The sequence below is a fragment of the Asterias amurensis genome, chromosome 16 (genome assembly GCF_032118995.1).
Source record: "Asterias amurensis chromosome 16, ASM3211899v1".
Lineage (NCBI taxonomy): Eukaryota > Metazoa > Echinodermata > Asteroidea > Forcipulatida > Asteriidae > Asterias > Asterias amurensis.
Genome location: NC_092663.1, coordinates 2,475,271 through 2,583,588, shown reverse-complemented (window position 1 = coordinate 2,583,588; position 108,318 = coordinate 2,475,271). Strand labels below are relative to the sequence as shown.

The window sequence follows — 108,318 nt, the reverse complement described above, 5'->3', positions numbered from 1 at the left end:
TTTTCTCTCCGAATTGCCTCAAAATTTAACCAAAGGAAGTTCGTCATGTGTGAAAGACAGTCGCCAAGTTACAGATTGCTGGAACAATAGGATGGGTCTCAAATAATCATTTTAACCTTGATTTTAAACCATCGTACTATCCGAAATTAGGCATTATCTCAAAAAGTAGCCATCGTAGACGACTAAAACCAAGATTTTCCTGCTCCTCGCCCTCTAATACACCTAGGTATGAAATTTCAGGCGATTTGGAAGACAAAAATTTCGGCCGATTTTTGAAAAAACTGCAAGGGTGTAAGCTTGACGTTTTTCAGCCTCGGAAACATTTTCTCTCCGAATTGCCTCAAAATTTAACCAAAGGAAGTTCGTCATGTGTGAAAAACAGTCTCCAAGTTACAGGTTGCTGGAACAATGGGATGGGTCTCAAATTCATTTTAACCTCTCTTTTTGGAGGCACTGCTATATCAAGAAGTAAGCGACATTGCGACAAGAACACGAATAGTCGGGTACCCTATAGTTGGTCTTATAACCCATGCTTCGTACCCAGTAATTTACCGCGTACACACATGTATTCAAAATGATCTCCAACCATGCAGTTGACTCTGGCTGTCTCCGTGGACGATATTTAGAGCCTTTTTGATGTAGTTTTAATCTTCAGGGAACTGTTCAGGCAAGACTAATGTGTACTCGTTTATTCTGATTCAATATAAAGTCGTTCAAACCCATGGTAAAAGCAATGTTTGTGATTTGTTTGTTTCTATTAGCTATACATGTAGGTCTACACTACGTTAGCTGGTATGCTTGTGTATGTACATGTACATGTACGTGTAGGTCTACTGTGCACAACACAGTGGGTATCGTGTGTTATTGCTCAATATAATTCTCGGCTATAGTTAGTAGGCCTGTAGGTTGCTGTTTTCCCGTTGATTATTCGGAGATTAAAACAAAGTGGCCAGAAATTGGTGGTGAGGTTGTAAAATTGTTCCAATCTAATTATTCACTGCATGCAATTGTACAGCCTATCTATGGCAATGCTTCGATGTTGTACCCTGGATTTAAAACTTTGCATTGTGGAAATACGATATGGACAGGTTTGCGGTAACACCATGCAATGACTATAATCTCTAAATATGGGGTGGTTCTGAAAGTAACCGTTGGTTTCAATTGACGTTTCGGTCAGTATTCTCTGATCGCCTTTGGAGAAAAACAAAATTCTTTTACGATGCACAAACACTTGACGTTTAAATTTTAATTTTAATGATTTCAATTATTTAAATAAATAAAAATAAATAAAAAATTGCTGCTTAAAATAAATTTGAATGTGTATGTCAATTATTGTCTGAATTCTATTATATTGATTTAAAGAGCGGCCATAATGTGAAATGTAGAAACTCAAACATTAAACAAATATTGAATTAAAACATAAAAAATACTCCGTCCCGTGTCTTATTTAGAGTTCAATTTCCTTAGATTATCAAATATTTATTACATATAATAATAAATGGCTTTGTTGGTCACATTGTTACGCCCCCTGTTTGAATATCCCCCCCCCCCCATTCGCCCGATTTGCCCGGCTTCTAGAGACTTTTTCAATCGCTGATATTTTCTCAGTTAGATAGACCCGTTTTAGTCCCGTGCATTTTTTTCCCTCAAACACCGTCGAATTTGTGCATGCATCAACTCTGTTGTACCCAGTCCCAATCTTATTACCTGCGGTACAATGGCATCGGGAAATCCTTGTAAAACACGCGAGTGGAAGGCACTCGCTATATACGTTTGGATTTAAAGTTGTCCACTCTAAGGTTTATAATTAAACTCGAACCCATTGTTCATAAGAAGAGCGGTGGCCCAGTGGTAGAGCTCCGGATTCTGAGCGCAAAGGTACTGAGTTCGAGCCACGGCGTGTGTCTTTTTCTACGCGTAAGAACATTGGTTTAAGCGGAACCCTATGGCATAGGGAAATCCTTGCTTTATACCTAATAAATAACATGCGAGTGGAAGGCACCCGCTATTACGTTTTGATTTAAAGTTGAATTCATTCTAAGGTTTATATTTAAACTCAAACCGTTTGTTATAAAGAAGGACAGTGGCACAGTGGTAGGGCTCTGGACTCTGAAGCCAATGGTGCTGGGTTCGAACCCCGGTGTGTGTTCTTTTTCTGGGTTGAAGAACATTAGTTTACGCGGTACCCTACGGCATAGGGAAATCCTTGCTTAACCCCTAATAAATAATTAATGCGAGTGGAAAGCATAAGTTACAATATGTTTTGATATAAAGTTGTTCACTCTAGGGTATAAAATTAAATTCGAATGCAAATGAGGTAAGAGTAGTAGTGGCCCAATGGAAGGGCTCCGGGCTCTACACCCGATGGTACAGGGTTCGAACCCCGGTCTGTGTTCTTTTTATACGCTTGAGAACATTGGTTTGCGCGGTACCCTATGGCATAGGGAAATCCTTGCTTTACACTTGTTAATAATTTGCGAGTGGAGGGCATTAAAGCTATTATACGTTTTGATTCAAAGTTTTTCATTCTAAGGTATAACATTAAACTCGAACGCAAATGAAGTAAGAGTAGTAGTGGCCCAATGGAAGGGCTTCCGACTCTACACCCAATGGTACGAGGTTCGATTCCCGTGTGTTCTTTTACTACGTTTTGATTTAAAGTTGTTCATTCTAAGGTGTAACATTAAATTCGAACGCCATAAAAGTAAGAGGAGACGTGGCTCAATGGAAGGGCTCCGGACTCTACACCCAATGGTGCGTAGTTCGATTCCCGGGTGTTCTTTTACTACGTTTTAATGAAAAGTTTGTCATACGAAGGTTTATAATAAAACTCGAACGCATATTAGTAAGAAGGAGCAGTGGCCCAATGGAAGGGCTCCCGACTCTACACCCAATGGTTTGGAGTTCGATTCCCGGGTGTTCTTTTACTACGTTTTAATTAAAAGTTTGTCATACGAAGGTTTAAAATAAAACTCGAACGCATATTAGTAAGAAGGAGCAGTGGCCCAGTGGAAGGGCTCTGGTCTCTGGACCGGCGGGTCCCGGGATCGAATCCAGCTTCAGAAAAGTTGGAGACGTTTGAAAAATGTTTTTTATATAATTTATTTTAAACTTATATAAAAAAGAGCATAGGTTCGTTTTAAGTTTTAAGTTTTAAGTTTCTTTCCTCAGCGAGTGCTAGCGGTGAGTGTCACTGCGCGGTGTGTGCCACTGTCTGGTGGGTCGAGGCTTTTCGGACGGCAACCGCGCTGCCACCACCGGGGTTCGAACCGGGGGCCCTTTGCTTGGGAGGCCGACACCTACCCACGACACCCACTTGGGTCCCCCCCAGGATAATTCGCATTTTAGACCTGATAAACCTTCGGTTCATACTAACGTATAATGCTATGGCATGGGATTTCAGTGCTTTGTACTTAGTATATAATTTGGAAAACTTTACACATGATGCTATGGCATAGCAAAATCAGTGCTTTATACTTAATATATAATTTGGAAAGCGTTACACTTGATGCTATGGCATAGCAAAATCAGTGCTTTATACTTCGTATATAATTTGGAAAACTTTACACATGATGCTATGGCATAGCAAAATCAGTGCTTTATACTTAACAGTTTACGAATGAATTGCACACGCTGTTTATAGGAAACATAGGCATATGGAAGACCCATTGGTTGGGACTTTGAAAATATTTGAGTTAAACTAATGTACGCGCTGTAGGTATGAACCCAGGAAACAAAGTCGTCATTGGGGAACTCTTTGGTTCGGACTTAGAAAATATTTGAGTTGAAAGCACACGCTGTAGGCATGTAGACATTAGTTTAATTGGGAAACAGGGTTCGCATGGTACTATGGCATAGGAAAATCCTTGCTTTATACTTTGAAAATAATCTGCGAGTTGAGGGTATATACGCTTTAGAGTACATGTAGGTGTGGGTACATTTGGTTGAGACTTAAAAAAAATACAGCGAGTGGAAGGCACACACAAGTATGAAGGAATAGTTTACAAGGAAACATCCAACATCCAGGGGACTCTTAATTGGTTCGAAATATTGAAGAGTTGAACGCACATGCCGTAGGTATAGAGAACTAGTTAAGAGGGGAAACGATATTGGGAATTATTGGTCCGACATTTTATGTGAATTGTGGGTTGTCGCTGTGGACGAGGGGATGGCGGGGTTTTTTTTTTGGGGGGGGGGTGGGGGTGGCGAGTCTTCAGTATGCGGGACAGCGGGATAACAGCGTTGATTTTTAACAGTGTTACTTGGTTAGGTATTCGCCGTGTATCGTAATATTTGTTTTTACTATTAACAATATTTGAGACACCTTTACATCGAAAACTAGGCAATATCTGAAAAAGTTGCCAAGGTAGACGACTCAACCACTCCTTGCACCTCTGTGTGAAATTTCAGGCGAAAAGAAAATATTTCGGCCGATAAAAAAAAAAAAAAGAAGACAAGGAGTATAACTTGTTTTTTCACCCTCAAAAACTTGTTCTCTCCGATTTGCCTCAAAATTTAACCAAAGGAAGTCCTTTATGTGTAGAAGACAGTCTCCAAATTACAGGTTGCTGGAACAGCACACTATGAAAAAAAAAGATAAACAATTTTGGCAGTTAAGTGTGAAGGATTGACAGGGGTGCCAATTTCCGGGTTTTTTTTTTTTTTTTTTTTTTTACAAACTGTTATTTTTCTCTCTTTTTTTATGGATTTATATGCGGTAACCCTTCTTCTAAGGTAAGAAAAAAAATCAGTGGTTTTGGAGTTAAAGACAGTGGACACTATTGGCAGATGTCAAAGACCAGTCTTCTCACTTGGTGTATCTCAATATATGCATAAAATAACAAACCTGTGAACATTTGAGCTCAATCGGTCGTCGAGTTTGCGAGATAATAATGAAAGAAAAAACACCCTTGTCTCACGAAGGTGTGCTTCCTGATGCTTGATTTCGAGACCTCAAATTCTAAACTTGTGGTCTCGAAAACAAATTCGTCTAAAATTACTTCTTTCTCGAAAACTGCGTCACTTCAAAGGGAGCTGTTTCTCACAATGTTTTATACCGTCAACCTCTCCCCATTACTCGTAATCAAGAAAGGTTTTATGATGATAATTATTTTGAGTAATTACCAATAGTGTCCAGTGCCTTTAAGTAAAGAAGCTATGTCAGATTTTTGTCCCCAAACATAAACAAATAGATTTTTTTTTGAGTGAATGGTATTTCAAAGAGTATCACCCGCTCTAACGAAAAAAAGTTTAACTTTTACACAAAAAATTAAAACGTTTCTAATAAAACACATAAGAAATGGTCACGTGATATATTGTCGGGATCCCGACAAAAACTAATGTTGAGCACTTTATTTCACTGCTACTAATAATTGACGGACTTTTTCGAGCAATGGCTCAAATGAAAGCTTGTAACTTTCTCGACCCCCATCAAAACACCTATTGAATTTTAAATCAAAATTGTTGGGTCAAATCGGCCAAAAATCTGACATAGCATCTTTAACGGCGGATAAATTGGTGGCGACGTGCGGAAAATTATCCCAAACAAATTTTAGAACATGCAAAGGTCGAAATGTAATACCATTAATTCTTTGGATGTCGGACCACAGCACCGATCATTTTGCTTGATAAGCAGTTTACAAGAGTTCAGAATGTACAAACAAATTCTTAAAATTCAGAAACGTTAAGGCCTGGCCCACACATTGTATCGATCTCTAAGATACAACTATCCACGAATTGAAGTAGAAATATAATCTTTTAACTATAGGCTACACAGAAAAGTCCATTGTTTCATCTGATTGGCGGCCGGCAAGTTGCCATTGACGATGCAATGACCTACCAATGGGGAAAACGTTACAGCTTCCGGGTTGCCGTTGTTTATGTTAAGCTTGAAGGTGGAAAAGAAATGAGACATAACTAACGTTTTTGTGACTATCTAGGTGTTTACACGTCTTCAACAGGGCCCATTCCTATTCTACATTATGAACTGAAATAAACTACACGATAAAGCTTACCCATAGAGACATTAAATCACATCAAATCATCGTAAGTACATCCACGGTGTTGAAAAAAAAAAAGCATGGCTGGTGGCCATTTTGAATATCGCGTCGCGGCAGCAAGCCGTCGAGTACCCAGACTTCTACTACATGTTTATCTGGTGTTTAGCGGTAATCGGGTACCTGGCGGTTGCTTTGGCTGGTTCCAATCATCGGTGTGTGTCCAAGATAACATGAGTACGCAACTGGCTCCCGCAAAATCTCGCGGAATGAACCGAGATGCGAGAATCGAAGGCGGGAATCATACAAATTGTACATGTGATATGGTAGGATGGTAACCAGGGCCCAATTTCATAGAGCTGCTAAGCATACAAATTTGCTTAGCTTGAAATTTCTTCCTTGATAAAAACAGGATTACCAACCATTTTTCCATTTGTTGCATATTGCTTGTTACTTGTATTCAGCTGTTTGTTTATCCTCAAAACCACGTGGAAATTCTGTTTTTATCGAGGCCAAAATTTCATGCTAAGCAAATTTTTGTGCTTCAGCGCTTTGAAATTGGCCCCAGACCTCTACTATATGTTTAATAGCTTCTTTTTACGCTAAGGCACTGGACACTATTGGTAATTACTCAAAATAATTATTAGCATAAAAACGAGGAATGGAGAGCTGCTGATAGTAAAAACACGTTGTGAGAAACGGCTCCCTCTGAAGTAACATAGTTTTTGAGAAAGAAGTAACTTCTCGGTAAAATATTTGAATTGATTTTGAAACCTCACGCGTCGGAGGTCTCGAAATCAAGAATCTTAATGTTACAAGGGTGTTTTTTCTTTCATTATTATCTCGCTACTTCGACGACCAATTGAGTTCAAATTTTCACAGGTTTGGTGTTGTGTGCATAATGTTGAGATACACCGAGTAAGAAGATTGGTCTTTGACAATTGAAGGTGCCCAGTGCCCTCATAAGGATCTCTGATAAGCCCTGATAAAAGTTCGCTAACATTATTATTTTTCTTGAAGCCCAGGGCCCAATCTCATAAAGCCTGTAAGCACGAAAATTAATTGCTTAGCATCAAATCTCTTCCTTGATAAAAACAGGATTACCAACCAAATTTTCACGTGATTTTCAGGATAATCAAACGACAGCTGAGTACCAGTCTCAAGCAATGCCCAACATATGGTAATCCTGTTTTTGTCAAGGAAGACATTTCATGCTAAGCAAATGTTTGTGCTTACGGCCTTTTGAAATTGGGCCCATTTTATGAAGCATGTAAGCACAAAAACTTGCTTAGCACAGAATTTTGTTTGAACATAAACAGGTAACCAGCCAAATTACGTTAAGTTTACATTGTTGTGACCGGTGCCCCTCTCAATATTTGCTTAGCAGATAAATTTGTTAAGTAGTATTTTCTGCTAACTTTATGAAATGGTTGGACCCTCATCTGTTTCGTGACCAGGGCCCACTTTCATTGAGTTCTAAGCGCAAAAATTTGCAACAATTTTCCGAGCATGAAATTTCTTCTTAAAAACAGGATTACCAACCAAATGTCCATTTGTTGCATACCTATTGCACGTTACTTGTATTCAGCTGTTGTTTGCTTACTCTGAAAAACACGTGGAAAAACGGTTGGTAATCCTGCTTTTATCAAGGAAGCAATTTCATGCTAAGCAAATGTTTGTGCTTAGCAGCTCTTTGAAATCTGGCAATACAACAGAAACACAGATGCCTATCAGTAGAAAGCGCCTGCCAGTAGACCTACTACACACATAAGCAGTTCTACACAAAACAGTCATTTGTTCTCTTCTAAACAGCTTTAATAATACCATCTAACTATATGTTTTTCCTCAATATTTTTAGTACTTACTTAATAAATTCAAAACAATCAAATTTTAATAATGAATACGCTATTGTCAAAATAATCCCCCCCCCAAAAAAAAAAATACCTTGCCACCAACATTTTGAAACTTTACTGGATTATAACATTAAAGTTATATATTCATGCATAAATCATAAAACAACTTTTAAAACAAAATTATCAGCCTTTTTAAAAGACCGGGCAAGTTCTGTATGTATTCAAAATGTTTTGGGACACTTTTGATTCATAACTTCAGTTATTTTAAACATGTAAAGGAAAGATGTTGCACACTTTACTTGGCTCTAATGTTCAAACACACTTTACACATTCTTTATTGGGTTCCTGAAACTACCATCTGGGCCCTTACAGCTCCTTAGGCAGGGAAAAAAAATTGCTTGATTTTGTGCTAAGCAGAATATCAGTCATAAAATTGTGCACATGATTTGGTAGTTTGGCTGGGTTGCCTCGTTCAAGTGAGCAACATTTTGTTGAGCATAGTTACTTTTTCTGCTAAGGTAGCTCTATGGAATTGGACGCTGAGCTATCCAGCCCTTATTTTAGTGGTCTTTGAGAAACCTTTGAAGGAGGCAACATTACAACATGAGGCAACATTGGGTCCGTGACCACAGTGTAATTTCAGGCCTGATTAGACACCTTTCAAACAATTTCAAACATGAATAACTTGTTAACAATTTTGTTTCTCCCATCACCTTTGATAAACTCTTCTGAACAAAACTTATTTCTGGTTATTGATAATTTTTTGGATACAAAGACAAATTAATATGGTTTGTAATTAACCATCTACAAACATCAAACCAAATAAGTAAATATAAATACTCAATACTTTGATGATACACAACTTGAGAAGAAAAAAACCGATGCCATAATTTATAAAGACTTAGCTTAATTGATTTCACACAGGCAATGGCTTATACAAGGTACGTCCTTCCATGGCGAAACAGCCCAACTCAAAATTACTGGTCCATTGAGATCATTTCTTTGTAAATCGAGGGTTGTTTTCCATTCAAAGTTTCAAAGGCACGCTATGCATGGACGCGAACATAACTTGTGTTATCTCGGCTTCATGTTACACTTTCACCCCGTTTTTATGGCAAAAAGCTTATTTGTATCCATACACCCCTCTTAATATTTATGCATGACGTCATAATTCTTACCCAAAATGAGGCTATGGGCGCACATCTGCCACCACTTGCAGTGGCTGCGCCCATCGCCTCTTTTTGAGCTGGCATTGTGACGTACTTCATGCATAAATATTAAGAGACGCGTTTAGAGTTATATATAAGACTAGAGGACGCACTGGCCTAAATACGTGGCCCTGGGCATGCGCACATGTAGCCATTTTCCAAGTTGACAAAACAGCACCGCACAGCTAGGTTTGTGCGGCCATGTTTGTAAGATGACAAAACAGCTTCGCCAATAAACACAAATTCCAACGTGTACATCATATTCAAAGTGCGTACAGAGTGGCGCGCATGTCTCCTTGCGATCCCGTCGCGTTTGTGCAAGCAACATCACCAGTGCGCCCTCTAGTTCTTATATATAACTCTACGCTTATACTGTGTTTTTGCTTTTCTCAAATGTAATTTTTTCTAGTTGGGCTGTTTTTGTCATTAAAGGGCCACATAGCCCGGATTGGTTGCACTCCACCATTGCAGTGCAGTGCAACAGAGACTGGAGCCTTACCAAGGCTAGGGCTACATAGCCCGGGTTGGTTGCACTCCACCATTACAGTTCAGTGCAACAGAGACTTGCGTCTTACCAAGGCTAGGGCTATATAGCCTGGGTTGGTTGCACTCCACTACTACCGTGCAGTGCAACAGAGACTTGCGTCTTTACCAAGGCTAGGGCCACATAGCCCGGGTTGGTTGCACTCCTCTGTTGCAGTGCAATGCAACAGAGACTGGAGCCTTACCAAGGCTAGGGCCACATAGCCCGGGTTGGTTGCACTCCTCTGTTGCAGTGCAATGCAACAGAGACTGGAACCTTACCAATGCTAGGGCCACATAGCCTTGGTTGGTTGCACTCCTCTGTTGCAGTGCAGTGCAACAGAGACTGGAGCCTTACCAATGCTAGGGCCACATAGCCTTGGTTGGTTGCACTCCTCTGTTGCAGTGCAGTGCAACAAACACTGGTGTCTTATCAAGGCTAGGGCCACATAGCCTGGGTTGGTTGCACTCCTCCATTGCATACGTATATTGCAACAGAGACTGGCGTCTTATCAAGGCTAAAAAAGCTAACCTTTACAGCAATTAGGCCCCATGTATTTTTGAATTACTACCACCAAACCGTCCATTAAACTTAAACTTGTTCTACTAAATACCTTTAATGTTATAATATACAGGCCTGTATGCTTCGTTGTTGAAAGGGCAACAGCACCAAGGCATTTTCTCCTTGGTAAAGGGCTCCCGATGAAGAAATTGTACATTTCTACTGGAGCATTTCAAGGGCACCAAGGCAAAGACCACGGGGGCATTCAGGCAATCGCCTTTGTTGCCTCCATGAAGTATCAGGCCTGAATACATATATCTTTTTTTTTCAATCAAACTCAAATATTAAAAGACACTATTTTCAATGTTGTACCAAAAACAAACAAAAAATCACTTTGCCACCAGATACTAAAAATGTTTACTGGATTATCAATTAAATTTAAGTATTCATGCATTTATAAGCAAAAGGGTAAATCAATCTTAAAACAACTTTTATAACAAAAAGGGAAAATAACTGAAACAATGCTAACGCAGCAAAAGTACATTTCCTCGGCCATGGTCATAAGCATCGCTAGTAAAAGTCTTTTAAAAAGACCTTGTAAGTTGTGTGTGTATTGAACATTTTGGAGGAACACTTAACATGTCAAGGAAACAAGTTGTACATTTTACTGGGGTCTAATGTTCAAATACACGCAAGACTTAAACAGTCTTCATTGAGTTTACAAAACTTCATGTAAACATTCTTTTGTCCTTCTGAAAATTAAAAGAAATAGAAAGGATTGACAAGTACATGTACATAAATTCCAGAAAAGTATTTCATCTGAAAGCTCACCAACTCTTAAATTCATACCAGTACCAATCCTCCAGAGAAATATTTCATCTGAAAGCTCTTAAGTTCATACCAGTACCAATCCTCCAGAGAAATATTTCATCTGGAAGCTCACTGATTCTAAAGTTCATACCAGTTATAATCCTTCAGAGAAATATTTCATCTGGTAGCTCACTGATTCTAAAGTTCATACCAGTACCAATCCTCCAGAGAAATTTGTCCATCTGAAAGCTCACCGATTCTGAAGTTCATACCAGTACCAATCCTTCAGAGAAATATTTCATATGGAAGCTCACTGATTCTAAAGTTCATACCAGTTATAATCCTTCAGAGAAATATTTCATCTGGAAGCTCACTGATTCTAAAGTTCATACCAGTACCAATCCTCCAGAGAAATTTGTCCATCTGAAAGCTCACTGAGTCTAAAGTTCATACCAGTACCAATTCTCTGGTGAAATGTTTCCATGTGAAAGCTCACTGATTCTAAAGTTTATATCAGTACCAATTCTCTGGTGAAATGTTTCCATGTGAAAGCTCACTGAATCTAAAGTTTATACCAGTTATAATCCTTCAGAGAAATATTTCATCTGGAAGCTCACTGATTCTAAAGTTCATACCAGTACCAATCCTCCAGAGAAATGTTTCCATCTGAAAGCTCACCGAGTCTAAAGTTCATACCAGTACCAATTCTCTGGTGAAATGTTTCCATGTGAAAGCTCACTGATTCCAAAGTTCATACCACTACCAATTCTCTGGTGAAATGTTTCCATGTGAAAGCTCACTGATTTCAAAGTTCATACCAGTACCAATTCTCTAGTGAAATGTTTCCATGTGAAAGCTCACTGATTTAAAGTCAGGCCTGTTTAGCACTGAAACAAAAGGCTCGTTTTATTTTTGAAGTTAAACTGTAATCAAGAATCTTCCCTTGACATTTTGTTTTCCTAGTTGTATTTTTTGAGGGAGGCAAAGAATGGTTACAATGATTTAATCGTCGGAACTACTCCTCCTCTTAGATTTCCGACACAGCTGTTACAGGTACATTCTTCTATCACCTGATAGGTATGACTGTAGGTCGTTTGATCATCACACTGCATTTCAACAGTATTTTCACTCGATCGAGTTGGACGACAACATTTACAGGAACTTCCCAAATTGAGCCCAAATGTGGTTTGGGCATAAACATAAGATGGACAAGACCCAGAGCAGCTCGTCTCACGAATCATGTTGGCGGAAATGCAGTTTTTAATCACAAGGTAGTTTAGGTTGCTCTTGTGTTTGCAACTCGATATGGGAACTGTTGAAAAAGCAGAATGATCATAGGATTGTTATTGACTTTACTGATTACATAATTTAGAGATTGGGCTTCTAAGAACACTTCAATATTTTAGGGGATCGATGGGCTTAACTTAATAAAAAGTTTGGATTTGAGGCACGTGAACATTCACGACCAATTGCTATTGAGCTCTTTTACTCTAGAACCAGAAAGTCTCGTTACAAATTCAGGAGATTTTACTCTCTGCATCACTAGAACTACAACACTACATGTTTCAACACCTTTAGTTAAAGCGCATGTGGCACCCCCAGATGTCCTTAAGACCCAAAAATGTTGAGCACGAAAAATATCAGCACGAGTGGCGAAGTTGCAAAACACCTACCTAATCGTTCTTTTGCTACCAATTTTGGTAGGAGAAATTTAATGCATAATGCCTAAGCGTGAGGAGGGTTGGCCAATAAGAAGACACATTTACCATAGATTACCATATGAGACAACCTAGATAAGACGTGCGTGTGCATACGTGGCGTTACCTACGCACAAATATTCCTGGTTTTTCGTGGATAAGGACGCATTGAGTCACGTGCTCAGGGCAACAAAAAGAAAATGCATACATAAATATTTCATGATCATGAATAACTGACTAGATATGACAGAGTTGTTAAAGGCGCTTCGCCCCTTGCACTGTCTGGTCTCTTTTCGCGCATGACATTTGGGGGTTCTGCCTGTGTGCGCCTTGAATGAAGGCTATGTGGACTGCTGCTCTGTCCTGTGGACCTTCCTTTACTTCTTCTATTTTGAATTTGGAAGTTTTGATAAAGTCCTGAAATTAAGGAAAATTAAATTCTGGAGAACTCAAAACACTTGTTTTGAAGTGCTGTATGTTTGGAGGGTACTTACCACAGACTGGGCAGCAGCTTTCTGTTGGAGCACTCGCCATTGTTGAACCCTAGTTGAGATAAAAGAGACAAAAATAGGAGTATAAGAGATGTCAAATTTGCATCAGGGATAAAGAATATTAATTTGGGTTTTTACCCATACAATAATAATAATAATAATAATAAGACTTGTAATGCGCACATATCCACCCTGCTGGGTGTTCAAGGCGCAGTAAACCAAAACAAAACAAAACAAAAACACAATACAAAGAAAAACAGACACAACAAAATTAGTCATTGAAAAACCTGTGACATAAGATAAGTTTTGAGAAGAGACTTGAATTTTGCGGTACAAAGACAAGATCGAAGATTAAGTGGTAGAGAGTTCCAAATGCGTGGCGCGGCTACAGAAAAAGACCTGTCACCCCATGAGTGTCGAGACTTGGGTTCAATGAGGAGAAGCATGGAACTTGATCGAAGATTCCTTGAAGGAGTGTAAACTTGAAGCAGTTCAGAAATATAGTGGGGAGCCTTGCCATTTAGAGCTTTGTGGACAATGAGCATCAGCTTGAAGATGATTCGTTGAGAGATAGGGAGCCAGTGCAGTTGTTTCAGAATGGGGGTGATAGAACAGGATTTTCTAGACAGTGTCACAATGCGAGCAGCAGTATTTTGGAGCCGTTGAAGTCGGGAAATCTGGTTGTTAGGAAGACTGTAGAGAAGAGCATTGCCGTTGTCAAGACGAGAAGTAACAAATGCGTGAATGACCTTTTCAGTGGCACTTTTGTCCAAGTACTTGCGAATCTTACCTATATTCCTGATGTGATATGATGATAAACGAACAATGTTGTTGATGTGTGGCTGAAGTGTCATCGATGAATCAAAAATAACCCCTAAGTTCCGAGCTTTCAGCGAGGGAGCTATCCGAGCATCACCGATGGAGATGTATGGCACTGAAACCTTAGTTAACTGTTGACGTGACCCAAATAAAAGGAACTCTGTCTTATCATCATTTAACTTCAGGAAGTTTTGTTGTGTCCAACGTCGAATCTCTTGGATGCATTTCTCAAGTCTTGCAATAGATGCATTGGCGTTTTCTTGAGAAGATTTAAACGTGATGTATACACCGATGTGTGTTAGCACTGTATACTCAGTACTTTCCCGAGTCTAGTGAAAACATTTCACAGGCATGTTACTCGGGTGGGATTCGAATTCACAACCATTGAAATTCTAGAGCAGTGTCTTACCAACTAGACTACTGAGGTTGCCTGGTAGCTAGAGGCAGTTTGAATCCTATGTTTTGGCAGTGGGTACCGCAACGATTATAAGAGATGTTAAATTTGCATCGGGGATAAAGAAAGGAGTATATAAGCCTATGTATGGTTGAATAGCACTATCTGATATGTGAGTGGCTGGAAGAACAACCAGTGATTGTATAGATGGCTTGTTTTCTCAACGTCTTGATTTGGAATATGGCATACCACAGGGATCGATAGTGGGTCCCAAACAGTTCAATATCTTCACCATTCCTTTGGGTAACATCCTGCAAAAGCATAGCTTACAGTTTCACATTTACGCAAATGATACACAGGTATTAACCCACATCCCATTGACTTAACCACAAGGAATTGAGTTGCTTATGATGTTACATGAGTAGGGCACCTTTGCCTAGAGGTCGAAGGGGGTTGTCAATTGGCCAATCATATGCGCAGCGCATACATATTTGTGCATCTCTGTTATTTCCTCATCAGTGTACAGTACCTCCAGGCATGCAACTGCAACTTCACCAAGAAAGAGGAAACTACAAAATGTTACTGCTTTGTATAGGATTTTTCAATTTTGAATGGTATAACTGAGATTAAAAAAGAGGAAATCAGCTGACACGAAGAAAAGTGGCATGCCTGTATCCAAAGATGGTGGCTTGATGAGGTCAATGCTTAAGGTTTATTCTAGACCTGGAACATCCTGGGCTTATAAAATACAGGTTAAGACACACTGTGGACTATTTTCCTTCTCTTTGGTCTTTACATCTTTCAAGAAAATTTAAAGGAGCAAAGATGCTAATCTGGAGAATTTACAAGCCAGCATAAAAGCTGCTCACAATTAGAAAAAAAAAAAAAACGTTTGTGCTTAGTATATTTAGCAGACAAATCTGCTATTAAAGCAGGAATGCATTTGGACAGAAATTCCTTATCCTTGGCAGAAGACTCTGCAAGTGTCATTCATATCAAACAAGAAAAAATCTTAAACAAGTTTTTCCTTGCCATCACAATATTCTTTTTAAATTTTAGTTTAATCAAATTCTTCAAAATAAAATATTTAAATTTGTCTATATTCTAATAAGGGAATCAATGTGTGGTGAAGAGGTTTTAAACTAGTGGTTGAAACCTGCCAAGGCCTGGTTCTTGATAATTTTACCGAGACGAAGTCCCATTCATAAATACCTCTTTGGTCAAAAACATCCAACACTTTTTGGTCAAAAAGTAAAACAAAATGCAATAACTATAATTGTTAAATGATTTCTTTCAACACAACACCCCTCCAGCTATGAAATGGTAAGGCCCTCAGGTAAACAACTCCTTATAAGGAGATTGCTGTGCGCATCGTGCGTATCACATGATGTGGCACAACTGTTTCAGCTGTTGGTCTCGACCAATAGGAATGAAGAAACTGTCTTATAAGCACAGGTGCAAGCTCGCTTGTCATGCCCATGTTTAAACACTTTTTACTGGTGTTATATCATCCGTTTAAACACCCCCACGTGATGCCCTCTCAATCAATCAGAATGGATAAACTGTTTTAGGCATTTATGACTACAAATTTAAGTATTTGAATTGCGCATGTAAAATTCATTATGATTGGGACCAGCTTGGTCGGGAATATTCAAACAAACGTAAGGTTTTTTGCAGAGCCTAAGGGTTGTCTAATTTACTTGAGACTAAAAACACGGCAGCATCAGGGATGTGATACATATAGGTTATTGAAAAAAAAAAGAAGATCTATAAGCGCAAAGGGCAAAAGCATGCGAGCTCGAAAGCGTGCTAGCTCGAAAACTTGCAAGCATGAAACCCCATGTTAACATTTATCTTTGGTTTTAAAAGCCCAACTCTGCTATCTGGGCATTATAATAGTTGGTGTTTTTTTTTTAGGGGGGGGGGCAAAAACCCCACAGAATTTCGTTTGACAGTTTGAGAAATCACATCGCTGCAACATGAACTTACCTCTGGACACTCGAGTGGATCACACACCGGTTGTTTCACGATAATTCCACCCTCCTCGCAAATTCCATAATGGCAAGGCTCTTCAATGATTACAGTGTCTCCTTTCTAAATGATTAAACAAAATTATCTGATTATTTTAAGAGGGGTGAGATTGTGTTGAGACTAAAATTACTAAAAGAGAGAAAGCTTTGATGAGGAGATCAAGAATCAGGAATGTACAGGAAATTCCATTTAAGAGGTTTCCTGACTCGCTGATCTGCACCAAAACATTAACTCATCGTGCAGTGCAAAAACAATGTATCTCGATTTCAACAAAAATATGGCACAAAAATGCTCCACGCAAAGATGGCGCCAAATACTATTTGAGGAAAACATTTAACACTCACATAAAGACATTAAACAGAGTCAAATCGTTGGTCTCTGTGATGGCAGTTTCATTTCTACAGAGAAACTCAAGAAGACCAAGTGTGATCAACCAAAACCCTGACATATCACTTGCTTGCATTTTAATAGCGCATGCTTACTTTCATCTTAACAAGTGGATATACCTAGCCCCCGAATCTAACACAACAGAAACCCAGAGATGCCAAACTCACTTCATGATGTTTGAAGCTCTGTAAGGAGTGGATAGTAAAAGGTCTTGATGTTTCAGTAAATATACTGTGCTTGTCTTCAGGAGACAAGCATAGTATATTCTTCAATAAAATGAGTCCACACCGGCTCTTTTAAAGAGCCAACACTCCTCCCCACAGAGATAAGTGGATGCTCAAGTAGACCCAGTAACTGGGGCGCTGAACTCCTTTTTTCAAAATGTTGTCATTATCGGTTGTAATTGTCATTATTGAAAAAATTTTGAAAAAAAGAGTACGGCGCCCTAGTAACTGGGTCTAAGGTTCAAGCAGGTTTACTCGTTAGAGTCTTCACTTCCTATTAAAAAGCATTTAAAGGTAAAGTCATAGATTGGCTTTTGCCGCTACAATGGAGATTTATAGACAAAACAATTTAAAAAAAATACATTAAAAGTCGACAAGTGAAAGCTTCATTGTCACAGTATTTTCACAAGAGTGTCAAATCTATCCCTGTTTAGAAAGAGGCCAGCAAATACAGACCGAATATCTGGCCGCAGTATTCATGAACAGACACCAACCCGGAGAAATCTGATAATTATTTTATCTCAGATTAAAATGTTTTATGATTCATAGATCCAAAAAAAATTTTGGTGAACAATTATCCAAAACATAATATTTTAATGGGAATCATTTTTCAAAAACAATTTATACTATCAACAACTGCAGAGCTTCTCATCAACAAAGTGTTTAAGATTTGAGTTTAGAATTAAGAAATCTGAGTTATCAAGAAAAACAAGGGAGTGTCATTACCTTATAATATGAGCCAAGATATTCACATGGTTCTAAGCAGGATAGAAAGAAAAACAATTTTAAAAAGAAATCATCCAGAATTAAATCATTCACCTATTTCCCTAATCCTTAAAACTTACAGACTGAAGTTCAGTGACTCATCAGTTATATTTTTCATCATTGTATGATTCTGGTAATAAACCAAAGATGCCTTAAAGCCAACTTTGTTATGTAACCCAAGAGAGCCTGTAAACAAGGGTGCTTGCTACTTTGGCTAGAAACACTGGGGTTTACCCCAAATCTTCCACACAAGTGTTCTGGATTCTATTACGTGTACCACCAAATCCCAAAGACAAAGCAATTGTGGTGAAGTATCTTGCTAAAGGACGCAAATGCCAGGACTGAATAGAACCCACACTCTGCTGATCGGAAACAGCAGAGCTTGAGTCTGGTGCTCTTACCACTAGGCCACACCATGCTAAGTGGAACAGTAAGGCAGCCTTGGGCTCGTTGGGGGATTTAAAGGAAACAGCAGAGCTTGAGTCTGGTGCTCTTACCACTAGGCCACACCATGCTAAGTGGAACAGTAAGGCAGCCTTGGGCTCGTTAGGGGATTTAAAGGAAACAGCAGAGCTTGAGTCTGGTGCTCTTACCACTAGGCCACACCATGCTAAGTGGAACAGTAAGGCAGCCTTGGGCTCGTTGGGGGATTTAAAGGAAACAGCAGAGCTTGAGTCTGGTGCTCTTACCACTAGGCCACACCATGCTAAGTGGAACAGTAAGGCAGCCTTGGGCTCGTTGGGGGATTTAAAGGAAACAGCAGAGCTTGAGTCTGGTGCTCTTACCACTAGGCAACACCTTGCTAAGTGGAACAGTGAGGCAGCCTTGGGCTCGTTGGAGGATTTAAAGGAAACAGCAGAGCTTGAGTCTGGTGCTCTTACCACTAGGCCACACCATGCTAAGTGGAACAGTAAGGCAGCCTTGGGCTCGTTGGGGGATTTAAAGGAAACAGCAGAGCTTGAGTCTGGTGCTCTTACCACTAGGCCACACCATGCTAAGTGGAACAGTAAGGCAGCCTTGGGCTCGTTGGGGGATTTAAAGGAAACAGCAGAGCTTGAGTCTGGTGCTCTTACCACTAGGCCACACCATGCTAAGTGGAACAGTAAGGCAGCCTTGGGCTCGTTAGGGGATTTAAAGGAAACAGCAGAGCTTGAGTCTGGTGCTCTTACCACTAGGCCACACCATGCTAAGTGGAACAGTAAGGCAGCCTTGGGCTCGTTGGGGGATTTAAAGGAAACAGCAGAGCTTGAGTCTGGTGCTCTTACCACTAGGCCACACCATGCTAAGTGGAACAGTAAGGCAGCCTTGGGCTCGTTAGGGGATTTAAAGGAACACGTTTCCTACGATTGGTCGAGACCAACTCGTCCGATCCAAGGAAACATGTTCCTTTAAGGCAGTGAATCAACATTGAGGTAGCAGATTCTGTTCCCACATGAAGTGAGTAGAAATTTCATCTGAAACTGTCTTCTTTTGAATCAACTACCTTCAGCTATGCAAATTTACCGCATACGTACGTGTAAGTGACAAACGGATTGTAAGTGCAAATTCCCAATGTTTGCGGCTCAAACTTGATTGTTACATAAACCATGAAATTTAATCAAGAAACCTTACCCTCTTTGTCACAGCCAAAGGGCTTCACTACGAAGCTGGAAGTTACATTGGGGTGCACCAGGTACACTTTTATAGCGGTTGCAAAAGTGTTTGGTGGTAGGCGGATCTTAGTGCTTGAGTCGCCATCAAAGACATAACCTCCATCTGAGTTGATAAGGCGTTCAAACCCATCTCGAACGTCGTAATGAGTCTCAAAAGCAGCTGTCACTCTCTCTGAAGGATTTGAACTCTTAATGAGGACTGAAGTGATTTCAATCGTTGTGTTGATGGTAATGATAAGGTGGGATCCGGTGTGGGGATTGCTGACTTGTGTTGAGGGGTTGGAAGGTGTCCAACCAGCACCTGGTATTGGATTCTGTGTCCCCAAGTTGTTACCATCTGTGTATTTTCTTGTTATTTCAATACTTGGACTATCATCAAGATCTTCATCACAGGGTGCTGGTGAAGTAGATCAAAGCAATAAATCAGATCAACAAATACACAAATCATGATGACAAAGGAATTATATCTTTAACATTTACCATTTTAATTGAAGCCTTCTAATATCAGTATCTTTAAACTGTGTAAGTTTAATGTAAATCTGTGGACATTGTGTTTTGTGTTTACAAAAAGTACCCAGACTCTTTAAGCTCTAATAAAAGACCTCATGCTCCTTTCTTTAGATTATGCGTTACTCGAGTAAATAATAAAAAAGCCACTAAAAAAAACCTCTCCCTATACCTTCCTTGAAAAAAAAAGATAACAAAAACCTAAAATTTAAAACAAGGGAGTGCTGCAAAATTAAACCTTTGTAGAAAAGAAAAAAACAGAAGTGTCAGTTTGGTTCTAGGTTTTTATTTTTTATTAAATCATGTTTACATTATAATAGATGTTTAATTTTTATTGAGAATAAAGAACATTAATTTTGGTTTTTACCCATACACCAAAGTGCGTTAGCACTGCATACTCAGTACTTCCCCGAGTCCTAAAAAAAATATCACAGGCATATTACTCGGGTGGGATCCGAACCCACGACCCTTGCAATTCTAGAGCAGTGTCTTACCAACTAGACTACCGAGGTTCGCCCGTTAGCTAGAGGCAGTTTGAATCCTATGTTTCGGCAGCGGGTACAGCATCGATATAATAGATGTTACATTTGCATTGGGGATAAAGAATATTAATTTTGGTTTTTCTACCCATACACCGTTTTGTGTTAGCCGACTACAATAAATAATAATAACTGGAAGTGCATGAAAAATGCTTTAAAAAGGCGTTATTTCATGGATTTTTCTTTATGTCAATTGTCCACCAGGCATGTACCCTTTTTGTTACCTTGTTTTTGTTATGACAAAAAACTTATGTCAAGTCAGATTTATATTGTTACTCTTATTCTTCATACCATGCAAAGCTTCAAACACCATTTAAACCCATAGTTCTTTAAAGATACAGCCCTTTTTGTATTCACCTACAAGACACTTCTGAGGTCTCCAAATCAAATTCGTTGAAAATTTCTTCTTTCTCAAAAACTACGTTACTTCAGAGGGAGCCATTCCTCACAATGTTTTATACTATCAACGGCTCCCTTTCACTTGTAACAAAGGAAGGTTATGTGCTAATAATTTGTTTGCGTAATTCCCAAGAGTGTCCACTGCCTTTAATGGACAAATAAATTATTGAATTGAATTGACCTGTGGTTGTTGCCTTATTTGTAGATTTTTTTTTTTGCCGCTCTCTGTATTTTTAAAAAAATGGCATTGTATATTTTATTGCTGCTTCGTTGCTTTTGGGATTCCTCTATGTATTTTCAGTCCTGATGTGTTATGTGATTTTAATGGTTTACTTTTTATTGTTCATTGCGTTTTTGATCTGTCTGTCTGTGTTGCATTCCCTCACTTTAATTTTGGTCATCTCTTTTTCTTATTTTTATGATTCTCTGCATTTTAAACACTGTGTGTTTTAGTATCTATTGTTTACTTCCTCGATGGTTTAATGGTTTATATATTTTTATTGTTAATTGTCATGCGCCTTGGAACAAGTTTGCCTGGAATTGGCGCAGTATAAATAAGTTATTATAAATTATTATTATTATTATTTGAAGGTAGTAGTTGTTGCTTTTGGAGTTGTGGTGTGTATATAGTAGTGGTTACCACCTCGGTGGTTGTAGGTGCAGCTATAGTTCATAATTATGAAAAATAATTTGCTGTTCTTGCACTGTGGACCCATTTTTTTATGCCCCGTCAGTATTTCCCTACAAGGTTTATGTGGAGTTACGTGTTGAAGTATGAGACCTATCCCCAGCCGTGACACTTGTGTCCTTCAGCAAGACACTTAACCATTGCTTCGTCCTTTGGATGGGACGTAAAGCCATTGGTCCCATGTGTTGTTCAAACGCATGTAAAAGAACCCAGTGCACTTATCGAAAAGAGAAGGGGTTCGCCTCGGTGTTCCTTGCTGTGGCTGCTGTATGCGCAGTAGCACCTTGCACCCTTAGAAGATGCAATAACATATCTTTCTGAAAGTTTGTTCATGTATATACTCAGCACCTTGAGTACCTTGTTTGGTGGATGCGTGCGCTATATAAGACTTTGTTATTATATTATTCCAATTCATAGCATCATGTAATGGCTACATGGTGCTGTGGTGCAATATTGTTATGTCACAAAAAAAAGTTACAATCTTAATTACAGATTGTATTTACTTTTTTTCACAATTTCCGTCAAAAGTTAAATTTCAATTAAAGTAAGCATCAAGGAAGTGAATAAATAGTGCACATTTGTTCAAAAGGAAATTAAGCTCACCTGTTGTTGTTGCTGCTGCTGTTGCTGCTGTTGTTGTGCTTGCTGTTGTTGTTGCTGCTGTTGTTGTGCTTGCTGTTGTTGTTGCTGCTTTTGTTGTGCCTGCTGTTGTTGTTGCCGTTGTTGTTGTGACAGATAGTGAAGACAAATTACAGGGGAAAGTTAAAGTTTGACTTACAGGGAAGGTACACGTTTGGTAATTACTCAAAACAGTTATATAAATGGTTGATAATGACCAGCTGGAGCTGTTTATTACCGGTTGTTTTTTTGGGTACATTTGTGCGTGTTAGCCCACAGCCTAGTTCCCAGGGGCGATCGATCTCGCCGTGCCAGAATAGAAGGATGCATACTACTACAACTATGCACACGAATGCATATCCGAAAACCGTCTCAGTCATAAAAATGCAATACACGTACAGAGCTCAAGGAAAGGATGCTGGGAAAACGGATAAGTTTTACAGAGTTTCTTACTTTATTATGCCTTTTAACCAATACCTTGCAGGGTCGTGGCCGTGCGATCACACGGCCACTACCCTGCTGGTTTTAAACGGCAGTTTAAGAACTCGTCGCTACCCTCTTATTCCCTTAGGAATAAAATATTCTGTGAACAAGAGACAAGAGTGACTTCTTACCTGTTGTGGTCCTTTTGCAGTTTGGGATTGGGGAACATGAAAGTTTACTAACTGGAACTGACAAACTAAAATCCATTTTACACGAGCATTCTTCACATTCCACAGGTTGATCCTGTACAGAAAGTAAAAACAAAATATTTGTTGCATAAATGTTTTTTTTCTCCATCTATAGACCAATCCAGGCGCGCAAGTGCTGGGCGCCGCCATGGGTGCCGCGCGGCACTGCTGCGGTGTCTTTGTGCCTAATTTAGTGCACAAAGACATGATGAAATCGTTTTCCTTTTACCTTTTTATGGAAATTGAATGTCTTCCTCGACAATCTATGCAATTTCCCTGACATGGCTGCATGATATGACGATGTACATGTACTACATTCTTGATAACTTTTTTTAATAAAGCACAAAGTAAAATACTGAAATTCTGACAAAATGTAACGCATTTTATCAACTTTTATGCAGTTTACATACGTGTCTTTTTCCCCTTATTCACCTAAGACAATCACCATTTTCAAGATGATTCGGTTCTATTTAGTTGCAAATATTTGTGGTCAGTGATCTTCATTAGTATATCATGATGTCCTGGCAAGAAAATTGTGTAAGTCGTTGAGGGAAACGTTTAATTTCCATAAAGAGTGACAAGGAACATGATTTCCTCATGTCTTTGTGCAAAAAGTAGGCACATGTGCACCGTAGCAGTGGCGTGCGGTGCTCAACACCTGTGCGCCTAGTGCGCACCTGGGTTTGTCTATATTCACCGAAGTTGAATGCTTTTGTCAAAAAGCCAATTTGTCAATTTCACATATTAAAGAGAAAATAGTATCAGCTGTTGCAAAGTGTTCACCAACCAAAAGGCGCATATGCAATCATTGCAATCATTGAATTGGAGACTTTGAGACGATGGTGGCAGCAGACTTACCAGGTAAATCCGATGCTCTCCATAGTATGCGAATGCTCAGAACTACGTAAACAATGACAATTTACCTAATAAGTCTGCAGCCACCTAGCATTCCAAAGTCTCCCATTGTTTTTTGACTTGCTAAACTTTGGGTCATATCTAAGAAACAATTATCCAGTTCTCAAGTACGTTTAATACCGCTGATGTAAAGATTGTAAAAATCCAATTTTTTAAAATAAAAACGTTGATGTAATGCGGCACTCGATTATCATCAAGACAGCATTTTTCAAGTCATCTAAATGAGGTTGTATTAAATTTTAATCTGAGTGATCTTTTGCGAAGAGTTGGAGGGAAGACGAAAAAAGAGAAAAGCGGAAAAGAAAGACTAACTTGTACCATGTCAAGAGGTTTTTCGGATGAAGTCGGAATACCTAAATAATAGAGAGGTTTCGCAGAGTCACCGATACTCTTACGTGAACGGATACGTCATGATACGTCATCACTTTTTGAGGTCCATGTGACGTATAACCGTTGTACACAAGCTAGAATAGTCGCTCGGAACGGGAATCTGTCGCCCTAAATGTACGTAAACAATGAGTATATTTGTTCATGTTTTTGTAGCGAATTGTTATTTTTTAATGTACGTACCAGGTTTTCACCATGTCTATTAGAGGAATCATACATGGATGTAGTTGGACATTGTTAACCACCGTGCTTCAGAAAAAGAGAAATGGCGATTGTACATAGGTGTAGTCATTTGGTTAATAGTGCCCTCTTGAGCCTCAAGTTGAGGGTATTCGTTAGAATGTTGCGAAACAAAACTACACAGCTCACTTGACGCGAACGCGTACGGTTCGATATCTGAATGCGTATTCGTATCCGCGACTCTGCGAAACCTTTTGACTGAGTAAGACAGACTACTACATTGTATTTTCATCTGCCAAAGTAACCCTCTTCTTGGCACATTACAAATTTAGGTAACCATCGTGCTAATTTTCTAGGTGTTTTCTGAGGCTCAATTCCGTGGGCATGATTTCTTTTTGTGTAACTAAAATTAATTTGCACCATATACTGACCAAATCAACAGCAAAATAGATATTGAGTAAGAATGAAATAGATCCGTAATGTTATTTTGAATGAATAAAACTGTGAACCTGGGAGGCAAGTACCCAAAGAAAACTTCTGTGGATGCAACATGCAACAATACCTGTTCAAGTCTGACACACATGTTTGAATTCCAGGTAAATCCCAACGTGGTCTCTAAGTAGCCTGGACCAAAACCATCTCCAATGTCCCTGTGGTAACCATCATCACATGGGCATGTGTCTTCAGTTTGCATTGTACATTCATATTTTTGTTCAAAACGGGCAGGACCTAGCGTGCTCTGGAGTTCACAAGAAATGGGTTCGCTGACATGACAATCAGGGCAAGCTTTAAATAGGGAGAAGAATAAAAAATAAAGTCTTTTTTTTTAAATGTTGAATTCCGAACAGATTCAAGTTCAACCCTTCGCCCCCCCCCCCCCCCCCCCCCCCCCCGTTTCACCTGTTGAATTTCTGTGTGCTTTCTGCCTCTCTCACTCTATTTATGTATTTCCATTTGAATGCTTACTGTTTTAAAGGCAGTGGACACTATTGGTATTTACTCTGACAAGTATCAGAATAATTATTAGCATAAAACCTTTATTGGTAACAAGTAATGGGGAGAGGTTGATAGTATAAAACAGTGTGAGAAATGGCTCCCTCTGAAGTACATGTAACGTAGTTTTCGAGAAAGAAGTAATTTTCCATGAATTTGATTTAGAGACCTCAGATTTAGAATTTGAGGTCTCGAAATCAAGCATCTGAAAGCACACAACTTCGTGTGACGACCGATTGAGCTCAAGTTTTCACAGGTTTGTTATTTTATGCATATGTTGAGATACACCAACTGTGAAGACTAGTCTTTGATAATTACCAATAGTGTCCAGTGTCTTTAAACCACAGGCCTTTTTGCTGGTAAGGGACCATGGATAAATTAAGAATGCAGTCGCCCCCATGTAGATGCAGTCAAGCATGCGGCCGTTTCAAATTTGTCACAGGCCTGTGCCACAATGGACTTAGCCCTCCAGTGATGAGGTTTTCTTGTTTTGAACTCTATTGTTCGTGCCTTGTTCAGATTACACAGACAATACAGCCCACAAAGGAGTGAATGATTAGTGTTTGCGCCCTTAGAAGATGCAATAACATATCTTTCTGAAAGTTTGTTCATGTATATACTCAGCACCTTGAGTACCTTGTTTGGTGGATGCGTGCGCTATATAAGACTTTGTTATTATATTATTCCAATTCATAGCATCATGTAATGGCTACATGGTGCTGTGGTGCAATATTGTTATGTCACAAAAAAAAGTTACAATCTTAATTACAGATTGTATTTACTTTTTTTCACAATTTCCGTCAAAAGTTAAATTTCAATTAAAGTAAGCATCAAGGAAGTGAATAAATAGTGCACATTTGTTCAAAAGGAAATTAAGCTCACCTGTTGTTGTTGCTGCTGCTGTTGCTGCTGTTGTTGTGCTTGCTGTTGTTGTTGCTGCTGTTGTTGTGCTTGCTGTTGTTGTTGCTGCTTTTGTTGTGCCTGCTGTTGTTGTTGCCGTTGTTGTTGTGACAGATAGTGAAGACAAATTACAGGGGAAAGTTAAAGTTTGACTTACAGGGAAGGTACACGTTTGGTAATTACTCAAAACAGTTATATAAATGGTTGATAATGACCAGCTGGAGCTGTTTATTACCGGTTGTTTTTTTGGGTACATTTGTGCGTGTTAGCCCACAGCCTAGTTCCCAGGGGCGATCGATCTCGCCGTGCCAGAATAGAAGGATGCATACTACTACAACTATGCACACGAATGCATATCCGAAAACCGTCTCAGTCATAAAAATGCAATACACGTACAGAGCTCAAGGAAAGGATGCTGGGAAAACGGATAAGTTTTACAGAGTTTCTTACTTTATTATGCCTTTTAACCAATACCTTGCAGGGTCGTGGCCGTGCGATCACACGGCCACTACCCTGCTGGTTTTAAACGGCAGTTTAAGAACTCGTCGCTACCCTCTTATTCCCTTAGGAATAAAATATTCTGTGAACAAGAGACAAGAGTGACTTCTTACCTGTTGTGGTCCTTTTGCAGTTTGGGATTGGGGAACATGAAAGTTTACTAACTGGAACTGACAAACTAAAATCCATTTTACACGAGCATTCTTCACATTCCACAGGTTGATCCTGTACAGAAAGTAAAAACAAAATATTTGTTGCATAAATGTTTTTTTTCTCCATCTATAGACCAATCCAGGCGCGCAAGTGCTGGGCGCCGCCATGGGTGCCGCGCGGCACTGCTGCGGTGTCTTTGTGCCTAATTTAGTGCACAAAGACATGATGAAATCGTTTTCCTTTTACCTTTTTATGGAAATTGAATGTCTTCCTCGACAATCTATGCAATTTCCCTGACATGGCTGCATGATATGACGATGTACATGTACTACATTCTTGATAACTTTTTTTAATAAAGCACAAAGTAAAATACTGAAATTCTGACAAAATGTAACGCATTTTATCGACTTTTATGCAGTTTACATACGTGTCTTTTTCCCCTTATTCACCTAAGACAATCACCATTTTCAAGATGATTCGGTTCTATTTAGTTGCAAATATTTGTGGTCAGTGATCTTCATTAGTATATCATGATGTCCTGGCAAGAAAATTGTGTAAGTCGTTGAGGGAAACGTTTAATTTCCATAAAGAGTGACAAGGAACATGATTTCCTCATGTCTTTGTGCAAAAAGTAGGCACATGTGCACCGTAGCAGTGGCGTGCGGTGCTCAACACCTGTGCGCCTAGTGCGCACCTGGGTTTGTCTATATTCACCGAAGTTGAATGCTTTTGTCAAAAAGCCAATTTGTCAATTTCACATATTAAAGAGAAAATAGTATCAGCTGTTGCAAAGTGTTCACCAACCAAAAGGCGCATATGCAATCATTGCAATCATTGAATTGGAGACTTTGAGACGATGGTGGCAGCAGACTTACCAGGTAAATCCGATGCTCTCCATAGTATGCGAATGCTCAGAACTACGTAAACAATGACAATTTACCTAATAAGTCTGCAGCCACCTAGCATTCCAAAGTCTCCCATTGTTTTTTGACTTGCTAAACTTTGGGTCATATCTAAGAAACAATTATCCAGTTCTCAAGTACGTTTAATACCGCTGATGTAAAGATTGTAAAAATCAAATTTTTTAAAATAAAAACGTTGATGTAATGCGGCACTCGATTATCATCAAGACAGCATTTTTCAAGTCATCTAAATGAGGTTGTATTAAATTTTAATCTGAGTGATCTTTTGCGAAGAGTTGGAGGGAAGACGAAAAAAGAGAAAAGCGGAAAAGAAAGACTAACTTGTACCATGTCAAGAGGTTTTTCGGATGAAGTCGGAATACCTAAATAATAGAGAGGTTTCGCAGAGTCACCGATACTCTTACGTGAACGGATACGTCATGATACGTCATCACTTTTTGAGGTCCATGTGACGTATAACCGTTGTACACAAGCTAGAATAGTCGCTCGGAACGGGAATCTGTCGCCCTAAATGTACGTAAACAATGAGTATATTTGTTCATGTTTTTGTAGCGAATTGTTATTTTTTAATGTACGTACCAGGTTTTCACCATGTCTATTAGAGGAATCATACATGGATGTAGTTGGACATTGTTAACCACCGTGCTTCAGAAAAAGAGAAATGGCGATTGTACATAGGTGTAGTCATTTGGTTAATAGTGCCCTCTTGAGCCTCAAGTTGAGGGTATTCGTTAGAATGTTGCGAAACAAAACTACACAGCTCACTTGACGCGAACGCGTACGGTTCGATATCTGAATGCGTATTCGTATCCGCGACTCTGCGAAACCTTTTGACTGAGTAAGACAGACTACTACATTGTATTTTCATCTGCCAAAGTAACCCTCTTCTTGGCACATTACAAATTTAGGTAACCATCGTGCTAATTTTCTAGGTGTTTTCTGAGGCTCAATTCCGTGGGCATGATTTCTTTTTGTGTAACTAAAATTAATTTGCACCATATACTGACCAAATCAACAGCAAAATAGATATTGAGTAAGAATGAAATAGATCCGTAATGTTATTTTGAATGAATAAAACTGTGAACCTGGGAGGCAAGTACCCAAAGAAAACTTCTGTGGATGCAACATGCAACAATACCTGTTCAAGTCTGACACACATGTTTGAATTCCAGGTAAATCCCAACGTGGTCTCTAAGTAGCCTGGACCAAAACCATCTCCAATGTCCCTGTGGTAACCATCATCACATGGGCATGTGTCTTCAGTTTGCATTGTACATTCATATTTTTGTTCAAAACGGGCAGGACCTAGCGTGCTCTGGAGTTCACAAGAAATGGGTTCGCTGACATGACAATCAGGGCAAGCTTTAAATAGGGAGAAGAATAAAAAATAAAGTCTTTTTTTTTAAATGTTGAATTCCGAACAGATTCAAGTTCAACCCTTCGCCCCCCCCCCCCCCCCCCCCGTTTCACCTGTTGAATTTCTGTGTGCTTTCTGCCTCTCTCACTCTATTTATGTATTTCCATTTGAATGCTTACTGTTTTAAAGGCAGTGGACACTATTGGTATTTACTCTGACAAGTATCAGAATAATTATTAGCATAAAACCTTTATTGGTAACAAGTAATGGGGAGAGGTTGATAGTATAAAACAGTGTGAGAAATGGCTCCCTCTGAAGTACATGTAACGTAGTTTTCGAGAAAGAAGTAATTTTCCATGAATTTGATTTAGAGACCTCAGATTTAGAATTTGAGGTCTCGAAATCAAGCATCTGAAAGCACACAACTTCGTGTGACGACCGATTGAGCTCAAGTTTTCACAGGTTTGTTATTTTATGCATATGTTGAGATACACCAACTGTGAAGACTAGTCTTTGATAATTACCAATAGTGTCCAGTGTCTTTAAACCACAGGCCTTTTTGCTGGTAAGGGACCATGGATAAATTAAGAATGCAGTCGCCCCCATGTAGATGCAGTCAAGCATGCGGCCGTTTCAAATTTGTCACAGGCCTGTGCCACAATGGACTTAGCCCTCCAGTGATGAGGTTTTCTTGTTTTGAACTCTATTGTTCGTGCCTTGTTCAGATTACACAGACAATACAGCCCACAAAGGAGTGAATGATTAGTGTTTGCGGTTTAGCTCAGGCATACCATATTTCACAGTGGTATTTTGCCAACACCATTGTTCCTTTGTTATGCAGCGATTCTTCCTTAAGACCGGGAGATTGTAACCAAAGTAGCAATTTTAATAAAATATAACCAAAGTAGAAATTTTAATAAATGTGCAAATAATCTTGGGAAACAGATCGCTGGTCTGAGATCCAGACTCTTTTTGCCCCCTCCACTCACCCCTCCCAAAAAAGAAAAAAAAACGCACACATTGTTGAACATTTCTTTCTCCCTTAGGTGACTTTCTAATAGTTCTTTGAAAAAAAAAAATTAATAATTTCATGTTCAAGTTTTTCAGTGGCCACGTGAAGGAATCAAATAATTTCTAGACATATGTTCAGCGAGCTTATCACATAATTTCTCAAAAAACAATGCAAAACTTTCCATATCTTCACGACAATCTAAGCTTTTGCACTAAACATAAACACTGGTGATAAGTCACTTAAATTGGGTAAAATTTCCCAATAAATGTTTTTTTTGTGCTTTTTTCTGCCTCTGATGAAGATCTGGTATGGATCCAATGCTAAAGACATTTCCCCTACTAGTTTTAAACAAGTAATAAACATACGTGGTGTTGTCTCTTTAGGAGTGGTCGTTGTCACAACAATTGTCGTTGACTCAGTTGGGGTTGTCGTTGTCTCAGTGGTGGTTGTTGACTCGGTTGGGGTTGTCGTTGACTCAGTGGTGGTTGTTGACACAGTTGGGGTTGTCGTTGACTCAGTGGTGGTTGTTGACACCGTTGGGGTTGTCGTTGACTCAGTGGTTGTTGTTGACTCGGTTGGGGTTGTCGTTGACTCAGTGGTGGTTGTTGACAGGGTTGGGGTTGTCGTTGACTCAGTGATGGTTGTTGACTCAGTTGGGATGGTCGTCGACTCAGTGGTGGTTGTTGACACGGTTGGGGTGGTCGTTGACTCAGTGATGGTTGTTGACTCAGTTGGGATGGTCGTCGACTCAGTGGTGGTTGTTGACTCGGTCAGGGTTGTCGTTGACTCAGTGGTGGTTGTTGACACAGTTGGGGTTGTCGTTGACTCAGTGGTGGTTGTTGACACAGTTGGGATGGTCGTCGACTCAGTGGTGGTTGTTGACTCGGTTGGGGTGATCGTTGACTCAGTGATGGTTGTTGACTCAGTTGGGATGGTCGTCGACTCAGTGGTGGTTGTTGACACGGTTGGGGTGGTCGTTGACTCAGTGGTGGTTGTTGACACAGTTGGGGTGGTCGTTGACTCGGTGGTGGTTGTTGACACAGTTGGGGTTGTGGTTGACTCAGTGGTGGTTGTTGACACAGTTGGGGTGGTCGTTGACTCAGTGGTGGTTGTTGACTCGGTTGGGGTTGTCGTTGACTCAGTGGTGGTTGTTGACTTAGTTGGGATGGTCGTCGACTCAGTGGTGGTTATTGACTCGGTTGGGGTTGTCGTTGACTCAGTGATGGTTGTTGACTCAGTTGGGATGGTCGTCGACTCAGTGGTGGTTGTTGACACGGTTGGGGTGGTCGTTGACTCAGTGATGGTTGTTGACTCAGTTGGGATGGTCGTCGACTCAGTGGTGGTTGTTGACTCGGTCGGGGTTGTTGTTGACTCAGCGGTGGTTGTTGACACAGTTGGGGTTGTCGTTGACTCAGTGGTGGTTGTTGACACAGTTGGGGTGGTCGTTGACTCAGTGGTGGTTGTTGTCACGGTTGGGGTGGTCGTTGACTCTGTGGTGGTTGTTGACACAGTTGGGGTTGTCGTTGACTCAGTGGTGGTTGTTGACACAGTTGGGATGGTCATCGACTCAGTGGTGGTTGTTGACTCGGTCGGGGTTGTCGTTGACTCAGTGATGGTTGTTGACTCAGTTGGGATGGTCGTCGACTCAGTGGTGGTTGTTGACACGGTTGGGGTGGTTGTTGACTCAGTGGTGGTTGTTGACACAGTTGGGGTGGTCGTTGACTCAGTGGTGGTTGTTGACACGGTTCGGGTGGTCGTTGACTCAGTGGTGGTTGTTGACACAGTTGGGGTTGTGGTTGACTCAGTGGTGGTTGTTGACACAGTTGGGGTGGTCGTTGACTCAGTGGTGGTTGTTGACTCGGTTGGGGTTGTCGTTGACTCAGTGGTGGTTGTTGACTTAGTTGGGCTGGTCGTCGACTCAGTGGTGGTTATTGACTCGGTTGGGGTTGTCGTTGACTCAGTGATGGTTGTTGACTCAGTTGGGATGGTCGTCGACTCAGTGGTGGTTGTTGACACGGTTGGGGTGGTCGTTGACTCAGTGATGGTTGTTGACTCAGTTGGGATGGTCGTCGACTCAGTGGTGGTTGTTGACTCGGTCGGGGTTGTTGTTGACTCAGCGGTGGTTGTTGACACAGTTGGGGTTGTCGTTGACTCAGTGGTGGTTGTTGACACAGTTGGGGTGGTCGTTGTTTCAGTGGTGGTTGTCACGGTTGGGGTGGTCGTTGACTCTGTGGTGGTTGTTGACACAGTTGGGGTTGTCGTTGACTCAGTGGTGGTTGTTGACACAGTTGGGATGGTCGTCGACTCAGTGGTGGTTGTTGACTCGGTCGGGGTTGTCGTTGACTCAGTGATGGTTGTTGACTCAGTTGGGATGGTCGTCGACTCAGTGGTGGTTGTTGACACGGTTGGGGTGGTCGTTGACTCAGTAGTGGTTGTTGACACAGTTGGGGTGGTCGTTGACTCAGTGGTGGTTGTTGACACGGTTCGGGTGGTCGTTGACTCAGTGGTGGTTGTTGACACAGTTGGGGTTGTGGTTGACTCAGTGGTGGTTGTTGACACAGTTGGGGTGGTCGTTGACTCAGTGGTGGTTGTTGACTCGGTTGGGGTTGTCGTTGACTCAGTGGTGGTTGTTGACTTAGTTGGGATGGTCGTCGACTCAGTGGTGGTTATTGACTCGGTCGGGGTTGTCGTTGACTCAGTGATGGTTGTTGACTCAGTTGGGATGGTCGTTGACTCAGTGGTGGTTGTTGACTCGGTTGGGGTTGTCGTTGACTCAGTGATGGTTGTTGACTCAGTTGGGATGGTCGTCGACTCAGTGGTGGCTGTTGACTCGGTCGGGGTTGTTGTTGACTCAGCGGTGGTTGTTGACACAGTTGGGGTTGTCGTTGACTCAGTGGTGGTTGTTGACACAGTTGGGGTGGTCGTTGACTCAGTGGTGGTTGTTGACACGGTTGGGGTGGTCGTTGACTCTGTTAAGACAAATAAACTAAAAATGACATCTCTGTCTCCAAATGAATTGAGGACTGAACTCTTAATGAGGAATGAAGTTGATAGTATTAAACATTGTGAGAAACAGCTCCCTCTGAAGTGATGTAGTTTTCGAGAAAGAAATAATTTTCCACGTAATTGATTTCGAGACCTCAGATTTAGAATTTGAGGTCTCAAAATCAAGCATCTGAAAGCACACAACTTTGTGTGATTATGGTGCGACAAGGGTGTTTTTTCTTTCATTGATATCTCCCAACTTCGACGACCAATTGAGCTCAAATTTTCACAGGTTTGTTGTTTGATGCATATGTTGAGATACACCAACTGTGAAGACTAGTCTTTGACAATTACCAATAGTGTCCAGTGTCTTTAAAGCACCGTGTAATGGTTTATGAGACGCTGTGGCGCAATATGCTGCAAATCAAACCAGGAACACCATGGTGAACCTCTCTTTCTTTTCAATAAGTGCACTGGGCTCTTTTACGTGCGATACACAACACACAGGACCAATGGCTTTACGTCCCATCTGAAGGACGAAGCAATGGTTAAGTGTCTTGCTTAAGGATACAAGTGTCAGGACTGGGACTCAACCCCTGGGACTGAACGGAAACACCACAGTATGAATTCAGTGCTACACTTCTGTAAATTAGTTGTTTTTCCCCACATGATGTCAACTGATATTGTACCTATAGCCTTACCGATGGTTGATGTATAGCAATTGTTCTGTATACAGTCACACTTCGGTACGCAATGGCTGCCATTAAACTGAGCTTCTCCAACGCATTCACAGCAAAATTCTTCTCCTTCGGGATCCGTAAAATTGTTTGGTTGACACTCACTGCTAATTTCTGGGCACACATGCTCGCGACATTTTACACTACAGTTAGTTTGCAATGATGCGTATGGACAGGTAGCTGTAATGGAAGACAAACAGATTTATAAACATGTTTGAGTCAAAAAGCATTGTGTCCCTAAAAAATAAATAACTAAACAAGTAAATAAAAATAAAAATAAATCAAGAGAAAAAAATTAAATAAATACATAGATAAATAAATAAAATTAAAAAAATTAAAAATGGCATTTAGGCACCCTGAGCTTTTGAAATTGCACAAATGCTCAAATGTACACACAACACAAACGTTACAGCAATGATAAAAACATGTTTTTTGTACAGAGTCTATGGCCTAAAGCAATGCGTCCAGATTACTTACACATATAAAACGGAAAGAACACACCAAACAACACATGGTGCAGAAACACATACTTATACCATCCCTTTGAACACGTTTGGACACCCAAAGTGGCAGACAGGAGACACTCAGGTATGAGCACTGCGTATTGTGCAATAGGGGGAATGCCGGTCTTTTGAAAACTGTACTTGTGCAAGTTACTGACTTGACTGTACTTGACTTCGCTGTAAAAAAGCTACAAATAAATGATCAAGGTGGCTTATATTTGGGGACAGCATTGCTGATAATTTAAATACTTTTAAAGGACGGTAAGATTGTGAAATATACATCAACATGGATTTGAGGAATACACAATACGGATGCATATTACGTTTATGCAATATGCAAACGGTCCATGGACACAATGATTTAAGCCTGAGACCACAAATTGTAGTTTGTTTGGTCGCGCCGAAGTGTGTCCTTATGTTCCTGCAAACACTTGGCCCAAGCTGTATGCCAAGCAAATTGAATTGGCAAACATTTCTGCCTGTGAGTTAGCAGTAACAAATGTCATCCACCATATTTCAAGTGACCTTTTTAAGCGCCCTTTGTGAAAAATCCAGTTGACAAAATAGCGTCTGACAAAATGAAGTTAGCTGTGAACTTTTGTATTTATGCCTAGACTGATTTGTATAGCACACTACAGGGTGAGTCAAGCAGAACTTGACCAGGATGGGTGATTTTTTTCAAACAAATGACACTCAAAAGTTTAGTAAAGCATTTAACAAGCACTCTCTCCTGCTTATTAGGGTAAAAAAAATGAGAGAAATCTATCACTTCCAGAGAAGAGTTATGTAATTTTTTAATAAAGGTACTCCTCTTGCCAGCTGTCCACGGAATACTTGAGATTGTTTCACTCTTTTTTCCAGATAAGCAGGACAGAATGCTTGTTTACTAAGTGCTTCCCTTGGGTTTTGAGTGTCAGTTGTTGTTTTGTTTTAATATTATAATTCACAGTCAACTTCTTTTTGACTCGCCCTGTATAAGACTTACAAGGTGCTGTAGTGCGATCAGCAGCCATTGCCAGAAACACTGAGGCACTGTGTGTCTGAACGGTTCTAAAGTTAGTCCAAATCGAGTTCAACCCACAAAAGATAAACCGTCCAGGGAGGGGGTTTATCTTTAAGACTGCTTCGGGTTTATCTTTAAACACAGTGTGTGGACAGAATAAAAAAAGACCACATCCGGTTTAACTCACAACAGACTCATTGACCTCCGTAATCATTATGTAAACATGCGGTGACAAATGAACAGGCCAATAAACAGGATGTTAGAGTAACGGGGTCGCGTTTGCTTTGACCTCTTAAAACCAAAGACAAACCGTATCGGGTTTAACTCAGTGCTGTCTGAACGCAAGGGGGTTTTATTTTTACGACCACCCCTTGCTGCTCATAGAAGTTAAACCGGTTTGGGTCTAACTTAGTACGCTGTCCGAACATACCCATAGATGTGACTGGGTTCTTTCAGTAGCTAGCTCTACAGGACATACCAAACAATGGCTCTAAGTTCCATCAGCAGGACAAAGCAATAATGTTTTAAAGTGTTTAACAATAAGGTCACAAGCGTCATGATCAGGACTCGACCTCACATTCCAATCATCAGAAACACAAGGGCCCAGTTTAATGGAGCTATTTCAGCACAAACAATTACTAAGAATGGCAAAGTCGTGCTTTAATGCCAGAGTAAGGTCAGCAAAACTGCAATGTCACAAGAATTACTTGTGACTGGTATCCTGTTAAATTTTGCCAATAATTGCAATAATTGCTGCTTTAGAAGCTTGGCAGAGAGCTCGAGTCAAATTCACTTGACAATGATGAGCAATGCCAGTCTAGAAATAAAGGAAAGTCTAATTTAGAACTCTACAAAGACATGGTTTTATACTCACTTGGTGATGGAAATTGAGGAGTAGACATAGTGGTGGTACTTGGGGTAGTAGTAGACACAGTGGTGGTACTTGGGGTAGTAGTAGACTCAGTGGTGGTACTTGGACTAGTAGTAAACTCAGTTGTAGTTATGATTGTTGTTGGTTTTTTGGTAGTAGTAGACTCAGTGGTGGTACTTGGGGTAGTAGTTGACTCAGTGGTGGTACTGGGGGTAGTAGTAGACTCAGTAGTGGTACTTGGGGTAGTAGTAGACACAGTGGTGGTACTTGGGGTAGTAGTAGACTCAGTGGTGGTACTTGGACTAGTAGTAAACTCAGTTGTAGTTATGATTGTTGTTGGTTTTTTGGTAGTAGTAGACTCAGTGGTGGTACTTGGGGTAGTAGTTGACTCAGTGGTGGTACTGGGGGTAGTAGTAGACTCAGTAGTGGTACTTGGGGTAGTAGTAGACACAGTGGTGGTACTTGGACTAGTAGTAAACTCAGTTGTAGTTATGATTGTTGTTGGTTTTTTGGTAGTAGTAGACTCAGTGGTGGTACTTGGGGTAGTAGTAGACTCAGTGGTGGTACTTGGGGTAGTAGTAGACTCAGTAGTGGTACTTGGGGTAGTAGTAGACTCAGTGGTGGTACTTGGGGTAGTAGTAGACTCAGTGGTGGTACTTGGGGTAGTAGTAGATTCAGTGGTGGTACTTGGGGTAGTAGTAAACTCAGTTGTAGTTATGATTGTTGTTGGTTTTTTGGTAGTAGTAGACTCAGTGGTGGTACTTGGGGTAGTAGTAGACTCAGTGGTGGTACTTGGGGTAGTAGTAGACTCAGTGGTGGTACTTGGGGTAGTAGTAGATTCAGTGGTGGTACTTGGGGTAGTACTAGACTCAGTTGTAGTACTTGGGGTAATAGTAGACACAGTGGTGGTACTTGGGGTAGTAGTAGACACAGTGGTGGTACTTGGGGTAGTAGTAGACTCAGTGGTGGTACTTGGGGTAGTAGTAGACTCAGTGGTGGTACTTGGGGTAGTAGTAGACTCAGTGGTGGTACTTGGGGTAGTAGTAGACTCAGTGGTAGTACTTGGGGTAGTAGTAGACACAGTGGTGGTACTTGGGGTAGTAGTAGACACTGTGGTGGTACTTGGGGTAGTAGTAGACACAGTGGTGGTACTTGGGGTAGTAGTAGACTCAGTGGTGGTACTTGGACTAGTAGTAAACTCAGTAGTAGTTATGATTGTTGTTGGTTTTTTGGTAGTAGTAGACTCAGTGGTGGTACTTGGGGTAGTAGTAGACTCAGTGGTGGTACTTGGGGTAGTAGTAGATTCAGTGGTGGTACTTGGGGTAGTAGTAAACTCAGTTGTAGTTATGATTGTTGTTGGTTTTTTGGTAGTAGTAGACTCAGTGGTGGTACTTGGGGTAGTAGTAGACTCAGTGGTGGTACTTGGGGTAGTAGTAGATTCAGTGGTGGTACTTGGGGTAGTACTAGACTCAGTGGTGGTACTTGGGGTAGTAGTAGACTCAGTGGTGGTACTTGGGGTAGTACTAGACTCAGTTGTAGTACTTGGGGTAATAGTAGACACAGTGGTGGTACTTGGGGTAGTAGTAGACACAGTGGTGGTACTTGGGGTAGTAGTAGACTCAGTGGTGGTACTTGGGGTAGTAGTAGACTCAGTGGTAGTACTTGGGGTAGTAGTAGACACAGTGGTGGTACTTGGGGTAGTAGTAGACACAGTGGTGGTACTTGGGGTAGTAGTAGACACAGTGGTGGTACTTGGGGTAGTAGTAGACACAGTGGTGGTACTTGGGGTAGTAGTAGACACAGTGGTGGTACTTGGGGTAGTAGTAGACTCAGTGGTGGTACTTGGACTAGTAGTAAACTCAGTTGTAGTTATGATTGTTGTTGGTTTTTTGGTAGTAGTAGACTCAGTGGTGGTACTTGGGGTAGTAGTAGACTCAGTGGTGGTACTTGGGGTAGTAGTAGACTCAGTGGTGGTACTTGGGGTAGTAGTAGACTCAGTGGTGGTACTTGGGGTAGTAGTAGACTCAGTGGTGGCACTTGGGATAGTAGTAGACTCAGTGGTGGTACTTGGGGTAGTAGTAGACTCAGTGGTGGTACTTGGACTAGTAGTAAACTCAGTTGTAGTTATGATTGTTGTTGGTTTTTTGGTAGTAGTAGACTCAGTGGTGGTACTTGGGGTAGTAGTAGACTCAGTGGTGGTACTTGGGGTAGTAGTAGATTCAGTGGTGGTACTTGGGGTAGTAGTAAACTCAGTTGTAGTTATGATTGTTGTTGGTTTTTTGGTAGTAGTAGACTCAGTGGTGGTACTTGGGGTAGTAGTAGACACAGTGGTGGTACTTGCGGTAGTAGTAGACTCAGTGGTGGTACTTGGGGTAGTAGTAGACACAGTGGTGGTACTTGGGGTATTAGTAGACTGAGTGGTGGTACTTGGGGTAGTAGTAGACTCAGTGGTGGTACTGGGGCTAGTAGTAGACACAGTGGTGGTACTTGGGGTAGTAGTAGACTGAGTGGTGGTACTTGGGGTAGTAGTAGACTCAGTGGTGGTACTTGGGGTAGTAGTAGACTCAGTGGTGGTACTTGGGGTAGTAGTAGACTCAGTGGTGGTACTTGGGGTAGTAGTAGACTCAGTGGTAGTACTAGGGGTAGTAGTAGACTCAGTGGTGGTACTAGGGGTAGTAGTAGACTTAATGGTGGTACTTGGGGTAGTAGTAGACTCAGTGGTGGTACTTGGGGTAGTAGTAGACTCAGTGGTGGTACTTGGGGTAGTAGTAGACTCAGTGGTGGTACTTGGGGTAGTAGTAGACACAGTGGTGGTACTTGGGGTAGTAGTAGACTCAGTGGTGGTACTTGGGGTAGTAGTAGACTCAGTGGTGGTACTTGGGGTAGTAGTAGACTCAGTTATAGTCCTTGGGGTAGTAGTAGACTCAGTTGTAGTACTTGGGGCAGTAGTAGTAGTAGCAGTAGTTGTTGTTGTTGCGTAGCAGCCAGGTATAGGAGAACACTCAATCGTGCGATTTTCACATACACTGTTGAAGTAAGGGCATTCAAATGTAAATCATGTATTGTAATAATCTAAACACAGCCCACGAACAGATTTGTTTTCTTCATCAATTCTTCTACTTTGGTGATTACACTATGATAAAAAATGGTAGCCAAAGGTTTTGGTTGATATAGTTGAATGTTCCTTCATTTTACATTTTTGGTATAGCTGTGTTCTACAGTACTGGGAAACAATTCCTGGCAGTCTACAAAATGAAAACATTCAGATTCAAATTCTTACATGATCTTTTCTATTGGTGTTTGAGTGTTTGAGTGTGGGCATGAAATGTAGTAGGATGCCTCCAGGTTTGTTTTACTAGAGTGTTCACTAATTAAAACATTAAAATGGTACATTAAAAGGAACATGCAAACACTATAACATTGCTAAACATCAGTCAACTAGTGAAGGTGAAAAAGCTATGTTCAATCCAGAACAAATGATCGTGTTCCAAATAATATAAGACAAAAGGAGGAAGACTGACACCAAAAAATGGTTTAAAGGCAGTGGACACTATTGGTTATTACTCAAAATAATTAATAGCATAGAACCTTACTTGGTAACAAGTAATGGGAGAGGTTGATAGTATAAAACATTAGGAGAAACGGCTCCCTCTAAAGTGGAGTAGTCTTCGAGAAAGAAGTAATTTTCCACAAACTTGTTTTCGAGACCTCAGATTTGGAATTTGAGGTCTCGAAATCAAATATCTGAAAGCACACAAGTTCGTGCAACAAGGGTGTTTTTTCGTTCATTACTATCTCTCACCTTCGATGACCGATTGAGCTCAAATTTTCACAGGTTTGTTATTTTATGCATATGTTGAGATACACCAGGTAAGAAGATTGGTCTTTGACAATTACCAATAGTGTCCAGTGTCTGAAGGATTTAAAGTAATATGGAGTCGAACAAAAATTTACTTGAGAGGGATTTGACCGATGACCTCCTGATTAAGGTTCTGGCGCTCATCAAATTGAACCATCTAGCTCTATGATGGCAGTATACCTATTTTGTCAATATCTTTGTTCGGGGCTGCCAGTCAGAAGCCATACAACCACCAACAGATCTTTGTTCGGGGGTGCCAGTCAGAAGCCGTAGAACCACTAACAGATCTTTGTTCGGGGGTGCCAGTCAGAAGCCATAGAACCACCAACAGATCTTTGTGCGAGGGTACCAGTCAGAAGCAATAGAACCACCAAAAGATCTTTGTTCGGGGGTGCCAGTCAGAAGCCATACAACCACCAACAGATCTTTGTTCGGGGGTGCCACTCAGAAGCCATACAACCACCAACAGATCTTTGTGCGGGGGTACCAGTCAGAAGCCATACAACCACCAACAGATCTTTGTTTGGTGTGCCAGTCAGAAGCCATCGAACCACCAACAGATCTTCGTTAGGGGGTACCAGTCAGAAGCCATAGAACCATAGAACCACCAACAGATCTTTGTTCGGGGGTGCCAATCAGAAGCCATAGAACCACCAACAGATCTTTGTGCGGGGGTGCCAGTCAGAAGCCATACAACCACCAACATATCTTTGTTCGGGCGTGCCCCAAGTTTATGATACAACCAGGATTTAAAATAATAAAAAGCGGCATAAAATGGTTCACATGGCAACCGTGTAAAAATAGTGTGTGTGTTACGTTAGTCCAACAAGGCCTTTAGAATTCCTTACCATTCTTCACAGCCATCAATGATGACAATTCCAGAGTCCACAACTTCATCTCCATATTGGCATGGGCAGATGGATGTATCAATACATCTACCATTATGTAAGACTTTACCAGGTGGGCAGTGACATCCTTCAACACAATCTAACTGTTGACAATCCACGTCGTCAGTGGTATTAAAACAAGTGTCTGGACAAACCTTCCCACAAGGGAGGTAAGTAGATCCTTCCACATTACACTGCAAACCTAAGAAAATACAACCACAATTCAAGCATTAGGCATGAAACTACAGTTTCTCAAAACAAAAGAATATAAACTAGACATGATTGCATTTGTGCACAAATGCATAGCTGTTTCGTCAATAAAATTTTCACATTTTTCAGCTTAAGTTTAAATTATTTTGTGTATTCAAAGCAGTTATGCCTAATCCGGCATAAAAAAAAATTAAAAAAAATTAGATTATACCTTGCTCAGTTTGCAATTTATGACTTAACGGTGCAAACATTAAACAAATCATAAAAATCATGTGATGATTTCATCATGACGTCATATCACAACTCACAAGTACTTGCCAATATCTGACAACCTACAAAGTTTCGACATCAAACGATCATTACTTCGGGAGTTATACGCGTTCAAAAAGGGCATATTTAATGCGATCCCTGAAAGTTTCACTGCAATTGCTCTTTAGGAACTATGCAAAAAAACGCGAGTACTTAAGATGACAAATATGATAATAATAATAATAGTAAAAAATTTAGCGAAAACAAGAGTTGTTTCGCTGGACTTCGCTACGAAACAGCTAATAAAGAGGTAACTGCCAGTCACAAGTGAACTGTGTTTTTTAATTATGGATGGCCTGACTGAGATAATATGTGAACAGCAATTACATGCTCCAACAAGGCCCTGAGTAAGAATGTGTTAACACAGACCAGCTCTCATGTAAGTTTCAACATTATAACACCCTGTAAAAAAAACATTTTTTTTAACCCCGAGCCAACAAACTTTACTACCTATCCAAATCATAAATTTCACTTTTTATTTTATTTTGACTTGAACCATAACAAAACTGAGGGTCGAGAACTTTGAACACTCACAACATAAGCCTTCATTTCTCCATTTAATTGGGACACCTCCTAGCGTGCACAGTTCTGCGTAGTTGCTGATTGCAGTACATAAACACTCACAGTCACCGCCACGATCACATCCACAACTGTCGAACAAACACCTCTCGTAGTAAATGTCTGGGTCCACCTTAGAAACAAAAGAACCATCAAAATGCTTATTAGATATCCTTGAGACCGTTCAGTTCAAATCAACATAACATTTATATTTTTACTTATGCTCATTCTATTACACTGCGCCATTGACACAACACTAGACGAAGAAGTACATATAGATGATACATAGACAAATAATACACTTCAAGAACTTGTGTATTTTTTGTAACACAAAACAAAATGTCCATATAAACCACATGTGGTTTATATTGATATCTGCATCCCCTTAAGGTGATCCCCTAGCTGCCGCTTCCCAGGTTGAATCGTAATTTGGGTGTGATCCCTGGCTACACGGCAGTTAACGGTTGTATGGCTTCTGACTGGCACCCCCGAACAAAGATATTGACAAAATAGGGACACCGCCAATATAGGGCTAGATAGCTCAGTTGGTAGAGCGCCGGCACGTTAATCCGGAGGTCGTTGGTTCGAATCCCACTCTAGTCAATTCTTTGTTCAACCAAAAATCACAAAACAAAATGTCCACAGATTTTCACTTAACTTACACGGTTTCAATATCATGATACATGTAGTAGAAAGCTTCCCTTTAAAAGATATTTACAGAGGTGCTGTAGTTTTTGAGAAATGAGTAAAACACTGGACATTGTGTTTTGTGTTAGAAAAAAGAACGGACACCCTTTAAAGGGAAGGTACACGTTTGGTAATTACTCAAAACAAATATTAACTTAAAAAAAAAGACTGATTTGGTAACGAGCATTGGAGAGCTGTTGATAGTAAAAAACATTGTGGTAAACTACTACCTCTGAAGTAACGTAGTTTTTGCGAAAGAGGTAATTGCTCACTAAAATATTCTAGACTTCTAAAACATTCTAGACGTCTGCCTAGAAGTCTTTTTTTTTTTCTGAAACCACACAAATTTGTCCAAAAAGGCTGTTTTTCTGTTTTTCTTTCATAATTTTCTCACAACTTGGAGGACCAATTGAGCCCAAATTTTCACAGGGTTGTTATTTTATACTTATGATCGGATACACCATGTGAAAACACTAGTCTTTGACAAGTACCAAACGTATTTAGTGCATTTAAACAAATACAGGTGTATATTAGTTGCATTATCTGTTATGCAGCTTTCCCTCTGTCCTTCCACGCTTCCCGCATTACTTTCCCTGAATGCAGTTACCACCTTAAAGGCAGTGGACACTATTGGTAATTACTCCAAACAATTATCATCATAAAACCTTTCTTGATTACGAGTAATGGGGAGAGTTTGATAGTATACAATATTGTGAAAAACAGCTCCCTCTAGACGTAGATTTGGAGAAAAAAAGTAATTTTCCACAAATTTGATTTTGAGCCCTCAAGTTTAGAATTTGCATCAGAAAGCACACAACTTCGTGTGAAAATGGAATTTTTCCTTTCATTATTATATCGCAAATTCGACGACTGATTGAGCTCAAATTTTCACAGAATTGTTATTTTATGCATATGTTGAGATACACCAACTGTGTCTTTGACAATTACCAATAGTGTCCAATGTTTTTAATGTGCCAGTAATCTAACCTTGCATTTACAACCCTTTTGTCCACACTAGTTAACTCTTATTGGATCATAGCCAAACCATTTGTTTGCAAATAAACAACTTTGATTTGGCTCAGATGTTCCTGGTACTTCTGGATGCCTTCCCTTAACTCGTTGCTCCTCTTTGAAAGGCACAGGACACTATTGGTAAATGTCAACGACCAGTATTCTCACTTGGTGTATCTCAACATATGCATCAAATACCAAACCTGAGAAAGTTTCAACTCAATTGGTAGAATAATGGAAGAAATAACACCCTTGTTGCACAAGTTGTGTGCTTTCAGATGCTTGATTTTGAGACCGCAGCTGAGCTCTCAAACTCAATGCAAATATTTTAAAGTGAGAAAAAACTTATATCTCAAAAACTACGTTACTTCAGAGGGAGCGTTTCTCACAATGTTTTAAACTAGCTCTCCCTTGCTCATTACCCAGTAAGGTTTTATGCTAACATTTGTTTTGTACAGTGCCTTTAATGATATTAATGGATTTGTTTTTGTGTATACCAAAGACCAGTGTTCTCACTTGGTGTATCTCAACATATGCATAAAATAACAAACCTGTTAAAATTTGAACTCAATTGGTCGCCAAGGATGTGAGAGAATAATGGAAGAAAAAAACACCCTTGTCGAACAAGTTGTGTGCTTTCAAATGATTGATTTCGAGAACGCAGCTGAGCTCTCAACATCAATTAAACTAGCTCTCCTTGTCTCATTACCAAGTAAGGTTTTATGCTAACAATTGTTTTGAGTAAAACCAATAGTGTCAAGTGCCTTCAATGATATTAATGGATATGTTTTTGTTCGAGCCTCTGCCTTCAATGATATTAATGCATATGTTTTTGTTTGTGCCTCTGATGACGAAAATCCTCTTTTGGATCAAAAGCTGAAGGCCGTCTCCCTTGCTACTGGGTTAATAACGAAAGAAACAAACCTTGTCGCACATATTGTTTGCTTTCTGATGCCTAAGAAGGCTTAAGGCCTGAAGGCTTTTACTAATTTGGTGAAAAATTACCTCTTTTTGAAAAACCATGTTACTTCAGTTTTAGCACGTTTACCATATTTACCAGTTATGACATTATTACCATATTTGGCAAGTACGCTTTACATGCTGAAATAACTTTTGTCTCATTGAGACAAAAACAAAAATCTGCTCAAAAACTGAATCTGTGAAAATTGTGTTTTGTGTCCTGCAAAAAGTACCCATACCCTTTAACACAAAAGATGAGTTGAAACCATAGAGTTATATATAAGAACTAGAGGGCGCACTGGCCTATATAAGCGCCCCGGTATGCACGCAGGCGGCCATTTTCTAAGTTGACAAAACAGCTATCTCACAGCGTGTGTTTGTGCGGCCAATTTGTAAGTTGAACAAGCAGCATCGCGTGAGCGTTCAATAAAAACAAACTCAAATGTGTATTTCATATTCTACTTGTGTACAGAATGGCGTGCTTGTCATCTTGCGGACCCGTCGCGTTTGTGCAAGAAGCATCACCAGTGCGCCCTCTAGTTCTTATATATAACTCTATGGTTGAAACATACCACATGGTGGCAGGGCTCAAAGACACCATTTTTATCAAGGATGATGTTGCACTTGAACCTTGCCCAGGCGTCTCGTTCGGGATGATTCACACAGGGATCTTCACAATCAGTACAGGGCACCTCACAGCTATCCGATGTCTTCCAACTGTGTCCAAATAAACGAGGAGTCGCTGCGACATCTCCAGATCTCGTTTGAAAATCATCTTCAGCATCATCGTTGAAGTTTCCACACAAGCCACAAACTTTGCCTTGGTAGTCCGGGTCGAGTGTCACATGAATGCTCGTCCTCTTGTCCCACTTTAGTTTGATCCCTGTGTGTGATATAAAATCTAAGATATTCCAAGTCCTAGAAATACACCATGATAGTTTATCCTGCCACCGATTTCAAACCTATTACACATCTGCACAAGTCAACTTGCGCAAGATTCTTGGTGTTTGTTCTGACAACTTAAGCAATAAATGTTGCAAAAGTGCACTTATGCAGTTGCGTAAAGATTCCTGAAATCGGCGGCTGGATCTTCCCAGGTTGAGAGCCATTTCCAGAGCTCCTTAAATGCAGAAATTCCAGTGGTTTATGCACACTCCTTTTTTACTTTTAACCATCACTAGACAATTGGTAGGAATAAGAATGAAGGGAAAATTTTGTTGTCAAAGTTGCGAGAGAATAAAGGAAGAAAAGACACCCTTGTAGCACAAGTTGTGTGCTTTTAGATGCTTGAATTCAAGACCTCAGCTGAGGTATCAAATTCAATTAAAATATTTTAGTGAGAAATTACTTTTTTCTCAAAAACTACATTACTTCAGAGAGAGCTGTTTCTCACAATGTTTTATACCAACAACAGCTCTCCGTTGCTCGTTACCAAGTAAGCTTTGATGCTAACAATTAATCTGAGTAATTACCAATAGTGTCTAGTGCTATAAACCATCCTTCAGGCATGGGAGTAACTATCCATGAAAAAAGAGGAAAAGAGAAAACTGGACAAGAAAAAAAGAGGAAAAGACAATAATCCTATACTTTTGTACACATAAAGTGAAGAAAAAAGAGGGAAGTCAAAACCAAAAGAGAGGAAATCAGCTGAAAAGAGGTATTCTCACAAGCCTGTTTAGACAAGTTCTAAGAAAAATAACTTTGAAGTGATAAAAAAACTTGGTGACACTCACCTTGCTTGGTAGCAATAAGAATGAAGAGATGAGTTGATCTGACTTTGTATTGAAGTTCTGCTCCATCCTGTGGGGGCGGAGTAATCACAGGTTCTGAACCCCGAGCCAAGACGATTGTTACATCCTGGAAGGTGAATGTCACCGTCTTTGTACAGGTGAATCCAGCCGATCCACAGATAATATTCTCAACAACCACCTTGAATGTAGACGCAGCACTCATTTGATTTGAGTCACTGGAATAACACTCGTCAGTTGTCAACACATAACTGCAGGCACCTTTGATAATAACACACAGAAAAAGAAGAATAAATTTATAATGATTTAATGATTTTTTTCTTTCTTTTAGCGCTTTTCATGCCCCAAAGGCGTCCCAAAGTGCTTCCCATTGCTACAATGGGTCTTAAAGACAGTGGACACTTTTGGTAATTGTCAAAGACCAGTTTTCTCACTTGGTGTATCTCCACATATGCATAAAATAACTAACCTGTGAACATTTTAGCACAATTGGTCGTGCGAGATAACTATGAAAGAAAAAAACACCCTTGTCACACTAAGTTGCGTGCTTTCAGATGCTTGATTTCGAGACCTCAAATTCTTAACTTGAGGTCTCGATATCAAATTCGTGAAAAAATTATTTCTTTGCTGAAAACTACGTCACTTTAGAGGGAGCCCTTTCTCTCAGTGTATAATATCATCAACCTCTCCCCATAACTTGTCACCAAGTGAGGTTTTATGCCGATAATTATTTTGAGTAATTACCAAAAGTGTCCACTGCCTTTAACTCATTCCTGAAACTATCTCACGACTCTGTGGAGTAATCTTCCTTGTGCAAAAAATGCACAAGTCGGCTAAATTAAGTTTGTTTGACTATTCAGACATTATTCTTTGTTGTGCATTGCAGAATTGAATATTTTCAGGGGACCAGATTGGCCCGGTGCTTCCTTTCCCTACATTTCACCCCTGTGGACCCTAGTTTGATCCAAGAGTTCAGTGCTTTCTTTCCCTACATTTCACCTCTGTGGACCCTAGTTTGATCCAAGGGTTCAGTGCTTTCTTTCCCTACATTTCACCTCTGTGGACCCTAGTTTGATCCAAGGGTTCTGTGCTTTCTTTCCCTACATTTCACCTCTGTGGACCCTAGTTTGATCCAAGAGTTCAGTGCTTTCTTTCACTGCCTTTCGCCTCTGTGGACCCTAGTTTGATCCAAGGGTTCAGTGCTTTCTTTCCCTGCCTTTCACCTCTGTGGACCCTAGTTTGATCCAAGGGTTCAGTGCTTTCTTTCCATGCATTTCACCTCTGTGGACCCTAGTTTGATCCAAGGGTTCAGTGCTTTCTTTCCCTGCCTTTCACCTCTGTGGACCCTAGTTTGATCCAAGAGTTTGGTGCTTTCTTTCACTGCCTTTCGCCTCTGTGGACCCTAGTTTGATCCAAGGGTTCAGTGCTTTCTTTCCCTGCCTTTCACCTCTGTGGACCCTAGTTTGATCCAAGGGTTCAGTGCTTTCTTTCCATGCACTTCACCTCTGTGGACCCTAGTTTGATCCAAGGGTTCAGTGCTTTCTTTCCCTGCCTTTCCCCTCTGTGGACCCTAGTTTGATCCAAGAGTTCAGTGCTTTCTTTCCCTTCCTTTCACCTCTGTGGACCCTAGTTTGATCCAAGAGTTCAGTGCTTTCTTTCCCTGCCTTTCACCTCTGTGGACCCTAGTTTGATCCAAGGGTTCAGTGCTTTCTTTCCCTGCATTTCACCTCTGTGGACCCTAGTTTGATCCAAGGGTTCAGTGCTTTCTTTCCCTGCCTTTCCCCTCTGTGGACCCTAGTTTGATCCAAGGGTTCAGTGCTTTCTTTCCCTGCCTTTCACCTCTGTGGACCCTAGTTTGATCCAAGAGTTCAGTGCTTTCTTTCCCTGCCTTTCACCTCTGTGGACCCTAGTTTGATCCAAGAGTTCAGTGCTTTCTTTCCCTGCCTTTCACCTCTGTGGACCCTAGTTTGATCCAAGGGTTCAGTGCTTTCTTTCCCTGCCTTACACCACTGTGGACCCTAGTTTGATCCAAGAGTTCAGTGCTTTCTTTCCCTGCCTTTCACCACTGTGGACCCTAGTTTGATCCAAGGGTTCAGTGCTTTCTTTCCCTGCCTTTCACCTCTGTGGACCCTAGTTTGATCCAAGAGTTCAGTGCTTTCTTTCCCTGCATTTCACCTCTGTGGACCCTAGGGCCGATTTAACAAAGAGTTAGTCCTAGGAGATAGTAACAACTGAAGACACGTCCTAAATTAGATATAACGATGTCACTCTCTGACATTGAGATAAGACTAGTCCTTACTCTTTTCTGAAATCCAACCCTGGTTCAATCCAACCCTGGTTCAATCCAACCTCCGATTTGAAACTTGCATGTGGATTGATAGAGCAGGATTTTAACCATCGACCTTTGGATTAATGTGTCGGAGTGGCAGGAGATTATGTCCCCTATAATGGCAAACTATGTGCAACCTATTTTTGATAGCACCCTCTTTTGAACCGTCCACTGCCAGCCTATGTTAATGGAACACGTTGCCTTGGATCGGTCGAGTTGGTCTTTGAAAAGCGTTTTGTGACCGTTTGTTATAAAATGCATATGGTTAGAAAGATGATGTAAAAGTAGAATACAATGATCTACACAAATATGCCTCAAAATTGCGTGGTTTTCTTTTTACCTCGTCCAATAACACGGTCGGCCATTTATGGGAGTCAAAATTTTGACTCCCATAAATGGCCGACTGTGATAGTTCGCGACGTAAAACGAAAACCGTGCAATTTTGAGAGATACTTGTGTGGATCATTATATTCTACTTTTAAAACATCTTTCTAACCATATACATTTCATAACAAACGGTTTCAAACGCTTTTTATAGACCAACTCGTCCGATCCAATGCAACATGTTCCTCTAATTTCCCATTTATGGGGGACCGAATCTCATGCGGACAGATTTCTTTACAAACTAAAGCTATCTATAGCCCTATGTTGGCAATCTCCTCTTTTTGTCAATAGTATTGTTTGGCGTGCTAGTCAGAAGCAACACAATAATTAGATATCTAGTTTGTTTTTGGTGGTTTGTTTTGACACCCCTACACATTATATGCACCACTTTCAATATTACAATGTATGGAGAATCAAGAGGAAAACTCTATAGCTCCTGTGATTCATGGGTTCAAAACACAAAGATTTCATCAAGTCATTATATTTATACACAAGGTTTTTCCAAATGCTGCTCTCAAAACTTACCCATGAACTCATACATCCGACTATCATAGGTCAGATAATGGGGATCCCCATACCCTAAGCAAGTACCTGCAAAAGAAAACAAATAATAATGATAATAATAAATCTTATAAAGCGCAGGTATCTAGAAGAAATTATAACACACCTCTTGCTTTTCCTGTATTCTGTTTGGCTGAAACACGGTCACGTGGGATGAACTAATATAGGCTAGTGATCGCGCGCGCGTGTTTTGCGGGAATAGTACCAGAGCGGGCACTAGTCTTTGCAAATAGTGCCTGCGGTAACAGCGCCCTCTCTTGACTTGAACCGTGAACAAACTACAAAATTCCTTTTTCTGTTCTTATTTGACATTTTAAGACCGAGCTGTGTTATAAAACACATATTGACTGGCATAATTCGGTAACTAGTTTACGTCTATTCCCCCTCGGGCCTGTGAGTGACCAGAAGAGGGGCCTATTTCCCTCGGCCATCGGCCTCGGGAGATAGGTCGCTCTTCTGGTCACTTTAAGTCCCTCGTGGGAATAACATATACTAGTTACCTCGTTGCCAGTCAATATGTGTATACTATTCACTGCGCTATAAGTATGACCAAGGGAAAAATAAATGGTAGGCCTGACTGAAGAGGTAAGTTTTGAGATTGGATTTGAGTAAAGAAATGTCAGGTCCTGATCTAAAGGTGAGAGGCAAAGACAAGTTTACTATTGTACACCAAACCATACTGTGGCAGTTCAGGACATCAGCATCAATTCAGGTGACACGGATAGCTAGTGCACTGAGGGCTCAACCATTCACCAATTATAATAATAACAAAACTCAGTTTTTTAGGCAGCGCTTATAAACCCAAAGGGCGTCTCAAAGCGCTTCCAAGATCACTGATGGGCCATGAAATTCATTTTTTTAAACTATCTCAGCTCCCTCGGGAGTATTATTACTATTATTCATGGTTTATTAAAACACTGCAAGACGGCCGCTCAAAGCCGAACTGTACATGTACAGTTTACAAATATAGTCATTCAGAATACTACTATATCACAAAAAAGAATGAAATATCAAATAAATAAACACACAGGCAACACATTTGTGACCGAAAAACATTAAAAAGAGCACAAACAAATTTTGATTAAATTGAAAATCAAAAGAGTACAGCCTGTGCTGGCAAATTTGTTGTGCACTAAGCTAAATCAATCATTTCTAGCATCACAGGTACCAATTTACCCCTGGGTGGAGAGGAGCTTGAACTTGAACCCACACTCTGCTGAATAGAAAACACCAGAGCTTGAGTTCGGTGCTCTTATCCGCTCGGCCACGTCACTAATGTGACTACAATTGAGTAGTGCTTAAAAACTGCTCATTTAAACTTACCAGGGCATTTTTTTGTTGAACATATTACTTTGGAGTTTGCCTTGCACTGGCTGAAGAATCAAAGGTATATTGAAAATATATCAAACACTTTAAGACAAAAATGCAGTCTTGTGGAATTGTTCTTTTAACTTTCACTAAAACAATTCCACTTACATTGTACAATACACTTGATTCAAGTCCCATTCTCGTGTGAGATGTCCCTAAAGCATATCACCCCAACTTACTATAAAACAACAGGTACGTAGCATACAGTGCAGTGCGCGCTCATCGTCAAAATGTGGTCCCCAGAATGGGACTTGACAAGATCGCTTCTTACTCTGCACATTGTTATTGGAAAATCTCCCCAAATGGGGAGATGTACAAAACCAATGGGAGTGTGGAAGCACTGCCCCGCCGGTAAAATATTCATTATACTCTGTGAAATCACAGTGCAAGACATTGCAAGGCACGCGTCTATACGTGGCGCGCGCTTGTGGGGCGGGCAAACTCATCAGCAGGCAAGGGAGTGTCGGTATCATAAGTCGTTGAATTGCACTTCCCAATATTCCAATTTTGCAAACAAAACCGACCTCAATGTACGTTACAACGTATTAACTTAAATTCAAATGAACATTTAGTGCTTTCTTTTTTATAATTACTGGTTTTTCAAAAATGTGTTTCAATCATCCACTAAGTACTGATCCACAAATGAGAAATGAACTAGTCTTTGTTCTTGGGTGCGTTTGATTGGTCAAAACGTATCACGTGGAAATATTACATATTCATAAGTGAATACATTTACATACCAGGCGACTGCGACATCGTCAAGTCCCTGTCCCACATGCGGAACAGGTTGGGGAATGCAGAGCATCACAAAACAGTAGTTTCCTGGGAATGGCACGGGATTGGGACTTGAGTGCAAGTCTAATTGTACAACGGCGATCAGACTTTTTCTGTATCTGCACCCACTCTCTAGAACTTTCTTCCTATACATATCCGAGCTTTAACGTCTCCATACACTTTCAAAATACTGCTAAAAACTCACCTATTCAATATTTCTTATGATTGACCTTCTTGCTTGTAAATTTTAACCATTCATTTTGCCAACACGTTTATGTAATTCATCAGTTTTATTCCAAGTACTCTTATTCCTCTCTAAGCTACCTAAATTGTATTTTTTTTTTTTTTTTACTCGCCCTAGTTTTGTTTTTTGTTTTGTTTTTATGCGCCTCCAACTAAGTTTAGTCTTAGATAAGTTTAGTCTTAGATAGATGGCACTTTATAAGTTTTAACTATTATTATTTCATCTTTTTACAGCATGCAAAAGAAAGATAATATTTTCATTTGTGCCGGTAACTCCTCGAGTCGGGCTACGTCTGGTAGCCTTACATGTGTAGATCTCAAGGGTCTTTCTTAGGATCCTCGCTGTTCCCAACAGCCCCGCCTTCTACAACAGATCTACATGTATTCTCACATTTGTCCCTATTTCGTCCAGATGTTTCCCCAGTGCTTTCGAAATGGTGCCGTAATATTATTATTATTACTCAAACTCGAGCCCTCTTAGCTGAATATGAGCCTCATCATGAATGCCGCATTAAAATCTTCTACATTTTGGTGAAACTGCAAAAAACTTACCACCAGTTGCACTTTTTCTTGAAGTTAGCACCAATGTCATAGCTCTGACCATTGTAGTAACATGGACATTTGGATGGATCAATGCATGCCGGGCCATCTGCTGTCTCCTTTGGATTAATCACCATACCATCTGGACATCGGCATCCTTTTTTTCCATTTTGGTTCATCCAACCAAGGTTATAGTTTTTACAAGTTCGCTCACATGAGGGACAAGGCAGCCACTCTTTGTTTGATGGGCATGTGTTTGACGTAGACGTTTTACCGTTACCTGAGAATTGATCAGAAATAGATAAGGCATTGGTTGTTAGTGTTTAAGGGAAGGTACACGTTTGGTAATTACTAGAAAACACATATAAACTTAAAAACTGACTTGGTAACGAGCATTGGAGAGCTGTTGAGTGTTGATAGTAAAACACATTGTAAGAAACTACTCCCTCTGAAGTAGCATAGATTTTGAGAAAAAGGTAGTTTCTCACTAAAATAATAAAAGACTTCTAGCCAGACATGCCAAGAGTCTTTTATTATTCCTATCTGAAATCACACAAATTCGTCCAACAAGGGTGTTTTTTCTCTAACAGTTTTCTAGCAACTTCGATGACCAATTTAGCTCATATTTTCACAGGCTTGTTATTTTATGCTTATGTTGGGATACACCAAGTGAGAAGACTGGTCTTTGACAATTACCAAACGTGTACCTTCCCTTTAAAGAACAGCTGCATGAGCACCATTGGGCTGCTGAGATATTATGAGGAGCATCATTAAGTCACACCGGTATAAATAAAACAAAATTAAAAAATCAAGTCAACAGAAGAATAGATAAATAGTTTTTACATCAAGCATTGTGAGAAATGGCTCCCTCTGAAGTAATGTAGTTTTTGGGACTTTTGGAGTTTACTTCTCAGGCCCCCAGCCTTTTAAGGCATCTGTAAGCACAAACATTTGTGCGAAATGGGTGTTTTTCTCTTATAATTCTTCTACAAACTTCGATGACCAATTGAGTACAAATTTCCACAGATTTGTTATTTCATGCATATGTGGGGATATACATGTACACCACGTGAGAATATTGGTCTTTGATTGGTGTCCAGTGCCTTTAAAGACACTGGACACTATTGGTAATTGTCAAAGACCAGTCTTCTCACTTGGTGTATCTCAACATATGCATAAAATAACAAACCTGTGAAAATTTGAGTTTGATTGGTTGTCTGAGTTGCGAGATAACTATGAAAGAAAAAAACACCCTTGTCACACGAAGTTGTGTGCTTTCAAATGCTTGATCAGAGACCTCAAGTTCTAAACTTGATGTCACAAAATCAAATTCTTGGAAAATTACTTCTTTCTTGAAAACTACCTCACTTCAGAGGGAGCCATTTCTCACAATGTTTCATACTATCAACCACTCCCATTACTTGTTACCAAGTTATGTTTTATGCTGATAACTTTTTTGAGTAATTACCAATAGTGTCCAGTGCCGTTAAAGCTTATGATTTACATCAACTTACTATTATCAGCGAGACAAACTTCAGTAGTGCATGTCACCACTCCTCCTGAACATGTGCTGCAGATAAATATAGTTTAAGATACAGTTACTGGGTAAAACATCTTGATGTACTGGGTAAAACATCTTGATGAGTTTTACTTCATCATACTATTTTCTTGATTATTTACTGTTGTAAGGGAGATTTTCTACTAATAGTATTCAATACTTACCAATTATTACATTCGCCCATCCATGTTTCCCCACTTTCATAAGTCAATCCTTGGACGACACAAGGACAATTAGAAACAGGTATACACAAACCTGACCGATCACTTTCAATCTAATTAAAAGACCAAACAAAATGGTGTCATGGCCGAGTGGTCAACTGCGACAGTTCTGATGGGGAAATCATAGGAGTGTGGGTTCGATTCCCAGTCATCACACTTTTGAACTTGAGTAAGACACTTAAAGAAACTGCACACTATTGGTAATTGTCAAAGACCAGTCTTCTAGCTTGGTGTATCTCACATATGCATAAAATAACAAACCTGTGAAAATTTGCGCTCCATTGGTCATCGAAGTTGCGAGAAAATAATGAAAGAAAAAACACCCTTGTCACACAAAGTTGTGTGCGTTTAGATGGTTGATTTCGAGACCTCAAAATCTGATTTTGAAGTCTCAATATCAAAAGCGTGAAAAAATACTTCTTTCTCGGAAACTACGTCACTTCAGAGGGAGCCGTTTCTCACAATGTTTCATACTATCAACCTCTCCCATTTACTCAGAACCAAGTAAGGTTTTATGACAATAATTATTTTGAGTAATTACCAATAGTGTCCACTGCCTTTAAAAGTAGTCCTTATACAGTGCATTTTACAATAACGTACATGTATCAATGCACTTTAAACAATGTACATTAATTTTCTGGGGCCAATTTCATAGAGCTGCTTAAGCAAAAAATTTGCTTAAGCACGAAAATAGCTCGCTTATTTTACACATGTTACTGGCCAAAATGTCATGCCATATACATTGCTTATGACTAGTATTTAGCTGTTGTTTACTTAGCATAATAATTGAGTGGAGTCTTGGACGGTAATCTGATTTTACTAAGCAATGAATTTTTTGCTTAAGCAAAAATTTGTGCTTAAGTAGCTCTATGAAATTGGGCCCTGGTCTTTGAGCCAGTAACATTGACCCTGTAATCTTTCTCAGCTCCCTGGGGAGTGTATAGAGCCCCGAGCCACCGGGGTGTTCCGAGAGCTTTTGTCAAACACAATATTAACCTCTACCATCACAGGTACCCATATATTCCCCTGTATGAAGAGAAGAAATTATAGTAAAGCATCTTGCTCTCATATCATGACCGTGATTCAAACCCACACTCTGATGACTTAACCAGCAGAACTTGAATTTGAATCTCCAAAAAGCTCGGCCAAGACACCCACATGTACCACAATTGCTTCTCTTCCCCCAGGTGTACAATGGGAACCTAAGAAGGCTCAGACAGTATTGTGTTGGACTAAGCACTGCATGTAATTTAAGCAGCTTGGGGTTATATGCTCCAGACGGAGTTGAGAAAGTTTGAGGAATGGTCTAAAACTACGCCTGATGACAGTCCCCAGTTTTCATGTTTGTCTTCACATAAACCTCAATATTGTAATTACCTCTCCATTTGGACATTGGCAACCTTGAACACACGTCTCCAGACAGCCAACATCGTTGTTAATGTCACTGCAGGTCACCTTACAGACTGAACCGCATTCTTTGTACTCCCTTCCGTCTGGACAGCTTACAGCTAGAACATTAAAGATTCATTCATAAACACCAGAGTTACTTTAGGCAGTCCTATTTGTTGAATGTTAGTCACATGACCATCTAAAAGAGATGACTAGAGCTAAGGACAATCATTCAGAGGTCTTAAACACTAGAGCGTGTTGTCACACTACATGTTGCTTACAGTTAGATCATTAAAGATTCATTCATAAATACCAGTTACTTTAGGCAGTCCTATTGGTTGAATGTTAGTCACATGACCATCTAATGGTACACATGTAGCTGGTCATGAAGAGATAACTGGAGCTGAGAACGAACATTCAGAGGTCTTAGCCACTAGCATGTTGTCAAACTACATGTAGCTTACAGCTAGATCATTAAAGATTCATTCATAAATACCACAGTTACATGTACTTTAGGCAGTCTTAATGGTTGAATGGTGGTCGAATGACCATCTAAAACAGATAACTGGAGCTGAGAACGAACATTCAGAAGTATTAGCCACTAGCGTGTTGTCAAACTACATGTAGCTTACAGCTAGATCATTAAAGATTCATTCATAAATACCACAGTTACATGTACATATACTTTAGGCAGTCTTAATGGTTGAATGGTGGTCGAATGACCATCTAAAACAGATAACTGGAGCTGAGAACGAACATTCAGAAGTATTAGCCACTAGCGTGTTGTCAAACTACATGTAGCTTACAGCTAGATCATTAAAGATTCATTCATAAATACCACAGTTACATGTACTTTAGGCAGTCCTAATGGTTGAATGGTGGTCGAATGACCATCTAAAACAGATAACTGGAGCTGAGAACGAACATTCAGAAGTATTAGACACTAGTGTGTTGTCAAACTACATGTAGATTACAGTTAGATTATTAAAGATTCATTCATAAATACCAGTTTAGGCAGTCCTATTGGTTGAATGGTGGTCGAATGACCATCTTATAGTAGGTGATCATGAAGAGATAACTGGAGCTGAGAACGAGAAATTAGAGGTCTTATTTAGGCACTAGAGCATGTTGTCAGGCGATTGCCCCCATGCCCCCTGGTTATGCCTTGGTGCCTTGATCAAATGCTCCAGTAGAAGTTTACAATTTTCTCATAGGGTGCCATTTACCAAGGAGACAATGCCTTGATGCCCCCGCCCTTGCATTACATGTAAACGAAGCTTACATCCCTGAAATCCTTACTAATCTCTTAGAATCATGACTGGGATACTCACGGCACAAGTTGTCATTTCTCCAGTTGATAGGGACGCCTTGGTTGGCACACTCCAATGCATAAGCTGCAAGTATCGCACACTCATTTAAGTCTACGAACTTGCTACACTTGTACTCCATGTCATGTTTACAGCTCTCATAGTATGGTGTGACGTCGACCTTTGCTCCACAAACGTCAAACGGAGCCCTTTTCAGTTGTCTGCAAGTCTCAATCACTTCGCTTCGGCATCGGTAGAGAAAAGGCAATTTGGAAGCTTCAACGCAGGAGGCGTTTGTGTTCCATGCAGGGGTAAAATCTGCAAGGGAAGCCACTTCTGAAGAACTGGCAGGGAGCTGGAAATCATCTTTCTGATTCTTGTTGTAGTTTCCACAAAGACCGTGAATCTATAAAAAGAGTGTTTTCTAGTTTAATTGTAGTATTGAAATGAGGTTGGGGAATTAATTAATAATAATTATAATTATCAGGGATGCCAGTGACTCTTTCCTTCAGAGCCTGAAAAAAATTTGCTGCAAAGGAAAGGGGGTCATCCCCCCCCCCTGCTCAACAGACCAAAAAATCACATAACAATTTTTTTTAAGCATTAAGAAAAAGTAGCTGCATGTGAACAAAACTTACACCGTTTGAAGGTAATGATAGTAGAAAGCGTACCTTAAAATATTAGGCGCTGAAGTGCTGTAGTTTTTGAGAAATGAGTTAAACAATGTCATGAAAAACGTTTTATACATGCTAAAATAATTTTTGTCTCATGATCACTGAGACGAAAATTATTTCCATGATATTGTTTTACTTATTTCTCAAAAACTACAGCACCTCAGCAAGTATTATTTTCAGGGAAGCTTTCTACTATCAGTATCTTCAAACTGTGTAAGTTTATGTAAATCTGTGGACATGGTGTTTTTTGTCTTACAAAAAATACCTAAGCCCTTTAACAAGAAGGCTGTTACAGAATTGGTGGCCCCAGCTACGACTACAATTGTTGCTAACTACACATCCTATACTTTAATGTATGATAACCCAGAAATCTAGCCGTAGCTGTAGTCGCTAATTCAAACATGGCCGAAAAGTTACCTTGCCGAGCATTTCTTCTTGGACTGTCAGGTAGATACCATTAGCTGTGCTCCACATGATCTCAATACCATGGTTGGGTAAAACTATACGGGCGACCATGGAAGATAAACGGCTCGCTGTGACCGTGCCATCGACACTGGAATATGGAAGCTTCAATCCTTGTGCAGCTTTGCCGTCTATTGTGACCATTAATTCATCAATACTTACGATTCTGTACCGAAAAAGTGAAGAAACCTTGTCAAAATATTCAGGAAAACCAGTAGAAAACATGTAAGTACTTTCTGGCACAAGGTCTTTTATCAAATGCTCATTCACCTTGTTTGAAATATGGGTGTCTGAGAAAACATGAGAGAAGTTCTTAGCCCCAGGAGTCTTTACTTTGGGAAATACAGTGCGAAGACCCAGTCTCCACTATGTGGTAATGACTGGGTTGGGGGCTGGCGCTGTTAACGAACCGAGCCGCGCAAGTTATTAACAGCACCAGCGACTAACCAAGGTCATCACCACGCAGTGAAGACTGGGTCCGAACACTGTTATTCTCATTAATAACCATGTGAACCTTGTTTACAATAAGTGTGACCTTGTACATTCTCTGAGTGTTATACACTGGTCTTATGGGAAAATGACATTTTGTGTCATAACTTCCATATTAAACCAAGAGTTATGAATGCAAAAGCTGGACAAGTTTTTAGATGTGCCCTCTTTCATCATATCAAAAGTTGATAAGAATAAGAATGTTAGACAGTGCAATATTCATAAAATATAAGATTTGATGTTTTCTTCCATTGAGCTGTGTACAAATCATGCCTTCAGGAAGTCCAGGCTCTGTGGCTCTTTTGTAAACATGTGATACGTCACATGTCACATCGTCTATACCTCTTGGGGCAAGCAGACTTAAAACTGCAGTTTGCCAACCAGAGTGAAGCATGCACTCACTCTGGTTGCTGGTTAAGGAGAAACAAACACGTATTGAAGTTTTCATGAAGTCAAAGGAACTCACCTATACTCAGTGCCATCTAAAGTCATTACAGTAACATAAGGAACACAATCCGTTAGTGAAGTACAACCTATCTTATCAATGCCGATGGTAAATGGTGGACCTTCCTCTCCAATCCGTTGACCAAGTATGTATGAACATTGCCAGTTGAAATGAAAATGGGTACCGTCAAACGTACGGAAGGTACTCCCAGACACAATGGAGCAAGTTGCTGGGCACGGTAAGGGGGTACATTCAGCAAGCTTTCCCTCAATACATACACTGAAGAAGATAACAAACCAAATAAATTGCTCATCTTCATTGGGAAATAAACATCCTTTTCCTCGGGCAACCAACACCTGTTATCTTAATGTAACTTTATCCAAAACAGTGGAATAACTGGATATTAAAAAAAATAGCGAACTCCTGCTGTGTGAAGCTCTATCCTTGTTAAATAATAACCAAGGACCCTTGCTACAATATCTAGTGTGAAACATTTACTGTGCAATAATTAAGGACCCTCATCATCCCCCCACCCCCTAACATTTTCTCTTTTTTTAAACAAGGAAGGAATGTAAGTAGACTTTTGTCTTGAAGACACTGGACACTATTGGTTTGTCAACTAATAATTCAGAAAAGCTGTGTCCAACTGAAATATTCGCAGCGAAAAAAACAAACCAGCCATGTGACGTCAAAAATCGCAAGTATGAACCGGGCTTTACTGAGAACCTTGGTTATGGTGCTCATGTTAAGGGGCCTTAAGTCACATAACTGAGTTACAAAATCATTGCGTTAGAATGAAATGTTTATACGCACCAAACCTTGCATTTCTCCTTCATAAGTGAGCCAGATGGGAATAGTACTTCAGCTTGTGAACACGGACATCTTTCCTTCGGAACACACTCAGCTTTATTAAAGTAAGTTCCTTGACAAAAAGATAAGAGACAAACAATGAAATTCTTCTTTTATATAAAAAAGTTTTTTTTTATACTGAATGCCAACAAAATTCATTACAAAAGGAGGAGGTATAGGACAATGCCCGAGGTGGGTTAAAAACAAATGGTCTATGACGTTATTTACTTTATTCCTTAGCTCTACTGTTTTGCACGACTGGCGGGATGTGGACAGTTTGCCCGTTTGCCAGGTTTGCACAATGAGTATTGTACCCACCCCGCCATTCGTTAAAAATAAGGGAGCGATTTATTAACAATAGCATGACGTAACAGGTGTGGGTTAACGTGAAATAATGCCCCTACAAGAGCATAATTTTCAACTTGATTCTGTCAGAAACCGGAAGCCAATAGAGTTAGGATGCATTGAACCCATCCTAAGTTAGGACGAGTTATTCCTAGCGTTTTGTTCAATCGGCTGCTGGAACTGGATAAATTGCCTCATTGCCGTTATACTTCACAGAGGCAATTGTCACAGTGCCCCTAGTCATTGCCTTGGTGCCCATTGAAATGTTACCAAGTTGAAGTTCCTTCATACACTTGCCCGTCACTAAACAGCACTAACTGTATTGACCTTTAACAAGAGTGAGAAGTTGAAATGAGTTAAGAATACCTGCTGGACATTCACAGCCAGTGACGCATGACTGTATGGTGCCTTGACCGTAGTAGTAGTTTTCACAGGTCAAAGCGTCGGCCGATCCACATTCATTGTACACCATGCCTCGGTCGCAAGTAATGGCTGTGAACAAGAACAAAACAAAGTAACGTCTGACTTCAAAAAAGGAAAAACCTTTTTGAGTAAAGATTAACAATCTTCTAAAATGTTTTAATGGGAGGCAACGAAGGTGGTTGCCTCCTTCCCCTGGTCTTTGCCTTGGTGCCCTTAAAATGCTCAAGTAGAAATGTACAATTTCAATATAGGTTGCCCTTAACCAAGGAGAAAATGCCTTGGTGCCCTTGCCTTTTCAAAAACGAAGCATACAGGCCTGTTTTAATGATCTTTTGATGCAAGCCATCAACAGAAGAACTGTAGCTCGTCTGTGAAAACCTTGAAAGGGCCTATTATTTTCATCGATAGTTATTACAGTTTAAGTAGTGTACGACTATCAAAAAATAATTAAATGATAAACAAGCAAATTATAATCAAGTTTCAATAGCAGACTCATTCAAAGGTTTTGGCTCAAGTGGTTGTTTAATTCATTCACCCAATAAAAACATCACCAATTGAATGCATGTTCAAGGGAAAGTAAACATTTGGTAAACTCTCTTTACAATAAAAACGTACTTGGCGATGTACTTGAAATTTTAACTTGAATGACGAGAAATCTGAACAAATTTTAGCATTCCTTAATAAAGAAAGAACAACATTTGAGGGCAGTGTCTCTGTTTTTGTTTCTCGTTGAAATATTAATTGATATGAACTTACGGCAAAAATCGGATGACCTCCATTCAACCAGTATACCATGGCGTGCACATGATTTGGAGTACCTTGCATAAATCTCACATAAATCACAAGACGTGCCTTTCAAGATACACATGGACAAGGTGAACCAGCAGGAATTATAAAACGGCTCGATCAGAACCTTGGTGCGACACTCCTGGAACCGAAAATCCGATGCAAAATCTGCACAAATTGCAAGGACTTCCTTCTGTTGGACGTTGGTGAGATAAGTAAATGGGTCTCGGAACTTGAGCTCAAGTGGTACGCACTGATGACCAGCAGAACTTAACTGATCCTCAGAGTCGCGTACGAAAGCGCTGTCAAAGTCATCGCTAGGATTGTTGTCATAGTCACCACACAATCCACCAATCCTGCTTTCTCCTTCATCAGAGGCTTTGTACAGACTTGATACTGTAATGACTACATGGTTCTGACCATCAAAGATTACACGGGTATCTGTAGAATAATAAGAATAACAACTGGTTGGTAACACACTGCTCTAGATTTACAAAGGTCGTGGGTTCGAATCCAAACCGATGCCTTTGATTTGACAGAGCTTGGGAAAGTACCAAGTTTACACATCGGTATATATGGGCAAAACCAAAATGATTAATAATAATAACTAACAACAATGGGGACCTTCCCCGAATATCTTGATGAAATAGGGACAAATGTGAGGGTTAGGGTGTTGTAACAGCACTTCTGGGAACAGAAAGGTTCCTGATAATTTTTTTTTGAGATCTAAGGTTACGGGACGTAGCTCGACTGAAGGAGTTACCGGCAAAAAGTTAATAGGCAACTTTATTTTTCTTTCTCTTTTCTTTTATCTTCTCACAGAGCCACTTCTTCTCGCAACTCACAAAAAGATTTTATATGGCGTCACCGCAAACCTTGGGAAAGTACCAAGTATACAATGCTAACACACATCGGTATAAAAATATGGGCAAAACAAAATAATTAATAATAATAATAATTAATAATAATAATTAATAACAATGGGGATCTTCCCTGAATAGATCTTGATGAAATATAGGGACAAATATGAGAGTAGATCTGTTATGGCATTTCTGGGAACAGCAAAGACCCCGATAAAGAGTTTTGATTTCTAAGGCTACAGGACGTAGCCTGACTTGAGGAATTACCGGCAAAAAGGTAATAGGCATCTTTATTTTGCTTTCCCTTTTCTCTTCTCACAGAGCCATCACAACTCACAAAAAGATTTGACATGGCGTCACCGCAAACCTTACTAATTCAGTATTTTCCACCATGTAGCCTTAAAGCAACTGGACACCAATGGTACCACCTCAAAATAATTGTTAGCATAAAAACTTACTTAAAGGAACACGTTGCCTTGGATCGGTCGAGTTGGTCTTTGAAAAGCGTTTGTAACCGTTTGTTATAAAATGCATATTGTTAGAAAGATGTTTTAAAAGTAGAATACAATGATCCACACACATTTGCCTCGAAATCGCGTGGTTTTCCTTTTACTTTGAGAACTAACACGGTCGGCCATTTATGGGAGTCAAAAATTTGACTCGACCGATCCAAGGCAACGTGTTCCTTTAATAACGAGCAATGGAGAGCTGTTGATAGTTTAAAACATTGTGAGAAACGGCTCCCACTGAACTGAAGTAACGTAATTTTCAAGGAAGAAGTTTTTTTTTCCAATTTGTTTTCGAGACCTCAAAATAAGATTTTGATGTCTCGAAATCAAGCATCTGAAAGCACACAACTTCGTGTGACAAGGGTGTTTTTTTCTATTACTATCTCGCAACTTTGACGACTAATAGAGTTCAATTTTTTACAGGTTTGTTATTTTATGCATATTGAGATACACCAAGTGAGAAGCCTGGTCTTTGACAATTACCAAATGTATCCAGAGTCTTTAATTCTTATCATTGAATGAGAATATGAATTCGTTTCTCTTACTGTCTGTTTCTTCATAGATGATGTCCATCCCTTCTTTGTAGATGCGTTGACCATTTGAAGTAAGGTACGGCAAATCAACTGATTTATTGTTATAGTGAACTACCCCATCGGGACCAAAGGTAACCTGGGAGTCCATCATGGCCTCCCTGTTTACAAAATAAAAAGCATTGAAAGATTTTAAATTACTTTTCAAATAAATGACGATGTAATAAATGCGATAGGAGATGCTAAGTCTGCTTTGCAAGTAAGAAATAAGTAACCTTGTAAAATATTGTGAATATTGGATTAAATAATTAGAAATAAACACGATTAACGGCACTATGGATACTATTATTGGTAATTTTATTATTGGTAATTACTATTTTTAGGCATCTGAAAGTACACATTCTGCAACAAGGGTGTTTTTTCTTGTGCATCAAGGGTGTTTTAAAGGAACGTTACAGAATTGGTAAGAAACAAAAATCGTGAAGATCACAGATTTACACAAAACTTACACGGTCACATGATGATGATAGTTGAAAACATCCCTTGAAATATTTCTGTCTGAAATACCATAATTTGCAATGAGAAATAAACAATCTAACTTCGCATTTGGAGTTTATCGCTAAGTGAGCGTTTTATTCATTTATATTTTGGCATCGATGCAATGCAAAATTTGTAATCGGTTTTTCACTATTCTCTCAGGACCCAGATGGCTGATCGATCTCAAACTTCTACAGGTTGGTCAGTTTATGTACATGGTGGATTACATAAAGTGCTTACACTGCTCGCAATTGTTTTGTTAGCAAAAACCAATTCTGTAATGTTCCTTTAAGAATGAGCAGTTGAGTTCGATTTTTCACAGATTTTTTTATATTATGCATAATGCTGGGATACACCAAGTGAGAAGACTAGTCTTTGACAATATTTAAACAGTTGTACAGTGCCTTTAAAGGTAGGGTCATACATGTAGACTTTTCTTTGAATGGAATGCTAATAAGATGTAGGACAAATATATTAAAGTTGGTTATCATTTGCCCGTATAGATGGCAAATTTTACACTGAGTGAAGCACGGGACATTATTGCAAAGTAGATATTTGTTACCAGCCAAAAGTAATGTATGAGTAACACTACTTGGTCAAATGGTTTGACTGCAGGACTTGCAATCACAAGGTAGTGGGTTCGAATCCCCCAGCTTTTCGCTGATTTAACAATGACTAGAGTAAGTATTGTGGTCTAGTTACTGCAGCATAATTTCTTGATTTTGTGCAATTCATAATCATAGACGTTAAACCAATGTTTGCATGAGAGAGATTAGTTGTTGCCGGCTTGATGTTTATATCCCCTTGTGGGAGTTTGCTGAGTTCCCTTGATGGGAAGATCATCTACACAAACAAACAAACAAACAAACAAACAGACAAACAAACCTGCAGTTGGTTGACTTACCATATTATGACTGTGCTTTTACAGGATGTGTTTCCGCAATGTGATCTTGGCAGAATGTCCACAGTCAATTCCAGTTCCTCTTGTTGATACAACACCAGATTGTGCCTACAATTGTACGGGTAGTTGTAATTCAGTCCATCGAAGGTGCGCACGGAGCCACCCGAAAAGGAACAAATTCCTAGAGTACAGAGTTTTGAAGAATAAGCGTTAGAAATCACAGTCTTGCTTTTCTTTCTCAGTTTTTCAAAAGTTCCAGAATTTGATAATCTTAGGAAATTTTCTGGATCTGTTTGTTGGGCAAACTCACCGTCATAGTCTCCATCTATTGTTGTGTCAACTGTTGGGTCAAACGGTAGCTCTGTGTACAAGCTTCCTAGAAAGATAAAATGTCAACAAACCCCCAACAATTATTTTTGAAATAAACAATAATAAATAAAAAAAGTATTTTATTTTTTACGCTATCCACATTTTGTTAATTTTTTTCATAAAGCAAAACCAAACTAATGAAATTAAGTGGTTTCAAAGAGGCTTTTATTTATTTGCTTACTTTTTGTGGGTAATATTTTTTAATATTCCGTCACAATAATCACAACAGGTCATTAATGTGATATTGCCAGCGTGACCCTCTTGAAACAAGGCAAAAACTCTTTAGTTTGAGGTACGAAGTGTCTTGAAAGAAGGTACACCATGCCCCAGGTACGCAGTGTTTGACTTCACAATTTAACCTGCTAAAAGCACAGACACTGATGGTAATTACTCAAAATACTTTTTAGCAAAAAAAACTTACATGAACTTGGTAACGAAGAATTGAGAGCTGCTGATACACTACATGTATGTAGTATATAACATTATGAAATGGCTCCCTCTAAAAGAATTTTATTTCGAGACCTCAAAATTAGATCTGAGGTCTCAAAATCAAGCATCTGAAAGCACACAACTTCGTGTGACAGGAATGTTTTTATTTCCATTATAATCTTGCAACTTTGACGACCAATTGAGGTCCCATTTTCACAGGTTTGTTATTATGAGCATGTTGAGATTTATGTACACCAAGTGAGAAGACTGGACTTTGACAATTACGGAAGGTGTCCAGTGGTGGATTTCACAAAGGTAGTCCTAACTTAGGACTAGTCCTAGGCAATGCTAAGGGATAGGACCAGTCCTAAGTTAGGATGAGTTACTGGTCCTAACTTAGGACCAGTCCTATCTCTTAGCATTGCCTAGGACTAGTCCTAAGTTAGGACTACCTTTGTGAAATCCACCCCAGTGTCTTTAAATACACTATTGGTTAATACTAAAAAAAACTACTAAAGAAAAAAGGTCATTTTTTACTCAAATATTGAAAGACTTTAGGCCTGAAGCCTTTTGTGAGGCATCTGAAAGCACACAAATTTGTACAAAAAGGATGTTTTCTTTCATTATTTTCTTGCAATTTCAGTGACCACTTATGGAGTCAAAAGTTTCACAGATTTTATATGTGCAATGTTGGGATACAACATGAGAATACTAGTCTTTGACAAATTAATTACCAAAGGTGTCCAGTGCCTTTAAGAAGGTATCCAGGGTAGGAAATGGTCAAGGTACGAAGTGACTTGACACCGTCCTACCTTTTATATCAGCATTCTGATCCACCAGTCGTTTTGAGCAGAGCCTAGACTCCAAGTTACATTCAGGGTTTTCCTCATCGCAGATGCCCTCACAGATAGCTGGACAAATGAAATAATAATAAAAATATTAAAAAGCTTGACGCAACATCCATATCCTGCAGTAAGGGTTACATTATTATTTACAAAAACATCTTCTAGTACTTGAAGCAACAAACAAAGTCCTCAGTCCTCTTAGAGGATTTGGGTACTTTTGTAAAACAAAACACAATGTCCACATATTTACATAAAACTTACACCGTTTGAGGATAATAAAAGTAGAAAGCATACCTTTTAATATTAGGTGTTGAGGTGCTGTATTTTTTGAGAAATGAGTAAACAATGTCATGAAAATACGTCTTTACATGCTCAAATAATTTTCGTTTCATGGTCACTGAGACGAAAATTATTTTCATGACATTGTTTTACTCATTTCTCAAAAACTACAGCACCTCAGCAAGTAATATTTTCAGGGAAGCTTTCTACTATCATTATCTTCAAACTGTGTAAGTTTAGTGTAATTCTGTGGACCAATATTGTGTTTTTTGTCCTACAAAAAGTACATACATGTAGATCCTTGAACAGACTTACGAGTGGTAATTTTTTTTTTTAAGAGCATAAAAAACACATATTCATCAGGCTCAGAATTACAAGGAGACCATGGCCTGTTGCCTCAGGCCTTAAATGGTGCCCCTTCCATAGGCTTCAAGATTTTCCAAAATGGCAGCGCCCTATCCTGCATGTCCTATGCATACATGAAAATGGCCTTGCCTTCTAAAAATAATGTCAGATTCCAGACCTGCTACATGACAACACTAAGCTGGGCTCAATTTCATGGCTTTGCTTACCGCCAAATTCTGCGTTTACGATCACAACTCCCCGCTTACGTGCAAGCGCCGAATTTCTGCGCTAGCCCTGTAAGCGTAGAATGCCTAATAATGCGAGTATGCACGCGTAGAAGCCAAAACTCGCTGCTAATTCGTTTAAAAGTACACTTGCCTTAAGCACAGAATTCCGTGCTTCAGTAAGTGCCCCGGTAAGCAGAGCCATAAAATTGGACCCTGGTTATAGGTCAATGATTTTTTGTAGAGTGTCATGGCCGAGTGGTTAAGAGCATCGAATTCAAGTTCTGGTGCTGATTCACCGGAGTGTGGGTTCGAATCCCGGTCGTGACACCTGTGTCCTTGAGCAAGATTCTTTACTATAATTGCTTCTCTTCACTCGGGGGTATAAATGGGTACCTGCGAGGGTAGAGGTTGATATTGTGAATGAAAAAGCCTTTGGAGCGATATAAACTGTTGCCCAGATTGTATACTCCCAAGGGAGCTGAGAAACATTAAAAGGGATGTTATTGGCCCTATGACCAGGGCACTAATGTAAAGCGCATTGATACGGTTGTGAAATGCGCTATATATAAGAATTGTTATTATTATTATTATTATTATTTTTATTATTCAAAGACATTTACACGTGACTTCCACTTTCAATGATTGTCATTTGATAGCATGGCGCATATTTCATGACAGTTTCCTCTGGCTCCCCCTCATCAAAAACATTTGTCAGGTCTCGGTTTCTGTGCCCCCCCCCCCACACCCCCACACCAGTCAAGGAACTTACCCTCTCCACAATCCTCAGATTCGACATGTTGGAAGCTTTCTTCAGTTTCATCGCAACAAACCCATCTGAGTTAAAACACATCATAAATGCAAACAAAAAACACACGTAAGGGACTGTTTAATAATACTCAAGTCCTACCTAGCTAGAACTCTGAGGTTCTGCTATTGATAACGTGTTGTAAGACGTCCAGTATTTAAGGTGTCCCTAAAATCGTGGCATATCTTTTATCTCTCTGTGCGCGCTGTAAACAACCCCTAGATAAAATGTTCGTGGTTTGACTTGCCAAGCAAAGAGTCTCCTCTCCCTTGACCAAAAGTAAGAAACACGTAAGTGCCGGGGCAAAAAATATTTATGTAAAATGATAAGAATGTGTAAAAAAAAATCCTGTACATTTTTTTTGAGGAGATGAAGTTACCAAAATCTTCTTTGGGGGGGGGGGGCAACTTACCCTTGACCAGTTCGGGATCACTCAACATCTCATTGCGTCAAATGGTGCCGCATTAACTTACTATGTAAGGTAAAATCATACTACTGGACTGCAGTAGAAAGTTATTTAGTTGATTTTGAGAAACATTAGGCCTACTTCAACAAATTCTTGTATCTGACTAACATTTTTTTTTGTGAGAAAATTAATTTTGGAGGGGTCAATAATGCTTCTTCTAAAGTTCGCTTCATTTTTTCATTTGCATTTGCTGTTGTTTTGTGGTTTTGTCACTGTGTTTTTGCGCTGACACTTGCATGACATTCACTTAAGAAAGGAAGTCCAAGTCCATGCCAACACACCTCTGACATGTCTGAAGTTTCGTGTACTTGATCTGAGAGACAATTTTATGCAATAAAGGGCACTCTACTGGTTCAGAATAGATTCAACTGATCCTGAACTGGTCAAACAGGTGACGATACTTTGGATAACTTTCCGTATGGCGCCACCACTTTTTCACTCATTTTTAGAAAAAAGGGATATCTCATTGAGGTAAATTAGATACTATCGTAGCGTCATACGTTATCGACCCTCATATGTTTTTGGTCCCCAACTTTGATTCCCGTTTACGGCGAGATTGTGCAAGCTGCACCGGTGACAGAAGCTACGCAGTTTACTCACAGTCTGTATTTTCATCAGGCTTAATCATGCAGAGAAAAAAGTTTCCTGTCGTTGGTTACGCTCAACCATTTATAAAATGATTGATTTTTGGTACTAATCACTAGTGCATTATTATGCCAACATTCAAATGAGTCAAAGAAACATCATCCAACCTCAAAAGTTCAAAACAAAATTACTATCTGCTAGATTGAGTTTCATTATGCTTTTGTCACTATAGATGGATCACGTGAGGTGGTTACTATTTGGGATTCTATGGTGTGCCAATATACATGTAGGGAAAATATTAAAATATTTCAAGTGAAAATGACAACAAAAAAGGTTTTTTGATTTACTGCATACTGTAAATTAAATTCCGATCCGATAAGTGTAATAAATATTGTGTCTACATTAAAGAGAAAATATCATAGATTGGTTTCTTATCTCCTGAAACCAAACAATACTGGTCTGAAATGGGGGAAAACAGATTGTTATGAAGTGTGTGTGTTTCAAGGGGGGTGGGGTGTTTTACTGTCATGACTCATGCCTTTTATCTCTGGATTCTACTATAGTAGCCAAAATGCATTAGGAAAAAAATGTAATTAAATTTGTTAAGTAGTAATTGAATAATATTTTTGATTTATTTTGCACGCCACATACTAGCTTCGGAATATTCAATAAAATACCAACCAATGAAAGGTGTGAAAACATATGACGTTGCTCCAATGTCGTGCATGCTTAAGCACTGTTAATGGCGGACTGTCTCTCGCAACGTAAAACCAAAACTTTAAACATTTCAACACACCATGAAGTGTAAGTGTTATTGTTAAAAAATTGGATAGATGATTTGAAAAAAAAATATTGAGTTTTTGATTGTGAACAATTTTCCTGTTATCCTACTGAAAACACATGACACCAGGATACGTACCAAACCAAACTCTTCAATTGTCGGACACACAGCGAGAGCAACGAATGAGCAACACGCCGTGGTTCGACGCACGCCGTGGTTCGACGCGACGGCACGGCGTGGTACACCTCCCATTTTTGACAAAATCATATTTCCATTTTGCGAAACAATGCTTGCATTTTGACGAGACATTTACTGTCTTTTCATCTATGTGTCGCCAGGGAGCTTTCCTTCACAGAATGAAGATAACGTGGAGTCAAGTAGAGACACTTTTCAACCAAAATTCCAAACAAAACTTTCACTGAAGAAAGTGACACCGGTGCGCCGCACGTGCGTACACGAGAATCAAATCGTGGTAAGAATATTATCTTGCCGGATGGTGGCGCTATAACAAAAAAGGAGGCGTTCCAAAAACTTATTTTTTTCTTAGAAAGTTCCCTTACTGTAACTAGTGACAACAACAATACGCAAAAAAGTACCTTCTCGTTATTTACTTCACTGCCACGGAGTGAGTACTATTTGATCTCGACATTTTTATTAGCTGGCTCCTAGGTCATCGCCAGGATAAAACAGTGCTCTTGAAAACTAAAATGTTACACCTTCTTTTTATATTAAAATAGCGTCAGTGAATTGTTTTATGAATGATGGAAAGTACGGGATGCATTTTAACGCAAAAAAGAAGGGACAACTTTGTTATAAAGAAATGATTGTTAAACCCTTACCTTAGCACGTAATTTCTTGTCTGTTGGTTAATCGTCAGGTAGCTTCTCTTTTCGAAGATGTTGGAGATAGATGGCCATTCATTCCCAACGAAGTACACTCGTTCTACCTTCCTGCATACCTTGTCGGTTGGCAAATCAGTATCCAATGCAGAACATCTTTATGACAATGAAGTAAACAGCTCATTAAAGACATTGGACAATAATTATTGGTAATTGTCAAAGACCAGTCTTCTCACTTGGTGTACCTCAACTTATGCATAAAATAACAAACCTGTGAAAATTTGAGCTCAACTGGTCTTCGGAGTTGCAAGATAAAAGTAAAGAACACCCTTATTACACTGATGAAGTTGTGTGCTTTCAGACGCTTAATTTTGAGACCTCAGAATTCTAAATCTACGGTCTCAAAATCAAATTCGTGGAAAAGTACTTCTTCTCGAAAACTACGTCACTTCAGAGGGACCCGTTTCTCACAATGTTATGCTATCAACCTCTTCCCATTACTCGTTACCATGAGGTATTATGCTGATAACTATTGAGTGATTACCCAAAGGGTCGCACTGCCTTTAATACCTGCAGTTTTTTTTATTTCTTTATTTTTGGGGGTTATTGTTCTAAAGTTTTCGTAGTCTGAAAAAGTTGCTGTGGAGACAGGGTTGCTGTGGAGCAACAAATATTTTACAATTCCCCCGCAAAATGTTAAAAGCATACTGTGCGTTTTAAAAATCAATTACCAGGCTTACAAACATTAAATTTCCCTCTATTTTGTTCGCATTATATCGCACAACTTTTGTCATGTTTGAGTTTCAATGCCGATATCAAAATGAATCCCCCCTCTTCGCTTGGTTTGAGCAGCAAAGGATAAAAAGTCTACCCTTCCATACTACGGTTGGGTTTTTGAGCGACAATGGAAACAAGCCTCATCCCGCTCTTTTTGGATGGAAAGGGGGAATACTCGGCAATTCCTACTTTATTTTCCAGAAATATTTCATGGAGAACAAAAGCATAATATTAATTTTTACATTTCGAAAACAACTTCAAGAAGCTTGAGTTGCAATAAATTTACCCACAGTGAACAATGAAAATTGTAGCTAAAATTTGACCTGTTATTACACAGTAAACATAATGTACTGGGCAATTTTCGACCAATACATATTTTGACCAATGTTGGTTTACATGGTAACACAATAATTTTATTGGTTAATGTTTGTTGCCTATAAAGTTGGGTTTATGCTTTTACACTTATTCTGGTTATACTTATTTACCTACTCCCAGCTAGTTGGTTAAATAAGATTTTCATAATTGGTAAAAGCCATTTGCACATTAATTTGGTAATTTTGTCAACTTTCACAAATAGTTGGTTAAACGGAACAAGTCACTTTAAAATATGGGACAGCTGTCACCACAGACACAGGGTGTGTTCGATTAGCTTCCCTGGGTCGATCCCGATCTGTCCCGGTGCGTTCGAATAGCTTTGACGCCATTCCAGGGGCTCGAGTGGGTCACTTCGGTGTGACCCGAGGTACATGAGAGGGCAAAATGTGATCGTTTGATTAGCTCTTGTCAGGGGCTCACTCGAGTGAGCACCGCAGGGTCGACCCGGGGAAGCTTATCGAACGCACCTAATCGTCTGTAGACGTGAGACGCCTATGGTGGGCATGAAGGGACACAGCCAGTCGTGAATATTTTCGCGACGTCGTATTTCACGACAAGTCGCGAATATTTTGGCGACGTCGCGAATAATTTTCACGACTAGTCGCGAATATTTTTACGACGTCGTGAATAATTCTGCGACTAGTCGTGAATAAATTCGCGACTAGTCGTAAATATTTGTTCAGTAGCTTGAGTGTGTAATTCTTACACGGCACGCGTAGAGAGCCAAGCTATGACGATTGTTGCCACTCGGCTATGTGTATGGGGCCCCATGTTTTATCCAGTAGAATTGTTATCGAAGTTCGAAAAAACAGTGTCTGATTTTCATCAATATTTCGGGGGTTTTCATGGTTGAATTACTCCAAACCCAAATAATTCTGAATGCTAAAGGATTAATCTTTCAGATAAACTTGGTGGAGGATTACGTGATGCGTTGCACCCTGCTGGGTCGGAATTCTCCTCCGGATCCATCATCGTACGGGACAGCTTTTACTTAGTCTTACTAAGCCGTCAACGTGAATGCAGTAACGAACTCGCATTTCAAGTTGGAAATAACAACGCAAATTGCTCTAACATTTCAGGTAAAAATTTTCAAATTTATTGCTGAAATTGTCAACACATTATAATTAAACTTATCATTGGGTTGTTTGTAAAATTTACCTATTGTTGGTCCGACTACGCCGGGGTTAAAAATTTACGTTTTCACTTCGTAAAAAATAGTTGTTTTAATGAGTGTGTGAGACGTCGCACTTTTAAAAGTAAATTTTTCTAGCGTTTATGTTTTTTCAAAACGGGTCGTAAAATTTAAGGCGTCAAGGTCATCGAAAATTACATATTATTTTGGACAGGAAGGTCGTATGATCATGATTTTTATTTCATTTAAAATGTTGAGATTTGCTTGTTGGGATTATTATGATAAACTCGAAATTTACTCGATATTCATCATTACGAAGGAGCGGGTGACATATAACGTTATGTTTTTTTTCTGAAGAGTGAAAGTGCCAACGTTTATTGCCTAGCATATGATAGCCTACTCCTACTAAAGTACTAGTAAAACTATAACGTTAGTTATTTGCAAGAGTCGGAATTCTCCTCCGGATCCATCATCGTACGGGACAGCTTTTACTTAGTCTTACTAAGCCGTCAACGTGAATACAGTAATTACACACTCAAGCTACTGAAAAAATATTCGCGACTAGTCGCACAAATATTCACGACGTCATGAAAATGTTCGCGACTAGTCGTGAAAAAATTCGCGACTAGTCGTGAAAAAAATTCGCGACGTCGCCAAAATATTCGCGACTTGTCGTGAATAAATTCACGACGTCGCAAAAATATTCACGACGTCGCAAAAATATTCACGACTGGCTGTGTCCCTTTAGGGCCACCATAGACGCCACATGTTCCGTCTTTTATGGGTGCGTTCGATAAGCTTCCCTTGGTCGACCCTGCGGTGCTCACTCGGGTGAGCCCCTGAAAAGAGCTAATCGGACAGAGCTGTGTTCGAACGATCACACTCACCCTTTCGTGGTGACGTCATGTACCTCAGGTCACCCCCAAGAGACCCACTCCACAAACAGGGCACTGGGGGCTGACCCGGGTGAGCCCTTGGAATGACTCAAAGCTACTCGAACGTACCGGGGCAGACCGGAGTCGACCAAGGGACGAACTCATTCAATGGGTGCGTTCGTTTAGCTTCCCTGGGTCATCCTCGGTCTGCCCCGGTACGTTCGAATAGCTTTTGACGTCATTCTAGGGGCTCCCCCGGGTCAGCCCCAAGTGCCCTGCTTGTGGAGTGGGTCACTTGGGGGCTGGCCCCAGGTGCATGACGTCACTACGAGAGCGGTGAGTTGTCGTTCGTTTAGCTTTTGTCGGGGGCTCACCCGAGCGAGCACCGCGGGGTAGACCCAGGGAAGCTAAACGAACGCACCCAATGTGTGGCTGTCACTGGAAAGCGCCCCTATTGGGGCGCTTTCCAGTGAAGAAGATTTTAAACCATTAAATACTGTATAAGGACAGCAATCTCCAAGGCAGGCACTGATGTCCTAACCCGATTGGGCGCCAAAGTCTGCGATTCAACTCTGAGGTGTTGACAGATGCCCCAGTACAGGATAAACTGATACAGCAGGTCCAGTGTTTTTTCCTCCCAGGGGTGGGTGGCAGATCAAAAAAACCTTTGGTCGGCGACAGCTGTCACTGTGATTTGGCGACATGTTATCTGCCACCCCTGGAAAAAAAACACTGGGCCTGCAATTTCAGTTTATCCTGCAAACACCTCAAAGTTGAATTGCAGACATTGCCGCCCTATGGTCAGTGTTTTTTGCCGATAAGTTGGGTTTTGCTGTTAACCATATCATTGGTTATCATTGTTGGTTTAATATCTCCCAGTATGTGGTTAAAGGCAGCGGTGTTAATTACTCAACTAGTAATAGCAATGGAGAGCTGCTGGTAGTATAAAACATTGTGATAAACAGCTCCCTCTGAAGTAACGTAGTTTTCGAGGAAAAAGTAATTTTCCACTAGTAAGTTTGATTTCGAGACCTCAGAATTAGATTTGCGGTCCCGAAATCTAGCATCTGAAACAACACAATTTCGTGTGGGTGTTTATTCTTCCATTTCTATCTCGCAACTTCGACGACCAGTTGATCTCAAATTTTCACAGGTTTGTTTTTTTATGCATATGTTGAGATACACTAAGTGAGAAGACTGATCTTTGACAATAATTACCAATAGTGTCCAGTGTCTTTAAAGGCAGTGGACATTTTTGGTAAATACTCAAAATAATTATTATCATAAAACCTTATTTGGTAACGAGTAATGGGGAGCTGTTGAGGGTATAAAACGTTGTGAGAAACGGCTCCCTCCGAAGTAACGTAGTTTTCGAGGAAGAAGTAACTCAGAATTAGATTTGATGTCTCAAAATCAAGCATCTAAAAGCCCACGAGTTCATGTGACAAGGGTGTTTTTTCTTCCATTTTTATCTCGCAACTTCGACGACCAATTGAGTTCAATTTCACAGTTTTTTGTGTGCATATGTTGAGATACATCAAGTGCATGAGAAGACTGGTCTTTTACAATAATATTCAATATTGTCTTCGACAATAAAAAATATTACCAATAGTATCCAGTGTCTTTAAATAAGATTGTTACATTTTGTTGTTAATCTGAACTTCCTAGCAGGTCAAATCCATTTTGCACAATAATAATTGGTCTTTATCAACTTTCCCCAAGAGTTAGTCAACTTGTCCCATTTAATAATACATGTTTTAACATCTCTAAAATGTTATATAATTATTTGGTTTTTACCCATACACTGATGTGTGTAAGCACTATTTACCCAGTGCGTTCCCGAGTCCTGGGAATCACAGGCATATCAACTAGGGTGGGATTCGAACCCACGACCCTTGCAATTCTATAGCATTCTGTTACCAACTAGACTAACGAGATTGTCCGGTAGCTAGAGGCAGTTCGAATCCTATGTTTTGGCAGCGGGTACCGCAACGATATAAGAGATGTTAAATTTGCATCGGGGATAAATAATTAACTTGTTTTTACCTAGCCTATACAGCAGTGTGTGTTAGCACTGTATACTCAGTACTTTTCCGAGTCCTGCGAAAACAATCCCACCCAATGAATTTTATGCCTGTGATATTTAAAAAAATATATATATATATATAAATAAACCATTATTTGGTTGGTAGTTCTCATTGCCCAATTGGTTAATTAGTGTAGGTCAAAATTCCAGGGAAACCGTACTTTTCTATTAAAAACAGACCAATTATTTGATAAACGATGTTGCCCAACATTTGTTCGTTCGATGTTTAAACAGTGTAAAGCGGACACAAGCTGAACTATACACCGAGCCCAATTAAAATTCCAGAGACTAATAACACATTTTCAGGTGAAAAGTACAAGAATATTAAAAAATATAGTTTGCACGAGATTGTGAAAAATGTAGTTTGCAAATAATTTAGAAAAAAATAGACTGAAACGGTCGTCGAAGTTGACAGAAAACAATGGAAGAAAAAAGTTGTGTGCTTTCACATGCTTGAATTCGAGACCTCAGAGCTGACGTCTCGAATTCAATTCAATTCAAATACTTTTGTGAGAAATTACTTATTTCTCACAAACTATACGTTACTTCAGAGGGAGCTGTTTCTCACAATGTTTTATACTATCAACAGCTCACCATTGCTCGTTACCAAGTAAGGTTTTATGCTAATAACTATTGTGAGTACCAGTAGTGTCCACAGTGTCTTTAATGGTCTGACGTATCGAAGACTAATAATGAGAAATGATCTGCTATTAGGGTCCAAGCATCTTCTCACTTGGTGTATCTCAATATATGCATAAAATAACAAACCTGTGAAAATTTGAGCTCAATTGGTCGTCGAAGTTGAGAGAAAATATTGAAAGAAAACAACACCCGTGTTACACGAAGTTGTGTGCATTCAGATGCTTGATTTCGTGACTTCGAATTCTAAATTATGAGGTCTCGAAATCCAAATCGTGGAAAATTACTTCTTTCTCGAAAACTACGTATCTTCAGAGGGAGCCGTTTCTCACACCATTTTATACTATCAACCTCTCCCCATTATAGTCGTTACCAAAAGAGGTTTTATGCTAAAAATTAGTTTGACTAATTACCAATAGTGTCCACTGACTTTAAAACTGACTTAGGCACACTAACTGCTCTCTAAATGTATACAAGAGTGAAAAACGTCACTCTTTACATTTTGAGTTGTCCCTCATAAGGCTCTTTTAAAGTGGTGGTTATTTCACTCTGTTAGAGGGGTTTCACTCCAGGACAGTACAGTGAAAAATCAGAATGCAAACTATGATGTAAAAGAGTGGAAGATTACTCGAAAAAGAGTTGTTCCTCATATTATGCTCCGATTATGGCTCATCAAAAAGTGCCTTTTCACTCTTTTGTATTTAGAGAGTGCATAGCTATCAGTCTGTGTCCATGGGTCGCATGGATAACTTTGAAAACAAATCTTATTCTTAGCGCACAGGTTGAGAAAAAACATAATTTTCTTAGGGAAACTATATACTTACCGAAGAATCCCAAACGACACAATCACAAGGACCATGCACTGGAGCAGGCCATGACCCATGATGATGCTATGTTCGTCTCCTTCGTCAGAGCTTCAGCTATCCTTCAAACACTGTTTACAGATAACTGGAGTGAAGTCGGCGCCCACAGTCTTTGAACAAATCGAGTCAAAGTATTGATTTTTATGTGAGCCATAAAGGCGAGGCTCCTACGTGGAGGTTGTAAATCAAGATTCTGATTGGTTGAATGATGCTGGTTACAGAAATCGTTTTCAAAATAAGCCATAATCATTGGATAGTACCCAAACTGCTGTTTTGGTTGCTTTCAATTTCATTGGCTAGAAAAACCAATATGCAAATGAACTGTCGAGCCCCAAATTTAAATAATATCTCCACACGAACCCAATCCCTCAACCCCCCGCCCAAAAAAATAATTCCCGCCGAGTTTGCAATTATTAAGCACAACATGTGCACTCACAGAAAGAACAAACTGCAGTATTGATTCTTAATTTGTACAAAAATGAAGTTTTTACAAACAAACAAATAAACTGCCTCCAGGATTCGAAACATCTGCTTTGACTATAAGCAATGTCATTATCATTAACCGAATATTGTAATTTGCGCGTCTGTATTCTATCAAATAGTTTCATGCTTCAAATGAAAAGCAATGTAAATGTTTGAAGTTTGTGTAGATGCTGAATTTATTCATAATTAATAGAACATCTGGTAGACTAAAAACAATTTCAACACAACAATAGGATGAAAAGTTAAACATTCGGGGTGTGCACGTGCGTGGGATTTCTAAATTAACTTTTGAGTGTAAATTTATTACCCCTTTATATTATATATATTTTATTTGATGCATAATATTGTTTGGTTCCAAAGGAAAATCCGTTTACTCATTGAAAAAAACTTGTTGTTGTCATTTGCTGTATAAGCCTTTTAATGAATTCTGTGAAGATTGTCTAAAACCACTGATCTCCAATATACTGACTGGATAGGACATCGCGTCTAAACGCAGGCCGCGCGCGTATTTTTTCAAACGGGTGAAGACCGTTCGTCACACGAAATGCGCTGTACACTTTTAAACGGAGTTGCTGCAAGCAGAGAGAAGTTTTCGTCCTTTTAATTGCCATTTGGGGATAAATACAATTGGAATCGGATCAAACAAACTAAAAATGCTGATGGTGAAGTCGTGCGCGGCTGTCAATCACTGGAGGAGGGAAAACTGAGTCGGCAAAGGGATTGTCTTTCCATAAGTAGGTAGGCCTTTGCATTTTTTTAGCGATTCATATTATTATTATTATATCTAACGTTACAAATATAAGTCGGAAATTTAAACTATCTTTCATAAAAGAATTATTATAGGCCAAGTATTTGTTATTTTTACCGAGCAATACTATTTTTGTTTTCGCTCCGTTACAGATGGTTGTCTGGAATCGACGAGGACGGGAAGCCCGGATTTCAACAGATGTTTGTCATAGCATCAATAAGTAAAAGGTTCGGGAAAGCGACAAGTATATGCGAATTATGTACAGACGATACAAGTTCGTTGAGAGGATCAGTCATCTCGGAAATAGCCGACTTCGTTATTTGTGACAAAAATAAAAATATTTATTTCTGGCGGAACAGTAAAACGGTTATGGAAGTTTTGCTGTTGGGATTGTTTTTCAATTAACATGATGAATAGAAGCTTAACAATAAAAAGTTTAAATTTGTTAATGGAGTCAACTCTCAATTATCACATTGTATTTTGTTTTCATCTTTCTTGTTCTTTTCCCTCGATTTTAGCGAGTATGTAGTTCTCACTCTAGTGCCTACTCGAATTGTTTATTGTAGGAGCGTCTCTTGTTTTGTCTTTACATGGTTTATTGCCATTTTCTCAATGAACTGAAAGAATAAAAAAACATGTACCTGAATCCCAATACAGTTTCTCGGCCGAGTGTTTGTTTAGAAAATTAAATATCATTATCATAATACTAATAGGGCATTTGATAGAAACAAATGTAAAGTTAGTTTGCTTTATTGCATTTCAATCAGAAACTTTTTCATACTTCAAACTATCGATCGTCATGTTTTCCCCACATTTCTATTCTCAATTTACAACTTCAACTGACAGACTCAAACCCGACCAAGTGCACATTAATTTACTCGTTTGAAGGAATTGCGCCGCCATTGTTGGGCCGCGTGTTTAAGCACGCAGCATAGCGCAATGTCCTATCCAGTCAGTATAATGGAGATCAATGTCTAAAACACACAAAAAACAAACACAAACACAAAAAACAAACAAACAAACAAACAAACAAACAAACAAACAAACAAACAAACAAACAAACAAACAAACAAACAAACAAACAAAAAACAAAAAAACAAACAAACAGACAAACAGACAAACAGACAAACAGACAAACAGACAAACAGACAAACAGACAAACAGACAAACAGACAAACAGACAAACAGACAAACAGACAAACAAAAAACAAACAGACAAACAGACAAACAGACAAACAGACAAACAGACAAACAAACAAACAGACAAACAGACAAACAGACAAACAGACAAACAGACAAACAGACAAACAGACAAACAGACAAACAGACAAACAGACAAACAGACAAACAGACAAACAGACAAACAGACAAACAGACAAACAGACAAACAGACAAACAAACAAACGAACGAGCGAGCAATCAATCAATCAATCAATCAAGCAAGCAAGCAAGCAAGCAAGCAAGCAAGCAAGCAAGCAAACAAAAAACAAACAAACAAACAAACAAATATTCAAAGTATTCAAAGACAGAGACTATTGCAGTATTGAATGATTGTACAGTACATACAATGAAGTTTTTTCAAACAAACGGCCAAGAAAGATATTAAAAGAATATCCCCTCATTGCAGTATTGATTTGTAATTTGTACAAATGAAGTTTTTATAACAAATAAAATTTCTCCATAAAAAAAAAATATCACACAAAACTGCTGAGCTAGAAATTATTTTAAATATGCATTCATAGATAGAACATATTGCAGTATTGATTTGTAATTTGTACAAATGAAGTTTTAACAAACAAACTGCCCCTAGGTGTTGTTACATCTGCTGTTACGATCAACAAAAAATATTAATATTAATAAGAAAATGTTAGTTTGGGTGTCTGTACTTCGTCCTGTTGTTTCATGCTCACAGAAAAAACCAAAATATAATTGTTTTCGTTGTGTAGTAATGCTTAATTTATTCATAATTAGAAGAGTAAATAAGACACAAATACAATATTGTGAATCACTTTTTAAGTTGGTATCAAAAAGGGAAACTTTCACCAGAGAAAAGAGATTGTGAAACGGTATAATCATTTGCAAGATTTATTCATGTTCACATACATACAGCATTATAACTACCCTAGCAAGTAGATTAATATAAACAAAATATCTTTCGGCCCGATTCAATTAATTTAATACATAAATACCAACCAACATTTGGTGACATTTTTAAAGAAAACACAAAAAAAAACACAAGCATATAATCTCTTTTTTAGCTTCCAAAAATATCTGTATTATCTATATTTACTCATCAAATTATTACATCACAATATATTTTTGGAAAATAAGTTAATACTTCAACACAACAAAATAAGTAAAAACTAATTTTAATTAGAACAAACAGACAAAACTTACGATTTTCTCTTTTTAACAACCTCAATAAAAGTCCCCATGCAACTTTAACAATTTCTTTAATTTCATGCAAAGCTTCGAACACTTAATACAATTTCTGCATTTAAATACGAATTCTGTCCAAGAATTTCCTTTAAAGTATGTTCGGTAAAATAATTCAAATTGTTCGTATTGGCTGTCGTGTCTTAACTTTTAACAGCATAAAATTCAAGTTCTAGTGATTAAGTCATTAGGCCCCCCACAAAAAAAAAACCAGTTGATCGTCCCCGCCCGCATCCTTTTTGGGGGCAGCAACCTTTTTTTTTTACTATTTATTATTTTTCGATTTTTGGAAAAAAAAATTATTCATCTTTTCAAAAAGGACTTGTCGAGGAGCTTTTCCCGAACTAAGGTGATGCTCTCGAACACTTGTAACTGTCCGTTTTATAAAACAATATTAGTGAGTGCCGACCAGCAAATCTTTTTTAGTGTTAACACAGGTCCTCATGCAACTAATAAAATAAGGTATAAAATAAGTTTGCGGTTCATTCAAACTGAAGAATTTGTGGCCCGTTTTATTTGAAATACTAAGCGGCCATCTTGAAAAAAGTAGTGAATAATAAATAATACGGCCCTCATCCTCCTCTTTTTTTAAAAACCTTATCTTTTTTTATTTGGGTGTGGGTTCCAGTCCTGGTCATGACAATTGTGCCTTCAGCAAGATATAACTGCTTCTCTTTATCCCTGTGGCTAAAAATAGATACCGAGTGTTTCTAGGTATACACATTCAAAGCGGGGACCTATAACAAAAGAGGACACTAGAGTCCACTATTCAGGAAAGGTCAACAGTTGGCAAAAGAGTACAAAACCAATGGGACTTGTTGCAAAAAATGTGTGTATAAACATTAGGAGGTCCACGGTGGCAGGCGTATGGGTGTGTTGGCATTATGTATGAAAACGCCTTTGGCGCCTCTCGGCAATCTATGGCTGCAACATCCCCAGTGAGCTGAGATAGACTTCATTATATCCAGGGCACTCATTAATGTAAAGCACATTGATATGCAAAATACATCGATATGTTAGGGTGTGTTCGTTTAGCTTCCCTGAGTAGACCCCGGTCTGCCCCTGGTTTGTTCGAATAGCTTTGATGTCATTCCAGGGGCTCACCCGGGTCAGCCCCCAGTGCCCTGTTTGTGGAGTGGGTTACTTGGGGCTGGCCCCAGGTGCATGACGTCACCATGAGAGGGCGAGTGTGATCGTTCGATTAGCTCTTGTCAGGGGCTCACCTGAGTGAGCACTGCCGGGTTGACCCATTGTTAACTTATGGTTTTACAGATGCTATTAATATTGTGTAATTCTTCTCTATAGTCAGTTCTGTACTGTAGAAAGTTCCAAGTATTAAACTATTTAATATTAAAACATGCATCATAAAAAGGAGGAAAAAACTAACTACTGCACAATCTACGAGTACTAGAAACGTTATATCATAAATCATGGTCATTGTCATCAGGGCCCATTTACGCACAGCTGCTTAAACAAAAACAATAGCTAAGCAAAACAAAATTAACCTTACCAGAATCAGGTTACCAGCAAAACCTGCCATGTCACAAGTACAATTCGTGACTGGTATCCTGCTCATTTCTGCGTGGCAGAAAATTGTTAAACAACATTTTCTGTTTAAGTATCTCTATGAAATTGGGCCCTAGAGTTTAGTTCACTTCGAAGCAAAATGTGCTAAGTATCTTTGTGCACTTAGCTGTCACTTTCTCCACTGCTTTCCTCTTTCTGTTTTAACAATCAGGGCCCAATAATATGGTTCTGCTTACCGCTGAATTCTGCGCTTACTATCACGATTCCCCACTTATGTGCAAGCGGTGAATTTCTGCGCTAGACTTGTAAGCATAGAATGCCTAGTAACGTGGAGTACGCACACGCAGAAGCCGAAATTCGCAGCTAACCCGTAAAATACGCTTGCCGTAAGCACAAATTCCCTGCTTCAGTAAGCGCCGATTCTGTGCTTACGGTAAGCAGAGCCATCAAATTGGGTCCAGGTGTTCCATCAATTTGTTTACATCAAACACAAAACGAGAGTATTTATCCAGAGAGAACAACACAAATTAAATAAAGAGATGAAAAAACATACTGCAATTCAGCAGGTCATATTTTCTCACCAATTTTGTAAACAGCTTTTTTTTCTTCAAGTTAATTCAACTAATACACCACAAGGGAAGCCCATATGGTACATTTAAAACAATTTTGGGTGGAACAAAGAAACATTGACTACCAGGTGAACTTGAACCTGCGACCTCCGAATTAAAGGATTTGGGTACTTTTTTTTCAAACACAAAACACAATGTCCGCAGATTTACATTAAACTTACACAGTCTGAAGATAATGATAGTAGAAAGCGTACCTTAAAATATTAGTTGCTGAGGTGCTGTACTATTCGAAAAATGAGTACAACAATGTCAATATCTTCAAACTGTGTAAGTTTAGTGTAAATCTGTAAACATTGTGTTTTTTGTCCTACAAAAAGTACATAAACTCTTTAAAGCCATTGGACACTTTCGGTAAACAGTATTATCCAAGGCCCACACTTCGTGTACCACAACTTATATATAAAATAACAAACCTGTGAAAATTTAGGCTCAATCGGTCATCGGAGTCGGGAGAAATTAATGGGAAAATCCACCCTTTTTTCCCCACATTTCGCCGTGTCATGACATGTGTTTAAAATAAATCTGTAATTCTCGCTATCGAGAATTGATATTGTTTTAATGTTTTCTCAAAAAGTAAAGCATTTCATGGAATAATATTTCAAGATAAGTCTTTCACCATTACCTTCTGTAAACCCTGTAAATTATTTGTGAATCTGTGAACTTTGATTTTTTTTTGTCTGTACCGAAAGTGTATAATGGCTTTAACGTGCCAACGCTCTTTTAAATGAGCTACCAGGTACCTCGACCTAACGTAAGCATCATCTTTGTTCAAATGAATAACACAACTACAATAACCTATCGGTTGTTAGGATAGAAAACATATCCACACTAAAACAAAACAAAAAAAACATCTTTAATTCGAGAGTTACATTGTGTAACAAGCAAACACTAACCACCAAACGAAAAACCAAATAAAAAGATACTCGTTTGACTTCACATAAATCTTTGTAAACAAATTGTTGGACCCTAGAAAGTTAAAAATGGAAGATGATTAGTTTATCCCTCTCGGTATTCATTGACTACCAGAGACATAAACGGGTCGAATTTACACGGATGGCAGGCACATTCCTTGATCTCATAATAAGGATGGATAAACTCTGTTCCGTTCTGACAGCGCACCTGAACGTAGTTCTTGTGTAGTACAGAAGGCGTGCAACATCCACAGTTGAACTCGACCGTAGAGCTAATTCCAGTGAGCACGTGGCTGTTGGAGGGGCACTGTCCAACACAATCTGTGTGTTTGATCGGCAGCGTCGAGGTGCAATCCCCGATATACAAAAAGTTGTAGGTTTTCTGGAACTTGCACGGTGACTCAACCACTGGGTAGAAAATAAATGACCATCAACATTTAAATAACACAAACAGCTTTCTGGAACTTGTATTTTGTCGCATTGAATGTGTAGAAATAAATTAAATTTCGCATTCAAATGATACCGACTGGTTTCTGGAACTTGCATTTTGTCGCAACGAATGCGTGAAATAAACCAAATTCAACATTCAAAGACACTGGACACCTTTGGTAATTGTCGAAGCCAGTCTTCTCACTTGATGTATCTCAACTTAGCACAAAATAACAAACCTGTGAAAATTAAAACTCAATTAGTTGTCAAAGTTGCGAGATAATAATGATAGAAAAAACACCCTTTGTCACACGAAGATGTGTGCTTTCAGATGCTTGATTTCGGGACCTCAAAATCTAAACCTGAGGTCTTGAAATCAAATTCTTGGACAATTATTTCTTTCTCAAAAACTACGTCACTTCAGAGGAAGCTGTTTCTCACAATGCTTTGTACTATCAACAGCTCTCCATTGATCGTTAAAAAATAATTTTTTATGCTTACAACTATTTTGAGTTATTACCAATAGTGTCCAGGGGCTTTAAAAGAATGATTGAATCAAGTATGAAATGATAAAATGAATATGGGGTGGAGCTCTGTCCATTTTCAGGGAATCTGCCAAGCAGTGTGTAGAGGGTTTGGTAGTACAGCAGATAAAAAACAGGGTAATAATTAAATGCAGAAATGAATTAAATTACCTTCTGTTGTTGTTGAATAGGTGATGGGCAGCTGGGCAGTCGCTGTAGTGCCAACTTTAGAAAGAGAAAAAATTGCATTTATTTAGATTACGATAGAAAGTCATTTGTATACCAAAATATTACGTATGTAATTCGGTCATGATGGGATTCAACTCAATATTGGTTTATTTCATAAAAATACATCACCCCCCAAAAAAGGGTGAAAGACTAAAGGAAAGGGAATTTGGTTTACAATAAAATACCATTTAATATACAAATCAATAGTGTTAAATGCAATATTAAAAATATTACGTGAGTTTCACAAACAGGAATTGTAAAAGCAGCATTTAAAACAAAATTAAAGAAATTGTAGTTTGTTTCAACATTTCAGTATGTCAGGCAAAATTTTTAGTATGGCGGGGAAAGTTGTCTCGGCACTGTTTAGTATGCCTGCCGTGAAAAGAATGTCACACACAATGTACAGAAAGCCTTCAGAGAATGTCATGAAAGAAGAGAAGCGAATAAATAAGTCAAACTGTTAAGCAAGACACTTAACCATTGCTCGTCCTTGTGGAAGTGTTGTGACCGAGCGGTTAAGAGCACCGAGTTCAAACTCTGGTGTTTCTGATCAGCAGAGTCTGGGTTTGAATCCCCAGCCGTGACACTTGTGTCCTTAAGCAAGACACTTTACCATTGCTTCGTCCTTCGGATGGGACATAAAGCCTTTGTGTTGTGTAACGCATGTTAAAGAACCCAGTGCACTTATAGAAATGAGAAGGGGTTTGCCCCGATGTTCCTGGCTTTGGTTGCTGTACATATGCAATAACCTATCTTTCTGAAAGTTTGTATATACTCAGGGCCTTGAGTACCTTGTTTGGTAGATACGTGCGCTATATAATAATTAATATAATATTATTATTGTTATTGTCTACACAGATTTGAATTGAAACCTTACCTGAAGTGGTGGCGTTTGGTGTAATAGTTGTCGAGGCTGGAACAGTGGTGGCGTTTGGTGTAATAGTTGTCGAGACTGGAACAGTGGTGGCGTTTGGTGTAATAGTTGTCGAGACTGGAACAGTGGTGGCGTTTGGTGTAATAGTTGTCGAGGCTGGAACAGTTGTGGAAGACACCTCCTCAGTGGTAGAAGGCTGGGATCCTGCTTAACATAAAATAAAAGAAAATTACAAAATAATTTAGTTTTCAAAGAGACACCTGAAAACATTCAAGTTTAACAAAAGTACAGCACTCTGTCATTAATGTAATTTATACATATTAATGGTAAAAAAATAAGTAATAACAAAATAAGCAGGCATACAGGCTCTTAACAGTCAAACTAAATCACACTCAGAACAAAAGTAACAATTTAATTTTACCTTTTAGATTTTGTTTAAGGACACTGGACACTACTGGTAATTGTCAAAGACCAGTCTTCTCACTTGGTGTATCTCAACATATGCATAAAATAACAAACCAGTGAAAATTTAAGCTCAATCGGTCATCGAAGTTGCGACATAATAATGAAAGAAAAAACACCCTTGTCACACGAAGTTGTGTGCTTTCTTATGCTTGATTTCGAGACCTCAAAATCTAAATCTGAGGTCTCAAAATCAAATTCGTGGAAAATGACTTCTTTCTCAAAAACTACTCCACTTCAGAGGGAGCCGTTTCTCACAATGTTTTAGACTATGAACCTCTCCCCATTACTTGTTACTACATTTGTAAGTGCGGTTTTATGCTAATAATTATTTTTTAGTAATTACCAAGAGTGTCCACTGCCTTTAAAAGAAATGTTATATTAGATCTGAAGTAAAGAAATTACCAGTAGTTGTAGATTGTGGACTACTGGTAACAACAGTTGTCTTCTCAGAGGTTGTTCCTGTAGGAGTGGTTGTTACGATGGTAGTAGTTGTGGTGGACACTTCAGTTGTAGTGGGTACGGCTGAGGTTGTAGCTGCAGCTGTAGTTGATGGAACCGATACTGTAGTGACATTTGTTGTAGTTGTCGATGCTTGTGTAGTTGTTGGTCCAGCTGTCGTAACTAATGTTGTGGCTGGCCCTGCATCACGTCAACAAATACAAACACATAATTAAGAAAACAAATAAAAAAGAAAGAACCAATAATTTTTAAGAATACACATAATTAAAGAAACAATAACAAAAAGAAAGAATCAGCAGTTTGTCTGGAACACCCCCCTGAGCAAGGTTGGAAAAGTAAAACTACAGATCATTCTTTTTTACTTACCTGAAGTTATCTCCACAGTGGTTATCTCTGTGGTGGTTGCCTCAGGAGAAGATGTCACAACCGTGGTAGTGGTTTGTTCAGTTGAAGTTGGACCTGCAGTAGTTGTACCAGCTGAGGTAGTTGTTACACTAGTGGTTGAAACTTCAGTACTTGTTGCTTGTCCTGTGTGAAGGAATTTAATGGTTAACAAAATATTTCTAGACATTTATTTAGTAAGCTTATCACATATTTTTGAAGAAACAATGCCAAACTTGTTCACATCTTCACTTCAGACAGAAATGAAAAATGAGGCGTTGATGTTGAAGTAGGAGAATAGTTATGAGAGGAAAATTTACCAGTGGTAGTTGACACTGGGCTGGTAGTCACAACAGTTGTCTCCTCAGAGGTTGTTCCTGTAGGAGTGGTAGTCAAAACAGCACTAGTTGTTGTGACCACTTCAGTTGTTGTGGGCACAGCCGAGGTTGTAGCTGCAGCTGTAGTTGATGGAACCGATACTGTAGTGACATTTGTCGTAGTTGTCGATGCTTGTGTAGTTGTTGGTCCAGCTGTCGTAACTGATGTTGTGGCTGGCCCTGCATCACGTCAACAAATACAAACACATAATTAAGCAAACAAATAAACAAGAAAGAAACAATAATTTTTCTGGAACACCCCCTAGAGTAAGGTTGGAAAAGTAAAACTACAGATCATTCTTTTGTACTTACCTGAAGTTATCTCCACAGTGGTTATCTCTGTGGTGGTTGCCTCAGGAGAAGATGTCACAACCGTGGTAGTGGTTTGTTCAGTTGAAGTTGGACCTGCAGTAGTTGTACCAGCTGAGGTAGTTGTTACACTAGTGGTTGAAACTTCAGTACTTGTTGCTTGTCCTGTGTGAAGGAATTTATTGGTTAACAAAAGATTTCTAGACTCTTATTTAGTAAGCTTATGATATTTTTTTGAAGAAACAATGCCAAACTTTTTCATGTCTTCACTTCAGACAGAAATGAAAAATGAGGCGTTGATGTTGAAGTAGGAGAATAGTTATGAGAGGAAAATTTACCAGTGGTAGTTGACACTGGGCTGGTAGTCACAACAGTTGTCTCCTCAGAGGTTGTTCCTGTAGGAGTGGTAGTCAAAACAGCACTAGTTGTTGTGACCACTTCAGTTGTTGTGGGCACAGCCGAGGTTGTAGCTGCAGCTGTAGTTGATGGAACCGATACTGTAGTGACATTTGTCGTAGTTGTCGATGCTTGTGTAGTTGTTGGTCCAGCTGTCGTAACTGATGTTGTGGCTGGCCCTGCATCACGTCAACAAATACAAACACATAATTAAGCAAACAAATAAACAAGAAAGAAACAATAATTTTTCTGGAACACCCCCTAGAGTAAGGTTGGAAAAGTAAAACTACAGATCATTCTTTTGTACTTACCTGAAGTTATCTCCACAGTGGTTATCTCTGTGGTGGTTGCCTCAGGAGAAGATGTCACAACCGTGGTAGTGGTTTGTTCAGTTGAAGTTGGACCTGCAGTAGTTGTACCAGCTGAGGTAGTTGTTACACTAGTGGTTGAAACTTCAGTACTTGTTGCTTGTCCTGTGTGAAGGAATTTATTGGTTAACAAAAGATTTCTAGACTCTTCTTTAGTAAGCTTATGATATTTTTTTGAAGAAACAATGCCAAACTTTTTCATGTCTTCACTTCAGACAGAAATGAAAAATGAGGCTTTGAAGTAGGAGAATAATAATGAGAGGAAAATTTACCAGTGGTAGTTGACACTGGGCTGGTAGTCACAACAGTTGTCTCCTCAGAGGTTGTTCCTGTAGGAGTGGTAGTCAAAACAGCACTAGTTGTTGTGACCACTTCAGTTGTTGTGGGCACAGCCGAGGTTGTAGCTGCAGCTGTAGTTGATGGAACCGATACTGTAGTGACATTTGTCGTAGTTGTCGATGCTTGAGTTGTTGTTGGTCCAGCTGTCGTAACTGATGTTGTGGCTGGCCCTGCATCAAGTCAACAAATACAAACACATAATTAAGCAAACAAATAAAAAAGAAAGAACCAATAATTTTTCTGGAACACCCCCAGAGTAAGGTTGGAAAAGTAAAACTAAAGATCATTCTTTTGTACTTACCTGAAGTTATCTCCACAGTGGTTATCTCTGTGGTGGTTGCCTCAGGAGAAGATGTCACAACCGTGGTAGTGGTTTGTTCAGTTGAAGTTGGACCTGCAGTAGTTGTACCAGCTGAGGTAGTTGTTACACTAGTGGTTGAAACTTCAGTACTTGTTTCTTGTCCTGTGTGAAGGAATTTATGTGTTAACAAAAGATTTCTAGACATTTATTTAGTAAGCTTATGACATTTTTTTAAAGAAACAATGCCAAACTTTTTCATATCTTCACTTCAGACAGAAATGAAAAATGAGGCTTTGACGTTGACGTAGGAGAATAATAATGAGAGAAAAATTTACCAGTGGTAGTTGACACTGGGCTGGTAGTCACAACAGTTGTCTCCTCAGAGGTTGTTCCTGTAGGAGTGGTAGTCAAAACAGCACTAGTTGTTGTGACCACTTCAGTTGTTGTGGGCACAGCCGAGGTTGTAGCTGCAGCTGTAGTTGATGGAACCGATACTGTAGTGACATTTGTCGTAGTTGTCGATGCTTGTGTAGTTGTTGGTCCAGCTGTCGTAACTGATGTTGTAGCTGGCCCTGCATCACGTCAACAAATACAAACACATACAAATAAGCAAACAAATAAAAAAGAAAGAACCAATAATTTTTCTGGAACATCCCCCAGAGTAAGGTTGGAAAAGTAAAACTAAAGATCATTCTTTTGTACTTACCTGAAGTTATCTCCACAGTGGTTATCTCTGTGGTGGTTGCCTCAGGAGAAGATGTCACAACCGTGGTAGTGGTTTGTTCAGTTGACGTTGGACCTGCAGTAGTTGTACCAGCTGAGGTAGTTGTTACACTAGTGGTTGAAACTTCAGTACTTGTTGCTTGTCCTGTGTGAAAGAATTTAATGGTTAATAAAAGATTTCTAGACATATATTTAGTAAGCTTATGACATTTTTTGGAAGAAACATTGCCAATGTTTTTCTTATCTTCACTTCAGACAGAAATGAAAAATGAGGCTTTGACGTTGAAGTAGGAGAATAATTATGAGAGAAAACTTTACCAGTGGTAGTTGACACTGGGCTGGTAGTCACAACAGTTGTCTCCTCAGAGGTTGTTCCTGTAGGAGTGGTAGTCAAAACAGCACTAGTTGTTGTGACCACTTCAGTTGTTGTGGGCACAGCCGAGGTTGTAGCTGCAGCTGTAGTTGATGGAACCGATACTGTAGTGACATTTGTCGTAGTTGTCGATGCTTGAGTAGTTGTTGGTCCAGCTGTCGTAACTGATGTTGTAGCTGGCCCTGCATCACGTCAACAAATACAAACACATACAAATAAGCAAACAAATAAAAAGAAAGAACCAATAATTTTTCTGGAACATCCCCAAGAGTAAGGTTGGAAAAGTAAAACTAAAGATCATTCTTTTGTACTTACCTGAAGTTATCTCCACAGTGGTTATCTCTGTGGTGGTTGCCTCAGGAGAAGATGTCAAAACCGTGGTAGTGGTTTGTTCAGTTGAAGTTGGACCTGCAGTAGTTGTACCAGCTGAGGTAGTTGTTACACTAGTGGTTGAAACTTCAGTACTTGTTGCTTGTCCTGTGTGAAAGAATTTAATGGTTAATAAAAGATTTCTAGACATATATTTAGTAAGCTTATGACATTTTTTGGAAGAAACATTGCCAATGTTTTTCTTATCTTCACTTCAGACAGAAATGAAAAATGAGGCTTTGACGTTGAAGTAGGAGAATAATTATGAGAGAAAACTTTACCAGTGGTAGTTGACACTGGGCTGGTAGTCACAACAGTTGTCTCCTCAGAGGTTGTTCCTGTAGGAGTGGTAGTCAAAACAGCACTAGTTGTTGTGACCACTTCAGTTGTTGTGGGCACAGCCGAGGTTGTAGCTGCAGCTGTAGTTGATGGAACCGATACTGTAGTGACATTTGTCGTAGTTGTCGATGCTTGAGTAGTTGTTGGTCCAGCTGTCGTAACTGATGTTGTAGCTGGCCCTGCATCACGTCAACAAATACAAACACATACAAATAAGCAAACAAATAAAAAAGAAAGAACCAATAATTTTTCTGGAACATCCCCAAGAGTAAGGTTGGAAAAGTAAAACTAAAGATCATTCTTTTGTACTTACCTGAAGTTATCTCCACAGTGGTTATCTCTGTGGTGGTTGCCTCAGGAGAAGATGTCACAACCGTGGTAGTGGTTTGTTCAGTTGAAGTTGGACCTGCAGTAGTTGTACCAGCTGAGGTAGTTGTTACACTAGTGGTTGAAACTTCAGTACTTGTTGATTGACCTGTGTGAAAGAATTGTATGGTTAACACAAGATTTCTAGACATATATTTAGTAAGCTTATGACATTTTTTGGAAGAAACAATGCCAAACTTTTTCACATCTTCACTTCAGACAGAAATGAAAAATGAGGCTTTGACGTTGAAGTAAGAGAATAATTATGAGAGGAAAATTTACCAGCGGTAGTTGACACTGGGCTGGTAGTCACAACAGTTGTCTCCTCAGAGGTTGTTCCTGTAGGAGTGGTAGTCAAAACAGCACTAGTTGTTGTGACCACTTCAGTTGTTGTTGGCACAGCCGAGGTTGTAGCTGCAGCTGTAGTTGATGGAACCGATACTGTAGTGACATTTGTCGTAGTTGTGGATGCTTGTGTAGTTGTTGGTCCAGCTGTCGTAACTGATGTTGTGGCTGGCCCTGCATCACGTCAACAAATACAAACACATAATTAAGCAAACAAACAAACAAGAAAGAACCAATAATTTTGCTGGAACACCCCACAGAGTAAGGTTGGAAAAGTAAAACTATAGATCATTCTTTTGTTATTACCTGAAGTTATCTCCACAGTGGTTATCTCTGTGGTGGTTGCCTCAGGAGAAGATGTCACAACCGTGGTAGTGGTTTGTTCAGTTGAAGTTGGACCTGCAGTAGTTGTACCAGCTGAGGTAGTTGTTACACTAGTGGTTGAAACTTCAGTTCTTGTTGCTTGTCCTGTGTGAAGGAATTTATTGGTTAACAAAAGATTTCTAGACATTTATTTAGTAAGCTTATGACATTTTTTTTAAAGAAACAATGCCAAACTTTTTCATATCTTCACTTCAGACAGAAATGAAAAATGAGGCTTTGACGTTGAAGTAGGAGAATAATAATGAGAGGAAAATTCACCAGTGGTAGTTGACACTGGGCTGGTAGTCACAACAGTTGTCTCCTCAGAGGTTGTTCCTGTTGGAGTGGTAGTCAGAACAGCACTAGTTGTTGTGACCACTTCAGTTGTTGTGGGCACAGCCGAGGTTGTAGCTGCAGCTGTAGTTGATGGAACCGATACTGTAGTGACATTTGTCGTAGTTGTCGATGCTTGAGTAGTTGTTGGTCCAGCTGTCGTAACTGATGTTGTGGCTGGCCCTGCATCACGTCAACAAATACAAACACATAATTAAGCAAACAAATAAAAAAGAAAGAACCAATAATTTTTCTGGAACACCCCCAGAGTAAGGTTGGAAAAGTGAAACTAAAGACCATTCTGTGGTACTTACCTGAAGTTATCTCCACAGTGGTTATCTCTGTGGTGGTTGCCTCAGGAGAAGATGTCACAACCGTGGTAGTGGTTTGTTCAGTTGAAGTTGGACCTGCAGTAGTTGTACCAGCTGAGGTAGTTGTAACACTAGTGGTTGAAACTTCAGTACTTGTTGCTTGTCCTGTGTGAAGGAATTTATTGGTTAACAAAAGATTTCTAGACATTTATTTAGTAAGCTTATGAAATTTTTTTAAAGAAACAATGCCAAACTTTTTCATATCTTCACTTCAGACAGAAATGAAAAATGAGGCTTTGACGTTGAAGTAGGAGAATAATAATGAGAGGAAAATTTACCAGTGGTAGTTGACACTGGGCTGGTAGTCACAACAGTTGTCTCCTCAGAGGTTGTTCCTGTAGGAGTGGTAGTCAAAACAGCACTAGTTGTTGTGACCACTTCAGTTGTTGTGGGCACAGCCGAGGTTGTAGCTGCAGCTGTAGTTGATGGAACCGATACTGTAGTGACATTTGTCGTAGTTGTCGATGCTTGAGTAGTTGTTGGTCCAGCTGTCGTAACTGATGTTGTAGCTGGCCCTGCATCACGTCAACAAATACAAACACATACAAATAAGCAAACAAATAAAAAAGAAAGAACCAATAATTTTTCTGGAACATCCCCAAGAGTAAGGTTGGAAAAGTAAAACTAAAGATCATTCTTTTGTACTTACCTGAAGTTATCTCCACAGTGGTTATCTCCGTGGTGGTTGCCTCAGGAGAAGATGTCACAACCGTGGTAGTGGTTTGTTCAGTTGAAGTTGGACCTGCAGTAGTTGTACCAGCTGAGGTAGTTGTTACACTAGTGGTTGAAACTTCAGTACTTGTTGCTTGTCCTGTGTGAAAGAATTTAATGGTTAATAAAAGATTTCTAGACATATATTTAGTAAGCTTATGACATTTTTTGGAAGAAACATTGCCAATGTTTTTCTTATCTTCACTTCAGACAGAAATGAAAAATGAGGCTTTGACGTTGAAGTAGGAGAATAATTATGAGAGAAAACTTTACCAGTGGTAGTTGACACTGGGCTGGTAGTCACAACAGTTGTCTCCTCAGAGGTTGTTCCTGTAGGAGTGGTAGTCAAAACAGCACTAGTTGTTGTGACCACTTCAGTTGTTGTGGGCACAGCCGAGGTTGTAGCTGCAGCTGTAGTTGATGGAACCGATACTGTAGTGACATTTGTCGTAGTTGTCGATGCTTGAGTAGTTGTTGGTCCAGCTGTCGTAACTGATGTTGTAGCTGGCCCTGCATCACGTCAACAAATACAAACACATACAAATAAGCAAACAAATAAAAAAGAAAGAACCAATAATTTTTCTGGAACATCCCCAAGAGTAAGGTTGGAAAAGTAAAACTAAAGATCATTCTTTTGTACTTACCTGAAGTTATCTCCACAGTGGTTATCTCCGTGGTGGTTGCCTCAGGAGAAGATGTCACAACCGTGGTAGTGGTTTGTTCAGTTGAAGTTGGACCTGCAGTAGTTGTACCAGCTGAGGTAGTTGTTACACTAGTGGTTGAAACTTCAGTACTTGTTGATTGACCTGTGTGAAAGAATTGTATGGTTAACACAAGATTTCTAGACATATATTTAGTAAGCTTATGACATTTTTTGGAAGAAACAATGCCAAACTTTTTCACATCTTCACTTCAGACAGAAATGAAAAATGAGGCTTTGACGTTGAAGTAAGAGAATAATTATGAGAGGAAAATTTACCAGCGGTAGTTGACACTGGGCTGGTAGTCACAACAGTTGTCTCCTCAGAGGTTGTTCCTGTAGGAGTGGTAGTCAAAACAGCACTAGTTGTTGTGACCACTTCAGTTGTTGTTGGCACAGCCGAGGTTGTAGCTGCAGCTGTAGTTGATGGAACCGATACTGTAGTGACATTTGTCGTAGTTGTGGATGCTTGTGTAGTTGTTGGTCCAGCTGTCGTAACTGATGTTGTGGCTGGCCCTGCATCACGTCAACAAATACAAACACATAATTAAGCAAACAAACAAACGAGAAAGAACCAATAATTTTGCTGGAACACCCCACAGAGTAAGGTTGGAAAAGTAAAACTATAGATCATTCTTTTGTTATTACCTGAAGTTATCTCCACAGTGGTTATCTCTGTGGTGGTTGCCTCAGGAGAAGATGTCACAACCGTGGTAGTGGTTTGTTCAGTTGAAGTTGGACCTGCAGTAGTTGTACCAGCTGAGGTAGTTGTTACACTAGTGGTTGAAACTTCAGTTCTTGTTGCTTGTCCTGTGTGAAGGAATTTATTGGTTAACAAAAGATTTCTAGACATTTATTTAGTAAGCTTATGACATTTTTTTTAAAGAAACAATGCCAAACTTTTTCATATCTTCACTTCAGACAGAAATGAAAAATGAGGCTTTGACGTTGAAGTAGGAGAATAATAATGAGAGGAAAATTCACCAGTGGTAGTTGACACTGGGCTGGTAGTCACAACAGTTGTCTCCTCAGAGGTTGTTCCTGTTGGAGTGGTAGTCAGAACAGCACTAGTTGTTGTGACCACTTCAGTTGTTGTGGGCACAGCCGAGGTTGTAGCTGCAGCTGTAGTTGATGGAACCGATACTGTAGTGACATTTGTCGTAGTTGTCGATGCTTGAGTAGTTGTTGGTCCAGCTGTCGTAACTGATGTTGTGGCTGGCCCTGCATCACGTCAACAAATACAAACACATAATTAAGCAAACAAATAAAAAAGAAAGAACCAATAATTTTTCTGGAACACCCCCAGAGTAAGGTTGGAAAAGTAAAACTAAAGACCATTCTTTGGTACTTACCTGAAGTTATCTCCACAGTGGTTATCTCTGTGGTGGTTGCCTCAGGAGAAGATGTCACAACCGTGGTAGTGGTTTGTTCAGTTGAAGTTGGACCTGCAGTAGTTGTACCAGCTGAGGTAGTTGTAACACTAGTGGTTGAAACTTCAGTACTTGTTGCTTGTCCTGTGTGAAGGAATTTATTGGTTAACAAAAGATTTCTAGACATTTATTTAGTAAGCTTATGAAATTTTTTTAAAGAAACAATGCCAAACTTTTTCATATCTTCACTTCAGACAGAAATGAAAAATGAGGCTTTGACGTTGAAGTAGGAGAATAATAATGAGAGGAAAATTTACCAGTGGTAGTTGACACTGGGCTGGTAGTCACAACAGTTGTCTCCTCAGAGGTTGTTCCTGTAGGAGTGGTAGTCAAAACAGCACTAGTTGTTGTGACCACTTCAGTTGTTGTGGGCACAGCCGAGGTTGTAGCTGCAGCTGTAGTTGATGGAACCGATACTGTAGTGACATTTGTCGTAGTTGTCGATGCTTGAGTAGTTGTTGGTCCAGCTGTCGTAACTGATGTTGTGGCTGGCCCTGCATCACGTCAACAAATACAAACACATAATTAAGCAAACAAATAAAAAAGAAAGAACCAATAATTTTTCTGGAACACCCCCCAGAGTAAGGTTGGAAAAGTAAAACTAAAGATCATTCTTTTGTACTTACCTGAAGTTATCTCCACAGTGGTTTTCTCTGTGGTGGTTGCTTCAGGAGAAGATGTCACAACCGTGGTAGTGGTTTGTTCAGTTGAAGTTGGACCTGCAGTAGTTGTACCAGCTGAGGTAGTTGTTACACTAGTGGTTGAAACTTCAGTACTTGTTGCTTGTCCTTTGTGAAAGAATTTAATGGTTAACAAAAGATTTCTAGACATATATTTAGTAAGCTTATGACATTTTTTGGAAGAACTAATGCCAAACTTGTTCACATCTTCACTTCAGACAGAAATGAAAAATGAGGCTTTGACATTGAAGTAGGAGAATAATTATGAGAGGAAAATTTACCAGTGGTAGTTGACACTGGGCTGGTAGTCACAACAGTTGTCTCCTCAGAGGTTGTTCCTGTAGGAGTGGTAGTCAAAACAGCACTAGTTGTTGTGACCACTTCAGTTGTTGTGGGCACAGCCGAGGTTGTAGCTGCAGCTGTAGTTGATGGAACCGATACTGTAGTGACATTTGTCGTAGTTGTCGATGCTTGAGTAGTTGTTGGTCCAGCTGTCGTAACTGATGTTGTAGCTGGCCCTGCATCACGTCAACAAATACAAACACATACAAATAAGCAAACAAATAAAAAGAAAGAACCAATAATTTTTCTGGAACATCCCCAAGAGTAAGGTTGGAAAAGTAAAACTAAATATCATTCTTTTGTACTTACCTGAAGTTATCTCCACAGTGATTATCTCTGTGGTGGTTGCCTCAGGAGAAGATGTCAAAACCGTGGTAGTGGTTTGTTCAGTTGACGTTGGACCTGCAGTAGTTGTACCAGCTGAGGTAGTTGTAACACTAGTGGTTGAAACTTCAGTACTTGTTGCTTGTCCTGTGTGAAAGAATTTAATGGTTAATAAAAGATTTCTAGACATATATTTAGTAAGCTTATGACATTTTTTGGAAGAAACATTGCCAATGTTTTTCTTATCTTCACTTCAGACAGAAATGAAAAATGAGGCTTTGACGTTGAAGTAGGAGAATAATTATGAGAGAAAACTTTACCAGTGGTAGTTGACACTGGGCTGGTAGTCACAACAGTTGTCTCCTCAGAGGTTGTTCCTGTAGGAGTGGTAGTCAAAACAGCACTAGTTGTTGTGACCACTTCAGTTGTTGTGGGCACAGTCGAGGTTGTAGCTGCAGCTGTAGTTGATGGAACCGATACTGTAGTGACATTTGTCGTAGTTGTCGATGCTTGAGTAGTTGTTGGTCCAGCTGTCGTAACTGATGTTGTAGCTGGCCCTGCATCACGTCAACAAATACAAACACATACAAATAAGCAAACAAATAAAAAAGAAAGAACCAATAATTTTTCTGGAACATCCCCAAGAGTAAGGTTGGAAAAGTAAAACTAAAGATCATTCTTTTGTACTTACCTGAAGTTATCTCCACAGTGGTTATCTCCGTGGTGGTTGCCTCAGGAGAAGATGTCACAACCGTGGTAGTGGTTTGTTCAGTTGAAGTTGGACCTGCAGTAGTTGTACCAGCTGAGGTAGTTGTTACACTAGTGGTTGAAACTTCAGTACTTGTTGCTTGTCCTGTGTGAAAGAATTTAATGGTTAATAAAAGATTTCTAGACATATATTTAGTAAGCTTATGACATTTTTTGGAAGAAACATTGCCAATGTTTTTCTTATCTTCACTTCAGACAGAAATGAAAAATGAGGCTTTGACGTTGAAGTAGGAGAATAATTATGAGAGAAAACTTTACCAGTGGTAGTTGACACTGGGCTGGTAGTCACAACAGTTGTCTCCTCAGAGGTTGTTCCTGTAGGAGTGGTAGTCAAAACAGCACTAGTTGTTGTGACCACTTCAGTTGTTGTGGGCACAGCCGAGGTTGTAGCTGCAGCTGTAGTTGATGGAACCGATACTGTAGTGACATTTGTCGTAGTTGTCGATGCTTGAGTAGTTGTTGGTCCAGCTGTCGTAACTGATGTTGTGGCTGGCCCTGCATCACGTCAACAAATACAAACACATAATTAAGCAAACAAATAAAAAAGAAAGAACCAATAATTTTTCTGGAACACCCCCCAGAGTAAGGTTGGAAAAGTAAAACTAAAGATCATTCTTTTGTACTTACCTGAAGTTATCTCCACAGTGGTTTTCTCTGTGGTGGTTGCTTCAGGAGAAGATGTCACAACCGTGGTAGTGGTTTGTTCAGTTGAAGTTGGACCTGCAGTAGTTGTACCAGCTGAGGTAGTTGTTACACTAGTGGTTGAAACTTCAGTACTTGTTGCTTGTCCTTTGTGAAAGAATTTAATGGTTAACAAAAGATTTCTAGACATATATTTAGTAAGCTTATGACATTTTTTGGAAGAACTAATGCCAAACTTGTTCACATCTTCACTTCAGACAGAAATGAAAAATGAGGCTTTGACATTGAAGTAGGAGAATAATTATGAGAGGAAAATTTACCAGTGGTAGTTGACACTGGGCTGGTAGTGACAACAGTTGTCTCCTCAGAGGTTGTTCCTGTAGGAGTGGTAGTCAAAACAGCACTAGTTGTTGTGACCACTTCAGTTGTTGTGGGCACAGCCGAGGTTGTAGCTGCAGCTGTAGTTGATGGAACCGATACTGTAGTGACATTTGTCGTAGTTGTCGATGCTTGAGTAGTTGTTGGTCCAGCTGTCGTAACTGATGTTGTAGCTGGCCCTGCATCACGTCAACAAATACAAACACATACAAATAAGCAAACAAATAAAAAGAAAGAACCAATAATTTTTCTGGAACATCCCCAAGAGTAAGGTTGGAAAAGTAAAACTAAATATCATTCTTTTGTACTTACCTGAAGTTATCTCCACAGTGGTTATCTCTGTGGTGGTTGCCTCAGGAGAAGATGTCAAAACCGTGGTAGTGGTTTGTTCAGTTGACGTTGGACCTGCAGTAGTTGTACCAGCTGAGGTAGTTGTAACACTAGTGGTTGAAACTTCAGTACTTGTTGCTTGTCCTGTGTGAAAGAATTTAATGGTTAATAAAAGATTTCTAGACATATATTTAGTAAGCTTATGACATTTTTTGGAAGAAACATTGCCAATGTTTTTCTTATCTTCACTTCAGACAGAAATGAAAAATGAGGCTTTGACGTTGAAGTAGGAGAATAATTATGAGAGAAAACTTTACCAGTGGTAGTTGACACTGGGCTGGTAGTCACAACAGTTGTCTCCTCAGAGGTTGTTCCTGTAGGAGTGGTAGTCAAAACAGCACTAGTTGTTGTGACCACTTCAGTTGTTGTGGGCACAGCCGAGGTTGTAGCTGCAGCTGTAGTTGATGGAACCGATACTGTAGTGACATTTGTCGTAGTTGTCGATGCTTGAGTAGTTGTTGGTCCAGCTGTCGTAACTGATGTTGTAGCTGGCCCTGCATCACGTCAACAAATACAAACACATACAAATAAGCAAACAAATAAAAAAGAAAGAACCAATAATTTTTCTGGAACATCCCCAAGAGTAAGGTTGGAAAAGTAAAACTAAAGATCATTCTTTTGTACTTACCTGAAGTTATCTCCACAGTGGTTATCTCCGTGGTGGTTGCCTCAGGAGAAGATGTCACAACCGTGGTAGTGGTTTGTTCAGTTGAAGTTGGACCTGCAGTAGTTGTACCAGCTGAGGTAGTTGTTACACTAGTGGTTGAAACTTCAGTACTTGTTGATTGACCTGTGTGAAAGAATTGTATGGTTAACACAAGATTTCTAGACATATATTTAGTAAGCTTATGACATTTTTTGGAAGAAACAATGCCAAACTTTTTCACATCTTCACTTCAGACAGAAATGAAAAATGAGGCTTTGACGTTGAAGTAAGAGAATAATTATGAGAGGAAAATTTACCAGTGGTAGTTGACACTGGGCTGGTAGTCACAACAGTTGTCTCCTCAGAGGTTGTTCCTGTAGGAGTGGTAGTCAAAACAGCACTAGTTGTTGTGACCACTTCAGTTGTTGTTGGCACAGCCGAGGTTGTAGCTGCAGCTGTAGTTGATGGAACCGATACTGTAGTGACATTTGTCGTAGTTGTGGATGCTTGTGTAGTTGTTGGTCCAGCTGTCGTAACTGATGTTGTGGCTGGCCCTGCATCACGTCAACAAATACAAACACATAATTAAGCAAACAAACAAACAAGAAAGAACCAATAATTTTGCTGGAACACCCCACAGAGTAAGGTTGGAAAAGTAAAACTAAAGATCATTCTTTTGTTATTACCTGAAGTTATCTCCACAGTGGTTATCTCTGTGGTGGTTGCCTCAGGAGAAGATGTCACAACCGTGGTAGTGGTTTGTTCAGTTGAAGTTGGACCTGCAGTAGTTGTACCAGCTGAGGTAGTTGTTACACTAGTGGTTGAAACTTCAGTTCTTGTTGCTTGTCCTGTGTGAAGGAATTTATTGGTTAACAAAAGATTTCTAGACATTTATTTAGTAAGCTTATGACATTTTTTTTTAAAGAAACAATGCCAAACTTTTTCATATCTTCACTTCAGACAGAAATGAAAAATGAGGCTTTGACGTTGAAGTAGGAGAATAATAATGAGAGGAAAATTCACCAGTGGTAGTTGACACTGGGCTGGTAGTCACAACAGTTGTCTCCTCAGAGGTTGTTCCTGTTGGAGTGGTAGTCAGAACAGCACTAGTTGTTGTGACCACTTCAGTTGTTGTGGGCACAGCCGAGGTTGTAGCTGCAGCTGTAGTTGATGGAACCGATACTGTAGTGACATTTGTCGTAGTTGTCGATGCTTGAGTAGTTGTTGGTCCAGCTGTCGTAACTGATGTTGTGGCTGGCCCTGCATCAAGTCAACAAATACAAACACATAATTAAGCAAACAAATAAAAAAGAAAGAACCAATAATTTTTCTGGAACACCCCCCAGAGTAAGGTTGGAAAAGTAAAACTAAAGACCATTCTTTGTTACTTACCTGAAGTTATCTCCACAGTGGTTATCTCTGTGGTGGTTGCCTCAGGAGAAGATGTCACAACCGTGGTAGTGGTTTGTTCAGTTGAAGTTGGACCTGCAGTAGTTGTACCAGCTGAGGTAGTTGTAACACTAGTGGTTGAAACTTCAGTACTTGTTGCTTGTCCTGTGTGAAGGAATTTATTGGTTAACAAAAGATTTCTAGACATTTATTTAGTAAGCTTATGAAATTTTTTTAAAGAAACAATGCCAAACTTTTTCATATCTTCACTTCAGACAGAAATGAAAAATGAGGCTTTGACGTTGAAGTAGGAGAATAATAATGAGAGGAAAATTTACCAGTGGTAGTTGACACTGGGCTGGTAGTCACAACAGTTGTCTCCTCAGAGGTTGTTCCTGTAGGAGTGGTAGTCAAAACAGCACTAGTTGTTGTGACCACTTCAGTTGTTGTGGGCACAGCCGAGGTTGTAGCTGCAGCTGTAGTTGATGGAACCGATACTGTAGTGACATTTGTCGTAGTTGTCGATGCTTGAGTAGTTGTTGGTCCAGCTGTCGTAACTGATGTTGTGGCTGGCCCTGCATCACGTCAACAAATACAAACACATAATTAAGCAAACAAATAAAAAAGAAAGAACCAATAATTTTTCTGGAACACCCCCCAGAGTAAGGTTGGAAAAGTAAAACTAAAGATCATTCTTTTGTACTTACCTGAAGTTATCTCCACAGTGGTTTTCTCTGTGGTGGTTGCTTCAGGAGAAGATGTCACAACCGTGGTAGTGGTTTGTTCAGTTGAAGTTGGACCTGCAGTAGTTGTACCAGCTGAGGTTGTTGTTACACTAGTGGTTGAAACTTGAGTACTTGTTGCTTGTCCTTTGTGAAAGTATTTAATGGTTAATAAAAGATTTCTAGACATATATTTAGTAAGCTTATGACATTTTTTGGAAGAACTAATGCCAAACTTGTTCACATCTTCACTTCAGACAGAAATGAAACATGAGGCTTTGACATTGAAGTAGGAGAATAATTATGAGAGGAAAATTTACCAGTGGTAGTTGACACTGGGCTGGTAGTCACAACAGTTGTCTCCTCAGAGGTTGTTCCTGTAGGAGTGGTAGTCAAAACAGCACTAGTTGTTGTGACCACTGCAGTTGTTGTTGGCACAGCCGAGGTTGTAGCTGCAGCTGTAGTTGATGGAACTGATACTGTAGTGACATTTGTCGTAGTTGTCGATGCTTGAGTAGTTGTTGGTCCAGCTGTCGTAACTGATGTTGTGGCTGGCCCTGCATCACGTCAACAAATACAAACACATAATTAAGCAAACAAATAAAAAAGAAAGAACCAATAATTTTTCTGGAACACCCCCCAGAGTAAGGTTGGAAAAGTAAAACTAAAGATCATTCTTTTGTACTTACCTGAAGTTATCTCCACAGTGGTTTTCTCTGTGGTGGTTGCTTCAGGAGAAGATGTCACAACCGTGGTAGTGGTTTGTTCAGTTGAAGTTGGACCTGCAGTAGTTGTACCAGCTGAGGTTGTTGTTACACTAGTGGTTGAAACTTGAGTACTTGTTGCTTGTCCTTTGTGAAAGTATTTAATGGTTAATAAAAGATTTCTAGACATATATTTAGTAAGCTTATGACATTTTTTGGAAGAACTAATGCCAAACTTGTTCACATCTTCACTTCAGACAGAAATGAAAAATGAGGCTTTGACATTGAAGTAGGAGAATAATTATGAGAGGAAAATTTACCAGTGGTAGTTGACACTGGGCTGGTAGTCACAACAGTTGTCTCCTCAGAGGTTGTTCCTGTAGGAGTGGTAGTCAAAACAGCACTAGTTGTTGTGACCACTGCAGTTGTTGTTGGCACAGCCGAGGTTGTAGCTGCAGCTGTAGTTGATGGAACTGATACTGTAGTGACATTTGTCGTAGTTGTCGATGCTTGAGTAGTTGTTGGTCCAGCTGTCGTAACTGATGTTGTGGCTGGCCCTGCATCAAGTCAACAAATACAAACACATAATTAAGCAAACAAATAAAAAAGAAAGAACCAACAATTTTTCTGGAACACCCCCCAGAGTAAGGTTGGAAAAGTAAAACTAAAGATCATTCTTTTGTACTTACCTGAAGTTATCTCCACAGTGGTTATCTCTGTGGTGGTTGCCTCAGGAGAAGATGTCACAACCGTGGTAGTGGTTTGTTCAGTTGACGTTGGACCTGCAGTAGTTGTACCAGCTGAGGTAGTTGTTACACTAGTGGTTGAAACTTCAGTACTTGTTGCTTGTCCTGTGTGAAGGAATTGTATGGTTAACACAAGATTTCTAGACATATATTTAGTAAGCTTATGACATTTTTTGGAAGAAACAATGCCAAACTTTTTCACATCTTCACTTCAGACAGAAATGAAAAATGAGGCTTTGAAGTAGGAGAATAATAATGAGAGGAAAATTTACCAGTGGTAGTTGACACTGGGCTGGTAGTCACAACAGTTGTCTCCTCAGAGGTTGTTCCTGTAGGAGTGGTAGTCAAAACAGCACTAGTTGTTGTGACCACTTCAGTTGTTGTTGGCACAGCCGAGGTTGTAGCTGCAGCTGTAGTTGATGGAACCGATACTGTAGTGACATTTGTCGTAGTTGTCGATGCTTGAGTAGTTGTTGGTCCAGCTGTCGTAACTGATGTTGTGGCTGGCCCTGCATCAAGTCAACAAAAACAAACACATAATTAAGCAAACAAATAAAAAAGAAAGAACCAATAATTTTTCTGGAACACCCCCCAGAGTAAGGTTGGAAAAGTAAAACTAAAGACCATTCTTTGGTACTTACCTGAAGTTATCTCCACAGTGGTTATCTCTGTGGTGGTTGCCTCAGGAGAAGATGTCACAACCGTGGTAGTGGTTTGTTCAGTTGACGTTGGACCTGCAGTAGTTGTACCAGCTGAGGTAGTTGTAACACTAGTGGTTGAAACTTCAGTACTTGTTGCTTGTCCTGTGTGAAAGAATTTAATGGTTAATAAAATATTTCTAGACATATATTTAGTAAGCTTATGACATTTTTTGGAAGAAACATTGCCAATGTTTTTCTTATCTTCACTTCAGACAGAAATGAAAAATGAGGCTTTGACGTTGAAGTAGGAGAATAATTATGAGAGAAAACTTTACCAGTGGTAGTTGACACTGGGCTGGTAGTCACAACAGTTGTCTCCTCAGAGGTTGTTCCTGTAGGAGTGGTAGTCAAAACAGCACTAGTTGTTGTGACCACTTCAGTTGTTGTGGGCACAGCCGAGGTTGTAGCTGCAGCTGTAGTTGATGGAACCGATACTGTAGTGACATTTGTCGTAGTTGTCGATGCTTGAGTAGTTGTTGGTCCAGCTGTCGTAACTGATGTTGTAGCTGGCCCTGCATCACGTCAACAAATACAAACACATACAAATAAGCAAACAAATAAAAAAGAAAGAACCAATAATTTTTCTGGAACATCCCCAAGAGTAAGGTTGGAAAAGTAAAACTAAAGATCATTCTTTTGTACTTACCTGAAGTTATCTCCACAGTGGTTATCTCCGTGGTGGTTGCCTCAGGAGAAGATGTCACAACCGTGGTAGTGGTTTGTTCAGTTGAAGTTGGACCTGCAGTAGTTGTACCAGCTGAGGTAGTTGTTACACTAGTGGTTGAAACTTCAGTACTTGTTGCTTGTCCTGTGTGAAAGAATTTAATGGTTAATAAAAGATTTCTAGACATATATTTAGTAAGCTTATGACATTTTTTGGAAGAAACATTGCCAATGTTTTTCTTATCTTCACTTCAGACAGAAATGAAAAATGAGGCTTTGACGTTGAAGTAGGAGAATAATTATGAGAGAAAACTTTACCAGTGGTAGTTGACACTGGGCTGGTAGTCACAACAGTTGTCTCCTCAGAGGTTGTTCCTGTAGGAGTGGTAGTCAAAACAGCACTAGTTGTTGTGACCACTTCAGTTGTTGTGGGCACAGCCGAGGTTGTAGCTGCAGCTGTAGTTGATGGAACCGATACTGTAGTGACATTTGTCGTAGTTGTCGATGCTTGAGTAGTTGTTGGTCCAGCTGTCGTAACTGATGTTGTAGCTGGCCCTGCATCACGTCAACAAATACAAACACATACAAATAAGCAAACAAATAAAAAAGAAAGAACCAATAATTTTTCTGGAACATCCCCAAGAGTAAGGTTGGAAAAGTAAAACTAAAGATCATTCTTTTGTACTTACCTGAAGTTATCTCCACAGTGGTTATCTCCGTGGTGGTTGCCTCAGGAGAAGATGTCACAACCGTGGTAGTGGTTTGTTCAGTTGAAGTTGGACCTGCAGTAGTTGTACCAGCTGAGGTAGTTGTTACACTAGTGGTTGAAACTTCAGTACTTGTTGATTGACCTGTGTGAAAGAATTGTATGGTTAACACAAGATTTCTAGACATATATTTAGTAAGCTTATGACATTTTTTGGAAGAAACAATGCCAAACTTTTTCACATCTTCACTTCAGACAGAAATGAAAAATGAGGCTTTGACGTTGAAGTAAGAGAATAATTATGAGAGGAAAATTTACCAGTGGTAGTTGACACTGGGCTGGTAGTCACAACAGTTGTCTCCTCAGAGGTTGTTCCTGTAGGAGTGGTAGTCAAAACAGCACTAGTTGTTGTGACCACTTCAGTTGTTGTTGGCACAGCCGAGGTTGTAGCTGCAGCTGTAGTTGATGGAACCGATACTGTAGTGACATTTGTCGTAGTTGTGGATGCTTGTGTAGTTGTTGGTCCAGCTGTCGTAACTGATGTTGTGGCTGGCCCTGCATCACGTCAACAAATACAAACACATAATTAAGCAAACAAACAAACAAGAAAGAACCAATAATTTTGCTGGAACACCCCACAGAGTAAGGTTGGAAAAGTAAAACTAAAGATCATTCTTTTGTTATTACCTGAAGTTATCTCCACAGTGGTTATCTCTGTGGTGGTTGCCTCAGGAGAAGATGTCACAACCGTGGTAGTGGTTTGTTCAGTTGAAGTTGGACCTGCAGTAGTTGTACCAGCTGAGGTAGTTGTTACACTAGTGGTTGAAACTTCAGTTCTTGTTGCTTGTCCTGTGTGAAGGAATTTATTGGTTAACAAAAGATTTCTAGACATTTATTTAGTAAGCTTATGACATTTTTTTTAAAGAAACAATGCCAAACTTTTTCATATCTTCACTTCAGACAGAAATGAAAAATGAGGCTTTGACGTTGAAGTAGGAGAATAATAATGAGAGGAAAATTCACCAGTTGTAGTTGACACTGGGCTGGTAGTCACAACAGTTGTCTCCTCAGAGGTTGTTCCTGTTGGAGTGGTAGTCAGAACAGCACTAGTTGTTGTGACCACTTCAGTTGTTGTGGGCACAGCCGAGGTTGTAGCTGCAGCTGTAGTTGATGGAACCGATACTGTAGTGACATTTGTCGTAGTTGTCGATGCTTGAGTAGTTGTTGGTCCAGCTGTCGTAACTGATGTTGTGGCTGGCCCTGCATCAAGTCAACAAATACAAACACATAATTAAGCAAACAAATAAAAAAGAAAGAACCAATAATTTTTCTGGAACACCCCCCAGAGTAAGGTTGGAAAAGTAAAACTAAAGACCATTCTTTGTTACTTACCTGAAGTTATCTCCACAGTGGTTATCTCTGTGGTGGTTGCCTCAGGAGAAGATGTCACAACCGTGGTAGTGGTTTGTTCAGTTGAAGTTGGACCTGCAGTAGTTGTACCAGCTGAGGTAGTTGTAACACTAGTGGTTGAAACTTCAGTACTTGTTGCTTGTCCTGTGTGAAGGAATTTATTGGTTAACAAAAGATTTCTAGACATTTATTTAGTAAGCTTATGAAATTTTTTTAAAGAAACAATGCCAAACTTTTTCATATCTTCACTTCAGACAGAAATGAAAAATGAGGCTTTGACGTTGAAGTAGGAGAATAATAATGAGAGGAAAATTTACCAGTGGTAGTTGACACTGGGCTGGTAGTCACAACAGTTGTCTCCTCAGAGGTTGTTCCTGTTGGAGTGGTAGTCAGAACAGCACTAGTTGTTGTGACCACTTCAGTTGTTGTGGGCACAGCCGAGGTTGTAGCTGCAGCTGTAGTTGATGGAACCGATACTGTAGTGACATTTGTCGTAGTTGTCGATGCTTGAGTAGTTGTTGGTCCAGCTGTCGTAACTGATGTTGTGGCTGGCCCTGCATCAAGTCAACAAATACAAACACATAATTAAGCAAACAAATAAAAAAGAAAGAACCAATAATTTTTCTGGAACACCCCCCAGAGTAAGGTTGGAAAAGTAAAACTAAAGACCATTCTTTGTTACTTACCTGAAGTTATCTCCACAGTGGTTATCTCTGTGGTGGTTGCCTCAGGAGAAGATGTCACAACCGTGGTAGTGGTTTGTTCAGTTGAAGTTGGACCTGCAGTAGTTGTACCAGCTGAGGTAGTTGTAACACTAGTGGTTGAAACTTCAGTACTTGTTGCTTGTCCTGTGTGAAGGAATTTATTGGTTAACAAAAGA

The 108,318-nt window shown here is 39.5% G+C and overlaps 1 protein-coding gene across 1 annotated transcript; it reads right to left on the bottom strand.

Moving 5' to 3' along the window:
• Positions 1 to 7,827: 7,827 nt before the first annotated feature.
• LOC139949152 (uncharacterized) lies at positions 7,828 to 77,722 on the bottom strand. Its single transcript, XM_071947552.1, has 39 exons — positions 77,582 to 77,722; positions 70,874 to 71,029; positions 68,167 to 68,231; positions 66,514 to 66,612; positions 65,214 to 65,279; positions 64,907 to 65,084; positions 63,481 to 63,626; positions 61,537 to 62,007; positions 60,724 to 60,849; positions 59,977 to 60,085; positions 59,185 to 59,442; positions 58,185 to 58,395; positions 57,118 to 57,499; positions 55,775 to 55,905; positions 54,341 to 54,450; positions 54,133 to 54,188; positions 52,631 to 52,898; positions 51,017 to 51,066; positions 49,658 to 49,723; positions 46,405 to 46,680; positions 45,244 to 45,554; positions 41,990 to 42,146; positions 40,898 to 41,138; positions 38,588 to 39,216; positions 37,435 to 38,077; positions 36,194 to 36,591; positions 33,778 to 33,993; positions 30,457 to 33,060; positions 28,861 to 29,084; positions 26,760 to 26,871; positions 26,131 to 26,232; positions 24,818 to 25,041; positions 22,717 to 22,828; positions 22,088 to 22,189; positions 19,311 to 19,748; positions 17,661 to 17,692; positions 16,282 to 16,386; positions 13,083 to 13,131; positions 7,828 to 12,203 (listed from the first exon to the last, which is right to left on the bottom strand). The coding sequence occupies exons 1-39, from the start codon at positions 77,638 to 77,640 to the stop codon at positions 11,884 to 11,886; spliced, it is 10,302 nt and encodes a 3,433-aa protein (XP_071803653.1). The 5' UTR covers positions 77,641 to 77,722; the 3' UTR covers positions 7,828 to 11,883.
• Between the last annotated feature and the right edge of the window lie 30,596 nt (positions 77,723 to 108,318).

Coding starts and splice junctions, on each gene's coding strand:
- LOC139949152 (XM_071947552.1), bottom strand. CDS start 77,640: ATGGGTCATGGCCTGCTCCAGTGCATGGTCCTTGTGATTGTGTCGTTT. Junction 59,443..59,976: donor AAGGAGAAATGCAAGGTTTG/GTGCGTATAAAC, acceptor TATCTTCTTCAG/TGTATGTATTGAGGGAAAGC. Junction 51,067..52,630: donor AAGAAAAAGTGCAACTGGTG/GTAAGTTTTTTG, acceptor TTGATTCTTCAG/CCAGTGCAAGGCAAACTCCA.